Source organism: Corapipo altera, unplaced genomic scaffold (assembly GCF_003945725.1).
Source record: "Corapipo altera isolate COAL_440 unplaced genomic scaffold, ASM394572v1 48, whole genome shotgun sequence".
NCBI lineage: Eukaryota > Metazoa > Chordata > Aves > Passeriformes > Pipridae > Corapipo > Corapipo altera.
Genome location: NW_020884931.1, coordinates 3,628,571 through 3,749,158, shown reverse-complemented (window position 1 = coordinate 3,749,158; position 120,588 = coordinate 3,628,571). Strand labels below are relative to the sequence as shown.

At 46.9% G+C, this 120,588-nt stretch overlaps 1 protein-coding gene across 1 annotated transcript; it reads left to right on the top strand.

The window, feature by feature from the left end:
- The first annotated feature begins 14,124 nt into the window (after window positions 1–14,124).
- Window positions 14,125–114,548, top strand: GALNT14 (polypeptide N-acetylgalactosaminyltransferase 14). The gene is made up of 15 exons (XM_027659337.1): window positions 14,125–14,307; window positions 49,619–49,788; window positions 71,003–71,101; window positions 79,868–79,935; window positions 82,469–82,534; window positions 84,651–84,772; window positions 88,977–89,064; window positions 89,736–89,820; window positions 90,961–91,064; window positions 95,493–95,619; window positions 98,152–98,244; window positions 99,590–99,673; window positions 100,889–101,033; window positions 108,299–108,418; window positions 108,997–114,548. Exons 1-15 carry the CDS (start codon window positions 14,179–14,181, stop codon window positions 109,153–109,155), a joined length of 1,659 nt encoding a protein of 552 aa, XP_027515138.1. The 5' UTR covers window positions 14,125–14,178; the 3' UTR covers window positions 109,156–114,548.
- Window positions 114,549–120,588: the final 6,040 nt, after the last annotated feature.

Genomic DNA, 120,588 nt, shown 5'->3' with positions numbered 1-120,588 from the left:
GACTTAATGGAATGACAGGCATAGCTGGAGAGGTCATGGCTTCAGTGAAGAGCTGTGCAGGAGACTTGATATCTGGCTTCAGGCAAAAGGGGAAGAGCTGTTCTGGGGACAAGTTACCCCAAGATCATGGGGCTCTTTTCCCTTTAGATAGCTAGGGATGACCACCTTTGGAGAGATACCAACGTGATCTAGGTTTGAGATTGAGTATATCTGTGTATTTCTTTCTGAGCAATCAATTAAAATTTGAAGGTCTACATGCTGATGAAACACTGCAGTGTAATTCTGTGCCTGAGATCACATCTCTCCTTTTCACCAGTTTTGCAGTGGTGTCAACAAGATTCCCGCCTAACCTAAAAGCATATTGCAATCCCATATTGCTGGGAGGTATTATATTCATGTAAGTGGCTACTGCATAAACCACCATCATGGTTGGCCAAGCTATGCCAGCAAATTTTGATCATACCACAAGATGCTCTAGAATGAATAATGTTGGTTTGTTTTTAATTATTAAGCACTACATGTAATCCTAACTCCACAATCCAGAAGTGGACCTCTAAAGGGCAAGTTGTAATTGTACCCATGCCATAAAAATTAGGACTTTGAAGCTTTTGAAAAGAAAAGCCTGTTTCCAGGGGGGTTTGGTGCCTGAAAACTAGTCACTGAGCAGAGTGGGTACAAAGTGTCCCAGTAGTGCAGGCCTCTGCATGCGGAAGTGCTGGGAATGCAGAGACAACCTGAGAATATGGAGCCAAAGCCACTGCTAAATCCAGGTGTCCACCAGTCCTTGCTAACCCTCTCTCCAGTCCTGCAACCCCACCAGGAGATTGTAAGCTTGAAGTCTTTTTTTGTTTCATTTGTGAGCTGTTAAGGCCAGTGTTTCAAGCTTTCTGCCCAAACACTGAGGGCTGTGGAGACTTTTCTCCCATAATCAGTCCTACTAGATTCTAGCTGATTATAACCCTGTGCTCCAGTGTGGGAGAAGGGTGAAAATCTGTACTGTGATACACAGGCAGATATTTTTATCCAGATTTAGAAAAGTGAAGGGCAGAAATCCCTTTTGATATTATTTATCAAATAATATCAGTGCCACAGTGCTGAGAGGAGGAAGATCGGGTCCCCAGGGTGATGGCTGCTATGTGACAAGAAGAGCAGCATTTGCTGTCTACTTAGAAAAAGAAATACTTCTGCAGTTGCCCGGGAGAGTGATCTGTCTGTGTTCAGCCTGGAGCTCTGTTAAGACTTGACCTGGATCTCAAGCTCCTGAAGTCCAGCCCACCAGCTCCTCTTCCCTTTGCATGCCAGAGCATTGTGGCTCTGGAATCCCCATACTGCTGTGAGCCAGATTTTTCCCATAAGCAACACTTCTTTCTCACTGGCATTCAGGAGCTCAAGTTAGGATGCCATGCCAAGGTTTGGGGCTTGGCAAGAAGCCAGTGATTGCTGGGTAGTTCTTCTGCACCCCTCTATCTTCACACACACTGCCCCACATACCTGTGCACCCATTGTAGCCTTCCTTAAAAACTGTTGCAATACTGTGCTGAAATAGAAGGTGAAAAAGATCTTTTTATTTTTTTTCTCTCCCCTGCTCAGGGAACAGCTCCTTGCAGAATGAAATGCTAACGAATGCCTTTGCCTTTCCTTCCTGCTATGTCTTACACTGAATTAGACCTGAAAAGCAGTATCACCAAGCTTGAAGCTCAATTTATCAGTGCAGTCAGGATTGATTTGTTACACTACCTATTCTGGGGAAATGAATGTCTCCATCGTGCTCCCTTCCAGTGCAGGCAGACCTTTGTTTTGCTCAGATCAGCCATGTAATGTAGGAAGCTGACGTTCCACAGATAAAGGAAAAAACCTACAAAATCCTGACTAATTCTACCCAGCCTGGCAGTGCCAGAGACTGATGCCACTTGCAAAGGACATGCTTGGCGTTGTGGTGGCTGCAGATACCAGGCAGAAGTGCTCTCTGCGTGGGCTTATCTGCTACTTTTTTGTTGTTGAATAAGTGGTAAAAAGTGCCATACAAAATTACTGTGGGGTGAATTACATGTCTGCTTTATCACTATTAATATTATAGCCAGACCATCATGTTGATCCTTGGAACTCAAGTCCACAGTAAGAGTCAGGTTGAAAAAAAACTTGGGTTTTGTACAGATTTTCAGCTGTTTTGTGAGACAAGAAAAATGGACTTTGCTACTGCTGTTGAGGAGGAAAGTTTTCACTGGTAATCTAGCACAGGGGATCTCTAGTAAGAGAGCAGGCAGTTATAAATCCAGTTTTCTCTTGAAGCCCATTTTGATGGAATATTTACAGTGAACCACATACAAATGTGGGAATTGAATTTTCAGATTCAAGAGACCCAAAATATGGATTGCTATGAAATGTTATAATTTTAAAAGAGCTTTTTTCCCCCTAACTTGTCATGTACACACATCTAACGTGGAGGGAAGGGTTAAGAGTGAGCACCTTGCAGAAACATGTGGAGATCCTCACACTCCAGCAAATGTGGCTACAAGAAGAATGTCTTCAGCTGGTGCTCGTTAGGCAAGGTGAAATGAAAGAGGTAGTTGCTGTAAAGTAGCTTTTTTTCCTCAGGTAAAAGCAGGATTTCCTTCTCATAAATACACTGAAGCTAGACATAAATGACTTACTGCTTGAAAGCAGCTCTGCACTGCTGAAGAGCAGGAGCTCATGAGTGAGAAATTTGGTCTCAAGCAACCCTGACTGGGTGCTTTCAGTCTGCTGGCAGCAGCAATGCTGCTTTTTTCTTGGGCTGGGGCTGCTGGAGGGTCCTGCCTCTGCAGCTATACTCTGAGCTTCCAGAGAATGGTAGAAGTGGGATTATGTCTGTGCTAGCCTCATTACCATAGCCTCTCCCTTTCCACTGCCCTCGTCAAAACCAAAGTGTTAGCTAGGAATACTGCTCCAGAAACTGGGGCCATGCCTGCTCTATAAGTCTCTAGATACAGCCCCCCATTGGCCTGTTTACCCTAAAAACAGAGCAGATGATGCAGAGCTTTGGAGTACATAATGAGCACGCCCCTTCCAGAGAAAAGATTGTGGAAAATGGTCATGAGACAATTTTGGATACACTGAATATCTTGAAGGGCTGCACACCTTTGGGTATGAGATTTCATGTTGCCTCTTCAATGCAACTTGGGTGCTTATTGCCATTTATTGTGTTTCCCTTTAAAAGGAAAAAGAAAACAATCTCAATATCACACACTCCTCCTACCTGCACCTTAATCTCAGAAGAGTCATAACCTTTGTCTTAAGAACTGTCTCCTATTCTCAGGGCATATATACACGTTACCAAAAAATTAAACTGAAGGGCTGAGGCATTCTCCCTGATCCCCCAGCTGACATTAGTTCCAGTATTAGCTCCAGCTTGGTAAACTAATGTCTGAAGTAATACAGGAACTGACTCATGTTGTACCATGTGTCCCGGCACCAGGGTCCGACTGCATCCACGAGAGTGCTGGGACAGACCACTGGAGGTTCTGTTTCAACTTGGAGCCACGCTTGTCACAGAGCCCTCTTCTGAGCCCAGGTGATGCCCATGCTGAGCGCATCCCTTGTGGACAGCCATCAGCATTGCACTCCCTGCCTTTCAGCGATGCTGGAGAAACGCCAGCCTGATATTAAGATGTTCGTCCTCAGGGACTCTGACAAGCCATGACTCCTGGTCTCCCAACACTCACCGGGCCAATACGGACAATAAATAACCATGAGCATCTCTGAAGGAGTTTGATCTGAAGGGCTCATTATTTTTGAACAGCTGAGTTGAGCATTACTGAGAACTCAATTTCCATTTCTGCTTGCTTTTCTGCTTGTGCAGGGCAGAGTATGGGAGCAAGGCTTGGGCACTTCACAGCCTCTACCGCCTGGATCAATATTTTCCAATGTGCACAAGTTTCCAAGAGTTTAAAGCGCTGAGTTTTGCAGAACTTTAATTGTATCAAATGCAAAAAAGAAAGGGATACTCTATCAAACTAACACATAACTAAGCACATAAAGAATTTGGGGGATAAATTAACAGAAAATAATTCGCATGCTGCAAGAATAAACTGCTGAGTCTAGTAGAAGGAACTGCAATTTATTCTTAATTTTTGTTTTTTATTTTTATGGTTTACAAGTACTTGGAAATACAAAATGGCAAGAGAAATTTGGTAGAAAGGGCCATGTGGGGGTGCCATTCCTCAACTCTACTCTTTAAATTATGAAAATATTGCAATAGATTTGAAGACCATCAAAAAACTTCTATCAGCTGTGACTAGCTAAAGCAGCTGAAGTAAGCTGAGAAGTCCACATTGCCTTGCTGAATTAAGGTGCCAGAACCTGAGCTAGACACAGCTGTCACTGGAGAACTTACTATGACAGGAAATAAGCCCTTCCTGCTGTGAGGCAGACATTCTTCCTCTCTCAAATTTTTTTTAAGGAAGCAGAGGCAACAGATCCTCAGGCAGCCCATGCTATTGCATAGGCATGAAAGAGAGGATCTGCTGAGAGCGTTTCTCCTCAGTTACTTGACATACAGAATCACAGAATACTTTGGGTTGGAAGAGACTTTTAAAGGTCATCCAGTCCAACTCCCCTGCAATGAGCAGGCATATCTTCAACTAGACCAGGTTACTCAGAGCCTCGTCCAACCTGGTTTTGAATGTTTCCAGGGACAGGTCATCTGGGCAACAGGTTCCAGTGGTTCACCATCCTCACTGGAAAAATTGTCTTCCTCATATCTAGTCTAAATCTACCCTCTTTCAGTTTAAAGCCATTCCCCCTTGTCCTATCACTACCTGCCCACGTAAAAAGTTCCCCTCCAGCTTTCTTGTAGCCCCCTTTGGGTATTGGAGGGTGCTATAAGGTCTCCACAAAGCCTTCTCTTCTCCAGGTTGAACAACTCCAATTCTCTGTCTTCGAAGGAGAGGTGCTCCAGCCCTCTGAGCATCTTCATGGCCTCCTCTGGACTTGCTCATGTTGGGGGTCCCAGAGCTGGGTGCAATACTCCAGGTGAGGTCTCACGAGAGCAGAGTCTCATGAGTAGAGGGAGAAAATCACCTCCCTTGACCTGCTGGCTGTGCTTCTTTTGACGCAGGATGCTGCTGGTGATAGAAGAAGAGCTGTCTCTAGTTAGCAGGTTCCTGAGGGCAAAGCCCCGTGAGAAGATGTCCTGATGGTCAGTAAAGCTGCTTTCCTAAGAGGCTGTACTGGATGCTTATGCCCTTCCTAGGACTGGTCCAGGAGCTGAGCTGGCTGTTTTGCAGGGGTGAATGGCAGGGTAAAGGTCTTGCAACATCAGCTGAGGCTGCCTTCCTGCTCTTTTTGTTAAGTCAGTGTTTTTCCTCTAGTGAATACCCCCGGACTTGGGATTGCTGTGGTGAGGGATGAGGCTGTCATGATATTAACAGGAGGTGGTTGCAATGGTTTCAACCCCTTCTGCATTGCTTGGGTAATGGGGTGAAATTATTCCAAGGGTGAGCAAGCCATGGGGTGACACAGAGTGTGGGAGGTGGGCACACAGTGTCTCCATCAGTAGGCCAGCTCTTGGGGGCTGCCAAGGATATGCTAGCCTGCCCTGACATACTATTGCCCCCAAAACTGAGGCTACTCCTGGCTGCTTCTGGACTGTGCAGGGACAGCCAGTCTGGGTCCTGAGCCCCTCCTTGCACTCAGCAATGAAGAAGAGAAATTAAAGGAGCCATTCTCCCAAGTCAGGCTTTTTGTACAGCTCTTCAAACCTAGAAACCACTCCTTTCTTCTCCTGCCACTAGGCTCAGCTTGCTAAAACAAAGATTAAAAGCCTGGATTCCTGTAAAGATATTTCAGTGGCAACCCAAACAGGCTCCCTAGAGAAGATTAACTATCCCCTGGGCTGAGGGGAGTTTGAGCTTTAGCAAAATTGACTGATGAGAAAAACATAGCTAGTACTGTAAAGATGAATTTGATAAAGGTGGGCAGGGCACAGTGAAGGCATGAGATGCTGTTTAAGTGTTCGCTTTCATGTATAGCTGAGTTCTAGGTCTTTAGACAAGGCTTAATCTTTTCTATAAACAAATAACACATTCATTTACATGAATAATCCACATTTCTTATGCAAATCATTTCCCTGCTGCTATTTCTACTGAGAATAATATTCAGTATAATTACCACATTTATTTAGTGAATCTATTTACACAGGGTAGCTCTCTGTCCATGAATGCTCTTCACCAGAGAGGCCCAGAGAGCAACAGGGGAGCCCAAGCTGCCAGTCATGTGTGCCCTCTGCTTTCTATTTTTGTTCCGATAAAGCATTTTGGGACCATTTGAGATGTCTTGGAAAGAGCAGAAGGATGTCAGCATCCTGCTTCCATCCCAGGGAGAGCACCTGCTGCTAATGGAAGGCAACTCTCCCCTGCTCACTACCCTGCTGTTTGAGCTCCAGCTAACAATAATGAGGCAAGGCACTTTGAATAATAACTTTCCTTTGGGTATAAGGCTATCTTAATTTTTTGTGTGTTTAAGTTGGTAATTGCCATAGAGTTTGAAAATCTTCCAGGTTTTACCACTCTTAATTATGTTCTCATGCATATGCATCCTCTGCTTGTGCGCTCATTACTGTGAGGAGATCAGAACCCGAAACGTTGGAGCAGTTCCCTCCAATTATCTTCCATATGCAGAATTTCCTGTGAAGTACCTCTCTTGCATGGGATAGCCCAAGCTGTTTGAAGAACATCTAGCTGTCCAGAGCACATTTTGCTCTGGGCAGTTAAATCAAGATGTGTTTCATTCCTTACCTGGGCTGCTCCTACCTGGGATGTTTCCTTGCTTGCAGCACCAGCTATTGAAATACTTGTTCAGGGGAAGTTATTAAGGTGTCCTAATGGAAAATATTTCAAGTTTCTAGGACCCTGATTGCCTCTTTACCTGCTCTGTTTGCATCTATTGATTGTTCTAGTTCAACAAGACCCTCTGGGACTAACAAAATCCAACAGGTTTGAATGCATTCATGAGGTGTTATGAGGGGAAGGAAAAATAATGCTGCTGGGCTTCTAACTTGTTCTTGCTCAATAACAGCAAAACAAATGTGTGCAATTAAACATTACTTTGTTTTCTAAACGGCAGCCTTGAAATTTTGTCCTGCAAATGGGGAAATCAAGCTGCTGCTTTGCTTTCTAACCAACAGCAATGATTTGGTGATGGGAGAGGAGATGTTAATCCACCTGAACACGTTCAGGGTAAAATACTGGTCCCTTGGAGATAGGCAAGATTTGTAGCACCACGTGTTCTCATGCAGGAGATCACAGTGGATCCTATGAAAAGATCACCATGGAGCATGCCCAGACTTTGACGTTAAACGCTTTTTGCACAGTGTAACTGCTTGTTTTTAACTATTTTTCAAGGAGTTGTGGGGTTAGTTGATAGCCCCTTGGAGCTTTTGCACTGAGAGCAGGAGGCTGCCAGATCAAATAAAAATCATTCTGTCTTTATACTTGAAACATTGGATTGTATATTAAGCAATGTATATTCCTAGACACTTCACCTGAATAATGGGATTAAAACCCTAAGAAGTTAGGGGGAATGTGGCTTGCCGTCTTCAGTTTCTGTATCCCTCAGGAGAGAGGAGGGATAAACAGTCAAGAATTTTTTCTATGAAAAATTTTATAGGAGGAAGATGATGCTAAAACTTTCCATCCAGCTGTGAAAACCCTCCTTCCCAAAAAGCGCTTGGTGCAATATTACATACTGCCAGCTGTGTTAATAAATGCCTCAATCCCAGTTGGCATTGGGCCACACTTACATATCACAGAAACAGAGATTTAATTCTGAAATCTGCTTAACACCTGCACAAAAAAGAACAGAGGCATTAAAGGTGCTTTTAAGACAAAGCTTTATTTTAGCAAATATGCTCTCTCACCCATCACCTGACTTGTTCTTTATTCGTTTGAGTGTCACCTGTCCAAACCACAATTATGGGCTTCAATGTGTCTAAGGAACACAGTCCTGCAGCTGGCTAACAGGACTGATTTAGCATATTCAAAGTAACAAAAGGGTTTGGTCTGAATTCTGGCAGGGTCCTCCGTTTTCAGAGATGGATGGGGGGAGGTGTGCACACGTGTGCATGCACAAAGGAGCACATCTCCTTGGGAGGCACCTGAGCAGCTTTTCTTCCCATGTAGAGTCACAGCAGCACTGGGGTCCCCATGGAACCTTTGTCCTGCCAGAACTGTGCTGAGAAGTGCAGGGTGCCCAGGGCCTTAAAGGCTCAGGTGATGCTGGTAAAGATTCACGTGCCCTGTGCTATGTTTGCTTATTGATTGTGTGCTGCAACTTGGCCCATAAAGCCCTCTGCTGCCTTTGGTCTCAAAAGCCCCTTTGTGGCCATTTGCAGTGGCTGCCACAGGTAACTGATGCAGTGACCTGGAGCTAGACAGCTTCTCCCAGCCAAAACACTGAAAAAAACAGGCTGTGGGATCAACAGCCATCACTTATCCACAGGCTTTTCCCAGAAAAAGAGAGCATCAGAGAGAGACAGAGACTAACAACCACCAGAGATATCTGGAGACAGACAGGATCCAGAAAACTCAACTCTATTATAGCAATAAGCTACACAGAATCAGGGCTGGTCAAAAGCAACCAATGAACAGTACTGAAGGTGGTCACGGTGAAGAGCACTGTGCAAGGGATCTGTTCTTGTGCTCCCTAATATGTTCTCCAGCCACATGCTGAAGCCAATGTGTCTCCCTTCAAATCTCCTGTTGCTTTGGTCCTTGTTACCACACCTACTTGTATTAGCGTCATTGGGCATCTGGAAATGCTGTGAGCTAGTGAATAGACTGCATTTAATGCCAAAAAACCTGTGTTCCAGCAAATGGAGGAGACAAGGACTGGGGAGCTTGTGAATTAAACAGAAGTGCAAGTGGGTGCCCACTTGACTGCAGTTGCTAAAGATGCAAAATGCAATACCTCGTGGTAGGGCAAGAATTCCCCCCAACCCTCCTCTAGTCTTACTATGGAAAAGTCTTTGCGTTTGTCCCAGTGGTGAGGGAGCTCAGTGCTGCCTCATCCATCAGTGCCACACAAGCTATCCTGGAGGTGGGAATCTGACTTGTAGGAACTGCAGGCGAATGTCTGGATGGTGCTGGTGCCCGTCTACTTGGGGAACAGCTTGTGTTCCTGCAGCTGACTCGATGAGAGCTTCAATTAACAAATGCTATTAAAGTAGCTCTCCTCTTTATTTTATTTTTTTTTAATGCATAGCATTTCCTGACAGCTTAAACCTTTAATTAACTGGAGATGCCATCGTGGAAAGTTTGCTAGAGAAGAATGCTTGTGGTTTAATTAAAAAGAAAAAAAATCCTTTATAGGTACTGGAAGAGATCTGCTTAAGTCTTTAATAGTGGCAAAAAGCCTGCAAGAACTCTTCCATTTCTCTTTCTGACTGCAGCAGTAGGTGAGGAGGTGCAAAGCAATATCATCATCCAAGAGGAGAACGTGAGTGCTTCACAGCTTCATGTTTGACCCTCCAGTTTAAGCTGCAGATGTAGGACAAGCTACAGTTCTGTTACCTCAGTAAGGGAAAGGAGAGAGCCAACTATAAAGTTTTTGCTTTTTTAAAAAGAACTCTAACTTACAATTCTCTTGGTATTAGGCCAGAGCTGTCTCTAACATTTCTAGTCTTCTCTAAGGGCACACAGGGAGAACATTGTTCGCATAAGCACTGGTCTGTTTTTTTTTTGGCTCCCATTACAGCACAAAAGCAAAGGCAAAGCTTACCTGGAACAAAAATGTAGAATACAGTTCATGGTATCTTCAACAACCTTCATGGAAGCCTCTTTTTGAGATGGCAGGGTACTGCCTGAGGTGGCAGAGAGCCCTCGCTGCTCTTCACAACCCCGAGGGCTGTGTGTGATGGTAGCTGTGGCAGAGAACCAGTTCAGTACACACTTGCACCCTTGCAGCAACTTGCCACAGGGCCAAGGCATGGCGGTGTCAAGTGGTGCAGAGGTGGCAGACCCCCATGGCAAAGCAGCAAACTGTCCTTCCTCCTTGGCAAAGGACTTGCTGGCTTCTCCCCTTCTTCTCCCCACATTGACTGGATTAGGAACAGATCAAGTGACCCAGAGGCTTTTTAAACAGCTACAGATCCGAAAAGGAAATTTTGTTCCTGTATTAAATATACACCTGGAAAAGTCACTGACATGACTGCTCACATTTGAAGTACAGCTCCACCCCTAGAAGAGTATCAAATGGTTTCTGAGTCATCTCTGGGAGCAGGTTGGGGCTGTTGGGGTGGTGCCTGGGCCAGCAACATGTGCTGGCCTGCTCTCTTGGAGGCTCCGTACCCACACTGGCACTTCAGCTGCTGGGTGACAAGGGACAGCTGGGCTCCTTCTGAAACATGCCAAAGCTCAGAACTTGCCAAAATAGCTATTTGGGAGCAGCTTGATGTGCTCTCCCTCTTCTGGCCTTGTCTGCAGCATGGTTAAATTCAGTGAGGGTAGCACACCCTCTTCCAGGGGTGGGAGAGAAACTTCTGAATGAGCATCTTTCCCTAAGTCTGGAGCACAAACCACATTGACCACTTAATGAAATCCATCACCCTGTATAACCACATATTACCACCCTGACTCTTTCAAAAGCCGATCTCTCCTTTTTGCAAACAAACATATTCTTTCTGATATATCTGCTACTGCAAGCAGCACCTCTTCTTGGGGAACGTGCACTGCCATGAACAGCAGTGAGAGCTGGGCTGCCCCAAATCACTGACTACACCAGATCCTCCCCTGGCAGTGGAGCTCTGTGTCTTATAAGCTCCTTTTCAGCCAGAACTCACCAAGTGTGCTCCACCTTCAGTTGAGACTCCTCAGCATCCCAACTCCTGGTAGGTTTTGATCCTTTTCTCTGACCACTTCCTGAATGTATATGCTTAAGCCTGTTTCGACTTTCCCAGAACAAACCACAGAAGTAGTTGTGATCCTCTTGAAAAAGAAGCATGTTTTTTCTCTATGGATGGCGTATCAGATACGAACCAAACTCAAACCCAGGAGTATTCCTAGTAAAAACTGCACTGAAGCACTGACAGGCTGGTTTGTAGACTTAGTGAGATTAGATTCCCTTGAAATGTGCTTTACAGGTGCCCTTGAAATAGCAAGGAGAGCTACTTTCCCCTACCACCCTTTCCTCAGAGGACCCCAAAGGGCCATCACCTGAAGCTGTGATTGTGAAGAGTCCCCTTTCCACTCAGAAATTATTTCCTGTTTCTGCTTTCATGAAACAATCACTTTCATCAGCTTTTCAATGCTGATATCAACAAATGCTAACCACCCATTTATTAGACTGGTTTTTTTCTGCCTCTGTCTGTACTGCCCTTAAATTCTTCTCTGTTGAAAACAGGTAATATATTATGGACCTCACTTGTGGAACATCTGAGATTGGCAGATGAAAAATTAGAAAAATGGGAAAGGTATGGGTCAATAATACAACAGAAGATTTTTTTATTACCGTGTTTTTAATGGAATTACAGTAGGATTTTTATATGAGTCTCTGAAAGTCTATGATTTCAAACAACTCTGAACCTACAGATTTGTATTCTTGCCTTATACTTCCTTGGAGACAGTATGTATTACTAGAGCTCCTCGAATCTCTTGCCTCATCATGGGACACCTGCATGGAGTGGGGATTTGTTCAGTATCCCCCTCCTCACTGGAGTGGCAGCAGTACCAGCAGGGAAGCACCAGGCCTTTTCCCGTTCTCTGCCGGGCACAGCAGGCTATCCATCATGGCACCAAACCCTGCCAGTGAAGCTTTCCCTCAGCAGAGGGAGTTGTTTCTCAAGGTAATAAGAAACCATTATCTGATTGCATTTTTGTCAGGTATGTCCTATTTATTACCTTACCTGTAATCTAATTTGTAATGTATTTCCTTGATATTTTCTATACTTCCCCCCTATATTTTTTCATAACTTCCACTGAAAGTCTGACCTACAAAAAAGACAAGGTTTTTAATCCAGCTTTGAATGATAACACCCTCCAGGTGCCTTTATCTGGAAAAGCTCTCCTAGCACAGAGGGAGGTCTGCTAGGAAAAGCTCAGCACCCTCTGCAAACGTGTTGGAGGAACATTGAGTAACAGCAGCCAAGGTCGCTTTGTCCCAGGCCAGGAAAACACCAGTGGCTATTTTCTACTTGTGGCAAGATGATCTTTTTGGTCAGAAAGCCATTCCTGAGCCAAAGGAGATACATGAGAGGCAACAACCAGTCTGACCAGCAGCTGGGGTGGGGACAATGTAAGAAGACAACTACAAACCACGTGAAAACCACCACTGATGTGCCTCAGCTGCTGAAAGCTGCTCAGGTGTTCCACCTTAGCTGTTAGGAAAAAGCATAAGGCAACAGTTTGGGGAACAGAGCAGCCCTTGTAGGTCCTAACTAGGTTGAGCAGAGATGTCTCAGGGTGGCAGAGTGTGATGGTCCAACTACCCTGAATGTGGGGCTGAGGAACATTAATCAGCACAACAAGTGAACCATGGGAACAGGTTGCATTTTCAGGCTGGTATGGGCTTCCCATGTGGTATCAGGCTAGTGGCTCAGCAGGGCATGAGGGTTTTCTGCTCTCTTCCCACCTGGTTAATTCTGTTCCTGCCTGGCTGCTCTACTGCCAGTGCTGTAAAACAAAGTTCAGCCTAAGCCTGTCTGCTAGATCTGGATTTCCTCATTCTGGGAAAGGTGTTTCAAAGTCACACAGCTTTAAAACAAAGAAAGAGAAACATCCCTTCTTGTGGATGCTAATGAAATTTTTATCTGGGCATCTTTCTGTGAATGTTGGGCCTGAGAGGCATGGATTATGTTAGGGGAGAAGGGCTTATGGAGCTCTGGAAATAAATCAGAGGAGGACAGAGAATGAAGATCACAAATGATAAATTAGCAAGTGACAGAAAACAACTGCAGGAAATAATAAAACCAGGAGGAGTGTGTGGGAAATGCATAGGAGAGGTTGTTTACAACATGTGCATCGGACTTTCCAGCATTTGACATCTTATCTCCATTTCATTCCATATGTTACTTTATGCATGGTTTCCTGTTTTTATGGAGTTTGTTCTATAGTTTTTGTACTAACATGAATGGCTCACATCTGCTCCAATACTTAATTTATTCTCTAATGTCTTCTGCAAGGCTTTGCTCAGCTTGTGCAATACTTGTCAGTGGTAAGATCCAAAGAGCAGTGTCAGGTGAGCGGGGATAGCTGCATGAGGCAGCTCGTTTCTGAAGTCCTAGTCTGTTGTGGTGGTGGAGTTTTTTTCCCCTTAGCAAGGTCTGTAATTCCCACTTTGGCTGCCCTGTGTGGACAGGCCTGCTGTGCTGGGGCTGTGTATGGAGCCAGCAAGGAACATCCCATGGGACAAGGATGACAGCTGAGGGCCATTCCTGAAGGAGACCACGGCCTGGCGCCAAGCTGCTGCTGGCATACCAATAGCTGATGATTATGATTTTATTTTTTAAGTGTTCTTGACAGCTCCGGAGACTCACATCGTCTCTTCCAAATCCAGTAATTAAATTCCACCTACCTGAAATCCCCCTGCTGATTCAATTGGTTAAATTAATCTTCCCATCATGTCTGTGCCTCCTCTGTGTGTTGTTGAACAACACACAGAGGGTGGCCTCCCCTCGCCCCGGAGCCGGGCGACGACCGGGACGGGGACCCGGACCGACCTGGGCCAACTTTGCAGCGGCGCAGCCCAGCCCCGCGCATCCTTTCGCGTGGAAGTGGCTCGGACCCACTCACCGTGCGCGGGAGAGAGATGGGCGTCCCCGATTATACACACACATCCCCCCCTCCATATCTTCCCCCCCGCGGCTCCGTGTCTCCTCCCCGGGAGCTGCCTCCCGGACAGGGAGCGGACAGGGCAGCGGCTGCCCCGCGGCTCCCCCGGGGTACCAGCCCGCCGGTCTGCGTGCCGCACCTTTCCCCGGCGAGCGGCTCTGGCTCCAGCCCCCCTCCTCCCGGCGCCTCCTCCTCCTGTTCCTCCTCCCCTCCCCTCCCCTGCAGAGCATGCACAGCCCGGGACTCGCATCGTCGGCTTCGAGGCGGGCGGGCGAGACCCTCCTCCCCGACTAGCCCCGCTCCCGCTGCCCTCGGAGGCGCCCGCGGCTCCCCCTTGCCTCCTCCCTGTCCCCCCGCCGGACTTTTCCCTCCTCCGAGGATGAGGCGGCCGACGCGGCGGCTGGCGCTGTCTCTGATGGGGGTGCTCTGGCTCGCCGCCCTCCTCCTCTTCTTCTTCGGGGCGCGGAGGAAGTTGGAGGCGGCGGAGCCCGAGGGACACACGCCGGAGGTAAGAAAGGAAGGGGCGGCGGGGCCGGGGCTGCTCCGGCGGGACTTGGGCGCGACGCCGCCGCTGCCCGGGGAAGAAGTTCCCAGCGGTTTTCGGGATCCCATCGCGCTCCCCTTAAAGTTTGGTGCCGGCTCTGTGCCTGTGCGGCGTGGGGGGGCGGTCTGGACCTTTCCATACCCTCCTGGTCGTGCCCCCCCCCCCTCCTGCCCACGGTCTCGGATAGCGGCAGCCCCAGCCGCCCTCCCGCCCCGCTCAACCGGGGGCTGTCGGGGCTCCCCCGGCCGCGGGTGCCGCCGGCGGTGCCGACCCTCTGCCCCGCCGCCAACTTCGAGCATCCCTCGCTCCGGACCCTGGGGACGGGGGACACCGGCGCGCCCCAAGAAAACGAAACGCGTGGTTTGTTCACGGGTGGGAAACCGGCGACTCCTCTACCCTGTGGGTCATGCCGTGTTTCCGAGCTCTGCCCCAAAGACGAAGGGCTCGATCCTGTCCCCGGGCTGAAACGAGAGGGGAGCAGACGGCGAGCACTCAGGTGGTCCGTGGTTGGGGTACACGGGCTGGCCGAGTCCGGTTAAACCGCTGCGGCTTTTCGTGGCTGGTTGTGATGGAAGACTAGACACGGGCAGGATGCTGCCCTGTGAGTCCCAGCCTGGGTGGAAAGAGGGTGCGTTTGCAATCGCGCCTTTCTCTGTCATGTTTGAGTCCCCGGAGTGCACAGGAGTGACAGCACGGGAGAGATGCGAAGAGCATCTCGCTCGACACAGCGAGTGCATCAGAGGAGTTTCGCTGCCCAAACGCTGCGAAAAGCAGGGGACCTGCGAGCAGCTTCGGCTGAACGAGGTCTCTTGTCCTCTCCCAACGGCTGAGAGCTGCTGGGGCTTAGCCGAGGGTTAACTTTCCAAAGGACAAGGATTAAATGCTGCTCTTAGTTGTACTGTGTAAATCTTGAATTAGTTAATCTGAGTTAGAGCCCAGATCCTGAAAATACTCTTGAGATTAGGGTTACTGTGGCAGAGGAAGAGTGCGAGCCCTCAGCCCCCTTTTTGCACCAGTGACACCCAACAGCGTTCAGCCCGTGACTTGTGGCAGCTATAAATGTTCGCCACATCTTTGTAGAGTCTCCTGTATGTGTCTGTCACCTCTGCAACTGAATTAACGACCTGATTGGAAAAAAAAAAGTCAGAACTCATAAAGCTTACTTTGATTTTTCATCCTGAGGAATTATTGGTTTTCCATGTTTTTTAAATAAAAATGATTGAAGAGGGTTTTTTTCAGCCTTTCGGAAATCTTTCAATCCTAGCAGAGGGGAATGAATCTATGCAATTTCAGGCCCCAAAAATAAATAATAATATATAAATTTATTTATTTATTTAAGCGGGGGAAAGGCAATAAGTCACTGAAAGCAGAGCTAGAGGACAAGTGCTTTCTTAACTGTAACTAGGCTTTGGCATCAAGACCTCCCCTGTATGATGGGGGGCTCCTATATTCTCCTTGAAATGAACCTTGCTTCTTGGTTAGTACCAGCTGCAGCTGAATTGCTGCCATTTTGAAGCCCATTTGACTCTGCTCCCACTCAAAGCTCCCCCCACCTCAGGGTGCAGGTTGCTTATGCTTTTAGGGGCTGGTCTTGGCTCCTGCAGTAGGTGAACTTCTCCCATCAGACAGGATCAGGCCCTGAGTTTCGAAGCTCCAACTGCCAAGTTGCCGTAACTCCAGCAATTTGACTGATTAAATTGCCTCTCCTTCATTTCTTCTGAATTTTCCATCAAAACTCGCATCCCCTTGAGATCCATAGAGTGCAGATTCTTTTTTGTTTTTTAATGCATTGCATTTTTTGGCTTTGGAAACTGCTTTTGAGCAGTATGACTTGTAAGTTGCTTATGAGCATGGAGATGTGGTGTCACTCCAGTTAACACCTCTGAAAGGCTCCAGAGCTGACTTGGGTAGGAGAGACAGGGATGCTGCAGTCCAGAGAGGAGCCTGGTGGTGTGTCCCATTGCCCTGGCCAGCGGGACTGGCTGCCACAGATGAAAACTTGAGCAGTTAAGAGTTGTCCTCCCAAATTTGTAGAGAAACAAGAGGAAGTGGAAGTTGCTAACAGCAGTGCAAACATTGCCACAGAGCAAATCCCCATAAACTTCCCTGGCAGCGTTTTCCAGCGTGTTCCCCCCCCCCCCCCCCCACTGCCTTCTCTCTCAGTTGAGCTGTATTTCTGTGAACATATGCACACTATATATCATGCCTCATGTAGGTTTAACCTTTAGACCTTTCTTACTTAGGCTCCAACTGGTAATGCTGCCTCCTGCCCATGCCTGTCTCCTGGCAGGGCTCATGGCACACATCCAGTGCTGGGAGGCCGGAGTGCCCAAGCTCCTGGCTGGCTGTGGCATGTTGGTGGCTTGCCAAGGGCCAACAGAAGAGCTGCTGCCCTTGGCTGTGTGGGTGCCCATCCATCACTGTTATTTGTGGTTCTTTTCCCCCTCTTCCTTTATCCCAAATCCTGTGCAAGATCTAGGCCTCAGATTCCCAAAGGAAGGCTTGTGATGCTTTTCTTATAGCTGGAGAACCCAATGTTGGGGTAGGCAGAGTCTCCAAGGACCAGGACCTTGGTGTGAGGGTCTGATGCAGTTTTTGAGTCCTTACTGCATCAGAAGCACACTGCTGGCTTGTCATTTCGTGGTCGCAGTGGAGGCAGGCATTTGGGGCAGGTCTAACAGTGCTTTGGGAGCTTTCCCAAGCTGCTTGTGCCTGAAGAGGTAGGCACAGCCCTCTATTGTAATTAACTTGGCTTCACCTCCCCAGTTGTGGTTTGGTGGTTTTTTTTTTTTCTGTATTCCCCTGTAATCCATCCCTGTGGATCTCTTGCTGCTGCCTGGTGGCAGGCAGGCTTAGAGGGCTCCCCTTTTTGGCAGCCCTTGCTCCCCTCAATTCCTGTCACTTCCTTTCCCTCCTCCTTCTTCCTGCTGCCTGCAGCTGCTGGTGGTATGTGCCAGAGTGGTGGGAGCAGGTTGAGGCTGGATTTTAGGGTGTGGGACTCCCTCATGTCTGTGGAGTGTAGTAACCTTGCAGGACTGGTAGGATACGGAAGAGAATCACTCGCAGTGTTTGGGACCATGAAATTGTTCCTGGGTCAACTTCCCCAGTCCCTCCAGTGCTGTTTTTACTGCTGTCGCTTGAGGTTTGGGGATTGTTGGGGGTTTTTTTGCTTTTCCAAAGGGCAGATCAAGCCCTATTACTGCTGTAACTCTTGCCCTTTATAAAGTCCTGTGACTTGGCTGGGAAGAGGAGCCATAGGAGTGTGCCTGCCTCTGCCAAGGGACCATTACCCGCATGGCCCGGCCGGGTGCCTGGTTAGCAGCCATGGACTCAGCCTGCAGGGAAGCAGAGTCTGATGAATGAGAGTGTAAGGACATGAGGCTGGTTGGGGTCATGGATCAGCTGGGACTTGTTGATGCCTTCTGCCTTCCCTGCCTTTTGGCGGAGGATTTCGAAATACTTTTCAAGCTTTAATTAGTTCCAGCCTGTCTCCTTGTCCCAGCAGTTTTCCGGCTGGATAAACCAGGACCCAGAGAGGCTAATTGAACTTTGTATCCTTGTGGGTCTTATTGACTCCAGAGGAACTGGAATCGTTCAACCCTCTTGGAAAATCAGGCAGCCAGTGACCCCCCTGAAGTCACACAGGGAGGGGGTGGTGTGGCTTGGCATGTGCTCTGGTAATCCAGGCTACTGCCTGGCATCTCCCCTGCCTCCCTCTGGTAAGTCCCACTGCTCTGCTTTGGGAGGGGTGGGGGGGTGTGAGGGAACATGCAGGCTAATAACTTAATTACATTAAGGAATAATGAAGGGAACTGATACGAGGGATTAATTACAAGCGAAATCCCAAATTAATCGTGAGGAGTACGTGTAGCTGGCTCTGCAGCGATGTTTTGCTAGTGTGCTGCTCCTGTGCCCTGTGCCAGGCTGTGGCTGTGTGGCCCCCGGGGGATGCTAATAAGGGAGCAGGAGAGGAGTAGGTGGCTGACAACCCCTTGGTCATCTCATCTCCTCCAGCTCGTGAATCTGTATCAGACCACAGTGGGATGTTGACTGTGTAGCAGAGCCCTGCAGCAGGGAGGGGTTGGCAGGGAACTGGGCTCTCTTGCTCAGGGCCACCAGTGTGTGCAGGGGGGCCAGGCAGATAGTTTTTGTTGGGTTTGGGGTTTTTATTTTTCTTCATTCCCTCCTGCATGCTAGTTTGCTCCCTCTGATGGATAGCTAAAGCACAGCTGACAGCCTCTGGAGGGAAAGTGAGTCTGTCACGGGCTTGATTGCAAGAGAAAAGCTACGGAGGAAAAGTTTCCTTTATTAAAAAAAGTGACCTGTTATGCTTGACTTGTAGTAGTGTTTGCAATGCAGCAGCTCCTTTCTGATTGTGCTCAAGTGCAGCTGGGGGATGGCTCCTGGGAGATGATGAGAGGCTCAGCACCCTTGCTGCCTACTCCAAGTGCTCTGGGGTGCTCAGCACCCTGCAGGGTCAGACCTCAATGCAAAGGAACCCTTGCCAGCTTTGTGCTTGTGTGTCTTGCACCAGCCTGCATTTCCTTCTGCATTGTCACCGTCTAGAAAGCCTCAGCACCTGGAATTCAGTTGACAGTCTCTAGATATTAAATTCCTGTCAGTTTTATAGCAGCAGAGCCACTTAACAGATTAAAATAACTGTGTATCCTGCAGAAATTCAGATCTTGACGATTAAGGAATTGAAGTGGCAAAGCTGTTGGGAACAAGAAAGAAAAGGCAGTGTTAAGTACCTGGGAAGCTTGTGTTGACTGGGACTTGGGACTTGGGACTTGGCTGGGTGCATGGATAGGTCCAGGATGTGAGAGAAGGGGAAACTTCTGTCATGCTTTGCTGCTGAAATCCCACCCTGAAATCTCTAAGAGCAAACTGAGGCTTTCTAGGATGTGCAAAGCTTTGGTGATGCAGGAGGTGGGGTGGAATCCAGTTCCTCTCTCCTGCTTGTGTATTTAGTGATGGATGAAACAGAAAACCATGCCCAAGCTATCCTCATTTGTGGGGCCAGACAGGACAGGTCTGGTGCATCAATGAGTACCATTTCTCAAGCACTTTGTTTCCTTCTGGTGGGATTGAGAGAGAGGTTTTCCAGCATGGCAAACCTCCTTGTGCAAATACCTGTGCCCTTGTGGAGCGAGACTGGGGGGAGAAAGTCTTGCCAAATTCAGCATCCAGTCGCCTCGGTGACTAAACCGGCTGCGGACAAATGGTGAGCAGCCTGCCTTGTGCATCTCGTTTAATTAACCTACCCACTGCGCATCAAGGCACTCTCTGAGAAACCTGTGAAACAATAACCAGTCAATGGAAAACCTCTTAATTTTTCACTGGTAATTGCAATGAATGAATTTTGCCCCTGTTACATTCTGGCAGAGCTCCGTGTTGTAGCTGTGACTGATGGGGGCATAAATATTGATTGAACAAGACTTGTTTGCTTTGCAAAACAGTGAGCATCAGGATATACAGGTGCCTGTCCTAGCTTGATGCTTTTAAAAAAAGTATCAGAGAAGGAGGGATATGAGGCGAGAATTCTGCTTCTTTGCTGGTAAGAATATAAATAAATTTCTGTGCAGGTGGTATGTGTTTTGTTGTCAAGAGGTGTTGAGCACCAGAAGAAGAAAAATACTTCTTATTGTGCTCTAGAAGGATAAAATGAGTTGAAAAAGTCCTGATGCTTCACTCTGAAGGGTTGTTGGAGGTGGTGATGCTCCCAGGCTGAGCTGGGTTCAAGAGTGTCATAGTCTCTCTTGTAATCTGTTTTTCCTATCAGGGTCCCTGTGGAGCACCTTGCATGTGGAATCACTCTGGGCTGCAGCATCCCTCAGCAGCTGGTCTGACACTGTGTGATGTCTTCCTCTTGTAGGTAACAGGGAAGGGCTCAAACCCTTGCCCTTTGGTTTTTAGGAGGACGCAGCTCTGGCTCATGGCCCAGAGCCCTTGGTGAGCTTTAGGGCTGAGCTTGACAAAAGCAACTCGTGATTTTTGAGCAGGGAGGTCTCCAACTCTGTGTCTGGATGCCGAGGCTTCGCAGGTACAGCACGTATATTGTGAAACATGTCCACGCTTGAGAAACATGACTATCAGGGAAGATGTTTTTTCTTAATTTATCCTTGCGCCACCTCAGATACACACAGAGGTGGATTATTTACTCAAAAAACCTGTCTGTTTTCTCCTCGCTCTTCCTTTCCTTGATAAGAAAACATCATCCTGATTTATTTTGATGGGCTCATGGCCCAGGGCCTGCCTTGTCTGGGTTTGCTTCTTGCTCTGCTGAGACATCCCTTGTCCCTGGCTCTGCAATGTGACCTCTGCCTTCCCACGGGCAGGGCACTCGGCACATGGGATGGCTGCAGGGTGAGAGCTATAAATGGGAATGCTGTGCCTGGGGAAGGCAGGTCCAAGGAACATTTATGGTGCTGTGACTAGAATTTTTCTGTCCCTCCTGAAGCTGAAAGGTTGGTTGTAGGCGTAGAGACTGGGTCAGAGCACACAGGGCATGCTCTGCCTAGCTGCAGTGGTTCCGCAGGTGTGAGCTGGGCGAGCTCCGGCACTGGAAGGGCAGTGCTGGGAGAGGCAGCCTTGCAAATGACACCGCTTTATAATCCTGTATAAGTGCAGGTGCAGTATTATTGTCCCAGGCTGACAAATCCCTGGGAAGCTGAATATGGGGGTGTTGTCTTTCTTGGGTCCGTGGATGTGTTGTGCTCTGCACACACAGCTCTTGGGAAGCTGGTTTGGCGCTTTGGGCATTTTTGTCTCTGCTCTAGTCTCCTTGCCAGCGGGAAGAGTGAGCTTGGGAGAGGTTGTGGAAACACAAAAGCAACGTACTTCGTCTGGGAAAGTCTCATCTATGAGGGCAGCCCAGCATTTGGTGCAATAAAACCAATGGGAAATGTATCTGTGGAGAAAGCAGAAGTGGGATCTGTTTAAGGAAGATGTTTGCATGGAGGAGTAATTACGTGTAGCCTAACGACAAAGGGTGCAGCGGATTGACTATTAATTGGAGTAGCGCGAGCAGGAGATTGCTGGCATTAGCTGTGTGTTTCTTGCTGTTTTCCTCCTGCTTAAAGAAGGAAGGGGTGAGAAGCAGATGATGGGGGGGAGTTTGCTCTCTATCCACTTTCCTGTGCAATGAAAAAGCCATTTCTCCCCCTTTCTCTCACAGTGAAATGCTCAGATTTTGCCAGCGACACTTAGTGCAGTTGCTTACTAAGCCGCAATTAAATTGATTTCCCATCCTCTTTCGCCTTTTTGGTTCCAAAATCTCAGCAGGGGTCAGCTTTATGGGAGGAGTAAGACAGGGAAGAGATCTCAAGCCCTGTCTTCTGCTCCTTTAAATCAGTATTGCTCCACTCTTCATATGCATTTCCAAAGGAGCCAGGAAAGGGGGGCTGCCTAGATAAAGGTTTTTCCCGTGTAACTGCTGCTGTGTTGGGAAGGGCAGCCCTAGGTCAGGCTGGATTAGTCTATAGGGTACCTGGGAAGCCTCCCACTGGTGGGATGGGCACTGGGTGTCCTGGGGGGAGGGCCGGGGCTCTGGGTGCCAGTGGCAGAGGGGTGCTGGAAGGAGGAGGATGATTTTTTATTGTTAACACGTGCCTTCAGAAAATGATCAGTGGTGACAGGTTCAGCAGGAGTTCACCCCTTTGTTTATGGAGGCAGCATTAGTAATACCAATAGTTTGCCTTCGGTCCCACTGTTTGAAAGCCTCGTATGATCTGTAGTTAACCCTTACTGCAGCCCTGAGGGAGTGAGAGGTGTGGTGGTCGTTTGTTTGGGAAGGGACAATGTGCCAGTGCCACTCCTCCATGGGGGGAGGAGATTACATGCTGGAAGGGGGACTGTCCCCAGCTAGCAGGTGTGCAGATGCATTGGTGGTGGCACTGGGGGGATAGGGTGGGGCTTGTGTCCCCCGCCAAACCCTACCTTACCACACACAGACAGAAATTAGTGATGATTTACTGCAAAACATCTCAAGCTCCAGCTTTGTTATATTATTTGGAGTAGCAAGTGAGCTAATGATTGCATCTCGTCTCAGAAAGTACTGCGGGAAGTGCAGTGCCAAAAGAGAATTGATTCAGAAGCAAAACAGGTTCATTTTTCAGATGAGGCTGAAAGACAAGGGAAAGAGAGATTCTTCTTCCCTTTTTTTTTTTTTAGTACTTTTTTAAATTTTATTTTTCTCCTCCATCTCAAGTATGACTAGTAGCTTTCCCTCTTCGGTTTTCTAGTGGAAACGCCAGTCATAAACCTGATTGGAAAGTGATGCGAGGAGAGCAGGGTTCACGCAGTGCAAAAACAAACGAGCTATGAAATCACCTTCTATTCTCCAAACATTATTCACAGAGCCAAGAAAATTGAGACGGATGATTCTTTTTCTTTTGAAGCCACTGAAGGAATAAGTCCAAGGGATGTAATTTGGCCCAAGCCAGGAAAGCAAGGCTGCTTTGTCCTGGCTTTCCAAATAGCTTTGCCTGCATTTAGACACACACCATTTCCTCCTCAAGGACCACTGTCGGCATCCGCCGGTTACAAACACACCTCATAACACATTATGGAGACACACGGCGCACAAATAAGACATGAATATGTTCAGCGGCGCAGGCCTTGGTTGCAGCCCCCCCAGGCTGGGGGAGTTCGTGCACATCTCTTCTTTCTTCTGCATTGAATTTTTAGTTGCTTGTTGTTAGGTGAGATGGAGAAAAGATGGGAGGGAGGAGTCACAGGTGTGAGCAGACTAATTTTCAATGGTTGGCTCAGTTCTTCTTATTAAACACTGATTTTTTTTTTTTTTATATTTTTAATACTTTTTAATTTAATTTTTAAAATATTTTTATTTAAAACTGGTTTCTTCATGTGGGTCAAGGTAATCTGCTTTACCCAGTGGGTTGATTCAAGGTCCTTCAGGATGGAATAATATCCTTTGGGATCTGCCTTCGGGGATGTTTGGTATGCAGCCCCTTTGCACTTTGACCTCACCCAGACGAAATGCAAAACTCAGGGTCTTGTTGGGGAAGGCAGGTGGTTTTCCAGCAGGGCAGACAGCAGGAAGACACAGGGAGGCTGCTGGAGCTGGTGTGGGAGCCAAGCTGGGAGGGAGGTTGTTATATAGCATGATCCTGCCTTTGACAAGAGTGGAGCTGGATGGAGAAGGAGCAGGGAAGAGTCGTGGTGTTTATAATGCCCGTTGCATTTTCCTGGCGCTATAATGCAGTGTAATCTAGAGAGAGACAGACTCAAACATGCGTTAACCAGCCATCTGCTGCTGTGACTGGGATCCAAATGGATGAATATCCATATAACGCTCAGCATTAAACCTCGTACGGCGTGTAGGCTGCATATGGTTTGCTCCTGGTGGTACTGTGGAATGATTTGTGAAGAACCCTCCTCTTCTGCCTTCCCATCCTGAAGGAAGATCTCTACTTTGGGTACCTTCAGAGAAAAAAGAGCAACCATCGTGCAGCCCTTGGGGATGGGCCCTCAGCACAGCAGTGCACCAGCAGCTCTGTCTGCTGGGTGTGGCATGAGAGGAGCTGATTTTGGGGTGAAGGAGACAATAAGTATTTGCTGGGCCAGCCAGCACCAGGTCTCCCTGCCCCACTGCCATGACATGGAGTGAGGGAGAGTTGGATAGATGGACAGAGGGATGGTGTTGGATGAAGGGTTGGACTTGGTGATCTCGGAGGTATTTTCCAAGCTGGTTGATTCTATGATTCTACGGACAGCTTGCTGCGGCAGAGGGATGGCACACATCTGGGGAAGCTGTTAGTGGTGGTTCACTGCTGTGAAGTTGCAGTTTTAGGAAGCAAAAATATCAAGAATATCAATTTGCCTTTGTTTTTTTTCTTAAGTTTTGACATCTTTTTACCGTATAATTAACTTCCCACAAAAAATATTGTTCTGGAAAACCAGGACTGAGATTTTAAAGTGGAGCATGCTGTTGTATGCCCATCACCATTTAAATTTAGCCATTGGAAATGGTTGAAGATAGAATCTTCCCTGTTGCAATGATGTACAAGAGCACCCACCCAGCATGCTGGACAGCTTCTGCTCTCTTTTCAAGTGACTGTTTCCTTTCTGCTTCCTGCAGACCCTGGAGCCCATAGATGAAACACAATGCATACTTCTATGCAGACTTTTCTGTTCTCATGCAGCTAAGGGTTTCACAAGCAGTAGTAATTATATTTACAGAGCTCTGAATAAATAATGAAATATGTCCTCCTTGCATAGGTTATGTGTGAAGGGTTTGGTCAGGTGAGAAGATCAAGCCTGCAAAGAGCCTGAAATCTGCTGAGACTTCAGCTGCTGTGGTCTTAGGAAGTGTCAGGCATTCGTGCAAAATTAGGCTTTGAAAAGGCTTCTCACTTTGCCTGGTTTGGTGGCATTCTCAGGGGGAAAGTGAACTATCTGAGCCCATTAGAGAGACGGTCATCTGCCCAATCTGAAGTCCCAGCCCCACATCTTGGAGAAGGAATAGCACCTCAAAACAGAGGTCACCAGGTGAAGTAATCTGAAATATGAAGTTAGACTTGCAAGTGGCAAAAAAGGGAATCAGATGATGAGAAAAGTGTTATGATGCCTGGTGACATGGCCTTTATTACTGTGCATAGGTGTGGATGTGTCTTCTCAGCAGGGACCTCCTGAATATACCTGCACACTGAGGAAGCACAGTTTCATTTCCAAAATGAAACATAAAATACAAACACAATCTACCTTGCCAGGTGAGCTCCAGCAGTCATTTGAATGCCAGGTAAGGTCATTCAGATGTTGTTCTTCACCTGAGGCATGGCAGGACTCAGGAAGGGGAGGACACCTTCCCTTCTGAAGGCAATGTCGGCAAAGGAAAGTCAGTTCCAATTTGAACTTTGCAGGCAGAAACTTCGCTTGTGTGCGGGGAGCAGGAGGAAAACGCGTTGGCACTTGAGGGCAGCAGCAGTTGGGAGGTGAAGGACGGTCAACCTTCCCCAGCAGGCACAGGCGGTGTTCTGTAAAACAGGCTTTCTTTGCTCTTCGTGAGTTATTGCACCCTTGGGAGATTGGCTCCCACTGCCAAATCCTGACCCTGTAAATGAAACACTACCCGGCAGTGAAGAACATCTCTGCAGTGTAGCCAAACCCTTGCACATTTTCTGTTTAACCAGAGTGTGGTGCTGAGATGGCAGTCGCAGCACTGGGGCAGACCTGGTAGAAAGGCCCTCGCTGTAGGTGCAGCAGCAGAGGCAGGTCCAGCATGGGGATTTTAACTAATTAAATAAAGTGTGATTTGCACCTTTTAATCTCGTGATTCCTGCATATGTGCACCTGTATTTAGGATAAAAGCTTATTCTGCTTCAATTAATTTTATATCAATATAAGCTGACTAATTAAAGGTGTGAATGAAAGGCCAGGTAGCTAATTCCCTTCCCTCTGGTGCACAGGCTGCACCAAGATAACTCGGGGGCTGGGAGCTCTTGGCATCGTGGGTGTTAGTCCAGCTGAAACAGCCAAACAGTTTTGTGTTTCCATACGTAAATACCAACTGGAATCAGTTAAGTTTTGATGCAGATCTCCTGGTATTGACATCAGTTTGGGCATTGGCACCAGCTGTGTATGTGGCTTTGGGCAAACCAACATTTCTCTGAATGCAGGCTTGGGTCTCAAGATGTTCTCCACATCTTCTTGCAGAACCAGCAGCCATTGCTGTATCTGAAAGATAAAGCAGATGAATTCCCGCTTTTTTTCCTTATTTCCAGAAGCTGTGTTTCAGGTCCATAGGCCAGGACTGGCTGTGTTTCACAGGTGTTTCATCACAGTAGGATGCAATAGATAAATGGCTGTTTCTGTGTCAAAATCTCAGAGAACTCTTCAGAATTATATTAATCCAATAAAAGAGTTAAAACTTTCAAAGTGTAGAAGCTGGGGACATTTCTTCTTTGAGAATGAACTAATGCTTGACCTGAAAAGTATGATATATCTCTAGTCCTGAGGCACACCTAAACTCATGCCATGCTCAGGATTTCTTTTCCTCCCCCTGTAATCCTTTCCCAGTGCATCAAACAGGTACAGCAGATCGATTTGCTCAAGCTCTTAATGTTTGTTCCATGTTAGAGAGACCCAAATTCCACAAGAAGCTGGCTTTCATTGAAGGAGACTTTCAAGCCGCTGAGTTTATCCCAGCACGTGCTTAAAAGCTTTTGCCGCATGGGATTTGGTTTTGAGAGAAAGTACGGGGAAGCCAGTGCTTGCTTTGCTGTAAGCAGGGCTGATTTCAGTGCCGTAAGGAGCACGGTGGAGTTTGATAACCCAGCAGCATGGTTCAGTGCCTTCCCTCGTGCTGCCTGGCTGTGTTCTTGCAAGGAGCCACAGTGTGATTACAAGGGCTGTTAAATGCCCTTAATATTCACGCTGTTGGAGAGAGCATTACTCCTGCCGGTTCTGCTGTCTGCTGCTGTTTGCAATAGCATTGCATCGATGATTAAATCACCAACGCTGCAATGAGGAGCCTGTGAAGCCCCTCCAGCCAGGAGATGCAAAGGCAGAGTTAAATCCCTCCTGTTTGCCCGCTTCTTTTCTGGTTTTTTTTGCTGTATCTTAACAACATTTTTTTAAACAAACAAAGCACAGAGGAACAGTTTGGAGCCATGAAATGAGATGGGAAATGAGCCTCTTGCAGAGAGGTTAAGAGAATAGGGCACGGGCACTGCGAGGGAAAGGAGCTGGAGGGCTCAGGGCAGCACATGCGTGATGCAGCACTGCTGTGCACGCTGCTTCTCCTTGTCCTCTTTTCAGGAATAGATGGGAAAAGCAGCAAACTGAGTAATATATATATGTGTGTATATAGACTTGGTGGGGCAGCAGATGGGGGGATGGCAGGGGGTGCTCTGATGGTGGTATGGGGCAGCTTTTGGAGCTGAAGCCAGCAGCTGCTTATTATGAGAGAGCCCTGTTCCATCCTAACCTCTTCTGGGTGTTCAGGGGAGCTGCTCCCAGTTGGTGTTGGGTTTGGGGAGTGTTCGTTCCCCACCATGCCTGTGCTGTTGCCTCAGCTCCGGGGTTTCCTTATCTGGCGCTGGGATGCAGCTGTTTCCCCAACAAAGCCTTGTCCCTTGTATGCAGTCTCAGGTGCCTGAGAGGGTCATCAGCCTGCCAGGTATTTTAGGGAAAAGAGCCAAAAGCAGATTCTTGGCACCCTGTTTCACTTGTTGGACTGCCCCATCCCTCTTTCCCACAAGTCTGTGTTCTCACTTTCTTGTGTGCTTCTGTGCTCGACCACAGGTATCACAAGCAGGTGGCTTGTCTTGGAAGTGTCCCCGCATTTCCCATTTGGCCCAAAAATGTGCAGTGTCCATCTGCCCACAAAGACTTGGATTTAGCTCATGGGGCCAGGGGCTTTGAAACCCCTGTAGGTGTCTGTGAGAGAGGTGCTGAGCCGAGCATCCTTGTCTGCAGGGAAATGCTGGGGACTTTTTTGAGGCCAGTTCCCGGCGGCACCGCAGTGGCTTCGGCAGCCCCTCTTTTCTGTGCCGGTATTGCCGGGGAGAAGGCTGGCACCTCCACAAACGACTTGTTTCCATGGCTTGCTCTCACGGGGTCTCGCTGAGGAGAGTCCTGACGGGGTGGCCATTAACGAACCTGTTGGTTAATCGCTCCCGTCGGTTTCAGTTAGAGAGAGCAGCGTGGTGGGGACGCCTGGCTGGGCAGGAGGCTGTGCTCAAGGTTTACCGAGCCTCCATTGATTTTTGAGCTTGTCACGCTGTTCATTAGGAGTGGGAGAGCAAACTAGGTGCTTAGGAGAAGTGCTCTGAGTCGATCCTGATGGAGTGCGGGTTTCTCCGCTGCCTGGTTAAGAAGGAAAAAAAACATTCTTTTCCAAGTCTCCTCTGCTCCTAGAGCACTCAGCCTCAAATCTCCCATCTTCGAGGGGTGCCCCGGCAGGACATCTGTCCATCTGCCCTGATACTGCCCTGTTCTTGCAGACTTGCTGCACTGAGAAGGAATGGAGAAAGTTGTGCTGTTGGTGCTTTTGGTTTGTGGGATGATTTTGTTCCCTGTCCCTCCCTCTTGTCCTGCCAGGTTCCCACAGGTTGGTCCCTGTTGTGTGTTGGGCTTGCTGAGCATGTTGATCATGCTGGAGCTGCATTGATCGAGGCAGTAAATCAGCTTGCTGGTGCTGTGGATATAAATGATGAATGTAATGTGAACCAAAGGGGAGCAGAGAAAAAAAGAGGGGGAAACAAAAGGAAAAATTGGGAAGAATATAGTGTACTGAAAAATGGATGGCCTATGAGTTGAAATACCTACCTTGACCAAGGCCCCTCAGCGCAGCAGCATGGTCCTAAAGATGGCATAAGGTGCTGCAATGGGAGCTGATGGGGAAGGAAAAGAGGGTTCCCATGCGTGCAGAGCTGTACTGGCACCCCGCCTTCCTCCCTACTTGCTGACAACAGCTAATGGATAGTGGAGATAAGGATGGAAGCTGGTATCCGCCACGTGGGACGAGGTGCAGGACTGAATAGAGGGCACCAAATGGAGCTAAATCATAGGCCAATTTATAGTCTTGCTGCCTACAGATGCGGGGAAGGTTTGAGCAGGGATACTATTGTTCAAATGTCTTTGCAGCTCTAAAGGTTGCAGCCTCCCTGTTTGCTGCCTGCCTTAGCAGGGTTTCCTTTTTTTTAGAATTTTTAAACACTTTCCTGCTGGTGAAAGGCTGAGAGCCCTCAAGGCTTAAGCCTTCCACTGATTTCAGCAGTTTCTAGGTCCCTGAGCTGCCCATACGGTGTCCCTCAGCCCTGGCCTGTGCTTTGGGGAGGTAGAAGTTTGGAGCTGAGTCAGTGACATCTCCACCAGAGGGTAGTTATCCAGCTGAACTGACCCTGCTGGCTCCCTATGGACCGCAAACCAGATGTTGTATGGCAGTGATTTAAAGTCTCTGTCATTTAGAGACAAATCGGTGGTAATGAGTCTCTTTTTATAGACAGGAACTTCGAGACATGGGAAGATTTAATGGGAGACGCTTTGTAAAATTAGCTGCTTAGCTAACTTTAGCAAAATCTTAGCCAAATTAACTAAAAATTAGCTAAATTCAGCTAAAATCATTGGAGAATTCTTGATGGGGGGAAAAGCAGAAATTTTAAGGGCAGGTGAAGAGTTAGTAATGCTGCTGAAGTTGTAACACCGCTCGGTAGTTCAGGGGCGTACTCCTGCCTTGAGTATGCTGCTCAGTTTTGGGCATCTCACTGGAATGGGTCCTGAGTTGGAAGAAATTAAGGTGGATGCTGGAAAGTTATCTGCAGGGAGAGGGGGGAATTTCACTTGTGGGCCTTAGTGCTGCCAGGCTGCTGTGGCATCAAGCACTTGATGGCTGGCAGCAGGAGGATTCGACACCTGCGTGGCCATCCTCAGCCACAGCTTTTGTAAGAGGAGGAAAAAGGGATGGGGAAAAAAATAAAGTCTTGTGACTCAGGAGGGTGTCTTGCTGGCAAAAAAATTGGGGAAAAGAATCACTCCTGGAGGAGTTGTGTGTAGCTACCAGGGCATTTTCTTGCCCGGTGTTGGAGGCAAGGTGTCTGGTTGGATGGTTTAGGAATGATTCATTTTCTGAGGTTGAGTATGGAGAAAAAACAGTGCTGCTGTAGTCCCGCACCCTTGGAAATGAAATGGAGAGATGAAGAAAGAGGAAGGAGAGATGAACAAAAGCCTCTGTGGCTGAAGGAGGAGGTGAAAGAGGGTAAGATAAAATTCACTTCTGTGAGCCTGGCTGTTGGCCAGGAAGATGTGGTGAACTTCTACTGTGTGCCTTGGGATCTATCATGACCGGGAGCACTTAGAGGCTATTTCTCCTACAGCAGAGCTACATCTTTCTGCAGATGTTAAGCTGACAGAGACAAGACGGATTGTTGCAGAGATACAAAGGGCTTGGATGTACGTTTTTCCTTTTATCCCAATTTATGTTCAAGATAGTTGTAAGCCCCATGGAATATTTTTCCTGGTAGAGGATCTGGTGATGAGCTAGTGGCTTTCTGCCTTTTGAGTTTTTCCAGAGGTAATTCCAGTGGACTAACCAAGGGGTGGCAGTGTTACTGGCCACCAGTGGTTGAAGCCAGTTCATGGGGTCACCATCTCCTCCTCCATTAGCTGGGAAGCTTATGTTCCCTGAGGATCAGGAGGGACTGGAGATGTGGTTTTGTGGACTGTACATGCCTGACCTGGCTCTTACCTGCTATTTTCAACCCTTGGAGCCATCAGAGTTGTTTCATTTGAGTGGTACAGAGTCAGGAGGGCGGATACCAGGGGAAGCCATGTGGCAGCATCCCTGCCTGCAGCAGCAGAGCTGGGGACCACAAAGTAGGACTTAAGGCTAACCCCAGAGCCTGCACCACTTGGAGGTGAGAAGGGGATGCAGAACTGGTTCAGTGAGCAGTGCAGGGGTTTGCCCGGCATCCCCACCTTGCTTCTGGGGCAGAAATTATTGTGAGGTTTTCAGGAAAGTGGTCTTGGAAGAAATATTACTGTGGAAGCAGAAATCTGAATAATCTCTCAGTTTGCAGACTGCTCTGATAAACTGTTGTTTTCAGATGCATGACACAGGTCAAGCAGTTTTTGTGCTTCCTGCAAAAAGACCCAGCCCCCAAACACACCCCCATCATTGACACAGTGGGTAGGGTGAGGAAGAAATACTTTTTTTTTTTCATTCACTTTCATTAAATATACTATCAATAAATATTCACCTTGGCCTGCCCAGAAGCACTCAGTTTTTATTAATGATTTTTTTTCTCTACTCTGGAAGCCTTCCAGTGACAGCAGTCTCTGTGCCGCCAGGGCAGAGCAGTGTTGGACAGCATTTAGGATGTGAGTGAACAGTAGCACATCATTTCTGTTCAGTAGAACCTGTACTGGGCAGGGGGCTTGCTGTAACATCTTAATCCTGACCTTGGTTTTCCTCCAGTGGCTCCTGTGTGCCCATCAGGAATATGGTGTGGCTGGGGCAGCTCTCACAAGCAAGTGTAGCTCTTTTGGGTTTGTGGATAATAGTGAACTGCTGTGGGAAATAGTTTCTTTTGAAGCAATCTTCTCTACAAAAGTCCCCTTGAATTTAATGAAGACTTAGAAAGTTGTTCCTTCAATTTTTATGCCAGCATATAGATATCCATAAAAGGGCCCTCCCATAAATGGAACAGAAAGGAAACCATTCATTTTAACGTCTGTGCATTTATGGATTGATCTTTACAGAATCCTATTAGTTTCACTGCCAGTAAGTGGCATGAGGACTCTATTTCAAACCAGATAATGTCAAGATATAGAGGTGGGCATTAAATATCATCCTACCTGTTGCTGTTCAGCTATACTGCTCATGTCTGAGCAGCAGGTAATGGCAGGGGCCAGGAATGCCAAGGCGATCTCCTTCCAGCTCTTTGTTAGTAAAATCATTAGGAAGCATGATAACGTAGGAGGCTGGCATTACACTGTTTCAACAGCCCATTAAATAGATCTGATCATTTTTGTACAAGGCTTCCTTAAAAGCAAAGAAATACTCTCCTGGAGTCATTCCTTGGTGCCAGCTTTTGAGAAAGCAATGATTTATAAACCTCTCCCTAAATAAATAAGTTACATACAATGAAAAAAACCCCAACAAAACCCATAAACCACAGACTGCTACTCTTCCCCATAATGCAGACAATTTCTGGATTTTTTTCTCTTCCCCCTCTGCCAGGTGGAGGACAGATCATCCTCTCCCTGCCCAGAGGGCTGCTGACAGCCTGGCTCTACCTGCCCATTTTACACTTTTCCTTCTTGTGGTGTTTGAGCTGCTGACAGCCCAGATGGTTTCATAAACAGCTACCTCTCCTTGGGCTGAGGGTAGCTTACCTTCCAGTGTCATTACCAGGCTCTCAGATTATTACAGATGAAAACATGCTATTAATGTAATTTCCATTTTTTCCTTCCCTGTTTAAGCTCCCTGCTTTGTACATCCCACTCAATTTAGGCAGTGCAGTGCTTTGATTTTCGTTGATGGGTGGTTTTACTTTTCGATTTCAATTCCAGCTGCATTTGGTTTGCAGAATGTGGGGACTTCACAATGAAAACCAAAACTGAGCCACACACGTTGAAGTGAGGCAGGAAAAGCAACAGGCTGACACTTTCAGTGTGGCACAGCAAGTGGGGGACATTGCTTAGCCATGGTTGTGCCAGTCTCCTGCTTGGGAAAAGCAAATATGCGATGCCTTACCGGACTGTTTAGGAAAGGCAAAGTAATATGAAAGTCATATATATGTATATATATAGATATATATGTTTTTCTATATATATGTTTTCTGTAGCTGAGAGGGAAGGGGTTGTTGCCAAGATCAGCAGGGTAGCATCAGATGTCACATGTTATTTAGGGAGTTGATGCTGCTGGTTTCCAGCCACCTGATCACACACAAAAAAAAAGACACAAATATGTGTTTTAAAGTTGTTTCTCATGTTTTAACCTCTGTGGGCTGACCAGGTCACCTCTGCATTGTCACTGTTGTTGCAGTGGAGACTCTGAGGATGTCAATTCAGGAAGAGAAAAGGACCTTTTTGAGGGTCAAAAGAAAAGAGAGGAATGTTAATAAAAGAACCTGACTCTGAGCTTATCCTCTCCCTGGCTGTTACGATACTACTCACATCCTTTGTCCACTGTATCTTGCAGGCTGTGAAAGTAGAAAGCTGTTGAGTTGGACATTGGTGCCCAAAATCCCTGCTGTTCCCCTGTCCCTGGCAGGCACCTTCCAGCAGAGCCTTGCCAGAGTGTTTTCCTGCCTCACTGTTGGGGAATAGTTTCTTGGGTTTGAAGAACACAAGGCTCTTTTTATCCCTGGGCAGCCTTGGGCTTTGCTGCTGGTCTGAGCAAAGAGCTCTGCTGCTCTGCCTGGGAACTGGTAAAACTGGGTAAGCCAGCTCAACGCTGAGCTCCCAAAAGTGGTGCAGATGCTTTGAGCTTGCCCTTTTTGCCATGTGTGATTTCTGAGTTCAGCAGAGGCTGGGAGCTGCATTTGGAGTCAGTTTGTACCAGGGCACCTTTGAATTGCAGGGCTGGGCTCCTGGCAATAACAGGATTTGGCTGTGACATCTGTAGCCTAAATTTCATCCTGTCCCAAGGCTTCTGAGCCTAGTTGGAGCTGGATTTTTTTTTTTATTTTTAATTTTTTTAAGCTTGAATTGGACTGTACTCAAAGAGCTGCCACATATACCCACAGCTGTGGGAGAACCCAGCAGCTGGGCTAACAGCTTATAGCACACTCCCAGTGGGTTTACATCCCCTGGAGAATTTCTGGGCGTCTGTGGGCAAAGCAGTCACTGTCTCCACACTTTAGCTGCCCCATCAAGACATGGAGAAGGGATGGAGAACACTGGGCAAAGCTGTGCTGTGCCCTGGGGGCACAGGGCAGTGGCTGAGGGAGCTCCCTGCACTAATTCCACTGCTCTGTGCTTTCCCACAGGGGAAAATGTGGCATGGGATCATGGCAGAAGCTCACTTTGCCACTTACTTCACCCACTTTGACGCTTAAAAGCAGCTTGGTAGCTCCCTGTGTAAGGCTGTAATGAAAATTGTGCTCAAAGCAGGGCTAAAATCCAATTTCTTTTGCCCTTTAATTATTTAATTTATTTTCTATATTTAACGTGCTTGCTCTTCATGAGTCAACTGAATTTTCATGTAACTTTTTTTTTCTCAAATATTTATCTGTGTTGGCGGAGGGAACATTTTAAAATGAGCCTCTCAGAACTTGCCCTAGATGCCCTAGTGTTTTTTTCTGTCTTCTCCTGCTGTTGAGACAGGGTAGTTACTTGCTTCACATTTCCCACATGTTTTCCCTGATGCTTCCAGTACAGATAAAATGTTAAATCAAAGCACAGAGAAGAATTTTAATTTTGTTCCTCACCTTCACCACTCGTGTCTCAGGAAGGAAAGGGCTGGTGGCCTTAGCCTGGTGCTGGCAGCAGAGCCCTGCTCCGGTAGTGCTGGCTGCCCATTCCTGTTTGGCATTGCTGATGCTGGACAGGAGTGAGGGATAAGCCACAGCGAGCCTGCTGGAGCTCAGCTGTGGTGTTGGAAATAGCAGAGCCCCTGCCAAATGCCCTGTGGAGGGGAAAAACATCTTGTCGTGGCGTACCAGGATCCTGGTGCCTTTTAGCAGTCTGGATTCTTATTTTAGAATAATAACGCCTTTGCTGCTTGTCTTTTTGTAGTCACATTTAAGTAGTGAGGCAGAGGACAGGACCGTTGGAACAGCCTTTCCTGGGTGACTTGTCCTTTGGTTCTCCTTGTGAGGACGAGCAGGGTGCTGCCGTGTGAATTGCCAGCAAATTCGGCCTGCTTTTGTTCACTGCCATCTCAGAGGGGTGGAAATGGTGCAGAGAGGGGACAGAGGGTGAATGGCTTCTCCACAAGAAGCAGGCTTGGTCTGCTTAGCCTGGCTGGGATGGAGGAGGGGAATTGTGTTGGAGATCTGGAAAATCATTAATGGCAGACAAATGATGGATAGGAAATAGCTCTCATCTCTTCCTGGACAAAATCTGGGATCATCAAAGAAAGCTGGCGGGGGCAGGTTCAGTGCGTTTGGATGCCACCTGCTTGTGTAGCCCCCTGGAGCAGCATCTTCTGGGTGCTGAAAGCCTGCCTGGATTTGATGGTGACCAGAGAGACACATGGGAAAAAGGTCCGTGCAGGTGTTTAATGAGAAGGTCTTCCTTTTTCCCTGCTGCTCTGAACACCCTGTTTCTCAGCTCAGCAGTTTAAGAGCTGGGCAGTACAACCAGGTATTGCCACAGTGGCTGTGCCTGGCCAGGACGAGCCCCCTGCCAGTGCAGGAAGCTGGGCAGGGAGGAAGGTGCATCCCCTCCCACCAGGGCTGCTCTGCATCCTTCTCTGAAGCTTTAAGCAGTGTTAGACACAGCTTACCAGGGCCATAGCACAGCACAGACCATTAGTCTTGCTGAGTACAGCTATGATCGTACTTAGCACTGCCTTCCTATCTCTCCTAGCTGAACTGTAGAGCACTTTGCAATGATTAATTCAGCATGAGACTCTTAAGTGAACATTATTGCCCCATTTTAGAGCAGACATAAAGGTCGCTGGCAGACCAAGAGCAGAAACTCTTTGCTGTACAGATGTTCACCAGCCTAGCTGTCTCTAGCCACTGGTTACTTCCCACTGGCCTTCTTTTGTCTCAGCTCATTTTTAGGTCCATTTCGTTGCCCTTGAGATGTTGTTCCTTCCGCTGCAAAAAGCGGGGGTGCATTCAGATGCTCAGCTGTACCTAGTAGTTTGGGATTAAAACTCTCTTTGACTGCACAGGATAAAAAGTCTTGGCTTGTGTAACTGGTTATTTCTGGTGCATCTCTCCAGGCATCTGCGTTGATGTGGGCAGCAGCAGCAGCATATGCTGCCGACTGCACAGGGACCAGTCTTGTCGCCATCTGCGCGCAGGCTTTCTGGGGCTGTGGCAAGTGTTGCTGCTGGGGCTCTGTGTCCCTGCCTTTCCCGGGGCCATGCATGAGCCCGGTGGCAGGTCATCCAGCTCAGAGCTGAGAGCCTGCTGTGGTGTGTCCAGAGCTGTTCACATCTCATGGGAGTTTTTTTTCCTTTGGGCACCAGCAGAGGTAGAAGGAGTATGAAAACGCCCAGCTGGAGCTTGTGCTCTGGAGATGCCTTTACAAGCAGTAAATCAAATATAAAAGCAGTCAGGTGTTGTTTTGTTTTTTTTTTTAAGAGCCATCAGGACCAGTGCTGGTTGAGATGCTTAAGCCTGCCTGCCTCCCTCATACACAGCTAGTAGGACCTCTGCACTGACTGCTGTGTTTTTGGGAAGAGTCTATGGAGTGGCATGTCTGTTCCTTAGCAAGTCTTCTCTATCCACTGGGTTTCTGCTTTTCTATGAGGTGTTGCAGCTTTTACTTGCTCCAGCATGCCAGCATGCTTGTCAAAGCCTGAATGTACCTCTGGGCATCTTCTCCCTTATGTTTGTAGGCACACTGTGACTGGTGCCAAGGGTCGGGAGCAAGGGGAGATAGAGGCATGCCTGGAGCTGGAGAGGGTAAGGATGGAAAAAGATCCATGAGGAGAAACAAGCCAGTGGATGCCCAATGTTAAGGGGATCAGCATCACCAATTTGGGGCTTGACTTGTGCTTTCAGGACCATCCAGACAACAAAAGGTTGTGTTTCATTTCCAATTACACAGACCCTGCAGAAGTAATGTAAGGGACTTCCCTCCAGCAGCACAGCAGCACTGCTTCTGCTCCCTTGATTCCTACCAGGAGGCCCAGCTGGAGACAAAACTCCTCAGCAAGGAGAGTCCCTTCATCTGTAACTGAAGGCTGTTGGGTGCTATAGTGGTATATCTGTAAACCTGGGGGCAGAGAAGCTGCATTAGCCTGGTCTGAGCCGTACCCCTTTTTTCCTTGCCTGCCTGACCAGAGTTTAACAGCATCTCATTTCCCTCCAGCTAGAAAGACTAGCTCCTCATTTCCTTGCAGCTACTGCCAGCAGCAAACACGACCTGATTTGTATTATCCCATGTCTGATCCCACCTAATCCTTAATGCAGCTCTGCCAGCAAGGGGTGCGTGTCGCTGCGGGAGCAAGAGGGATCAAAGGCATGCAGGAGGGTACGTGGCCTAGATGGGTGAGGGGGCTGCCTGAAAGTGGGTCCAGCCTCTGCTCTCCACTCCTTGCATCATGTGAGGGACTTCTCCTCTCCCTCCATGGCTTTCTGAGAGCAGGAACCTTTGCCTTCAGTAGATACCACACAGCTTCTGCTGTGGTGCTGCTGTGTCCACCTGGCACAAAATGCTCTCTGTGGAAGCAACCATTGGGCTGTTTTGGTGCTGACTCTTTGAGTTTGAGGTGCTGGAGGTGTTGCCTATCAACTTGTTCCTGGTAGGTAGGTGGACAAGCCTTGTGTGGTGACAGCTCTGTGCTGATAAGGCCAATGAATGGAGTGTGTGTTGACTTGCCACCCAACCGCGCTGCAAGAAGCTGTATCATGCCCACAGCTACTGGCCACCTTCCAAGCCCAATGCTTCCAAAGGATAAAGACCCAACAGATTCAGGGTGGCTTATTTCTGCCCAGATTTGAGCCCTGCTACTGGCTTGTATCATGCTTGCTCTGCTTGCCCACATGCCTCCTCTCATTGTGTGATAATGCAAAATGCCATCTACAGGAGTACCTTGGTGTCTGCATTGAAGAGGGTGAGGTTTTGGGGTTTGATACATTGAGATACATCACAGGGCTTGCTGCCTCCAGACATGGGTTAGCCCCAGTGTGTGGAATTGTGGGGCTGAGCAGCAGCATGCCGTGAACCGTAATGCCTTGGTGGAGAAAACGTTTTCCTGCATAAGCCAAGGGAGCTGGTATATGCCCAAGCAGGAGCTGCCCATTAAGTCTTCCATGCAATGTTTCCATAACTGACTCCAAAAATGCTCTTTTCCTCATTGCAGTAAAATGCTTGGGTATGTGTGAGAATCAGTGCCAAATGCAGATTTTTTTTCTGATAATATCAACAAAGCTCAGTGCCTGGTTGCTGGTTTCCATCCAGATACCCATGCTCTCAGGAGCTGTTTCGAGTTTGGGTCATCAGTTGACTTTGCATGGGTTCGGTTTTTGTTTTTATTTTGAGTGGATGTTTAAAAAATTATTTTTTATCTTCTAGAGATGGGCAGAAACGTCAATCAGATATTGCCAATGTATTAGGAAAAGGGGGAAAGGAAAGTTGTTCTGTGCTTCCAGGCTGTGGCATTGCCATGCTTCTTGGACCAGAATCCTCTCAGGTGTGAGAGCTCTGGTAATGGGCCCTTGGTGGTAACACACCTGTCCTCCAAATTACAGATGTTGTTTGCTGCAAGCCCAGTTACAGCTTTGGTTGTTCTTTTTTTTTTTTTTTATATTTCTACTGCCCTACTCTCCTCTTTCTGTTTTCCTTTTGCATCTCTGATCTTCCTAGCAATGGGAGGGGGGCATGAGCACAGCAGGAAAGAGTGAGTGATATTCGTCTCCATGTTTGTTTGCCTGGCATGGACCTGGTGTGTCCCAAGCCATGGCTCCCGTGCCCAGCCACAGCTCTGCTCAGGGTTTGCTCATGCGAGCAGCAGCGCTGTGCTGCTGGAAGATGGCCAGAGCCTGGAGATCTGCCTGTGATCTGCCCAGCCAGGCCACACCAGCCATGTCCTGCCTCTGTTTTCCCCCATCCCAAGCCAAGCCTGCATTATCCCAAGGCACAGCATCTCCTTGAGGCTTCCACAGCACCTGTGCTTGTGGCTGGCCACGACCCATAGTCCTTCCCCAATAGGCTTATTTATTTTCAAACTTACCATACCTTGCTACGATGCATTTCTCGCTAGCCAGGGTTGATTTTTTTATTCCTATTACTGAGCTGAGATAGGGGCAGCTTGGGCTGGCACACACACTCTAAATTACGCTGCTATATCTCCAGTGCTGTCAGTCATGATGCGCCCAGGCTTGGGATCTCGCAGACGCTCCAGCAACAGGTACCTAAGGATCAAAGGTTTCTTGCTGTCACAAATGTTTTATATCTAACTTCTCCTTGAGGGAATGAGGGGAGGATGGGCTGGCAGCTGGGTAGTACATGCACCCTGGAGCATCGTTGCTGTGAACTGAGCTTCATCTTACTCCGCCTGTATGTTGAGGACCAGCTCCGGGTTACAAAAACGCCTGTCCCTCTGCAAAATGTGTCTATGTTAGACAAGGATGCAGGTCACCAGCACTTCTTGATGGTGGAATGGTGTCTGACAGGCAGACACTGGCAGGTCCTGAGCTCCAGCTGTACCCTGACAGCTGCAGATAACCTGCTGCTTCTTCCTGCATCATGAGGGTTAGGGCAGCCCTGGTGATGCTTTTAAGTGTGTTGGGGGAGTCGTGCTCTGACCAGGAACATCTCCACTGCTATCAGGATAGCTGCTTGGCATCGTTTGGGCTGGGCTGGGCTGGGCTGCAGTACATCACTACATATGCCAGGAAAACTTGGGAGGGATAGGGCATTTTGGTTAGTCACCAGTAAGGGTTTTCCTCTGCTCTTGCCACTCTGTAAAGAATGAGAGATGGGAAGAGGGGAAAAAAAGCCCTTGTGTTGGAGCTGCTCAGCAGAGGCAATGCTCCCTGGAGAGCCTCCCACTCCATGGGAGCCTTATGAGTTATTTGTAGGAGCAGGAAAACTGAGGCATGGCTTGGGGGAGTCCAGGGCTTTCCCAGAACTGGAAATAAAGTGCAGTAGTGAGGAGTTTTGGCTGATAGCATTTCTTGTCCTTGCTGAGCAGTTGTGCCTTGGTGCCCACCTGGTAAATCTCTGCTCCCCAAAGCAGTTAGCTGACAGAGGGAGGGTAAAAGGTGAGCTGGTGGCTTCCTGAAGGCAGCTAAAGCCATGCAGGTAGCTGTCCTGTGTATTTGCAATTATTTCATTTTCCTTGAATATCTATTTTTCTAGCATATGTGTTTTTTATAACCTTTCCCTCCCTTGGAGGCACTTCACATTAATATGCTGCTGTTAACCGTTGCCCCTCATTGCTGCTTGGTTTTGGAAGGGTGGCTGCTCAGGAAAGGATAGTAGCATTAGTTCCTAAAGCTGTGTAAAGATCCTCATGGAAGCAATTACCAGATGGATTACCCCTGGCTTTGCTGCTGTGTAAAGGCCATGCTGGGTCGAGGATGCTGACTGTATTAACAGTACGATCCCTTCCTTCTTGGGACGTGTGGTCCAGATTAGCTGCCTGCTTTTTAAAGGGCTGGGTTCAAAGCAGGACATTGAGAGCAGGGATCTGTCTACTGGCTCCTGTATTCTTCCCTCCCTGTTCCTCTTTCCCCTTTCTTTTCCTCCTGATGTGCCCCATCCCGGGCTGTCCTCCGGCATGTGGGAATCCACAGCTCCATGGGGAAGGGGAAGACCTTCCCTGACCTCTGAGATGCTCAAGCTCTGTTGTTTGGTAGGAGTTTTGGCTTTTATGCAGAAGGAGGAGCAAAGCTCAGCTGGAGACCGAGTACAGCTATGGGCTCCTAAGTACTAAATCATCTGCAACTCCTGCTGAAGCCTGAGAAGGCCAGTTTGACCTTCATGGCTGGAAAGCAGCTCATGTCTGTCCTAAAAGGCACAGAAGGAAAACAAATCACTGTTTGTCCATGTAGGAGCTCCCTTTTGCCACTCTATTTACCCACCATGCGTCTGGGCTCTTCCCATTGTGTTTGACCTCTGATGATCCTTGGAATGAGCTGAACCTGGCTGGTGTGGAGGGGACACGGGATGTTGTCTTCATTTCTTTCCCAATTAGCACCCTTTGTACTTGCTGATGACCTTTGGGGACCGTGTTTTGTACTCACCCACCCACTGGTCATGCAGCCAGCAGACGATGGCACTGAGTGGTGGCAGCAGGCTGTGGAGGGTCTGCCTGTGGTGCTCCAGTTAACGCAGCACCATGGCTGCAAAGATGCTCTTTGGAGTCTCATGGCACCCTGGTGAGCCTGGAGAGGGTTGCTGAGGGAATCCCCTCTGACAGGGGGCAAAGTCACTTGTGGGAGCTAGCAGGTGGAGAAAGATGGAGGGAGACAAAGGGAGCTGTGGGTATCCCACTGCCGATGGGAGCGGCAGTGGGGGCACTGGTGGGGGACCATTCCCATCAGCCTGTGGGAGTTGGGTTGGGAATTGGTGCTCAACTCATTGTGGAGCAGAGCTGCTGCCTGTCCAGAGGTTTTCCACCTTTTTAGATTTTTTTCAGCTGAAATAAAAAAGAAAAATCTCAGTGGAGGCAGAGACTCTATTGTAGACTCTTAAAACCTAAATGGTCTTGTTTGCCATCCAGAATTACCATTTGCAGCCCCATTAGAAGAGTTCACAGGGGCCAATGGACTTACACTGGCATCGCTCATCCTTTCCAGGGGGCTGTGGGAAAACCCAGAAGACCTTTTTTGATGGAGACTTGGGAAGAGACATCAGGAAGACCGATGCAGCCCAAGCACAAGCAGTTGAACTGAACAGTCCTGCAGCATCTCGGGAGAGCTGTGGGTAGGAGGAGGAGGAGATGACCAAAAATCCTTGCTATCCTTCTGCTTGGCTCCCAGCACAGACAGAGCTGGATCTTCTCTTTTGTCCAGTCAGCAGCTTCGTTTGTGCTGACCTCCTAAATATTCAGCTCATTATACACTGTAACGTATAAATAAAACAGAAGCAGGCAGGAATATTCTCCAGGAGGATATAATCGGCTTCCTTTCCTTTTTAATTATACAGGATTTGTCTCCATGTGTCAGATTATCCTATGGGCTAATTTTTTATTTTAAAGAATTTAAAATAAATGTTTTTTTTACTCAGCGAGACACTTACATACACACCTGATTTTGGGGATCCTAGAAGGAAGACCACCTTTCTAAGTGGGAACGCAGGGAATTTTGTTGCTGGATGTTGTTTCTAAAAGTCAGTGGCATAGATCCTGCCCTCCTTTCCATTGTCACAGACAGGCAGGAGGTTCTTCAGTATGTTGGAGTTGATGAGGGTCACCCTGGGAATTCCTTGGCATCTGGCTAGGGAGTGTGATGCTGGCTGGTAGCATGCATTGCCTCTCCCCCTATAGAGGCAGGATGGTGGCCTGATGCTACAGCCAGTGAATAGAAGCATTGTCCACACACGAAGCTGTGGCCCAGGCTGCCTTTGGGAGATGTGGGTATATTTTAACCTGACGCTGCTGCCAGCACGGCAGTTACTTGTTAATAAGTGTGATGTGAACTCTGAGCTGACTTGCTTTCTCCTAAGGGAAGCCCTGGAAACAAAATCTGGCTTTTCATCAAGGCAATCAATCTGTCATCTTTCCTTCCATGCAACATGGAGTCCCCTGCTCCTGATTTGCAAATAAATTCCCTTTTTGGTGGCTACCCCAGACATCCATTTTAAAATTAAAGCTTTGGTACCCTTACTGGAAAAAGCATCAGTAATTCTCCAGTGGCTTTTGAGGCTGTTGTACTTGGCTGGAGACTTTAACAGATTTAAGCCTCTGGAGGGTGTTTCAGACCACGTGTATTGTTTACCACAGATACAGACAAGAAGATACGCAGGTTGATGGTTCTAGCTGTGATCGACTCAATGGTGGCCTAGTTTTTCTAGCCCTGGGTCAGCTCCTTGCACTGAATCAGTGGCCAGCCACCTGAGCTGATGCTAGTTGAATGTGGAGACAATAAGAGGAAGACGTTGAAAAGCCTTCTCCAGAACCTGATGTCACGGATGGAGTGGGGACACTCCTTCAGACAACGTTTATTAGAGAAGCCCTCCCGCTGAGTCATAAGGTGCAGAAAGGACCCCCTTGCTTTCTAAACTCCTTCTCAGAGTGGAGCCTGGATGTGGCTGGTTCCAATCTGATTCCCAGACTTTGTCAACGGTTTAAGTCTAAGGAATTCTAGAAGTGTGATTGAACCTTTGTACAACTTTGTTCTGTCGGGTTAAGGGTGGCAAACCAGATATATTTATATAAAAATGAGTGATTTATTATGATAAATGATTAGGCAAAAATATCTTAAGTACACAGTATAGAAGCTAAAACTGCTAGGATAGTGTACTATATCAAAGCAATTCTATTAAAGCAAATATATTAAAGCTAGCAAAAAAAAAAAATAATTATTAAGTAGAGATTGATGTTACTCACCCATACCAACGACCACGGGCAAATCTCTTTCACTCAGCCTCGAGGAGTAACCTTGAGGGGCATCCCCAGCCAAGAGAGGAATCCTCACACACACACTCCAAGAAGGAGTATGTTAGAAGAAGCTACCGTTTGAAAGTGGGACTGGACTTATTCAGTCTAAAGTGATTGATTGTCATTCATGTGTTCCCAGGTCAGCTGTGTCAGCTTAGCATTTTTAGATAAGGATGCTTTACTGTATCTGCCACATCTTCACCTCGCTATCAGGATTTTTAACTTTGGAGTTGACGAGTCAGACTGGTTTTAGCATGACTCAACACCAAAACCAGCGTGACACCCCTCTCAGTTCACTACTGATAGCTTTGCAAAGTAGGGCGTTATTGGAGTTGTTTTACCCCATTCCAGGCAGAGCATCCTGCTACACTGGAATGGGGATGTTTCCATCCAGGCTGAAGTTGCAGCTGTAGTTCCTGAAGATCAAGTCTTCTTCCATAGCCCCTCTCCAGCCTTTATAATTCCTGTTGCCTGATGTAGTAGGTGTCTTGATTGCATAAATGTCTTTGTGCTACCATAGGAGAGAATAATAGAAGGGTGGTGAGCAGAAAGGGCAGAAAAGGTAGTGATAGTATGGTCTTGGCCCCAGGGCCAAGTGAGATAGTGGGACACTTACTGAAAAGTCCTCAGAGACTTGTGTTCCCTGCTGAGCTAGCAGAGGAGGAGATGATGCTCCATCCTTTGAAGATGGAGCGGCGTGCCTGTGGATGTGCATGAGCAGGGAAGCGTCAGTGGCAATGAGAAGCTTAGTGGTGAATCCTCAAAGCTTCTCCAGGGACCCAAGCTGCAGGACAGGCTTTGCTGGATAAGTACTTTGCTTTAATTAGGTATCTGTATTAAAATTTTATTTGATTTTTTTTGTTCTGTTCTTTCATCCCCCAAAGTGGGGTCAGAGCAGACTTAGATCTGCAGGTTTTCCTTGAGAGACAATAAATCACTTACTAGCAGAGGGAGATACTGGTCCTCCTTGGAGCAGAGTGGGATCCTGGATTTGCTGTGTGTCCCCATGGGGTCCCAGAGGAGCTACCACCAAAGTGCATGTGAATGTTGTGTCCAGGTACCAGTGCAAGAGGAAGAGGAGTTTCACAGGCCTCAAACTGGAGCTAAAATCTCCATGGGTCAGAAGACCAATTAGGGTGGATGATGGCCAGGGTCCAGAGCTACCTTTGTTTCTAGTGCATGATTTGGGTGAGCACAAAGCAGAAGGCAACACTGAGCCATCGAAGCACTTAAGTGCTTAACTTCATTTAAACAGGGATTTCTATGGGTTCCTTCAAATGTCTGCAGCTGCTTAAGTTTGTATTTAAATGCTTGATTGGCTTAAGTATTGTGCAGTTTGGAAAAGGAGTGTAAGAAGGAGGTGGTGTGATGTTTCCAGGTTCCCTACTGATTTCCTGCTGAACGGTACCTGATGTGCCTAGAGCATGTGAAGCGTGTTCTCCAGAGACCCACAGCCTGATTTTGGCACCACCACATGCAGTTTGGATGGGGCAAAGAGTATGGCCATGGTGCTCTGTCTGTCTCCCCCTTGTATTCTGGGGGGATGCACAGCACTGCTTACACAGGGCTAAGCCAAGGCACTGGGCTCTGGTGTCAAGAAAACTCTACCAAAGCTTGACTGAAGGATCTTGTACATTGGTGCTCCATCTGGGTTATTCAAGGATGAGGATGAAGGCAGTGTGATGCTGTCCCATTTCTTTTCCCTCTGGTGCTGCTGACCCTCTTAGTGCATGTCCTGGCACCGGGGGACAAGAAGGGATGAGCCCTATCCTGTTTGAAGTATTATAATCCTTTCAGATGGCATTTGTGCCTCGGCCAGTAACAGCTTTATAACTGAACCTCCTGCTTGCAGAGGCCCCACGCTTCAGTGGGACATTTAAATCTCATTTGTATAATGCCTGGTTGCAATTCCTGCTGGAAGATTGCCCTCTGCCTCCAGTGCCCCTGAGCCATGCTGAACACAAAGATTTCCTAGCAGGCAGAGGAGTGACAGAGCATGGCCAGGCAACAACATGCCACATGGCTTCTGAATTTCTAGAGCTTTCACTTGTTTATTGGAACTTTTGATAGCCAGGTGTAATTTTTTATTTCCCCCTCCCCTCCTATTTTTTAATGCTGAGTCCCAGGGAAGGCTCAGTAGTAAGTGCTCGATCAGAGATTATGTAGGGATGAGATTTTCCAGGGAAAGCTGGGTGTGAGGCAAATGGAGGTAGAGGCACGTTTGGCTGCTGCCAGACCCCTTTGGGGTCATCATTGCACCTGCACAGGCAAAACCTCTTTTCTAGCCAAAGATGGGGCTTCCTGTCAAACCCTGTCAGCTCTGTCAGCCTGCTGGGCTGGCTTGAGTTTGCTGCCTCCTGCAAGGATGCTCATGGTGCCAGTCCAATTCACTCTGGTCTAAAGGCAAAACTCAGCATCCCCAAAAGGAAAGTGGCTTTTATTTTAGCAAAGGTTTAAGTTTGCTATTTTAAAACAATACCATGAAAGAAGAAAGTGAATCAGAATCTGCTTTTGGCTTGCACCGCCCACACCTTGTCTTCCTGGGCAGCTGGAGGCTGGTCCTGGGGTCCGGTGTGATCTGCCTGTCTCCAGTCACCGCTGGCTGTGCTTGGGCCAGGCTTTTCACCTGAAATGCCCTTTCATTGCTGGACTGCCTCACAGCAGCCAAAGTGCTTCCACAACATGCCTGCTCCCTGCCCAATGTCCAGCCTGCTCTGGCCTCCCATGCCAGTGAGGGGTGCTGGGGACTGCCTGTAGGAGCAGAGCTTCCCATGGGGACGCTGTGGGCCCACATTAGCAGCCGGCTGAGTTGCTTGTTCCTCCTTCCCGCTCCAGCAATCCCTGCTGTACTGTAATCACACAATTATTATGCCATTAAAATGTCATATTCGCAGAAATCCACATAAACAAGGCATTAGCAGTTGCCAGAAAATTGTAGTTTTACTGCTAATGACCCACTTTCCCCCTGCAGCACCACTCCTTTTTTTTTTTAATATTTTTTTTTCCCCCCCCCCCCTTTTTTTTTTTGTTTTGTTTCTGAGCCGTGATTTAGGAGGCAGATGACGAACTACATCTTTGCACTGAGAGGCTTTTAATCTTTAATGTGCAGTTACGGTGAAAAGCTGCCTCTGTGCTGGCTCTTGGCCATTTTCCCTTTGCCAGCAAGGGGGTGGGCAGTTTTGGGGGGCTGCCTTTAGTAGGTCTTTTTGAGGGGGTGTGCTTTAAGTGAAATAGCAGAGAAAGCTGTTGGTGAGCCTTTCTCATGGCTGGATGCTGGTGTGAGAAGGGAACTCCTCTCCACAATGAGTTTTGTCCATGCCCTGGGGATCCCCCCAGTGCGGTGTCAGAAGGGGCAACACTTGTTCACTGAGAGCAGAGAGCTACCCCTTTGATATATTTTTCATTTCTTTCCTTCAGACTCATTGAGTCTTTCAAACTCTTTTTAAGCATTGACTGTGTTTCCTATAATTAATACCAGCCATTAAACTGCAATGTTGAAAGAGAAATTACCTAATTCCAACAAAAAAAAAGAAAATTTATTATTCGTACATGAGAGAAAATGAATATGAAACTTGGAGAGACGAACCCTGTAGAAGATAAATAGAAAGGCAAGTGGAGAATTGACTTGATCCTTTTCTAGTGCACGGTAATTTGGCCTCTAAAGTGAGTTAGATCATAATAAATTAAATTTAGATTTCTGTGTGTCAGTTAAATAACTCCCAAGACAGAATTCTGATGTGAGGAAGAGGTGGTAATACATGGTGGAAATATTATAATGAAGACCTTATCTGGTAACCTGTAACCGATGTGCTGTCCCTGGGTGAGCAAAGGGGATTTCTCCTGGTGCTTTAACTCTCATTCCCTGTCCCTGATCAGGCGCCAAGAAACAGGTGAGTCCCTGCATTGGTGAGGTCTTCTGCCTCCTATGATTTACATAGGTGGCAGCTTTTCATCCGAGGATGCTGCCTTGCTTTACTTCTCTGCTTTGTGCAGGAGTTTTTTTGCAGAGGTCGGTGTGCACGTGCGTCTGAGCATCCTGTTCCAATTTTGGTAAGAATGCTTGGGATGGAAAGAGCGCCCAGAAGATTTGGACAGGTGATGTGGATTGAAAGTGAATGACCCCACCGGGGTGTCTGCTTCTGGCTGAGAAAGTTAACCCCATCTCTGGGCTTGTTTTGTGGCCAGATAGGGATTAAAATAACTCTTTAATCTCTGCCATCTATTTGCTCTTGATCTCAGGTGTGTATTTAATTACCCACTATTTAGTAACCATCCCACTGATATCTTTCCTCAACCCAGAAAGGAGAGCCTGGGTGAATCAAGGTGAGGCTGATGTCTTTCAGGTGGAGATTTCATAGGAGTATTAGTTACTCACTGCAGAGCAAACCAAGAATGGAACCCTTGGGTGCAAGGTATATCCATGGCAGTAGGAGAAGCAAACATCATGGGATAAGCCAGTGGCATTTGTCCTTGTATTGATTTACTGGTGGGATTCCCCAGCAACAGAACATTACTGGGGTTAGATGGATGCTGGGAAAATGCCATCCCAGACCCTGAAGCACAGGCCAGGACCCTGTTGTGTGTTGAACCCCTACTTCTGTTGCCTGGCCAGAGCATCACTGCCCTTGCAGCAGGTGCAGAAGCTCCAGTTTTCCTGGAGCCACAGTTTCTTGCAGAAATCCACCAGCCCTCCCACCTGAGCCATCATATTCTTTCCTGCCTGTGCCCTTCTAGCTGATCCAAGACTATTGGGTTTAACTGACGTTAAAAAACAAACAAAAACCCATATATATTCACACATCTTACAGCCTCAAGTGCTACATGGCCACTTTTGAAAGCCATTTTTCTTATTAAGTTTGATAAAACCAAGTTTTATTTTTCTTCACAGCATTAAAATTTAGGGACTGCAACTCCGTGGCGGTTGTTTTAGCAGCGCTAGGCCTCCCGGGGTCATCATGAAATCTTATAAACATCAGGCTGTCGGTGACTCTGCGATGCAATCGCCTCTCTTTTCCCTGATCTTTTACTGTGGCAGTAAATCACGTTTTGCAAGATGCCTTAGAAAAAAGCGTAAACAGTATTTATCACCCTGAGCACGTCGGTCCTCCCAAAAGTCCGCAGGCGGGTTCTGTACATCCTCCTCGTAAACCTCCTGCAGTGACCTTACTGGTTTCATAACTTTCTCCCAGCCTTGGTTAACTTTCCCTTGGTCTTGAGTAACTTTCTCCCAGTGTGGTTGGTGGCTTCTTCTGATATTCCCACACTGGGGTAAATGCTGGAGGAGCTCCTGAGAAGGCCATGGGTTCACACCAGGGGAGGATGAATGCAACCCTGTGTCTGGAAACTCCTACATCCCTGGGCTTTGCTGCCTGTTTGGAAGTGCTCACGTTGCCGTAACCCAGAGCGATGTGGGGCATCCTGTGTTTGGAGGTGCCTGGCTTGGTCCTTCAGTGGTTCACTTGCAGGAGCCAGTACTCCCTTCTCCCCTTCTTATGACTACAGAAAATGCACTACCAGATGCGAGTAAAATCAATTACGGGATAAAAATCAACCATTTCAAAAGCTTCATTTTGTGCTATTAGCAGGCAAAATCGGCTTTGAGATGGTGTGAACTGAGAAGGGGGAAAAAAAAGAAAAGAAGAAGAAAAGATCAATTATTGGATAAGATCACAATTTTCTTTAGGGCTGAGATGTCTGTAAATGTTTTCATCTCTCCGTGTTACAGGTAGGCTGAGATCAAAGAGGTTGTGCTGCTGTAACAATGAGATGTTATCAGCATGGTATTGTGCTGGCTGGCTCAGACACTGCCAACGGGTGCTTAAACCCCCTGACAGCATCATGCTGCAGAGGGATGCTTAAACCCCCTGACAGCACCAAGTCACCAAGAGATGCTTAAACCCCCGATGGTTGTCAGAGCTGTTGGGTAACCCCAAAATGCAGCTCCTCCATCCTTCTGGAGGGAGGACCACACGAGCACGTGCTTACCTGCTCTTCTCTCTGTGGTAGGGCTGAAGACCTTAGTGGGAGACTTGTTGTGGCAAAGATGGACTGAAATTGGGGTGGGAGTATGGTGGCCCCCTTCTTCTAGAGTCCTGTTGCTGGAGCCAGCCCTCGGCCTAGGGAGTGACTGCGGAAATTTGGGACTGTGCTTGATGAAACGGCTCCTGTTGGTGGCCCTTTCCTGCCTGAAGGGTTACAGGGGTGATGGGTCAAGTGATGTAAAATACATTTGTGTTTTGGCTAGAGAGAAATTAAAACCCTTACAAAACCTTTGTGCTTTTATATTTCTTGAGACCATGCTGCTTGAGAGGGGGATCCCCCAGAGACCTGAATTTGGTTTCAAATTAGTCATTTTGAATTCAAATTGGCAGGCTCTCTTTGACATGGTGTTTTGGGACCTAAGGAAAAAAATAAACCCTGAAGACCTAATGGGACTCCTTCTTGGCCTGCTCTTGCAATGCTTGCCCATGTTGCAGGGCTAACTGACCTCCGGTGGGACTTGGGAGGATCTCCAGAGTGGGGTCAGGTGTTGTCTGGTCTCTCCTCTCTCTAACGGGGCTGACTTTGTGCGCGCAGGAATCGGATGTGGACTGGGACGACCTTTGGGATCAGTTTGAAGAGCGGAGGTACCTGAGTGCCCGGAGGTGGAAGGGCGGCGAGGACCCGTACCGGCTCCATGCCTTTAACCAGCGGGAGAGCGAGAGGATCCCCAGTGACCGTGCTGTCCGTGACACCCGCCATCACAGGTTCTGCCTCCTCCCTGGTTTCTCCTGATCTCGTGAAACTTCATTATATGGGTGGATAGTTCCGTTCCTTTTCAGGGCCGTGGTTTTGGGGTGCTAGGTGGGTCTGGGCCCTTGGCCCACACCCAGTGGGTGTTCTTGGGATTGCTTCTGCCTGAGTTATATTTTTAGGATTGACTCACTTTGCTTGATTTCTTGTCATGTCTGGAAGTCTTAAACCTAATAATTAAAACCTATATAAATTTTCCTAGGACTATAAGGAAAGAGAGGAAAAGCCTTTTTTTTGCCTTCAGAAAAGTAATGGGTGTGCAAGAACACAAATCCATGATGGTAAAAATTTTCACTGCTGCTGGGAGCTCTTGGTCTGCAGACAATGCAGTGAAGTGGCGCAAGGCAGATAAAATAACTGTTAAACGTTGATTTGGCTCTGCAGAGAGAGGAGTGGGGAATGAGAGACAGTGGCTGAGTGAGAGGAAGAGAGAGGTAAGAACTTGCTGGATTACTGGCTGCTCCAGCACCACTGAGGTGAAAAATATCCTCTGGCACCCAAAGGACGCCTTGGGAGAGGCAGAGAGGATTGCAGCAAGGGCTGTGGTGTAGACAGAGCTCTGCTTCCTTGTCAGCATGAGAAGGGTGGGATGGGAGTTTTGGTGCACCTTGCTTGCTGAGAGCTCAGCTGTAGCCTCCTGTCGTTGCCTCTCCAGACTCATGAGGGAAGAGCTGCCCTTTTTGGGTGGAGGTTGTTGAAGGTCAGTGGGGTTAATTGTTAGTTTGCTGCATGGAGTGATGCAGAGGTGTCCCACAAGTGAAGGAAAAACTCCCAAGGTTCCCTCAATGCAGTTTTCCTCATTGTCTTCTGAGGCACAGCATATGCCTGGCCCCTGCTGTCAGTCGCCAGCCCACAGCTGGTGCAAGCCCTTTCCAAGGAGCTCTGCCTGGCATCATGTCCCAGCTTGCTGGCAGCAGCCATTCTCTACAATCTTCTCCTGGGAACCCTTTGCGGGAAATCCTGCTTTGGTGGGAGCTCTGTGATGGACCCGCTCATGGCACCTTGCTGCCCGTGCTGCACCTTGTTCCCAGATCAGAGAAACTCCACTCCCAGCATCTGACCCAACTCTGAATTTCCCCTATTCCAGTTCAAAGGCAGCACTTAGGCTGAAATGCTGAAACAGCACCAGTTCTCCTGCTCTATAACAAGCAATGTGCTTATTTATTTATTTAGCTTCTTTTTGTAGTAAGGACCAGATGCTCTTTTCTCTGGAGAGGAGCTGTCAGCCCTGACAGACGCCTGTTATAGCTGAGCAGAGAGCAAGTGTGCTATTCCTGGAGAGAATTAATGCCAGGGATATTAACCATCTGCCCTATTAAAAGGGAAGATCGACTCGGCTGCCCCTTTGCCATACCCGTGCTGTGCGGTGGCAGCCACCTTGTTCCTGGATGGGCAGATGCGGCGCTGAGTGCTCCTGTGAAAGAGAAGTTCTCATTAAGGAGGAAGTGAGGGCACAGCACCTGGGAGGGGCTAGGCCTAATTTAATTTGTTTCCAATTTCCTTAACCCGGTAATTGGATTCTGATTTATTGAATATGTCTGGAGAACGCTGCGGATGATGCGCCATTAGCCAAGCATTTGAGCGGCCACAGAGGAAATGGGGCTGCCGGGAGATCTGGGGGAGGCAAGCACTGATGGGGAGTATGGAGGAGGGAAAAGAATCTGGGATTGTTGGTTGAGGGAGAGAGGAAAGTGCATAGCTAAGCCCTCTCAGGAAAAAATAATCCTTGTTTACAGCACAGGTATCCCGGGAGCTGCTGCAGGTGATGCTCAGGCACTACCATGCAACCCAGAAGCTGCTCTTGCATTGTCCAGTACAACTGTGTGGGGAAGCATGGATAAGCATGGCCTGGTCTTGAAGCAGGGACAAATTGCTGATGGCTATGCAAGAATATACATAGAAATATATAAAGAGAGTCGAGCATGGTGTTGGCTAGGAGATGTCCCTCCTGTGAAGGGAAGAGTAGAATTCTGTGGACCAGGGAGAAGGGACACCCCCAGGGCTCATGCTGCATGACCTACTGGAGGCTGTGTTTAGGGGCTTGATTTCAATGGAAAACCTAGATTAGGCTGCTTCATTTGAGCCAGACTGGAAGTGTTCAGGCTTCCTTGTTTGAGAGTGAACCCAAGGATTTGGACCTTGATTCTGCTCCAGCTGACTTTGGGGGAAGATACATCCTGTCACAGATCCTACACTAAGGGGCACCGCCATGTCAAGGGGCTCCTGCCTGGCTCACATGAGGGCTTAGGAGGCTTTTGAGAGGGTCTCACCCATCTCTTCAGCTCATACCCTTGGGCACGCAGGTTCTCCTTCAGCCTCTCGGTCAGATGTTGTTGCTCAAAGCAGATTGCTCTGCTCTGTGACCAAGTTTCCAGTGTGCTGGCTCCCAATCTTTTATCCCCTTTGTATGACACATGGCAGCACTGAGATGCACAGACCTGCAGACCATGGTAATGTCCCAAGACCCCACACCCTGTAGTCCCGATCCTAGGGACTGGGATGTGGGAATGCTGCTCCTTGCAGCTTCTCTGTGGGCTATTTTTCATTAGGATGGTTGCAGAAGATTTCCTGGAGTTTTCTTTGGTAATCGAGCCAGGCACCTGGACTTGCCAACAATAGCTGAAAAATCTGGCAAAGGCTGAGCAGCAAGCTCCTTACCAGAAGGGCATGGAGAGGGCAAATGCTTTCGATGGGATAGGATGTGGCACTGACAGCCAGTTGCTTAGCAATGTTTGCTGGATTGATTTTGTTTTTAAATTACAGCCAGTGGAATAGTTTCAGATGGAGAGGAATTGCAGTGCTCCAAGGAGTCAGAGTTGGAGAAACAGTGGTGGCTCTCCTTGCCTGTCTCTAGCCAGTGTGGGGCTGTGACCTTGTGCTTCATTTGAGGGTGCTTTCAGCCAGGGAAATATCATGCCTTCTGTGCACTGCCTTGTGTCACTTGGCCTGTGAGATCTCACAGCTGGAGCATTGCTCCTGGTGACCCTCTTGCATTTTGGTGCCATTAACTCCATTCCTGGTTGCACATTGATTAAGCTCTGGGACCACATAAAGAGATGCCTTTCTCCAGGAGAGGACCTCATATGTTTCTGTGGTGGTGTATCCCATCCCCACTCAGAGTTAAGGTTAAAAAATCCCTGTGGCTGCATCAGCAGATTGGACCTGGATCTTAGTGGCACATCCACGCTGTGCACAGCCAGCTCATACCGCTAGAGTGGGTGGCTAGTCCCCCTCCATCATGGTAGCCACATGCCATTGGGATTACTTCATCTCCACATCCCACTTTCTACAACTCCCACTGGCAAACCGCAGGACCGAAACGGCAGTGAATGAGTCAGTGCTGGGCGTGTGCACTAGTGGGAGAGGAGCTGAGGTTTCCAATATTGCTCAGTGGCTTGGAAAGCTGACAGGGAGGATGTGTCGCCCCCAGCCATAAGATTTTGTCGTGATGGCTCCTGGGCTTTTTCCATCTGTGGCAGACAGCTCCTGAGGAGGCCAGTATTCACCATGCAATCGCTCCATATGCTGCTTAGGCTGACCTCTGCCTCCCAAATGCTTCAGTGGGTTTGAAAGATGTGCAGATGCCACAGTTGTGGCTGCCAGGCTGAACTGGGACCACGAGTCACGGCCAGCACCAGCCTGAGTGGGGGTTTGTGCTGGCTGGTGGCAGCGAAGCAGAGAGGTGAATTCAGGGACAAGGAGAGTAAAGGAGAGGCTGGAGGAGAGGTGAGAGCCTCCAGCAGACTTCTCTAGCTATTGCAAATCATGTCAGACAGCTTCAAGCATCTCCCACTGTCTGTTTTCTTCTATTTGCCTTACTTTTACCTCCACACTGCCGATATGCGTTTAGCAGTGCTGTCTCAAGAGCTGATAGAGCAAGGAGGCCAGGGATAGAAACCTCTCAAATTCCAGCAAAAGACTGGATTTTTGAAGTTCCCTCCCTCCCTGAGTCCCAAGTGCTTTACAAGAGGTCCTACCTGCCTGGCTGAAGTTTAATTTTACAACTGCTTAAGAGGTGTGTTGGTGTGAGTATGTGTGTGTCTCTGAGAGAGAAAGCAGCTGCTAAAATCAAGTTGCAATTGAAACACAAGGCTGGCAGGAATACTGCAGATAGGAAGATCATGTGTTGCACTGTCTGATGAAGTTGAGAGCATCCTGGCAGCCCAGAAGCCAGATCATGCCAGCTTGTGCCCCCTGGAAAAGCTCTACCCTTGTAGTCTGTCCTATTCCCTTTGCAGGGAACAACACACACCATAAGATTTCTTCCAGGTTTCTTCGCTCAAATCTCTTTGCAGTGCCAGCTGGAGAGTGTCCATTGGGTAGGAGAGCTGCCCAGGGCTGGTTACTCTGCTCATATGGACTGTTCATGGAGGGATGGGAAGAGATACGTGATGCCTGTGATGTTCCCCTGGAGCAGAGAGCTACTGTCTTGCATTTTCACGGTCCAGAAATATCAGGATTTCAGTCCTCAAGCAGAAGCATTAGACACTGCAGTGTTGTTTTGACCCATTAATTTCAGCATGCATCCCAAGGGTGCAGAGCTTACACATTCAGCGTTTCGATGGAGCAGCTGTTGTTGGGGTGGTCAAAAATACATGACTGTGCTGTGCATGGGAACGACTGGGAAGAGCACGTGGTCCCTGAGGGTCAGCTCTGCTGGGTGTCGTACCTGTGTACACGGGCACGTGGGGCTGAGTGTGCATCTCTGCCACTGAACACCTTCCCCACATCCCTGTGTCCCGCGTGAGCACATTTGGCACACAGCACGTGAGAGTATGTGTTGACATCCGCCTGCCAATTGCAAGAGGGCAGCTGTTGTCGTGTGCAGAGCTTGAAGTGGCTCCATTTTTGGATGAGTTGATGACTGCATCCCAGGAGTGGCAAGTAGTCAGGTGCACTGAAAATACTGTAACGTCTTCTTGGAAGTGAAGAGCCGAAGAGGAGAAAAGTAGTTTTTGACAGCATTGCCTTTGGATTACCATGTTTATGATGCCATTGGACTTCTCACATTGCTGTGTCTTCTTTCAGCTTCCTTTCCTGCTAGACCAAAGCCACTTTGAGGTGACTGGAGGTGAGCACTGGGTCTCAGCATCTAGAAATGCATTTTGTACCTCACATAGAAGTTTAAGCATCTTACCTTTCTTGCCTGGTTTCTTGAGAGTCCCCAACAGAACTTAGTGTCTGGAGAATGACATGTGTGGAAAAGCCCAGATGGGGCAGATTGAAGGCTCTGCTCTGCGCTGTTGTCCTGAGTTCTACCTGAACATTAGACCTGCAGAAACAGGTAAATACCTAGCATGTGGCCAAACTCACTTTGAATTCGAGGGAAGGCTTGCAGGGATGTTACCCAGGTGGACCTTGAACAATTGAGAGCAGAACCAAACCTAGAGTTTTTTCTGGCCTACTGTTGCCTTTCCCTTTACTGACTCCATGCATTTTTTCACTTTTGCCTCTGGACTGTAGCTGAGCTAATCCACTTTCCCGCGTAAGTCCCACAGACTAAGTCCCAAGGGATTATTATTTTTAAAATTTGCTTACTGAAGCAGTGCCTTGTGAGTTGCTGACTTGAGATGAGCTGTGTGGTAGACCAGGGTGAGAAGTGGTGTGGGTATGGGTGCATGCGCATGTGGTCTCCCTGTGCCTGATGCTGCTGGGTGCATATGCTCGGGGCAGAGGGGTGGTGGGGCAGCAGGGAGTGGGGCAGGTCTAAGCAGAGGAGCCTTGAGTGCAGTGCAGGTGGATGGACATCTATCCATGAGGATGGATGGAGCTGTGCAGTCTAAGATGTGAAGGAGAGAGACAGATGAGGAGGATGGGGGAGAGGGAGTGCTCAAATGCTGCCACATCTCTGAACCTGGCATTGCTGAAAGCTGGAAAAGGTGTCCCTCTGTGGCCATGCGTGCATTCTGCTGTGTTTGCTCTGTCCTGCACCCTCTTGTGTGTGCTCAGGGTCCCTGTGTGGGTGCTCCCCCATGAGAAATGTGTGATATCCTGAGGGGAGAAGGGTGGCAGTACCTCATGAGGGCTTGGAATGGCTGGACATAAGGGGGTACAGGTCTCTTCTTGCTTTTGATGTTCATTATTAGCTGCTGTATGGCTGCCAGCAATATCCTCAGGAGTTTTTTCTGTCTCTTGGTCTGTTATTACAGATGTTACACTGTTCTCTGAGCAGGGCCAGGATATTTGTAATTTTATTACAAAATAAAATTTATCACATTTGGGCAAAGTCGTGTATGCCTGAGGGCTGTCCCTGGATCTCTCAAAAGATGCAAAGCATTTTAAGGCTGAAGTAAGCTGAGTAAGAGAAGATCTGGGATCCCCGTCTTTGGTCTTGGTCTCCTCATTTCTAGTGACAGCAAGAGCACAGCATGATCCTGCAGGCAAGCAGTTACACAAATCTATGGTGGAAAATGCATTTGAGACGAAAATATCTCCATTAGGAAACAGCATGATTGCTTTCATCTCTTGGACACCAGACCCCAAGAGATTAGCACTCTACACTGTGTTTTTCCGTCACCTCCTTAGACTGATATCTCTCGGGATGAAGATATGAGAACAGTCCATTAAGTAGAGCAGAGGCTGGCTTATGTTTTGGGGATAAGCTAGAACTGCCTGTATTGGCCAAGGTTTTGTTTCTGCCATTGGTGAGATGGCTTTTGTGGCCTCAGTTTGAAACTTTTCACGGGCTGGGCAGAGAGAGTATTGCTCACGCCTCTTGTGTGCAACCTGGTAACCCTTTGACAATGGTAGAAATAGCTAGCATGAATTGGGGATGTATCTTAGCATGTTGTGTAGCTTTTATTAATGCAGTTGGGCAGGTGAAAGTCTGTGAGAGACACAGCTTTGGGCAGCCAGCTTGCTCTCCACACACTATTGCCGACCACTGACCAACTATTTGAGAACCAGCCGTACTGTCTTATGTAAGAGTGGATTGTCATGTGATGCTGAGATTTATTTTATTTTTTAGGGAATTGTCATTATTACCTCTTCTTATTATAGTTACCCCGTTTTCAAGCTCTTCAGCACTCCAGGAATTCAGATCTTTCTTAAACACGTTGGTTACTAGCAGTCAGTTCCCCTAGCTGGGAAAATTTGCAGTCTGCTAACAGAAGACCCAGTATGGAGCTCCCCTTATCAAGCCCCACTATCTATAGCTTTGTGATAGAGTTTACACTTACTGCCACTTACAGTTTGGACCCGTGTGTTGCTGGAGAGCTGAGGCTTTTGGCTGAACTGAAACATGAAGCCCAAAGTACAGTTAGGGGATGCAAACTGGGAAGGTCCTATCTGACCAAAGACTTAAGGATGAGGCATAGTTTGACTAAGGGAGTGCACTGCATCCCCCAAACTACCATGCAGTAGTTATTTTGGCCTCCCAGCCCCTGTCAGGGAGCTGTACCAGCATCTCATGATTGTGATGGCCAGTTTGTGCTGAACTGGTTTTTTTTGTGTGTCTGTTGGCTAAACCTGACCAGCCTAAGAGTATAGGTGGGCGAAAATCTGTATGTTTCACTCGGAAGAGCTCAGTTCTGCACATTGTAGATTCAGTCCATCTGGAGTGCTCACCACAAATAGTGGCATTTTGCACTTGGTTTTCTGGGTGAATTTGAACTTGAAAATCCAAGGGGATTTAAGGAACAGGTATGTGATCAAAACACGGAGAGATTGTTTTCAGGTAGCACAGAGAACAAGGAGTACTGAGATTTGCAGTTCTTGTCAGCTAAGCAAGGAAAGCAAGACAGCTATTAATCAGAAGCAGGCACTTCATAAGATCATAGAGTAATTCAGGCTGGAAGAGACCACAGGAGGTCTCTAATCCAGCCTCTTGCTCAAAGCTGGGTCAGCTATGTAATCAGCCCAGGTTTGTCTCAGTGCAGAAACCAATGAGCCCACTGGGACTCCTGCCCCTCAGGCTTACCCCCAGCATTTTGTAAAAGCTGTATGTAATGTAAAAACCTTGGTTGCAGCACATGGAATTTGTAGTTCTTTTCCCCCAGCTGCCTGTGGTTGGGTAATAAGCTTTGAAGTTGCTGGAGTTGCTGTCCTTGCAGTGCTTATGTTAACTGTATCTTGTCCAGTCACTCATAGCAAGAGCATTTCAATGAGAGGAGGGGTAGGTGCACATCGAACCGTGCCTGATAAAGCTTCCTGTCCTCACTGCCTGTCGACTTTCCCAGGATTGATCATTATGTCAGTAGGAAATCTGTGTATGAAATCTGTGCATCGCTGTGTGGTCGTCCCAAAGGACTGCCGAGGTGACTGGAGACCTTCATCTGTGTGATTAACAAGCACAGGAGTCTGTGCTGCTGCTTGGATGATGTTGATATGTTTGGTGGCCTCAGGTCATTCTTTGTGGGACAACAGTGAGGGGAATTCTGTTGTCTCCTCTTTTGGGGTTCATCACTTAAGAGTGATGCACCTCATTACCACGCTCATGTACTGCACTTTCTGGCTTAACATTACAAGGCTTTGCCACTGGTGGTGTTGAGAAAAGCCTGAGAAAACCTGGTCAAGGACAAAAATCCCATGGAGTCTCCACTCCATTAGGTTGCTTGAAAGTGGAGGGAAATATTCACTGGACCATTTTGGCACTGCAAAAATCTAGTGTTTCATGTTCATCTGCTTCTGCTGGAGGTAGTGTCTGGCATAGATGTGGGAACACCTGCATTAAGGTGCCTCTTTCCAACAGTTGCACCTACTGCTGCTCCTGGAGAGGTTATGCAAGAAGAATGATGGGTCTGTCTGGGAACTCACCAGCTGTGAACTGAGCTGGACATTCATATCCTGGGAAATGGCTGGCGAGTACCAAGTCCCCAGACTGGGAATGTCTGCGGCCACCCCAAGATGTGACAGTGTCTGTGCATTTGCTGCCCCATGTTTGTTGTCTGATGGCCCGTGAGGTACCTTGCCAGGAGGTGGAGGGCTTGAGGAGGTCAGGTAGACCTGATGGCTTCTGAGGCAGGGACTAGTGGCTGGAGGGGACTAAAATTGATGAATGCAATGATCTTTTTTCAAATATCTTTCTATGTAATGTCCTCTTTTGAAGGCTTCTTGGTTTTGGGGGTTTTATTGAATGTGATGGAGGAAGAAAGACTTGATGAGAAGGGTCTGCATGTAATGGGGTTACAGCGGGTTTGAGCACTGAGAGAAGTTACATCTCCCCTGAAATGGCTGCCCATGCCTGAGCTGAGAGCTATCCTTGGCCAATGCTCCTGGACCATCATCCCAACATTTACTTGTCCTGAAGAGCCCCTTCTTCCCTCCTCAGATGTGACAGGGCTTCTGACATTGCCCATGTTGGCTCTGCCCATGCTTTTACTGGGAGTTAGTGTGTTCCCTGGACATCACGGACATCCAAACCACCCTGTGTGACTTGCACAGATCACCCTGGGGAGGAGAGAGGCTTCCAAGCATTGAGATCCCAACCCAATGCCAGATTTTGCTTTGATGTCTGAGACAGCCTGTGGTGCTACCCTGCCCTCCAAGCCCTACCTAAGCACTCCCTGGAGCTAGAGGTGGTGGGTCTAGTCAGTCAACACTGCCTTCTTGGCACAGAGAGAGGGTCATTATCACTGCCAGTCTAACTGCTTCACAGCAAAAGGACCTCTTGCCGACTTTTTGGTTTCAGAGATGCTATGTCTTCCTCACCCTGGCAGTGCATTGGCTCCACTGCTGATTTTGGACCACAGCTCAACTGATCCCAGGTTGCGAATCACACCCTGGAATCATGGGCTTTGACTGTGGATGTTCACAATCACCAAGGGGGCAGGAGCTGAAGTGCCATGAGATGGTGCAGTTTTGTATCTTGAGGGGCTGTCTAGAGAAAAGGCAGGTTGAGAGGCTTTCAATAAAAATGGTTCTGGGAAGGGGTGCTGGAGTGGGGGTAGGCTGGAGAATGAGGGGAACTCTTGAGAACGAGCTGAGGAGTGAGCTAGACTGTATGAGGAGCTGATGGAAGTGTATAGGCGGGTGTTGTAGATGCAGGAGGATGTGTCAGTTAAGTGGCTGTTACTCATTTCTTTTTCTGGAGGGTAAAGCTAGTTATCTCTGAGAGGGCTGTGCTAGGAGTGTGAGTTGTGGCACCTGTCTGCACAGTGAGCAGAAACGATTCCTGAGTTGTGTTCTTGGCTAGAAGGTGTCTGCAGGGCAAAGGGGATTGGCAGTGTGGATACTGAGGGAGTCTGTAGGTGTCTCAGACTCCGTGTCTCAGAACCTGGCTGCTGGCAGTGAAGGTGACTGGACTGTTCCAGCAAACATCATGGTATAATACTAAACTTCTCATTGCTGTGTTTTGTTTATCCAAGTTGTCCCTTCTCCCACCTGCGCAGTGTCTTACTGGGTAGGGAGAGCATCTGCATGGGACAGACACCCTCCCAGAAAGAATCTGAGGACCTTACTTGGGAGCAGCCACTGCTTCCATCCCAGCTGTCTCTTCCCTGGAGAATACCTTTATTTTGTGGGCTTACATTTTTCTTGCCGAAAGTTGCTGTTTCAGAGAGAAGAAAGCTGAGAACAGTTTCTCCCCCCTCTCCAAATGACAGATTTCTTTCTCCTAAGTTATTTTGGCTTTGTTTCCCTATGAGACAGTTTTGATTTCATTTTGGAAATTCCCCCCCCACCCATCCCCTGCGTTTTGCCAAGAAAAATGCATGCACAAAATAGTTCTGGGTCGATCTGAAATGACCCTTCTCTCATCCTTTTTCAGTTCCTTCATTTACCCTGCTTGTATGCCAGCCCTGTTCTTGGCAGCCTCATGGAGAGATGTTGTGCACTGTACCTTTGATGAGGACTTACTGTGGCAACCTTCTTCTGTGCAGTCCCTATGGGAATTTGCTTCAGCGGTTGGTTCCCCCCATAAGAACAGGTTTGTTTTGGGGATGGAAGAGTTAGGAAAGCCTTTGGGATTTCTCTTTTATTATGCAGACTGGGGTGCTGGAGCAACAAGGGAAGAGACTGTCTCAGATCTGGCGCTGGCAGCGGTTTCTGGGGAGAAGGGACTTGGACTGGTGCTCCAGTGTCAGTGCTGAGAAACTCTTGGCTGCGTCGCAGTGCCTTGGTTTAAAGTATCCCCTCCACCTGAGGGCATGGAACGGACAAGCAGAATATGTACAGGAACAGGATTTTGCCTCTGTTAATATTCTGTGGCAGGTTGGTTTGTGTTGAGAAGTGACCGCTGGTTAGATGTACTGTTAGCCCAGAGTTGAGCTGCTGCCTATCCATCAATACCACGTGTCTCTCTCCAGCCTCCAGTCTCTTGCTCGGTCCCTTGGGAAATGGCAGAGCTCGTACTGCCAGGGCTAATTATTCCTCAAGACAGAAGACATGTGATAAAATATTAACCTTTTTCAAAAACAGAGCCCCAGTTAATTAGCTCCACTTTTGTGACACATTCACCCGGAGATAAAAGCTGGTTCCCGAGATATCTGTCTGTGGAGCAGTGATCTTACCACGTGTCCCTGTCACGATGGGGGATGCCGAGGAGAGAGAGTTGGGAATTTAATGAAAGACAGTGACCTGCCAGTCACTGCACCCTGAGGACGAGCTGCTCCATTTCAAGGTGAAGAATGCCTGGGTACGGGCACCGCTGCTTGTGTTCAAGAGCCTGAAGCTGGAAATTGAGACAGAGTGGGTGGTGGGATCCACTCCACTCCCCACACCTGGCTTATGTCAATGTTGTCAGTGCCACATCTCTGCAGCCTGGATTTGCCGGCTGTGTGGGTAGACAGGGCTCAGTAGAGCTGAGTGAATAACCGTGTTTCTTTGGTTATTTAAGAAAAAGAAAAGCCAGGAGGTAGCAATTTCAGGATAAACCAGAAGCAAAGCTTTTGGTGAATCTGAAAGTAAAAAGATGGGAAAACTTAAAGCTGAAGGAATCTGTTTTTCTCATCCTGAAAAGGGAAAAATTTCATTTAGATCTCAAATGTTTTTGACACTTTAGTCATCTGAAAATGACAAGCTGTATTTAAAAGCAAGTGATTTTGAGTATCAGATGAAAAGTACACATTGGGCTCCTTGGGAACAAATGATGTGCTGGAGTGGAAGTGATGCTGCAATGTGAGTTGGTGGATGCAGGAACCACTGGTAGGAGGATGTGGTATCACTGTGGCAGTCACTGCACCAGGGAGAGGGGCTTCTTCCCAATGAAGAGAGGGACGGGAGTCTCCGATAGACCAGGATTGACTGCAGCCCCCGGGGTGGCTGTGCCAACACCGGTCAATCCATGGAGGCATGGGATCTCCTTTTTAAAACCCATGTGCAGGATCCTTGGTTTTTTATAGGGAAGAGAAAACCTTGCTTGTCTTGGTGCCCTTTGCAGAGGGTGATGCTGCACCCACGTGAACCACACCAAGGCCCTCTGATGATTTCATGATGGGCATCACTTCATCACCAAGTGCTTTGGCACTCCTGGGGTGCCATTGATCACTCTCTGCTAAAACCATCCCCTGCCTTAGACTGCTATAATGTATTGACCGCTTGTCTTATGGTTATTACATGCCATCGATTACTTTGATAACTTGCTCCAAGTAATTCTGACAGAATGAAGTTGTTCGTTTAACTTCTGTGCTTGTCTCAGTATTTCTATTGACTCAATATGTGTGTGTAGGCTGAAATCAAAGTCAAGTATTAGTAAATAATGGAACTAATTCTCCGAGGCTCACTCCTGTTGATAATTAAGGCCATGAGACAGTTTCCTCCATCAAACGCTCAGTTGTTTTTTTCGGCTATCCAGCGCCTTAAAGTCCCTACTCTATCAACTGCAGCAAAAGGGCAATCACAGGTCCTGTTTCGGGGCTATTTGCATGGATTTTTGCTATAAGCACTGCAGCTCCCTACATGTTTAAAGTGGTTTTGAGCTATCACAGCATGGAGCTGGATTTGTGCTTCTCCAGCTGAGACTAAGGAGATGTTGTGAGGATGGGGGCTTCCTCTGCTTTAATTTGCCATGTGGTGCCAGGAAGCTCTGGTCAGAAAGCATCCTCCCTAAGGAATCTTTATATCCATGGTTCCAACCCTCTGAAATGTAATTTCAGGCTGTCCTGGCTTCTGAAGAACTTTAATAATGGATTGGTGGCTTTCCAGGAAGGTACAAGGTGCCAGATTTTGCTTTTACTTTCACCAGGTGAAAACCTTTGCCATCAGCTCTGGTATTCCAGTAAAACTGGTTTCAGAAATTTGGCCACAGATTAAAATTCTATTCAAAACAAAGAAGATTCTTTTTTTTTTTTACATTTTGTTTTCTTCTTTTCACTTTTGTTGGCTCCATTTTTCTTTTTGCATCAATTCTGAGGAAGGAAAGGTGGAGGGAGTCAAGAAATATGACAGACCTTAAGTCTGTGGAGAGGGCTCTAGAAGTCTGAATTATTCATGAGCTGCTTCAAAAATCAAGACACGCGTTCTGGTTTAACTTGTTTTTAAATGCAGCCGTGCTATTCTTTCTTTCCTGTTTAATAGAGTCTCTTTTTTTCCCCCTCCCCTTTTCCAAAGACAAAAATCCAGCAAATTTTTAATAAATTATAAATGCAAACGTCTCATCAGTTTTGAGGTTCACAGGCAGCAGCACGTCATGTGCACAGTAGGTTATTTTTGCCTTCTTACATTTCCCCCTTACTTCAAATTTAGCTGTTTGATTAATTTTTTAGATATCTATCTTGCAGGGAAAAGAAAGAAAGAGAACCGAAAGAGGCAGTGAGTTAGAGGAAATACTAATTGTACGGTAGCCAAATATAGCACTGTTTCAAGTTCCAGAAGCTGTGTAGAAAAATGTCCTTCTTGGTCAACCTGCGGTTGAGTTCAGCCAATTTGCAGGATGCTGTCCTGGTGAGCAGAGTGCGTGGTGGTCCCCTGCCAGGGCTTGGAGCTGCTCGCCTTCAGTCTCCAACCGTCACACCCATGGTAGGGCATAGACTTCAGAAGAACAAGGAGGCTGAAGGGAAAGCGGCTGCATCATCTCCTGCCCTCAGGAGGGCTCTCTTCTTTTGTGCATTTTCTGGTATTTTTGCGGTAGCATGTGCTGGGGAGGGGGGAGGTGGAGACTTGGACAGGTTCCTCTGGGAGTCTAATTTACAGCCAGAACTGGTTCACTGCCCCGGCAGTTTTTTCCTGATGGTCTTCCTTACGGTTTTATCCAATTGCATCTAGTTAGAGCCTGCTAAATAACTCCTTGTTAGCTCTGAGGCTAAACACCATTGAATTTTTGTTGCAAATGTGCCTTCCCACTGTTGCTCAACCCCCTGTACACCCTCGAGTCATCTGCTAAAACAGAGATTCCTCTCTTTGGATCCCCCCTGTTTCTCCCAGCCCCAGCAGCCCCTGTTGCATGCCATCCTAGGGATTTTTAAGTCCCTTTTTGGGAATGCAAACCTGAGGCACATGCCAGTCCAGCACAGAGAAATCCTACTGACCTTTCTCAAGGATATTTTTTTTACTTTGGCAAACCAAACCTGAGCTGGCATTCCCTGCAGTCACATGGCACTGCCAGCTGACATCTGACTCCTTGTCCCTTCTTCTTTCCTTTCGGCACAGATGTTTTCTGGATTATTCTGCCTTCCAGCTGTTTTTTTCAGTCTCTGCCTCTCTTTGCTTCAGGTCCTTTGGTGTTTCAGTAGCACCAACCCACCGATGGTCATGGCCAGCCTTAGGTGGCCCTACAGAGCCAGGATAGACACAAGAAGGTCTGTAGTTGGTTGCAGTTCCTACAGTCACTGCTTTTCCTATCGTGCTACAAAGGTCACATATGTGCTCTGAGCAGTAACGTTCATGCTCAAAATGTGGTCCTGGTGGAGTGGTCAACATCAAAGCTCCTGGCGTTACGGATGGAACCCCAGAGCTTTCCCAGTAGATCTTTGTCCCAGACCCAACTCCAAGTGCAGGATGTTCCAGCAGCTGGTTCACTGCTGGCAGCTGTGCCCTGGCAAAGCCCTGGGTGCTGCGGTGCTGGAGATGTGTAGTGAGGCAGACCATGGTCAGGCCTCTGTTTGGCAGCCTCATCTTGACTGAGGAGGGGCAAAGCATACCCACAGAAGGAGGAGAGCATGTCTTGGGAAGACAAAGTAGAATTTTGTCAAAGCTGAGTGAAAAGGTATTTCGAGGCAGCATGCAGGAAGGATGCTTGAGGAGAGCCAAGACGAACCAAGCATGTTGATGGAGGTGAATACCATGAAGAAGATCACCGACCCCTTCGTGTGTTCTGGTCATGCAAATACTGAATTGTCATATCCCATTTATACAGTTGTATGAGACTGATGCATTGACTGTAACATGAACAGCGCACCTTGGATTTTCCATCTCTGGAGGTCATCAGGTAATGATTTTTTGAAAGGTGCTCTGCAGTCAGACACAAGTCACTGGGCTTAATGCATGGATAACTGAGAAATGCAGAAATAACTGGGAAAAATGCCAGAGATTGTGTTACCCAGAGGTCAAGTGAGGTGTCCAGCAGTTAGCTCTATGAACTTATTAGCTTCCATACGAGTTGGCACATACATTGCTATATAGTTTTATATCACACTGTGTCCAGGGTCCCTATTTTTAGAGTATTTTCATGGAAAAAATAGATCAGTTAATAGGAAGAAATTCTTTATTGTGAGAGTGGTGAGGCACTGCTAGAGGTTGCCCAGAGACGTTGTGGATGCCCCATCCCTGTAAGTGTTCAAGTGTTGGATGGGGCTTAGAGCAACCTGGTGTAGTGCAAGGTGTCCCTGCCCATGGCAAGGAGTTGGAACTAGATGATCTTTAGGGTGCCTTCCAGCCCAAAACATTCTATGATTTTATGATTCTGTGAATTTTGTTTCAGCTCAAAGACAGGGTTTAAGCACAATGGTTTCCCACTGGCTGGGGCTATGCCACCCTGAGAGGTATAACCAAAGTACCTGCATGTCCTACCATCCCTACGGGTGTGCAGAACCTGGGTATGTTTGCTACTGGCCAAGGCAGGGCAGCTGAGGCTCTAATCCTTTCCTTCTCACTGGCGACTCTTTACTTGCCTGTGGTGGGTGGCTTCTTTGCTCCCTGGGGCAGTAATTTTCATTTGCCTTTTGAGGGAGAAATTTTTCACACCTGTTGGTTGTCAAGACTTGTTTCAGTTTCCTCTGGGGTCGTGGTGGAAGGAATTGGTGTGACTACACCAAGGATGCATGACTGTAGTAGTTAAGTGAAGGAGTTCAAACCAGAGAAGGCTGAGCTGTTTTCTGTGATAAGAAAGAAAAATTATTAAAGAAAGCTCTCCTCATATTTCTTTCCTGAACTGCCATCCATTTCCAGTGGATTGGCTCCTGTCTCTTTGGTAAGGTACAGATGTGTTTTCAGCAGCTCTGGTCTTTCTCCTCCACTTTCCCTGCCACTCTGTCTCTCCAGCTGGGTGTGGGGTGACACCAGTGTCCCTGGAAGGCAGTCATTAACTGGCTGGTGTGTAGCCTGAGCAAAGCTGTATAGGCTTCTCCCAGGCAGCAGTAACTTGGCCCAGGCCAAGGCCAGGCTTGCTCCAGTCCTGACTGGCTGAGTCCCCTCAGAGGACCAGGCTGGCAGGAGCCCTCCTTTCGGCATGAGTGTGAGCAAAGAGCTTTACCACTAGTATGAACTCTTTCTTTGTGATTTGTGTAATTTATTTCACTCTTTCTGTGAGCTAAAAGGACTTTTTGTGCTTGTCTCCTCTCTCTGCCAAGTTCTTTTCTGCTTCTGGTGCAGTGTCCAAGTCTAACATGCAGCTCATGGTGGCTGCGCTTCTGTGACGTAACTCTTGCAAGTGTCTTCACTCAAGAGAACCATCAAATTTGGAGAGCTAGTCAGACTTGAGGAGCGTCATCTGAAACCCAGAGTAGTTTGTCCATCGGAGGGGGTTGAACCCATGATGTTTGTGATAGCATGTCCCTGGGTCGCTGTTAGTGTACAGTGTGGAGAAAAACCCAAATACCCTTGGTTTAGATGTGCGGCAATGAGACTGCCCTCCCATGCCCTCCTTCTCCCAAGGAGAAGAGAGGAGCCAGGCAGGAGTTGAAGGGTGATGTAGCTCTATCTGATGCAGCGGGCTGTTTGAAATAAATATGCAGAGAGTCCTTTGGAAGAGGTGAGCTGTGTTGAAGGGAGAGTTTGGACTTCATGAAAAACATTAAAAATTCAAAGCGGAGTTGTTGGCAGGTGATGGCCGTTGAAGTAGAACAGAAGAATGAGCAGAAGCCTGGCAGAGGAGTCTAGGGTATGGGATGATGAGAATTTTTTTCTTGATTTCTTGAAGGAAGTTAACAAGGCACAGGAGAAGGTGAATGTAAGAGGTGGGGTTTGGGAGACGTGTCACAGCTCTGTGGGCATGGGATGTCAGGTGTCAAGGAGAAAACACTCTGGATGAGCCTGTGGAGGACCGGAAGGGGTTGCAGAGCAGGGTCCATCTCCGTTCACACTGTTAGTCTTTACCATTGTACTGCATAGCCATGTTTGCAAGGTGGGCCTTGGTTTGGTGGGGGGCACTATGAATTAAGTTTGTCATTTTAAATGTTAAATGGGTTGAAATTCCCTGGGAATGAGCATGTGTGTTGCCCTATCAGGAGGATCTCTAGGGATGCAGGGCAGGCAGCTGTGTGCATAGGCCATGTATCTGTGATACCACACCGTTCACCAGGAGCACAAGGGTCGAAGAAACTCAAGAAAAAAATATTTAGTAAGGGACTTCGGAGGCCTGTGAGGAATTCTGGAGCGTCCAAAGTTTGGGACTTTGTGCAATTCCTGCAATGAGTGCAGGGCTCTGGCTGTCTGCTTCCTGTCCCCACAAACAAGTGCTCTTTAATTTATTCCTGAGCTGTTAGTGGCATATTGGGAACATGGAGAAGAGCTGTGTTGCTCTGTCCACCCTGAAAGAAGTATAACAAGCAACTATTTCAGGCTGGGATTTTCCAAGGGTGACTCCAAGGTGTTTTCAGCCAGAATACCCTTTTCATAACTTTCTAGTTCTGAAATTATTTCAGTTTTTAATGGGGAAAAAACTTTAAAACAGAAAAGTGAAACTTCCGTAAAATGAAAGTTTGACTTCTGGGTTTGCAGGAGGAAATAAGAATTGTTTCTCCATCTGGGTGCTCTCTCTGGGGTGTTTAGGGCAGGCCAACCTGGCTTCTGTCTTCTTTCAGTCCCCCAGATGTTAGGAATTGGTGGAGCAACCCAAATTGCAGGCACTTCAACCTGGCAGCATTCCTGCTAGCACTTGCTGTGCTAGGATTGCTCCCCAGTCCTCCTGCAAGGTTTCAAAGCATCAGACTTTAAATGACTTTAGCCAGAGAGTTTCAACACACTGCAAATATAGGCAGTGCAGTTATTACTCTTTTTTTGCCTTTTTTTTTTTTTTTAACAATTTAAAACAAACCAAACCAAACTTCCATTGGTTTCCTACAAATGTATGGGTGTTGTTTCTAGTTTGGGAGGGTTTTTTTGTTGGTTTTTTTTTTCTTTTTTTCTTTTTTTTTTTGGCAATTGTGTGACCTATGAAATACCAAAAGGGGCACAAAACGTTTATCTAGCGACAGCCTGAGGTAGCACAGGCAGCTCTTAGCAGGTTTATTTTCATTATTACAGCAATTTTAGGGCTGCATGCTGCAATTTTCACTTGCAGTGAGGTATTAAATTGAAATTACCCCAGATGTAATTGTCACACAAAATAATTCTGGACATGCTGGATTTAATGCTTTTCCAAGCTGTGGTTTTTATTACCCAAGTAAGTGCCAAAAAAACACTTGTAGTCAACAACTTAAACTGAAATCTGCCTTCTGGGGAGCCAGGATATTTCGCTGCAGTTACACTGGGGGAGGAGGGAAAAAAAAAGGGACCAACTGGAGGAAACTTAGGGAGGGTTCCTGAAAGAATAGCCCAGGGGTAAAATATTGGGCAAGGGCAGAGTCAGGACCACAAAGGAACCACGGAGGAGGGGCACTGGCAGATGCAGCAGCTCAGCCTAACACTTTTTGGGCTGGTTTCTGGAGAGGCAATTCCCAGCTGTGGTGTAGTACTGGCCACAGAGACAAACCGAGGCAGGAGGTGCTGCCAGGTCCCTGCCTGCTCCGCAGCAGCAGCGCAGTCACTGATCCCTTTGGGATGCAACGAGTCTCGTTAAACAGAAGCCAGGGGTGGGTTGCAGCACCAGTGACCAAGCTCTGGAGGTGCTCATATGAAACGTTTCAGCCTTTCCCAGATGCATGTTGTCTAGTGAGGCCAATATGGTGCACAGACATCTGGAGTTGTAGAAGCAAGTTGTTGCGCACGAGGAGCCTTCATCGGGCTGCTGGAGCGCTCAGCCAGGGTTGCAATATTCCCAGCACTCCCACTGGTGGGTGGTACAGCACGCACACGCTGCTGCTTTATTTATTAGCTCCTTAGCTGTTGTAATAACATAAGTAAAGTATTGATGACTTTATGTTTTCCACCCTCTTTCATTCTTTTCCAGAAATAGCTTCCCTTGTTTGCTCCACAGAACCCTGCTGGAAGTGGGTGGAAGGACACGCATCTGGGAACAGTGTATAAATAGCACAGGGAGAGGCAGTTGCCACAGTCTGTCTCTGGAGCTTCGCAAAGCAAGCAAGAGCTGAGCCTGAGCATGGCAAAACAGGAGCTGAACAGCCACTTCTTTCTCATCACATCAGTTTGGGAAGGCTCAGCTGGAGTTGGTTACTGGATAATGCACGGGGCTGCAGTGACCTGGGGGAGCAGCTCAGGGCATGACCCAGTGCTGTTTCATAATTCAGAAACCCTCTGTTTCCAGCATCCCTGAGATGTAATTTTGATGAATGAGGGTGTTGTCACACAGGGCAATGTTACTGAACTTTCTCCTGCATATGGAATAGCTGTGCAACTTTGGCATCCTTTGGGGATGTACCTAGAATTAGAATTGGCTTGATTGTGAGTTTCCAGCTAAAACAATGAGAAAACTGCTTTTGGTCAGGTTGAAGCAGGATTTGGAAAAGGTTTTGAGTGAAACAATGAGAGAAAGCAGCAAGTGATATAGTGTGATCTTGGAAATATTTTGTCCCACTCAAGATACCATTTTTTTCTTATCTTTGGAATTGTTTCACCTGTTGCACTCTTTTTTTTCCTTTAATTTAGTTCACTTTGTAGATAATTGGAAATGCAATTTCAAAATTAAAAGATGGGAAATCTCGTCAAAAATAATATCTCAAGCATTTTGGCTCTTCACTCGTGCAAGATAACCATGTTCAATAGCATAAACCAGCAATTTCTGGCTACTCTTACCTGCTTTCTCCTCTCCATCCCTAGCTTAGTTTACCCATCTGTTTTTACTTCGCTTTGCAGATACTATGCTCCAGAACTTGGTGGGAGCAAACTAATGGCGGTTGCTCAGTCCTTTTTTTCTGCTTGATTTGAGGATAGTAGTGGTAGCACCTGGGCAGTGACACAGCGGCAGGTGATTGGCATGTGGATGTGAAGGGACATAATGGCTGTGATGGAGAGCTCCTCAGGCTGGGTTTGGGCTCCTACTGCTGTTGTGTCATCACAGGGACTGATAGGGACCTGGGAAGAGCATCACAGATGTAAGAGGTGTATCTGGATTTTCTGAGCAAGGAATATGTTGGTATCGGTCTGTAAAAGCCACAAATGTAATCAGCTAAAGGTCAAAGTAATTACTGAGTCTGTGACATTTCCTCCTGGGAAGGAGGCAGCAGGGGCCGTGGTCACAGTTGTGGGTTTGGAAAGTTTTAAATCCCAATCTTCCCTGTAGTTCGGTTATGCCATTAGGGCAGAATGAATAAGGAAACAATCAATTTAGAAACAGGACCTGGCTTACCTTGCAACCAGCTGGTGGAAATTGCTGCCTCGGGAGGTTGGGAGTGAGATGGCTTGGAGCTGGAGTTGCAAGGATGCTCTTACCTCTGCTGGTGCCACCAGCTGGGTGGGTGTGAGAGTGCTAGCTGGGAAACATTGGTTAGAGGAAAGGGCTACCCGCTGGGCATCCCTTCTCATCCCTTCCTATCAATGACAGTTAAATTCTTTGCTGCTTTAATCCTCAGTGACTTACTTGGCATTTTCGAGATTCAGACAGAAAAGCTCTTATTTATTTATTTGTAGTAGTGGCTGGAGGACCATTCACTGATGGACTCTGCTGTCTATGTAAATTAAGTAAGCTCCCACTTTGAATTCCAGTACCTGAATGGCCTTTTCTTCTCTCTCCTTCCCCAGGTGTACAACTTTGCACTATGGCCAGGACCTCCCACCAACCAGTGTCATCATCACCTTCCACAATGAGGCCAGGTCAACCCTGCTAAGGACAATTCGGAGGTAAGAGCTCTGGTGATCTCCTAAAAAATGGTGAGTGAGCTAGAGGTTTTCACAAATAAAGGCAGAATCTGTTTGCACTCTCCGTAGCAATGGGACCAGCTGTGGTCTCAAATGATGTTCGAGAGAAATTAGAGTGAAAGTTGGTCTTAGAGAAGTAGCTTTTACAGTGGGATGCTCAGGAAAGTAAGGAGCTGTGCTCCCTTTGCAGGGTCTAGCACGGGAAACACTTGGGGGAGCGTTAGCAGATTAGACAAAGTCTGGGATAAGAGCTTTTATATCCAGCTGGGTATCAGAGCTCAGCTGTATTTTCTCTCAGTCCTCTAGGGACAGCTATCATTCTACAGATATTTTCTCTGGTAGTGCTGTTTGAGCTTCTCCAGTGACCCATCAAGTGCCAGAAAGGCTTGCTAATTGAGAAGCCCTAATGGCACACATGCAGACTAGGTTTTCAAAGACGGTTTCTGTACTCCTGCGGGTACACGGTGGAGCGCTCTGGGCATGTGGCCATTCCTTCATTTGTCGGTTTGTTCTTGGCTGTGTTTTGCTGTAGTGAATAGTCTAAAGGCTTCATTTTCACTGCAGGTTTTTCAAATCAGTGTTTAATCCCAATATGTGCCTTGAATCTGCAAGTTCTCTTGTGGGAAGAACTGGTGAGGTGTGCCCACCACACCTTCAAGGGGTCTGTCTCCAGGTGTAGGCTGGTGGGTTCCTCTGTAGCAAGCTTGGATGCACCCTGATCTGTGCCAATAGTAAGTGTATTGCAGGTGCATCTCGTGCCTACATTGTAAAGATTTGTGCCCTGCTACAAGTCTTGTCTTTTAAAACTTGACGTCCCCAGGGGCCCCTTGCTATCATTGGTACTGGTCAGACTGGGGTTGCTGGTTACAGGGAGGCTTCAGTCATTCCCTATTCACTGTCACATCCTTGCTGAACTTTTCTCTGAAAACAGCATCCTTCCTCAGGTGAGCACACTCAGGGCCACAAATGAGTTTGACAGTCCTGAAATTGAATTCCTTCTTTGCTTTATGGTTTCATGCCCAATCCCATCTCCTTCTTTCACACTTAATAAACTGTCACTGCTTTCTCTCTCTAGGATGTGTGGATTTTGGGTGATACTGACACGTGGTGCTCTGTGCCACCTCCTTGATCTTGAACCTTCTCTTTTGTCTTTACAGTGCCTTGCATAAAGCTGCCATTCTCCAAAACCAATTGTAACAGAGATGGCAGGTGCAGTCCTCTGGCCCCCACTGAGATATAGGAAGCTTTAAGTGCAGAGATGGACTTTAATCTCATTTCTCCTCATAACTCAGCACTTGACTGTCCTGCCAGGTACAATCATGAGTAATGTTGTCACATGAAAAATGTTAGATGCATAATACAGCTCTTATACCTGGATCCCCCATATCTGGCTTCATTAGAGAACTGTTCATTGCAGTGATGGCAAGGTTAGAAATATAGATGGATTGAATTTTTCCTTCTTCTAGGTTATTGTTTTCTGAAGTTTCTGATTTCCAGCCATAAAATTACTTTCTTCCTTCTTCCTCTTATTTTCTTTGCTTAACTTGATTAGTTGGCTTTACTGCCTTCCTTACCTGGCTGTGTTTGATTTCCACCACAGTTTTGCCCATGTGCGCTGCTCCTTCTTGCTTATGTGCCCTGTTTGCTTATATGCACTCCTGTTTGTATGGAGAGTTTTTTCCCAGTTCTGGGGCCCCTTCTGAGTCCCATTTCTCTAAGGCTGATCTCCAAACAATGCCAGAGCTCCACGGAGCGTTCCACTGAGCTGCACCACAGAGGCAAGCCCAGGCAGTGAGGAACTGAGACGACAGCCTTGGATCCCACATCTTCTCTGCCTCCCCCTGGGCTGGGATCCTGAGCTGACCCTCCTTTTTCTGGTCCCCATGGCTTGGAGGTGGCCTCTTGACATCAGGGTTTACTGTTTTCCTCCTGGATGCAGTGCACAGGGACTTGCTTTCATCCAACCAATGCTAGGGATACCAACCCTTAGTGGCAAGTTGTGCTGGTGACGTGGCTCCTGTTCTGCTCCTCTCTGGTGGCTACTGGGCACATATTTTCACCTCTCTGCCTCTTTTTGAACCCAGCTGAGAGCTCATTTGCCTCTTTAGCCTCTGTAGGTTAATTTGCTGTGCCTTCTGACTGCTTGGTTTTTTTCCCCTCTTGCTCAGCAAATATTTAGCTTAATTAGATCTTCCAGATAACTCCATCCCACAGTGGCTGTAACAACATGGATCATTTTCCATGGCCATTCAAAACAAACTCTGTCCTTCTGACAGTGCTTTGTGCCTTTTGGGACAGTCTGTGGCCAAGTGCTTTGAGTTTAGTGGTGAGTAAATTGGCCACTTGTTCTGCCCTATTCTCCCTAGTACAACTCCATGTTGCACTCTTGGAATAACCCAGGAATAACCCAGACTGAGAAACAGATCTGGCTGTGGCTAGTAGAAGATTTTGAATTGCAAACCTGGTTTCCTGAGTTCCAGTATACTGGATTTTCCTGCCTTATCGCAGAAACAATGTTTTCAGTTAATTGCCATAACAGGAGCAAGAAACAGGGCAAAGGGGCATTGCTTGGCTTGTCCAAAGCTGTGATGCCATAGGGCACCATCCCTGCAAAGGGGGCACTTCCTACAGGACTTCATGTAAACACAGAGGAGTGGCAGAGGGAAATGCTGGTAAAGGCACCGTCTATCAGGGGACAAAATGGCTTCTTGGAGAAGAGACTATGTTCACGATGAGCAGGAAGGATTTTGCTATTCCTGTGATTTTCCTGGGTGCTTGAGAGCTTTAATGTTTCCTGAGTGTTGAGGCTGAGCTGTGTGGCAGGCTCAGTTTGTTTCACGTGGCTCTTGGTAGGGGTGTGAGTGCTCTGACCTGTGAAGCAGAGGCAGCAACACATGGCCTCCACAGCACCCCTTACGCAAGTCACGTTGTGAGTGTTTGGGACGGTTCATTTATGAACATTTTGCGCTGTCAGAGCTATTGGGAAAAGCTAGTGGACTGTGTTGAATAATGAATTAATTTAAAAGTTTCATGATCTTTGACCATTTGCCAGCTGGAAGTAAAGCAGGGGGAAAAAAAAAAAGAGGCCAAATTAATCGAATGCCCAAATCTCTGCAAATAGTTTAGTCAGCATTTATAAATGCATGTGGTGCAACTATACTTGTGAATACGTACAACTGCCCAGGTAGTAGGGGGTGGCTGTTGTGAGAAAGGCAAATAGAAAAGGGGACAAGAGGCCAGAAAGGAGGAGATGGTGAATAGCAAAGCAGCTCTTGAGATTTTTTACTATTTTTTAAAACTGTGCAGATGGGAGAAAGTAACATTGGATTGTTTCAACTGCTCACTTTTCAAATGACCTTGAACAAGTTCCTTATCCCTCTGTGGTTCAGCCTCAAGCTCCAAGACTCAGTGCCTTAAAGATGGTGAGAGTCTCCAACAGTATGGGGATGGGACCGTGTAAGTAAACCCAACATGGGAAGGAAGCAGCAAGGGAGAAGTTAAGCAATACAGAGGCATTTATAATTAAAAAAGAAAAACAAAACAAGCAATTTCTTCTTTTCTGTCTTTCCATCCTATGCTAGCCTGCATTTAGCAAGGGAATCTTAATCCTGCTGTGTGGGTGACCTGCTGGGCAGAGAGTGAGACAGTCCCGTTTACTCTGCTGAGTGGTTTTTATTTATTTATTCTTCAAACTTGCAGCTGGAGAGCTCAGAGCAGGAATAAGGAAACTTTAATTATTTACCTCTTGCTGACAAACCAAAATACATCATTTGGCAAAAGTCCCGATGCGAGTGCTGTGAATACCACATCAAATATTTAGGTCATTAATTAGCAGAGAGAATATCGTGTCTTTTGTTTTCCAGTGCTTATAAGTAAGAGAAGTGATGTCCTGGGCAGCCAGCACCTCACACCTTCCTCTCATGCCACTAACTTGTCTACATCCAGACACATCTGAGACAGGGAGGTGACAAAGCCACACACCTCCTTGCTTTGGCAGCGTCGGCACCATATAGAATCTGTGCCATAACTGAAATGAGCCTGATTAGAGAAGCAAAAACAAGCCAGGTGTTGCACAGACACTGTATAATTAGCACTTTGTGCTGACTGTTTTTTCATTTCTTTTTTTTTTTTTTCCTGCTTTTTCCTTAAACCCTGGGCTTTTTTTTTTTCTTAATTTGCTAATCATCTCTTGTGGTGACTGAGTACACAGCCCTCCATGCGCTTTTACCTTTTGATGTTAACATAAGAGAACCCTTGAATTTCAAAGAGCTTGGTGGGTATTTGAAAGAATAAAATGCAAAAGCCGCAGTGTAATCAAAGCTCATTATGGTTATTCTTGGTGTGATGTCTCTCTTCCCACATAATTAGCCATTTGGGGTTGTTGAAGCAGCTCATTTTGGCGGGCATTTTCTCTCCGCACTCGTGGTCTGATTTTGATAATTGTGACCCTTAGCCCTTTGTACACTTTATTATACTCCCAGAGGTGGGTTTTTTTCCCCCAACAAGTCCCAATATGTTGCCATGGAGAAAATTAATGGGTTCATGAGTTCCCGAGGATCAATGTCCACAGCCATCTCTCTAAAGCAAGTGGTATTCTGGGTGATGACTAAAAATATACTGACTTTTGGTCAGAAGGTCTAAACTCCTCCACGTGAACATTTTCCATGTCTTATATGTCAGGGTGACTTTTACACTGGTATTTATTTGGAGGTGAAATTGCTAGATCCAATATTTACCTCCAGGTAGGTTGAAAGGGATCCCAAATTGTCAAGGATGATGGAAGAAGGACCTTAACGATGAAAATTTAGGGTGAAATTCTCCATGGCTACGTCTGCATAAGATCTGCTAAATCCATTGAAACAAAGAAAATTTCAGCATTGACTTTACAAGATAATTCAGCAATGAATTTGGTCTTAATGTATTGAGCAAATGTAAGCACTTTCTGGACTAGAGGCATGAGTTTTCATTTAAATGGTAACAGGACTTGTGGCAATTTAAGGGAGAAAATGTTGTGATCTCTGTCTCAACAGAATATAAAAGCTGTTTCATTTGTTAAAATGTGCCCATCAATGCAGTATATACCTACCTATGTTTGATTTCAGGGAAAGAAATCTATAAATAGCAGAGTAACTTCAAAGCACTACAATATTGTCTTCTGATTTTACCCATATAAAAGGGGAAAAAAAGCCATGCACAGACATAAAGAAAAGAAAGTATTAAAAAAAATCAAAGCTAAGCAGAGGCAAAAGTAATAGAAAAACCGGCTTTGAATGTTTAGAAGTGCTTTTGTAGTCTGTCTGAAAAAAAAATCCCCGTAACGTTGAAAATGTGCAGGATTTGGTGCCTCTGTTTCCCATCCTTCCCAAGGAGTACTGCAGTAGGGGTGTTTATAGTCTTCTGTGTTTCCAACATCGTGTGCATTATCATGTGATTAATAGAGCACAGGCAGAAAATGTGTTGAAGATGTGGATGTGGCTCTGCTGGAAAGCCAGCATGCTTGCTCTTGGCTGAGTAGGGAAGTGGGCTATGGTTGTGGTGTTGCAGCCTTTGGATCTCTTTGTGCCTGCATCAAGGGGCCTTTAGCTCAGCAGCAGTTTTTGGGCTTGCTGGGGTCTGTGCACAGACTTGTAAGGGCAATAATGAGCTCAAAGAGTGCTGAAATCAGTGAACATCAGGTCCCTTAGAGCCAGCCTTTGGACCACCCTCACCAGGGTGAGGGTGAGTTGTTCACTGGAGTTTTGGAAAAGTGTCATGTGGTAAGGGAGGCCCACAAGAGATTTGATGGGAGAGGGCTGTGATGGTACAGGATGAGGGGATGCTGTGTCACCCACAGTGGTGTCTGTCATTAACCCCATGGAAGGATGAGGGTTTATGGAACCAGAGCAGTCCTTGGAGACGTCCTTCCCTTGTAGGTCAGCATGCTGGCTAAATTTCCCCTCCCCTCTAGTCAATGCTCTGCATCCCAGAGATGGCCATTGCTGGCATTCAGGGGACATGTTCCATGATCTATGGTGTGGCAAGTCCAGGCACAGAGTTGGCAGCGAGTTCCTTAAGCTGGGAACAGAAGGAGCAGCAGAGCAGAAGCGGGGCTACACATCTTCCCGACCCAGCGCCATGGGAATTTTCATGCTGGATTTTCTTCCGTAAGAGCTGCCTCGGAGGGAATTCCTCCAAAGGCATTGAGTACCACTTAGAGCCCAGGTCTGAGTCTACACAGCCAAGTGCCACGGTTTTGGTTGAGTTATTCTGGCTGGTACCAGCAAAAGCAAGAATCAGCCCCTTCGTATCCTCCTTCCCCTAGAGTGAAGCCCTGCATTGCACTTCTGGCTGCTGAATCCGTAGGGGAGACTAGGCAGAGGCGGGATTTGAATGTTCAAGTTGTCCGCTGCCTCCTCCCCTCCCGCTCTCCATGGGTTATTTATTTATTTTGCTAGCTTTTTTACAAGCCTGCTTCTTTCCTGCAGGTTTCTCTGAGTTAGGTTTCCAGGCAATCAGCGCTTGTTAAATATTCCACTGAGCGTGATATTGCTCTCCTGTCTCTCTCTACTGACGCTCGGCTGCGGTAATTTGCTGAACTCAGCTCTCGCGTGTGGGGATTTTTAAAAAATAACAAACCTATTAATAATAATAATTAAAAAACACTTGACAGGTGGAAACAGCACATCTAAATTGTTCTGTGTGCCCCAGCGGGAGGAGGGGCGCTCAGGCACTTTTTCCTAGTAACAGGCTCCAGATGTTGGTGAGGCGGTGTTGTCTAACTCTGCTTGGTACAAGCCACGGTGTTGTCAGGGTGGCCACAGCTACCATTGTGTGGGGACGGCACCTTTTATTCCCTTCCCACTCCGACATTAACATGCAAGGCATCTGAAGTGGGGGAAATAATGGTTTTTGCTAAGATCCTGAAACTGGAAGAGTTTGTGTTTCCAGGGGAAGTCATTCTTGGAAGTGATTTTTGAGGACCTCCACAAGGGAGGTGCCAGGCTTACCCACTCCAGTCTGATATGAAACCCCCTTTTTTCAGGATTTCTGCTGAGGGAAAAAAAACCCAAAACCAACATGCAGGGAGCATCCGTTATATGTGGAAGAAATTCTTTACTGGGAGGGTGGTGAGGCACAGAGAACTGGTAGATGTCCATTTACTGGACATGTTCAAGACCAGATTGGATGGGGCATCGAGTACTCTGGTCTAGTGGAAGGCATCCCTTCCCATGACAGTGAGGTTGTAACTAGATGATCTTTAAGGTCTCTTCCAAACCAAATCATTCTGTGATTCTGTGATTCTGTTTCAAGCATCTACCTTGGGATATCCTATATGCCTTCCAAAAAAATCCAGCTCAGTTCTCTGGAGGGTTGTATTTCCAGCACCTGGAGTGGGGAGTGGGGGATGTACACCAGTGCAGGCAGCAGACACCTGGCAAGGGCCACCCCCTGGGTGGAGTGGTCTTGTGAGTTCTCATCAAGAAGGTTTCATCAGAGAAATGCAGCTCTTTGGTGAATGTCCTCAGATATCCAGGGGTGAGGCTGTGAAACCGTTCTGCATTTCTGCCAGTGTGGCTCCCAAGCACCCATGTCCCCTGGGGATCCTGTCCTTTGTAGCCCTTGTGTCTGGGGTCTGAGCCAGGGATGTGGCTTTTCCAGACTTCCAGGCTTTTTTTTTTTTTCTGGAGTTTTGAGAGCCTGAGAGACTGGGAAAACCTGTTAATGAGGATCTGCAGGGATCAGAGGATTTAAGGTTGTTAGCTAGTCGGGTGACTGCCCTCTAATGCCAGTGGGAATTTTGAAGGTCTGAAATTTGGGGGGATTTTAAATCCTGTGTGAAAAAGGAACCACACTCAGGATGAAGACAAAGAAGTTTAAATGCTGGAAAAGCCTATACAACCCAACTGGCATTATCAAAGCCCAAGCCAAGCACTTAGGAGACTTTTGGGATGTCCTGGGGTTTCTGCTTCAAGAAGTCAGCCTTGACCCTTTGCTGGGGCAGGATTTTAAGCTTGTATAATTCTGCCAAACTCTGCACTGTGAGAGAAAGAGAAAGAACAGGTCTAGGCTTTTTAATAATGATAATAATAATAATAAAAAAAAACCCCTTGGTGGCATAATTAAGGGAAGATTGTAGCTTTCAGCCGTGTTTCACAGTGTCTGTCCACATGGAGGGAGCTGTGAACCACATCCTCCAGCCTCTCTCTTTCATTAACTAGATGTGCTCCAACCCTGCTCTTATCCTCTCGGCAGCCTCTGAAACACAGTCAGCTCATGGATAAAAACAGGAGTTGTCCTGCTGCAGCTGTGAGCTGTGTAAAGATGGGTTTGAGCTGGGTAATTTTCTCTGTGTTGGCCCTGCTGTTGCTGGACACCGTATCATTAGCCCCAGAGGAGGCGCTGGGGTGACAGCAGCTTTTCCTAAGCCCAGTTAGGAATCCCAGTGCAATGTGCATGTTGCTAAAAAGCCAGTTTTTCCTGGCTTTACCTGGTGCTCTGCTTTTGCTCACAAGGGTGATAAAGGTGAATCTCAGGTATTTCCCAGGAATACTGAGCGCTTGGCTCTTAGGTCAGGCTACAGGGAGTTGTTATCCAGGCACTGTTGGGGGGGGGAGTGGTTTCTGGGTCTTATCTAATATATCCTTTCCGGAAATCCAAGCCTGGTCTTCTGTGCTTTGGCAGAGATCAGTTCCTAGGTTTTTCCACTCCGTTTGCTGGGTTGTTAACTTGGTCAAGCACTGTCATGGATTTTCTCTCTTCATTCTTTAGCGTGCTGAACCGCACCCCAGTGCACCTCGTCCATGAAATCATACTAGTGGATGACTACAGTGATGATCGTAAGTGACCCTTTCTGTGTTAAAAGCAAGAGGCCAAACTGAAAGAGCCTGTGAGAGACTGGGATGCACGCAGAGACGGGAAGGAGTTTGCTGAAGTGGAAGGAAATTCAAAGCTGTGTAGCTGTGGAGAGCAAACCCTGCTGTGCTGGGTTTGCATCGCCACGTAGAATTCAAGTTCCAAATGATCAAATCTCTTTTCATGAAAATAATACAAGAAAAGCACATGGCAAATTGTTTTTATGCCCAATAGGCATGAATCCAGTCCTTACACGTTGTATCCTACCACAGCTGTGGTATGTCTGATCTGGCTTGCAGCTACAACCAGGAGCAGTTCTGGGTTGATACCACTGGAATTGCAGGGAATAATGACGGTCTGACCCTTTGGACCTATGTATGTGTTCTGTATACACTTATGTAGGTGGTCAGCAACTCTTGATTTTTTTTCACGCATATAATGAGGATTCCCTGTGTGGGTTTCCCATTTCTGAGAGGCACCATAAATAGCATTGTGCACCACACATCCTGCCCACATCCTCCTGCTGTTCTCTCAGTTAATAGCATGACTCAAGTTAAATCGATAGGTCTGATCTCCAGTAGAAGGTAGCGGAAGCCCCAGGGACTCCCAGGGAACCACTCCAGCTAAAGACCTTGCCCAGTGCGATGTGATGCACAAGTTGAAGATCCAGGTGCTGAGAGTAAATGCTCAAAAATACTGTCTCAGGCATAAAAAGGATGATAAACCATCTGAGTGGTCTGTGACACTTACGTTTGAAGGAGCTGCAAAATGTAGCCGTAAACTAGGAAACCTGAAAACAAAACTAGACGGGTTTTTGAAAACATGAATCTAGGCTTTGCTCTTGGATGTTATAAATAGGCACTGCCTTGGAGAGCATTATAGGGACAGATTTCACACAAGACCCACTTCCTGTCATTGACACCTCCCTGGGAAGTTGCTGAAGCTAGGGGAAGGAGTTGCTGTGATTACGGTGAGCTTTGGAGTAGCTCCAGCACTCGGAGTGGGCAGACTAGACAAGTTTGGGAACCAGCAGGACAGCTCTGGTGGGGAAAAGGAGCAAGTGCAAGGACTTGAGCTGCTCTGGAGTACAGCAGAGCAGGATTTTTGAAGGATGGAGGAAGTAGATGCCAGGTATTTGGCTAAATAAACAAAGTACTTGCCTTCCTGAAAGGAAACAAGTTTGTAGAAATGGAGCTCCCTTGTCACAGCATGCCAGCTGCCATGAGCCACGGAGTACAAGCAGGACTGGGTTTAAACTCATCCCAGGGCACCAGAGGGGAGCATGTTTCCTGCGTAACTTAAAGCAGACCCTCATCTACTCAGCACTTCTCACCTCTCTGACATCTTCTTTCCTGTGATAGTCTGAGCCTGCTGGCATCTGTTCTGCATGCATTTACATAAAATGCATGTATTTGCATAATACACTATACACACATGGTCAGTTTTTTCCCTGCAACCCACCTCAAACAATTAGTGCTTTTATCTCATGCCCAGTTGTGTCTCATTTCTCACCTCTCTCTGCCTGCTGGCCTCGTTGTTCACTGGGATGCAGCTTTTCTGCATGTGAATTCACAGCAGAATTCCGTTGTGGGTCTGTAGCCAAGCCCTGCCACTTCTGCTCCCCTGTCCCAGCTCTGTCCCCTAATTATTCAGGGTATGGTACAGTGATGTCTCTTCACCAGCAAAGATTGCCGGAGGAGATGAAAGTGCTCAGAGGTGGGTGCAGGGGCTGGGCAGAGGGCATGGGGCATGTGTGTGTGTGTTTATAGCGCCAACAAAAAGGAGGCAGAGCCGTGAGAGGCGTGAAGGGGTTGTGGAAATTCACAGCATGAGGGTGCAGAGATAGAGGGGGCTGTGATGGGTGCACCTGCCTGCAGACTCAGCTCTGGCCCTGCTCTGACATCCTCCACATTGCTGGGAGAAATCCAGGTGAAGATGGATACTGGTGCTGCAGGTAGTGACTGTGTGTGGGATTGCAGGACCTCCCTAGCTCAGGTGTTGTCAGTCCTTTCTGCCTCATAGAGCTGCTGCCCAGGGCATGAGGAGCCCCCAGCTGTTCCACAGGGCTCTCTTTGACTGTCCCTTTCTCCTCACTGAAGCCTCTAGGCCACCACAGGAAGCTCCTGCCCTGCCAACCAGCCGCACATCAGAGAGCTTGTGCGTTGCTTTGCAGCTACCAAAAATAGTAATTTGCATTACTGTGCAAAAAATCAGATTCTGACCCCAACCACAACTCTTCTGTGCTGATTTTAGAGCATAACTCAGCTACTTTCAGTGTCAGTCTGCTGAATTTACACTAGTTTCATGAAAACTGCTGCTCTGCCAGTCGGGATTTGTGCTGCATGAGCTGAGGGGTAAGAGTGTTGTGACCCAGTACTGCTATCACCCTAACAAGCCATCAGATAGTCCAGGACGGGGTACTCCCTGCTCACAGTCTCCCCTAGGACTCCCCATTTCTACTGCCAGAGCCACCATGAGGGCTGAGGGTGACATGTCCTCCCTTTTGTGTTTCCCAAGCTGATGACTGCCGCTTGTTGGGACAGCTCCCCAAGGTGAAGTGCTTGCGGAATGGACGGCGAGAAGGTAAGAGCTACCTGCCCACAACCCAGGTGGAATACCCAGATTTCAGGAGGTGTGAGAACGATGGAGTCAGGGGAGACCTCCATGGAGTGGCCAACAGGGGAGGTCAGCGGCTCCTGGGGACAGGAGGACCATGATAAAAGGGGATGTGATAAAGAGCTGGGATTTGAAATGGATCTTCCCTCTCTTGCTGAAAAAGATGGGACTATTAAGATATCCAGTGAGGCTCAGCTGTAGCTTATTAGCCAGAAAATTAGAACAGGCAAAACAAAGCCCCGGGTCTTATTTGTAAAGATGTTTGCTCTAATAAAAGAGAGGAGATCTGCTCCTGCTGCTTCTGTGGGATTTTTTTTTTTAATAATTAATTATATTTGAAAGATTAAGAAAGGCTATGTGGAGGATGAATGTACGTCCTACTGGGCTGCTGCTGACAACCTTTTGAGACATTTTCCAGCTCCCCATAGCCTGTGTGTGTGCTTTCAAATTCTGCTTTGTGGTATTAGGAGAACAAAACCCTAAGTTTTTTCATGCTGCAAATCAAAGGTGTGAGTCCAGGTGGGTGCTGGGTTGAGGAGACTGAGGAGTGGAGATTCATCATGGTTTCTTTCTGCAGAGGGTTTCAGCTCTGCAGGTCTGGTGACAGGGTGGCATCAAATCTCATGGGTGTAAGAGACATACCTGCTTTGGCAGGAGAATAAGGGAGGTCTCCATAGACCCTCACATCCTTCTCATCTTTCTGTCCTGTGTGATGGAGGTACATATGTGCTTATCTCCAGCGTGTAGACCCACAGGTATTGGTGCTCTATAAATCAGTCAGAATGTGGGAAGCCAGCCTTACCTTGCTTAATAGATTGCTTACCCAGGGATTACATTGCTTAATACATCACTTAAGTTGTGTCCCTCAGGGCCTGCTGGGATCTGGGGAGGTTTGGGGTTGGTGCAGAACACATAGCTACCCACGAGATTTTAGGAGTTGCAGAGAGAGATACAGTGACAGCCTGTATTGTAGAAGGTGACCTTGGCAAATGCTGGATTGTTCCAGGCTTTGTTCTCCTGTCCCTCTCTCTGCTGCTCAGAGGCTGTTCCTTGACCCTGTTCCTCTAGGGAATTTTAATATGAAAGTCGGTGACCTTCTACATGGACCTGATGTGTGACTGCTCCCTGAAACCCTTCTATCTCTCTTTATCTGTCCCTATGGCCCCTCATATTGCCACTGTTTCTCCTTCATAAAGAAGCTCTGCTCTTCTTGAGTCACCCGCATCCCCTCTTGTTTACCAACAAACCATCTCCTTTCTTGTGCTGCAGTTCACTTGAGCATCAACTGCATGCAGGAGGAATGTTGAAAAGCTTTTTAACTCCTGCATAAATAGGAACAGAGCATCTTTAAGAGCAATGATTTTGCTGAAGAGTGTAGTGTGAAATCCATGTGTGCAGCTGCTTTTCATGACCTCCCTTTTTTTTTCCATTTTTCTCTGTCACAAACACATGCAGCAATCCACTTCCATCTCCAAAGGATTCTAAATTCACCATCAGGGCCCTGATGAGCCAAGTGGGCTCTTAGCACCTTGAAAACCAACTCTCTTTCCTTGGTAGAAAGTGTGTTCCCATTGAGCTGCAGATCAGCAAGTTGCCTCAGGGCAGGAGAGAGATCTGGGGGTCACTGGGACACGGAAAGAGGCACAGCAGGGGAAAGTTAACAGTCTAAGAAAAGCTTAATTCTGGCAGGAGGTGATCTCACCCTCAACTCCCCTGGTGCATTCCCCACTGCCTTATGTCTGTGTTAGATTTATTACCTGAAGGGGGTCATGAAAGCATTTGAGTCATGTTTTGCCCCAGAATGTGACAGCAGAATTAATTGTGCAAATTGAGGATTGGCATAAATGGTATAAATCGTATATCTTGGTGGAACCATTTATTTGCTTTGGGAAACTTAGGAAATGGTTAGCATACCCTTGCAGCATCAGGAGGGAGGCAATGAACCTGGGCTATGTTTTATCTGAATGAGGTTCAGGCAGGTCAAAACCCAGGGAATGCATGAGTGCAAGAGACCATGCTGGAGGAACCTGGGGGTGTTACCCAGCCATCTGGACAGCAGCTGACGTGGTGTGTCCCTGAATAGGTCTGATCCGGTCCCGAATCCGAGGGGCAGATGTGGCAAAAGCAGGTGTCCTGACCTTTCTGGACAGTCACTGTGAGGTGAATAAGGACTGGCTGCTCCCTCTGCTGCAGAGGATCAAAGAGGTGAGTGCTCCTGAGAGACCAGGATCACCCTCAGGGGATGTATCAGTGATGTCCACCTCCTCTTCCTTCTCGATGGGCATGACCATCCAACCATAACCAACTGCATCCAAGGCATCTGAATAAGGAAGTGATGAACTTTTGGGGTACAAAGTGGCCTATTCTGGTCTTCCTCCACCCAACAGCCACATGGCGTGTCTCTGTGACTGGGGGAGCACGTGAGTGGGTGGGACAAGGTGTCTCCCAGGGCAGTGGGACTCTTAACTGGCAAGCACAGGTTGAGTGGTGAAAGGGGAATACGTGGGCAGTGCTCCAGCAGAGTTTTTAATTAGGCTCATGTAAAATGCTCAGTGATGATGATTTAAGGGAGTGACGGCTCCTTGAATAGGGGCCGAATTTAATTTCATGCAAATTAAGCTCTAATAAATTGATTTAATAGGATTTAAATTCTGCTGATTTCGGAGCAGACAATGACATTCGCCTTTTGCCGGCGGCGACTCTCTCGCCAGACGTGCACACGGAGGCTCCCGGCGCCTTGGCACTTGAGTTGGGGGAGCTCTGTGCTGGTGACCTGCTGACACCAGGGTGAAGGGGATGAAGCCTTCAGCTTCAGCACAGATGCATGATCCTTTCCCTTCTCTGTGCCTTGTTCCTTCACCTCGTTACACCTCTGGCTCCTCATTGCTAGTGTTAATTACTCAGTAATTTTAAAATTACTGAACTATGTTGACATAAGGGCATCTGAGGAGCAAGGGAAAGCTGAGGTGGTGGGTCATGGAGAAACCTGCCTAGCTGGTGTTCACGGTACCCCTCATCCAAGGCATCCTGCTTTTCACACCTCCATATGTGAAAGCTGTTCTGGCTGGGCCAGAACACCTCTGTGCTGTTCCGACCTCTGTGCACCAGTGATGGGACAGGGGAAGGGAGACAGAGCACCAGGTCAGGTCCCTCTGCAGTGCTGCTGGCACTCATAGTGCAGCCAGTGCTGGAGAGGTCCCAACCTTGGTGTGCAGAGTGGGCAACAGTACTACTGATAAATGTAATTAAAATGGTCTTTTCATATTATCAATTGCAGCTCTGGTGCCATGTGCAGCATCACCATAGGAGTTTCACTGCCTCCTGGTCTGAATACAGCATCAAATGCACACATCACCTCTGTGGACTTTTTTTATTTGCTCTTCTGAAGTGAATCTTTCTCTAGCTGGAAGGAAGGCAGTCTATAAGGTTGCACTGCTGCTTGTGCTGCCCTCGCTTTGTCCAGTATCTTGCAGCCCCAGGCAGCAAGGGAGACATACTACAGAGTGTTGAGGGACTGACAAAACAAGGGCAGTCCCACTTGGTTGCTTTTTAACTGCTCACGGGAGCTGCAGGATAAGGGCAGAGTCCTTGTTTTCCTTCTTCCCAGGACCACCGTACCCATCCTTTCCATCAGGATTAAAATATTGATCAGTGAAGTGTATGAAATGTTACTGCTGCCACCTTCAGGCTGTGCTCTAGAGATGGGTTCCCTGTCCAACCACTCCGTGAGGATCAGCCACCTAGGAAGAGCATTTTCTCACTCTGTTACTCCTAGGAACAGTTTGCTTTGAGCTAATGTGATTTAAGTTCCAAGCAAATGGGTACTGAGTGCCTCAAAGCAAACCTGGACACTTTTTTCACCACCAGCCACCCACCTCTGCACATCACTTCCCTTGTTTTCTGAGCCAAAGCAGCTATTCCTGCAGCTTTCATGGTAGGAAACACCAGAGCCCATGTGTGGCACCATGCACCCCTGTGAAAGTGCCCCTCAAGCCTTACATCAAGCTTTCCCAGCAGCTGATGGTATCCCCCCCAGGCTGACACTCACTTGTGGGCGTGGGCAGCACATACCCAGGATATGAATTTGAAAACAAGCAGGAAAAGCAAGTGATGGAGTGTGGGGGAATGAGGGGGAGTCTGAGGAGTGTCAGACCTGTGCCTGGGATGGTGTGTGTCCCAGGGAGTGGCAATGATGGTCGGTGTCTTGCACCAGTGTGTTTGCAAATGCATGACTGAGAGTGTGTGGGCGTGGGCTCTTGTTTTTACTTATGGAACAAATATCTCTAAAGCCATTAATGGTGCATTTCAACTGAATAACTTTTCTAAAAATGTAATTATGCAGCCTGAGGTATTTTTACAGTATGACTCAACAAGCTCGCCCCAAAACTGTATTTACAAATGGCTCTGGGATGAACCAGTGAATGGCGACCCCTTACTTACAGCTCAAATACCTCTCCGGTCTGGTGCTCTCTTGGGAAGTAGGATGCACACGAGGGGCAGCTTGGCCCTCTTACCTTGGCTAATCCTGCTGTGGGGCCAGTGGAGCAACTGTGGCCCTTTTTGTTGACCATTACAAGGTCATGATGTAGAGGCTGGGAGACAAGCTGCAGTCAAGGTCCTTCTCCAAGGCTGAAATATATCTGTTATCTTCAGGACCGTTTTCAGTTTTTTACTGTTCATTTAGATCCATATGTTGGTATGTTTGAGAAGTGTATTGGAGAAATGAATTCTCAGGTTTGTGAAAGAGGATTGAAGATTTGGGTGTTGTTAATAATAACATGCCCTGCCATGAGTGAGTATCAAAATAACAGAGAGATGAAGCTGCCTATAATAAGATTGGTGCTCAGCCCAAAATAAATCATAGCAACAGCACTGTGCTCTTGAGCATGCCGTGCTTTTCTTTTGACGGTCAGACAGACCTTGATGATAGCTGAGTAAATATAAATGTTCCGAGGACATGGCAGGGAAAGTGAGGCAGGGAGAAGGCAGCACTGCTCAAGGGTAACGTTTTGCAGTAATGCACTCAGCCCAGATGTGAAGGGGATTTTCTTACAAGAAGTTGTGCTGTGCAATGAGTAGCAGTGAAATTGAAGTTGGGGATGAGTGTCAGCTATCTAGAAGTGCTCACCAATAAGATACTTGAGGGACAAGTTTTAAATGAGTGTATACAATCCTTTCCATGCCGTGTTCAGCACACAAAGCAGATGCTTTGCTTAAAACCTTTCCCCTACCCTCAAGAAACTGCAGGATGCTTGGCTGTACTGGGCTGTGGCAGCTTGGGGGGCACTGTGCAGCAGCCACGATGGGTTTGATGGGTTTGAAAGGCTCATCGTGCTTGGATGTGACTTGAGTTTCCCCATGCAATATATAGATAGAGCAGACCTTGCCCTTTCAGTGATGGTAAGACCCCTGACTTGACCTTGTTATGGAAATACCAAGTATTTGTCATGCTCAATTGGAAAATCGGCTCTAGTCCAGCTCCCAGCTCATGGCCTTTGGTTGCTTCTTCCTACAGCTGCATTTGAATACTCCTTTGTCAGGACTGATTTCTAAAACAAAGTCTTTTCCCAGCGAGAGAGCAAGCCCGTGTGTGCTCAGATGCTTTCCTTTGTATGGCTGTGAAAAACAATTTGATCTAGTGAGGGTAAAACCTTGAAGTTTGAGCTATAATTGGAGTTTGGGATTTTCGAAAAGAAAAGGGGAGATAAGAGACCAGTCAAAGCTGTCAGAGTCTCTTCCTCCTGTAGATATTTTTGTTCATAACTGTTTGTATAATCTCTTTGCCCATAACAAGATGTTAATTAAATCACCACCAACTATTTTAAATAAATCAAGTCTTCTTTTTTTAACCCTTTCACACCTTTGGCAAAACTCTTAACTGTGCTGCCATAGTTTGCGCATTATAAAAAATACCTGTATTTGAGCTATGTGACTGTTTTTCCTCTGTCATTTCAATTGCCTATTTGTCACTTGATTTCTGAAATCTGATTAAAAGTGAGGTGAAAGGGGAATACATTGGTGAATTTGCAAAAGACAGAAGGAGCTTTGCATCCAGCCCTCCAGCCTGTGGAGGGCAAGACTGTGGGTGAAACCCAAGTTGGTTGGAGCAGCCCAGCAGCACACAGCCCTCTTTCCCAGGACAGACAGTGCCTGCCTTTCCAGCCTCTCTTGCTGACGTGCCCCTGGCTCCCAGCAGTACCTCTGCTACTTGGTGCTGCAGCCGTTAATTCCTTGGTTGAATTGATGTGATGGCTGAGGAGGAGGAGACAGTGATGGGCACTGGTCCCTGACAATCCTGAATGACACCAACATTTCCAGCCACCTGATGTCTGCAGCAGCTTGGAGAATCCCTTGACCAGCTTGAGTGGTGTCATCTGAAGTCATAGGTCTTTTTGGTCCTGCTTTCCAGGATCCCACCCGAGTGGTCAGCCCCGTTATTGACATCATCAACTTGGACACTTTTGCTTATGTGGCGGCTTCCTCAGACCTCAGAGGAGGTAAGTCTGAGCGTCATGCATGCCCTGTGGGTGTCCAGCCATGGTGTGAACATGCACTGGCCTGAGGAGATGGTGGCTTTGCACCACGCCTGTGGCTCCTGCTACCTCACAAAAAAAGTGCATTAGCACTGTTCAGTGCTCCCCGCTGGCTATTTCCAGGCTGTTCTAGAGACAGGTGAGTGTGGCGTGAGCAATAGTGTTTGCTACAGTGGATAAGGCAGTCAGGCAGGAAAGAAGGGTCATGTCAAAGCCACCCTGGGCAGCACTGAAAGTGACAGGAGGAGATGGGGGATATCTAGGCAATAAATGAAGGATGCAACTGTAGCGCTTATTAGTATGCCTGTGCTATTTGTAGCATGCAGTATCCATCAGTGTGTGTCTGTGTGCACAAGGGGACTAAGCAAGGTTTCAGCAGCAGCTTTAATTCTGACTTTTTCTGCCTTTGGAGTGCTTGACTTTGCAATTGTAATGCAATGTGTTGTTTCTTGTTCATACATAGTAGTAAAATATGTTAGTGATTGGACTCTTCTACCAAAAGCTGCATCTCTGTGGCTAAAGTCATTTGAAAGTGGGGAAAATGCTTCATCAAACACAGCTTCTGCATCCTGCATTGCCTCCCGGTTCATACCAATTTCTAATGTCCCCATGGCACTTCTCTACTTTGGTTTTAGGTTTCGACTGGAGTTTGCATTTCAAATGGGAGCAGCTTTCCCCAGAGCAGAAAGCCAAAAGACTTGATCCCACTGAACCCATTAAGTAAGTCAAGAAGGGGTAGGAGGCACCTGTGGGGCAGAACAGGCTTCTACTCTGACCTGATGTGTGTCCCCATGCACCATAGCGGTGTGTTGCTTCTTCCAGGACACCTCTGAACTTCTAATACCTATAGCAAGCTTCTGGCTAGCCTACGTTTTGCAGTACAGCTTCACCCCCAGCACTGAAGCCTGATAGTGCCACAAAGGTAGAAGGGATATATTTATGGTTATTGGTGTTTTGGTAGTGGTTAGGGTTTGGTGTTGTAGTTAGGGAAAAAGCCCAGTGCTGTAGACTGCTGCTCCTTTCAGCTCAGCTGTCACTTAAAAATAAGGCCTTGGCCCACAATGTCTAGGCCAGTCTTTCCAGATCAGCGCTGCTCTTCTGAACCTCACTGGAGACTCCTCAGAAATGGGGGGTGCAGGAGAGAGAGCAAAACTGAACAGGAGAGATGCCATCTGTCCTCATGCTATGGGGTGGAGGGAGTTCTTCACTCTGCTGAAAATCTCTCCTGGCAGCAAGCCTGGTGCTGGTGTCTGCAGCCCCAGCCATGAAGCGCTGGGCTATGAGGCATGGAGGAGACTTGTGCCAGCAAACAGCAATTCTCCTCAAGCTATCTTCTGGGTCTGCCCTCCCCTCCTCCATGGACCTTCTCTGTGCAGTTTTCTTAGCTAATCCAAAGTCTGAAAAATAATCCTGTTTTGAAGTAAAGATCACACAGCTAGTGATGGCTTTTAAAAAGCCTTTCTGAATTGGCTCTGCCTTCCTCTCCCCAGTGGAATGGTGCTCTTAATAGGCTGGCTCCAGGCAAAAAGCTGGTCTGAGTGAATAACCCCCCAAGTGCTAAGTGCATTTTGGATGCTGAAGCCTACAATCAGGGCTGTGAACTTTGGGTTTGTAGGAGTTGTTCTAACGGGTGCATTAGGCAGTCATTAAGTGCCAGGCAGTTTCTGACTGACAGCAAAATACCAAGGCAGCTGAAAGAAAGGCTCAGATGCATTTTGAAGTACATTGTCCTTTTTTTTTTTTTGTGAGAAGGAAATACATAGGTAATGTCCCAATGATGGAAAAGGAGGCAAAGGGAAGGGCTGCTTCTGTGCATCCAGTGTTTGAAAGTGTGTCCTCTCTTCCTTACCCATTCTGCAGGACACCCATCATTGCTGGAGGGCTGTTTGTGATCGACAAAGCCTGGTTCAACCACCTGGGGAAATATGACAGTGCCATGGACATCTGGGGTGGGGAGAACTTCGGTGAGTCATTCTTCTTCATTCTCTGCCTTGCTGTGTTGGTTTCTCTTTCTGAGTCATGCCAGATGGATACAAAGTCATTTTGGACTTTGCTTTGAATGCTCTGGATGGTTTCCCTCACTGACATTCATAGGTTATGGTCTCAGTAATGTAAGGGATCTAACAACCATATTGTTGATGGGAATGATGGGAATTGAGCAATTGCTGGGATGCGGGACTGCCTGTCTTACATGCTGCTTTGATGTTCTGTAGGTAAATACTCTAAACCACAGAGTTTTCAGCTTTGGCGTTACCCTCATATTCTTTCCTGATCTTATTTTCCCCTTAATAAAGCAAAGATGTGTCTTATTCCATTGCCAACAGCATTTCGAAGCTGTGAACTGCCTTCTTGAATTTGCAGAGTACCTGGAACAGTAGCTACCTTGGCATGCTGCAAATAGGTGGCAAAGTAACACGACTGCTTATCCATTCCTTTGTCACTGACTGGCTGAGTGCTGCCAGGCTCTCCATGACACTCACTTTTCCTGCACCAAAATAATGGGTTAAGAGCTGACCTAAATTCAGTCGCCTCTGCCTCTTGTCACGGGACAGGATGGACATTAAGAAATCTCCTGCATGCAAACTTGAGAGAGCACATGAAAGAGGTAACAACCTGTCCCTTGTCCTCCTTTTCAGGTGGAACTGGATCAGGTTGGGTTGTTCTCTCTTTGAAGCTGTAGCAATGCTGTGGATTAGAGCAATACAGTGTATCCAGGAGAGGAAGGCATTCGATGTGAGACAGATCAGAACCTGGCTTTAATAGCTTGCACCCCTGGGGAGTACGGCTAGCCAGGAAGGAAGGATCTTGTGTCTTAACACATACAGCAATGCTGTCAGTCATCCAAGGGAACAGATGCTGCCACCTTGCAGTAATCCATTCGCTGCCTGGCACTGTTGTTTGCTTCACATGCCTTGTCCCTGTAGATATATTTTATTTAGTTATATCTTGTTGTGCAGTAGGATCTTGCTCACTCATGCTTTCTCTCTGTGGGTTGGTATCTTGCCACCAGACTGCCCCAGAGTGTCTGAGTGGGGTGGCTCTAAGGAAACCAAAGAGGGGAGTGACAGCCCTCCTGCCTCCCCCGCTGGATCAATGGCCCAAACAAAGAAGGGAACTAGACAGGAAGAGAGGGGAAGAAGGACTGTCACGCTGTGTCTGACCTGCTGTCGCTGCTTGTCATTCGCCTCTGACAGCAGCCAGCCCGAGCTGCTCCTGGGAGATGAACAGTGACAGGACAGCCTGCTCTTGGGGGAAGCTCCATCCTGGCAGCTTGTCCAATGCCCTGTAATGGCAGGCATTGTGCTCCTTACATGTGGTTATGGCCCATCCTACGGAGCAGAGCACAAGGTTTCCCTCACTGGTGCTGTGCCCCAGAAGGCTGGTCCCAGCTGAACGTACACTGGCTGTGCTGCAGGGTGTGCCAGGACATTGGTGTGACAAAGGAAAGCCAGGCAGGTTAACTTTGCAACAAAAAAATGCAGGTCTGCATAGTAGCAGGGCAGATCCTCTCTTTCCCATCGCCCTGAGAGCAGCAGTGTGCCTGGCTCACAGCTGTATCTCGTGCAGGCACAGCAGTCAAGGGCAGTGTGTCCCATCTCTCCTTTGCACATAAACAAGGGCAGCTGAGACCCTCCTGGGCCCAGTCAGTTCTGGGCAGGTGATGGAGAGCAGGAGCTGACCAAGCAGCTGCTCATTTTGGGTGTTTGCAGTGAACCATGCTTTTCCTGGTAGCTTAGTCCTGAGGGGATGCAGGACTCCGGTCCTGAGGAGCATCACTGCTGCTTTTAATGTTATTGACTGTGCAACTAGAAGGGGGCTGGAGACTTTAGACAAAACAAAAATGAGTCTCTTTGTGTTGGAAGAAGGATATTGTAGGTGTTTTGCTTCTTAAATGTACTTAATTCCCTCTAGATGAGTAATGGCAGAAAGGACTTGCAGGCAAGCAAGAAGTGCTAAAGGTATTTTGCCAAGTGAAGGCCAAGTCCAGTACACCCCAATGCGTATTGCTCACATCCCTCCTTGGGGCCACTTGAAGGGACCACTTGCACTGGCAACATCTCTCAAGGGTCAAGTGATGCACACTGTCATTTCCTGCTCCCCTGGCTCCTCTGAGTTGACCCTGTGCCATGCTTTAGCTGGTGCCTCAGTTTACCTTCTCTTGAGGCACTTAGCTCTTGGCTGCCTGTCTGGATACCCTGTTTGTTAGCTGCCATGGATGACTCCATGGGTCATCTCTGCTGGAGAAAACCTGTGCTTTAATTGTTTCTGCTGGGCCTAGAGCAGGGTCTGCAGGGTGCAACTAGTTTGAAGCAGGGAACTCTGAGTCCTCACCATCTCATGCCTCCCCAGCACTGTGTCCTTGTTCCAAACTGCAGTGCACAGAGATCACATCTTCATTAGGCTTTACATTAAGACCAGGTGAAGACTGAGTTGTGCAAGTCTTTCCCTTGTAGCACTTCAGGGAGCTGCTCTTCTGCCAGGCTGAGCAGAAGGACCAGAGGAGGGGAAGGCATGATGCAGTAGCCACGCTGTGGTCCAATCCACAGCTGCTTGTCTGGTTGTCCCCTTTTATCAGGCACCCTTCTAATTTACACGGCAGCACTGGCAGAGTGGCCGGCGCTGTGACACACGGACAAATGAGAGCAACAGCCACATGCAAGGGGAACTGAGCACAGCAGCTTAGAGTGGCCATATCCTGCTGTAATCTCATTTCCCTGCAGCTGTGATTAAGGTTGCTCCCAATACAGCACCAGGACATGGCACAAAGGCGTGTTTTATTGACCTGTTAATACCCATCACTGGGGAAAGTGGTAAGGCTCCAGCTGCTGTTGCAGCTCTTGCATGTAAACACAGCAGTGAAGGGAAGGGCAGGGAATATCTGGGAAGGAATACTCCTCCCTGCTGTGCTTTCCCACCATTGTTTGCCATTGTTTGCCCCTGCTCCCAGGGCCAGCTGTTAGGGATGGGGTCAAGCCTTGAATTTTGGGCCTGCACACCAAGGCTTTGCAGCTGTGTTGGCCTCCCATTTCTATCAGCTCAGGAGCAGGCAGGTGTGTTGGGAGTGGGATGGGAGCAACATTAACCTGACTTCCACCTCTGCAGCAACATGCAACTTGGGGCTGAGCCATGTGTACTGAGAAGGCTTTGGAGGTCCAGACTCCAATTCGCCTTTGCTTCCTGAAACTGTGAGTTGTTTTTGGAGGGATGGCAGCTTTGTAGGCCAGCAGTGCCTACCGTTGGAAGAGGAGGAGTCCTGTCCTAACTGCCCAGTTGGCCTGCCTGCCACAGGTGCTTGTCTTGCCAGCATCTGACCTTGCCTTGGCATATGTGAGGGGACTGCTGGGAGCACAAGCTGGCAAAGACGATGGGTGTCCTCCTGTCTTAATTCTGTAGTTAAATGGGGGGGGTGAAAATGAATCATTAGTTTTGGAGTAGATACATGCTACCTATAACTCTATACTGTCAACAGATGATAAAATAGGATTCAAAGAACCACAGAAGCCTTTTCATTTTAATTTCGTTTCTTTTCCATACTGGTTCCGTCTGAGCATGACTTCCTGACAATAGAGCTGCAGATTCATAGCTTCATAAACATTAGGACCAGATGGGCCCATTAGATCAGCCATTCTGTTCACCCATCCTACCTCATCCAGCTCCCTGCCAAGAGCTCTGTAACTTCTGGTATCAGTTGTGCCACAGGCTCATTTTCTTTGAGAGGGGCCCCATGGGCCAGCCAGTGAGTGGCTTGGAGTGACTGGGAGTCATTTCCCATACTGACAGCTTATCCAGACTTTTGAGATAATCCCTCTCGCCACTGACCTTTGCTTGTGTGGGGGTGTGTGCCATATTGTGCCACAACATTGGCACTGATGGCCCATAGTACCTGGGCAGGGTAAGCTCCAGTCCATCTTGGGACAGGCAATGGATGCACAGCTCCCTGTTCAGTTTGCAAAATCAATGCTGGATTCATAAAGAAAATGACAGTTGTAGTCATTCATAAAGAGAACTCATAGCCTCTCGTGGCGAATTTGACAGCCCTTTGGAGGGAAGTGACTCTGAAATAGGCAGTGCAGAAGTAATTAGGGGAGCACAAAATTGGCAAGACGATTCTGCAATGTAAGCGGGGCTGCATGGAAAGGGACCTGCTTACTGTCTCATGCTTGCTATTGTGATAGCACCTGCTGTGCTAGAGGCAGGTTTCAAGTGCACTGACTTCAAACAGCTTGCAAGGAGCTTTGAAATGCACTTTTAAGGCAGTTTTGCCTAGGAGAGCCCCTCTGGTAATTGATTTAGCCCAGTTTAATGTGGCAGGAGATGAAGTGAGAGCTAACACTAGGATCCAGACTGCTCTAGGACAAAAAGACAAAATGCTGAAGCTGCTTCTCTTGTAGAAATCTCCTTCCGTGTGTGGATGTGCGGAGGGAGCCTGGAAATCATCCCCTGCAGCCGTGTTGGGCATGTCTTCCGGAAGAAACATCCATACATCTTTCCAGAGGGAAATGCCAATACGTACATTAAGTAAGTGGTTTGTACTTGCTCTTTTTTGTGAAACAGAATGAGGAGCTGCCTTGTAGGGAGGCAGGAGGAGAGAAGACAGGGAGGAAAGTTTGTTTAGAAAACTCTGAAATATCCTTGGGCAGGAATTTCCTGAGCCAAAGAACATGCATGTTAGTGCAACTGTCCTGCAGGATTTCTGCAGTGTCAAGAAAATGACAAAAATAGGACATTTATATGGTGCCTTCCAGGAATGGCCCCAGCACATCCCTGACCACTAGCTACTGAAACAGCAAATGGTTTAGACCTTGAGTCATCAGAACACATTTATAATGACCTGCAGTCAGGCTGCCAGCAACGTCAGTCGTCAGTACCCAGTGACCTTAGCTGCGTGTTCAGCGTGGCTCAGCTGAACCAGAAAATTTGGTTCCCAAAGTCTCTCCAAGAGGGGAGCCAAGCACCTTGGTGGAGTGGATGACTGTGCCTCTGGACTGGTGCTGTCTCTTGAGCAGAGGCAGCAATGTGGCGCACCTTGCTGGCATGTACACTGGAGGAACTACCAGGGCATCCCAGCTGAAGGGGACCTCTCGTCAAACACAGGAACATAGGCTGAATCAGATCCTGAAAACATCAGGCAAAGAAGAAGGCAATCCAGAAGTGAGAATAGGCATGGGAAAGTTGATGGTAGCAGCCAGAAAGGTCAGGAAGGATGTTCTCTGTTTTTAGACTGTGAGGCTGAACGTGTTTGCTTAAGTAAACGACAAACACGTGGAGTACTTATACTAAATGCAGGGTTGTTTCTCAGCTAACCTGCAGTTGTGAGTGCTTACACATCAGGCATTCCTTTTAGTGCAGGCTTCCCAGTGTTAGAAAGAGCCAGCAGCACTTGTGAAGACCCAGGCTCTCTGCAGCTTCCCTATCTTTTACATGAGATAACGAGCTGGGGGAGTGCAAATTACACTTCTCAGTTACACCTAATTCCATGATTTCCAGCCATGCAGTATGTGGGGCAGGAAGGGGACTTTGTCGCCTTCCTTTGAATAGCCGGTGTTGAGGGGCACAGGGCATTGCTGGAATCAAGGAGGAGAGCACTAGTTTGAGAGTCATGAGGAAGGCTCTTGCTTTTAGTATTGAAGTAAGATTCGTACAGAAGAGGCTGGGATGTGGCAAAATCTCTGCTGTCGACATCGGTGCAAACCTGAGTGAAAAGGTAGTGTCTGCATTGCATCACCTGCAGGAGGAGCAAGGAGAGCTTGAATGGGTACAGCTCTTCTGGCTGCTTCTCAGGCACAGGCCTCTGGGGACCTAGGGGATGCCTGTATCCTGTAGGTGTGAGTCTCATCATTTATCCCCGTGTTTCTTGTAAATCCAGATGAGATCAGGAAGCCAAACAAAAGAACCCTGCACTTTGGGGAAGGTTAGGTACAGATGTAAACACTGATTCAGTCATCTCTTGAACAAGAGCACTTAAACTATTTCCTTAGAGAGAGGGGAAGAAGCCCATGAATCATCAAGGAACTTAAAAGCAGTCTAGAGAAACATACCTGTAGGCATCAGGAGGTTGGATGTTGTTAACCCTATGATATCTATCAGCCTTAAACTTAATATAATAGTATATAGACACAGAGGAGAAGCAGCTTCTGGCAACCTGATGCTATGTAGTACTTCTATTTAAATAGAGATGTTAGCAAAAAATATCTCCATCCTTCTGCCAGATCCTGATTTTTTTTCCACATAGCCCATACTTCAGAGTGAGCTTGGACTCCAGTGTAGTGCTGGCTTCAGATGCTGACTGTCTCCTTTTCTGGCCTCCTGGGACTTGGCTGGATCCAGAGCCTGCCCACGGCACCTGCAGTTTAGTGATGTGGTAGCAACAGCTTAGAGGCACTGGACTGCCTTGGAACAGGAGATTGGAGGACTCCCCTGGCCTGGGCAGAGATAGGTAGATAGGCATGGAGCAACAAAGATATTTGCAAGAAGAGTTAGAGCCATCTCAAGTCAACAGAAGACTTGCTGAGGTTCATAAACCTACAGACACCTGGCTGATGTGAAAGACTGATATTTATGCACTGCAGTGGGGTAGTTCCTCTTAAGTTTTGAATGCTGAGGTTTGCCTCAGTGAAATCCAGGAATGCAATGCAGGAGAGTCCATACAGGATTGACTCAAAGGAAATATTTGCAAATCTTTGCAAATTTTTCACCACTTTTCTGAGCTCCATCCAAGCCACTAAATAAAACACTAGGCACTACTGCCTGGGAGATGATGCTTAAAAGAACCTTCAGTTCTGAGTATGGTAGATACAAAGAATCCAGCTGAGTTTGAAATGGTGAATTCTTCACCCAAGCTTTATTTGGCCTGATGAGTTTGGTCCCTGGAGTAATGAGGAGGAGTACCTTCTCTAGTATTAAGGAGTGGGCTGTCTCAAAGGTGATTTGGGTGATGCCAAAGACCGAGTTGAGGGTAGGAGGAGAGCAGGATGGATCAGTTAATGCATTTTGGAAAATGTTACCTTGGAGGCTTCCTTGGTTTCATCTGTCTTTTACTGCCTCCTTCAGAAACACCAAGCGCACTGCGGAGGTGTGGATGGATGAGTTCAAGCAGTACTACTACGCAGCTCGTCCCGCAGCCCAGGGGAGGCCTTATGGAAAGTAAGGGTCTTGCTCTGCCTGTGCCCTGCCTGTACCCTTCCTGTGCCCTGCCTGCTGCAGTGGGGTGTTCACGGTGACGTCTCTCTGCTGCGGAAACCCGCCTGTGTTGTTTCTGTAGTAACGCTCAATTAAATGCTAATGGTAGGCAGATGCTATGAGCACAGCAATGAGACCTATAAACAGCCAGTTTATATGCTGTGCTGATTTATCCCAGTGAGTGAACCAAACCCAGGTGGGGGAAAACCTTTGCCTATGTCCCACCCTTGGCATTAGGTACAAGTACTTCTCGTCCCAGAGCGGGGTTTGGTGGGAGAGTTCAGAGGTGTTGTTGGCAGCTGAGGAGAAGGAAAATCATCAATTTTTTGGCCTACTAATGCCTTATTGGAAAGGAGCAAGTCCTTTGTATGCAGGGAGTTTGCCATTCATTCTGTGAACAGTCAGAAACACCTCCCTGTCAGGAGGACTGTAAATATTTGTGTTATATTTCTCATTTTCATGTGGTCCTCCTTGCCTTAGAAAGTTTCCTGTGGACCACAGGTGGTTCCAAATCCAAACTCAAATTCCTTGTAGCTAATATTCAATCTCCAGAATAAATAAATTGAAGTCCTGCTGACTAACCTGTTTTCACTGAATTAATATCCTACTCCCATCTATTGGCACCAAATGAAGTAGCATCTCTGTCCTGCTTTTTATAGGAGGGTGTGGAGAAGTTACCCTATGCAAAAGGAAGGTACTGGAGGCTTCCAAGTACTCTGTAAATGCCAGCTCATAACAGCTCCACAGGCTGGCCTAGGGAGGAGCTGGAGTTTGGAAAATGTCACTGTACTACCTAATCCCTCAGCAGGAATTTTGTCATGATTAATGAAAGAAAAAAGTATTTCACCATGAGATTAACTTCTGCTGACTTAAAAATGTGTTTAGGTGCTCTTGGAAATCAAGGCCTCCTGTAGTCCTGTAAACTAAGAGTAACTTAGTATAGTGAATAGCATATATTAATTTCCTTGTACGTTAATATATTAAAGTAATGCTTACTGCATATAGTAGACAGCATACATTTTTTACTGATAATTTTTAAATGACTCTACTTTTCCTTTGATCTATTTATGCACCCAACTTCAGACTCCTTGTTAAAATGGCAATATGTTGTCATGCCATTTTACCAAAGAGATGGAGATCAAAACAACCTCTCAAGCTCATGCAGAAGAGAGCAGAAAATAGAGCTGCTGATGCTCTTGTGTTTGCTGTCTGTGCATATCTGTTGGATTTCTATCAGCCTCCCTTTTTAGTATGTTGGGTCTCACTTTATTCATTTCCATTGCATTTCTATGATATTTTCTTCCTATAGTGTCCAGAGCAGAGTGGAGCTGCGGAAGAAGTTGAAATGCCACAGCTTCAAGTGGTACCTGGAAAACGTTTATCCTGAACTTCGGTATGGATGTGCCATCTCCACCTGTCTCTAGCAGGCCAGTGGGATGCCCCATCCCTCCTGCCCCACAGAGCCTCCCTCTTCATCTCCAGTCCCCCCATGTCCCCCTGCCCCAGAGACTCAGGCACCCCCTCCCTTGGGCTTCACAGAAGGGCAGAGTAAATTTTATGCTGGTTTCAAATACAGTGTGCCATGCTGCAGGGCCAGGAGTTGGTCTTCGGATATCCTTGTGGGGTCCCTTCCAATTCAGGATATTCTATGATCCTATGATTTGCGATCCTGCTTTCTCTAAACAATCTTATAGACCTTGCAGCTCTTCGCTGTGGGATTAATGAGGGACAAAACACCAGTTATTCCCATTTGCTCTCAGGGATTCATTAGGTGTCCTCCTGCCCGTGCTGTGGGACAGGTTGCATAGGGAAATAGCTAGTTTTCCTCTCAAAAGTATCCCAAGGCAGAAAATCCACCATAGCTTCTGCTGGGCTGTTTCAGTACTTAATGACTCTTGCTTACTAAAGAAGCACCTAATTTCCAGTCCTTTCACACTGTTCTGTGGTACTCAAGACTTCCCTGTTGTGAAACCATCCACTCTAGGATTTTATGACTTGTATTCAGATAGCTCTGCCTTGCTTTGCTTAATATCCACTTCCACAGTTGTTTTTGCACAGATATTTTTTAGTTACCAAAATTATTCTAGAAACCATTGCATTCATCCTCCTATCAGGAGCCATCCTCAGAAAGGGTGGAAAAGTTCTGGAGGTACTGCCAGGCACCCTGCTGGTGCAATGGCTGAGTGCAGAATCACTGAGTGAAAATGGTGATTTATAGCTGTTTTCTTGGGTTTTTTTGCCGTGTGTGGCGTTGCACAGCAGCATTCACAGGGAACGCCAGGGCTCTGTGACAGTGTGTTATAAAGTTCCCCGCTCTTGTAAGCTGAAGGCTGACCTTCAGCCTGCTCAAAGTCTATTCCTTGCTCCTCTGTTTGCCTTGTGCACTGTTATTTATTTTTTCCTCTCGTAAAGGTCAGCCATCCACCTCCGAGCGCTGCTTCTGCAGCGTCCCTGTCCGTGTACTGCTCTCAGTGGTTCCGTGTTGTAATAGATCTTGCCACTTCCATTTTGTGAAGGTGAAATGGTGTGACCTTACCCCACTGAGCCTCCTTTGAGTACTCCGTGGGCCTGGGGGAGTATGGATGTTGTTTAAACGCTGTTCCCACAGGATTCCCGAGGAGTCGCTCTATCAGACTGGGATGATCAGGCAAAGACAGAGCTGCCTGGAGTCACACAAGTCTGAAGACCAAGAGCTCCCCATCCTGAGCTTAAATCCTTGTAACAGCAGCAAGGGCACAGTACCAAAGGCACAGGTAAGATGTGTTGTGTATCCCCATGATGCTGGATGGAGAGAAGCCTCTGGGTCAGCTTCAAGATAATTTCTTAAGTTTGCTAAAGCTCTGTTGGAGGATTTACCTGTTCTGACAGGCCCTTTCCTTAGATAGCACATAGTTAAACCCTGGAAACTCCACCTGACTTAGGTGGAAGCCCTGGGCAGCAGCAGGGATTAGTGCAAGAGCCACAGTGCAGTGTGGACCACTCATCTCTGTGCCAGCCTGTGCTGACCACTTAGTGCCAGGAACACCACGCGCTGCTCATCTGCGCAGCTCAAAGACAAAGAGAACTATAATTTCCTCTCCTCTTTCAGCCTTTTCTCTTTCAAAATGCACTGAATCGCAATGGTATTTATAACTTCCTAGTCTGCATTCTCTCAGTATTAGATTGCCCATTAAACTAGTGAGAATTTAATGAGGACGATCTTGTTTTTTTCAATCTCACTGAGATGAAAAAAAGCTGTATGAATTGATCTTCTCAAAATCACAGTCCAGGAAACATCAGAGCCAAGAGTAGGCTCATGTGCCTTGTTGCAGCAGAGTTTCTGGAGCAAGACCCTGAAGACACGGCTGCAAAACCTGCCTTTCCTTCAGCCTCCCTTTGTGATTTGGGCATGTCAGTAAGTTCTCTCACTGTTCCCATCTATAAAACAGGGAACATAACAATCACTTGCTTCTCCACTGTTGCTATGAAATAATTTAATAGGCAATGGTGTGCTTGCTTCCGCTTGACTGTACATTCATAACCCTCGTGGTTACACATTCAAGCCAGGTAGCTGTGCATATAAAAGGCCCAGCCTGGGGAGACTGATTTGTATGTGCAAAGGAAGTTTGTCATTATGTGCATCTCTTTCAAATGCAGTTGCATACCTGTCTTTAGGTAGGAAAATAATATCTGTTTTACAGCGTGGTAGAATCAACAATGATTACTCGAATATTAGTCCGTTCAGAAAATATAATGAATATAATTGTGAGTGTTGCACAGTTACACTTCTTATGGTTTCACTGGTTTCCAGGTTCTAGGATTGTTTTTATTTCTTCCTCTGCTACGGGGACTTTTCATACAAACAGCAAGAAAAGCAAGCTAATGAGAGGAGGTCATCATGTTTTGCAGGGCCAACTCTGCAGAAGAAAAGAAAAATGTTTCAGTGACAATTGCAACTTTCAATGAATTGGATGTTTTTAAAAAAAAATCTGGGAAAATCAGAATGAAAAATGCTACTGCAAGCTAGCGTTTCAAAATGAAATGGTATTGGTCTTCCTGAAATATCAGTTCGATGTGGTATTTTAAAATGAGAAATGTCATGCCAACAAGTTGGATTGTTTCATTCCCAGCAAACACATTTTGTTTTGACATTTCTGTGCACTAAATTTTTGGAATTTTTCATGTCACAAACTTTTCAGCTTCCCATTCTGATTCTGCAGCAGTTTGCAATAGGTCAACACTTCCTACTGGATGGCAGCTCCATTTCTTGTGCACATCCAGGACTAACTCTGCAAGGGAACAGAAAAATACACTACAAACAGATTGCAGAATGCCTATACTCAGTACACAACAGGAACAGTGAAAAACCTTTTCCTTTTATCTTTCTGTCTTTCTAGGATAATTCTCTGTTACTTGTACCCACAGAGACTGTTTCAGATTAAAGTATGATATTTAAACTTTCACTGTGAATAGAAACATTTTAATGACACAATTGTTACAAGACCACCTGAACTTGTGGATGATATGGGTGTTATAGTCACCAGGCTGTGTAGGATCAATTATGCAGCAGTCCTGAATGCTACTTAGTTTTGCATTTGATATACCATAATAGAGCAATAATCTTCACTTTTAACATACTGGTCACATCTTGTTTGCCCTAAGCTTCATTATTTGAAAAATAGGTTTAGTTGAATCAAAGCTGTGCTTTCCTGACATTCAGCAAGTACCATGGAAATATCCTGGCCATCCAAATTCTTTATTATCACTATTACAGGAGCAGTAATTTGGTTGCTTTGATTACCTTTCTGTATCTGTCTCACTGCTAGGGTCCCCCAGCCCTTTAGCAACATTACATGCATAAAGTCCTGGGACTGGGTGTGAGAAGATCTGAGCTATCATACATTATCATGGTTTAAAGAGAGAGGCAAAGGAGCTGTGAGATGGCAATGAGTTGCTCTTTATTTTAGTTCTTTCTATCTACAGTGCAGGGGAAGGATGTTGTGAGACCTTTGGCTACATGCATAGTTTGGATACATTGAGATGAATACTCTGTGGTGAAATTACACCCTTAGCAGATCTCACAGACCCTCCCTGGTGGTGTCCGGTGTTGGCCTTGAATTACAAAAAAGGGCACTGAGGCACAAAAAGACCCCTCATCTTTGTGTAGAAGAGCTCTGTTCTCTCATCCTGGGGATCCATTTGGCCCTTTCTGTTCCTAAAGGTCTGGCAGTGGACAAAGTAGGCTCTGTCCCTTGAGATGGTTCTCAGAGGGCTCAAGTTATTTACTGGCAGAGATTTTTGTGCAGTGCTCATCCCCAGGGTACAGCGGGCTCTGCCTGCACTCCTGCCCACTGGAGCCCTTGTACTCTATGCTTTGTTGCGTCTCATTTGCTAAATGAAGAGATTGATTTAGTTTTTCACAAGAGAAATGCATCTGAGGGAAAATAATTGATCATAATTTTGTCCTCATCTATCTAATGAAGATGTGAGTAGTTGGGGTTTTTTTCCAAGTCAAGTGTCAGTTGATATTAGTTCACAGAGTTTGGAACACACATCTGACTCTGGGATTTATTTAAATCATTAGCAGCTTCAGGAAACCTGACATACTTCAGATAAAAAAAGCAGAAGGTGCTTTGACCTGGATACTCACACACATGTAAGCAGTCGCTGCAAGATGAATGTGAAGTTCAAGCATCTTCTAGACAAGCAAGGAAACAGTAAGAAGGCTGTGGCATCCATTTCCTGGGCCTGCACCCCAAAATATCTGGTGTTTGGAGCTGAGTGGCTGCCATTGCATTTGAGTGGCATGTCCTTGACTCTTCCTGTGAAGGAAATGCAATCTGATAATCTGCCTGATACAGCTTTGATGCTCACCCCAGTTCGCTTGAGGTCCTCTGCTGACTAAATCTGCATTTTGGAGAACATTTAGCATCTATCCAAACTAAGTGTGCCTCCTGAGACAACTCAGCCATAAACATTCTCTTCTGACCTTCCTCCCCTCAAAAGCCTTCGTTCTTCTTCATGGACACGTCCTGCCCCAGCTGTAGGCTGGCCAGAGCTGCAGGAGACAGGCTGAGCTAGCAGAGCAGAGGGGTAGCAGTGTCACCTCTGCACCCAGCTTGTCATGGGCATCTTTTGTGTACTTTGCTTTCCCTCTCCTGAGATGTGTGTAAGTGCCAGTTGCATCCCAGGGTCTTTTGATGAGGGGAGCACTTTGATATTCTTAGGTGACCCATGCAGTCACGTGCCTTGGGAAGTCCTTCCCTCTGATTTTAAAAAGATAATTGGGGGATTAGATTGTTCCCAGCTTCTTCAGAAACATTTTTCTCTAGCTACTACCTTGGCTTTAGGGTACAGCTGACCTCTTACTCAGTAGCAGAGGCCTCTCTGTCACGTAATGCTGGGTTCCCATGGGACTGCTCCTCCCTAGGCTGAGGGGCTCCTTCCTCCATCTGTCAGCCAGGCTATGCCAAGCCGAAGGTCACATTTTAAAATAATTTCCTCAATTCGTAATCATGCTGAGTAACAGTGACAGGTGCCTGCTCAAATGATGCTAAAGCCTTGAAAAATAGTCAAAAGCCTCAGATGGGGGTTTAGTGTTATCTGAGGCTTTGGAGGAGGGGGATTGCTGGTTGTGGTATGCAGCTGGTAGCTCTGTTCTCCAAACCCACCCTCTTCCTCCTTACTCCACCACCACTTGTGTTTGTCTTCGAAAAGGCAGGAGATCTTGATCTCAGTTTCACCTCATATATCTGTTTTTCATTGGTGATGGGAGCAGCTCAAAGCCCTGATGGCATCTCTTCAGGCCAGTCTGCAGCCCTGAAGCCATGCTAGCTCCTTGAAGATCTCCTTAGGAGTACCATGGGTTGCACTGTCCACCACAACCTCCATGGTGTGAAGCTCTGCTGTTGTTACTGCTGTGCTGGCCGTGTCAGTGCTAGGGGTGCCAGGGTTTAGGAGATAAAGTAGTTTGTGATGGAAAAGGAAAAAAAGGCAGAAATTTTATTCCCAACTGCTACAAATAAGGAAAGATATGAGGTAAGATAAAAATTTACATGGCCATTTGCATGCATTTGAACTCAAAGCCCTTCATGGATTCTGTGGTGTTCAACTGACTCCCCCCTACCCCCCCAGATTTCTTAATTTTCTGCATCATTTTCTCTGGCTTTCATCTAGGGCCGAGAGGGGACAAGACATGATTAGAGCTGGATAAAACATTTTCAACAGGACTGGCTTTCATAAAGAACCATTCTGCCAAAATAGATGAGCTGTGTGAATATCTGTCAGTTGAGATAAAGACAGTAGAAGGACAGCCTAGGGGCAAGAGGGTAGGATCCAATGTCAACTGTTGAACTGATGCATACATCTAGCTCTGGATTCCTCACTTCTTATGATGAACAAAGCTTAGGAAAGATGGTTACCACCACCCTTTCTGTCCCATGGACCATTGCTGAATGAGAGAATGGTCCTGCCTTGAGAGGATGTGAATATTGGGAAGGCTTGAACAGAGCCTGGCCTGGGAAAAAAGCATGGAGGACCTTTGTGAGGAGCGGTCCTCCATGAGGTACCTCAGTGAAGCAAGGAGGCTAAGACATCAAAGGAAAAAAAAAAAGTCCCATGGCCTGAGTTAGTTGGAGGATCCAACATATACACAAGTCCAGGATTAACTAGCTGCTGCTGAGGAGCATCATGGATGCAGCTCCAGCCCTGTCCTGAGGTAGAATGACTAACAACTGGTTAAAAATGTAAAGCAGCTTTTCAAAGCAGCTTGTAGTAGTGTGGGCACCAAGAACAGATGTTGGAGCTTGCCCCGTAGGGTTTGGTTCTTCACAGATGCAGGAGTAATTTGGCACCTGATTTCCCAGGCTGGTGATTTACACAGCAGCTGACAGCGTGCATGGTTGGGATGTCTGGAATATGTTCACTGTAGGATCAGGTAAACTCTGCTCCATATGACAAAGAAGAACTAGTTGCCAGAAGGCCCTTTGGGTGCAGATTACAGCTTTGAAAATGAATGCTTGTTATGTGCCCAAATCCTGGGCAGAGCTCACTGAGAAGCCTGTGGGCAGGCTGTTCAGAAAGCCAGGTTTGATTTCCATGAGCTGGTGGGGAGTAGTGGGCTAAGAAGCACGGGGTGTCAGGATCACAGTGTGAAGTCCTTGTGGAGCTGGGTCTGCTGTGCAAAAGCATGTTTTCCCTTCTAGGTGGCTAAGAACCTGAATCAAAGTGGGATTTATGTTCCCAGGAGTTAAATGCCTGTAGCTGTCTGTTTTGAAGTTGAGGAGAGGAGTTAGAGCTGCTGACGGTGACAAATACCAAAGGAGTGGAAGCGTTTCCCTGCTCTAATAATTCATGCTAGTGCAACAAAAAACCTCCACCATTCAAAGTCGGGGGAGCTGCAGGCATCCCAGCTCTGAGAGCAGGGCAGCCATTCTTCACATTCCCCTCCAGCACTTAGAAAGGGTTGAAGTCTCCCAGGGGCGCCCTTTACCCTTCATTTTTCCAGCCTCAGCCTAATAGCCATATGTTTGAGCTCTGCCTTCCCCTCCATTGCCGACACCACTGCTGACATAACTTCTCATGGAGCTTTGACTCTCCATATCTGAGCTCTCAACTGTTTTGCTTTCTCAATGCACCTTTCCTTTCACAGCAGGTTTTGAGTTTTCATAGCCTGTACTGTGTCAAAGCATCTGCCTTGGCTACTGGGGGCTGTTGCAGAAACCCTCTTGCTCCCTGGCCTTGTCTCTCCAGCAGGGTTATTGCCCTCTGATAGTGAAGCCAGCCTGCTCTTTGTCCTCCGGTCCTGCTCACCTACCCTGCCACGGTTCAGAAACCTGCTTTCCATTTGCTCCCACTGCTGCTCACCTGACTGCTCAGAGCCATTTACATAGCAGGAGTTGATCCTGCTTTGCACCCTGGCTAGGGGCCCTCAGAAAACACTTCCAGCCCTGCTCTTTCTAATTTTAAAGTTGATGCTCACACAAAGTTATAAGCAAAACAGTTGTTCCAGGATTCTCCCTCCAGAGTTATGTGAAAGCCTGGTTTGCAGTTTCCCATCAGCCAAATGAGCTCTTGTCTGTTTGTGTACACACACAAATAGCAAGGAGACATCCCTTGCTTGGTATCCTCTCAGGAGCTCCTTTTGGGTTATATGAGCACTGGTAAATGATAGGAAAGTTCAACTGGAATAAACGTTGGAGTAAACTTCTGTGAAATACTCCTGGGCTATGTATCTGTACGTGCCTGATGCTTCGTTGTGCACATTTAGAAATTCTGGTCAAACTATCAGCTGCTTCTCTTTTTTCCCAAGTAAAACATTCGGTAGTGAAAAAGAGGGTAATCCCAGAGAGCCCCTGTTGTTTGGTAAGCATCACACTGGACAAAGTCTCTGCTCCTCCAAAGTTTACTTCTTAGGCTGAGAAGCTCGTAAGAGAAGGTGAACGTGAAAAGCAGTATGAGGAAAAAACCTTCAAGACAGCTCAGAGGAACAGAAGTAGCAGTGGTCATAGCAAACCAGTACAGCAAACCTTTGGAATTTGCTCCTGCTGCCTTGATAGAAAGCCGAGCTTTATCCCTGATTTTTGTTATATTTGGGAACAGAATCCTAGGAGTTGCAAATATTTGCTTTGTATCACCTCTCCCACCACCAGCTGCAAAACATTTCTGCTGCTCTTCCTTGGGAAAACAGGATTCCACATTGTGTAGTTAGTAGTATTTCTGCTTCTCTTTTGCTTTTTTCCCATCCTTTTTTTCCCCCAACCACAGCCCATTTCTAGCTATGGAATCTTTTGTCTCATGAACTATTTTCTTCCAACTGCTTTTGTAGACGTTTTCTTTGGTACCTGCAGTCCCCCAATAACAGCTGCAGTTTTGGAGAGGCTTGAAACAGTGACCTGTCCTGGTGCCTCTTGAAGTCAATGATGTTTGTGCTTGCTTTCAGAAGGGGCATGATCCAAGCCAAAGTGTTGGTTTTCTGGGTAGAAGAATACCAAGAGTCAACACTGATCTCTCACCTCGGTTTTTTTCTTCCTCTCTGCAGGAATGGACATACACGTACAACCACCAAGTCCGCCAGCAGCAGCTGTGTTTGTCTGTGTACACTCTCTTCCCTGGTTCCCAGGTGCTGCTGTCACCTTGTAAAGAAGGTGACAACAAGCAGGTGAGCCCTTTCACTGATCCCCCATTTTCTTTGAGATTCCCTTTCTTTCATCATAGTATTACTACACAGTAAATGGCCTGTGTGTTCTGACTTCATCTGGGAAGCACAGTCTATTCAGGAGTACAGACTCTGGCCTGTTCAGCCCTTTGCCTCTCAAATGAGTGTGTTGATAAGGATGTCTATTAGTGAGGGTGGTGATCTGGATACTTATCTGCAGAAGTCAAACCCAAACTGGCAATTTAGTTCACACGGGCTGCCAGTCAGGCAGCAGATGCTAACGTTTCTCTGCAGTTAATCATTGAGCTGGCATTTGAACCAGTGACCTGGGGAAAAAGCTGTTAGTAATATATTATCTTCCTGAAGCCAGGCAGAGGCTGAGCTTAAATGAGCGTGCTTCTGATGGGAAAAATGCTCAGTGTGTGCTCTGCTTGGTGTGAGTTTGGGGACCTTGTGCTTCCCAGCATCAGGCCACAGAGGCTTAGTGACAACTGTCCTTTTGATGCTGGAACAGTATAATAAAAATATAATGGGGCGGAAGCTTGTTCATGTGTTTCTCTCTCGTGTGTCTCTCTCCTCAGCGATGGGGTAAAGTTGGGTCACACATTGAACACATAGCCTCACGCTTCTGTTTGGACACTGAGACGATTGGGGACACGAATGAAAGTATTAAAGAGCTTGTCATCAACCCTTGTGAGAGCACAGCCATGAGTCAGCGCTGGGACATGGTGATGTCTTGACTTGCTGGAAGAGGTGCACGGCAGGGACGGGCACTGAGACGTTGCTACACGCAGCCAAGATGCACCAGCTGGAGCTCAAATGCAAAGCCACTGGGGTTCCTTGTGTGCTGTGGGACAGAAGAAGAATCATTCAAATAAAAATGGGACACAGCAGTCCAAGTTGAACAACGCATTTTGACTCTAAGGCATGCAGCTGGTATTGGCCTGTTGGCAGTCATACATTCAAAGAGAAGGGATGGCAAAAAAACAAGCTTGAAATGTTTTAGAGGGATGCTGGGGCTCCTGCTATGGGCTGTATAGAACTTCAGTGTGCACAGTATTGGTTATCCACCTGAAAATGCAGGTAGAAGAGTCTTGAAGACCAAAAGGAAATTTGGACTGAGCAAAGCAAGCATCTCAATAGCTTTTGAGGGTTGAGATGGGTGCACAAGGTGGGATGCTAAGAAACATCTCCAGGGATCAAGTGGAAAATGCTGAATTATCTTTGCACTTCTTACTGCTGTGAATGCTTTTGTCTCTGCAGACAGCATGGGTGGAGCCATGTTGCACGTTTGAATTTGTACCTAATCCACGTACATGTTGTGTATACAGAGGCAGAGCAGTCATTTATGTCTGTGGCCAGGATCAAAACAGCAGGTAGTGGGGGAATCCTGCTTTGTGCTAACTGCACATGGGGCTTGTTGAATCTCCAAAGCCCAAGCAAACAGAGGATTCAGTGTGTGAGATTAAAGGATATAAACTGCCGTGAAGCTGGGAGGAAACGCAGTAACATGATTATTTCTTCTCTCTGGAGGCCATGGGTCGCTGAAAACTCCCCTATAATCTCTCTGTGTCTCTCTCACTGCTTCAGATCTGGACTAAATCAAATTTTCACTTTTATTCCATAAAAGTAATATTTTTGGTAATTGAAGGTAATTGTGTCATATTTCTGTTTCTCAATTTCCAAACTACAGAAGAGGGGACTGCCATGAAGTGCTGCTACCGAAGCGATAAAATTAGAAACTGCTCTGAGAAAGGAAAAGGTATATTACCTGGTTTTGCTTCCCAGCTATCTTGTAGTCCAAGATATGAAGTACTGAAGAAAAGGTTTGGGATTTCCCAATCACACTGTGAGCAGAGAAGTCTGTGTCATGACGTACCTCTCTCTCAAAGTCATTTAACGTAGACAGACCTTGCAGAAATTATTTCTTCAGCTTTTGGAGATAAGTCGTTAACCAGAGGTAATGGCAGGTGCTATCAGTATGTGGGAGTGAGGTGTGACTATAGGACAATAGGACAGATGACCTCGGGAAGGGTCTTAGGCATAGAAGACTGGAAGGTTGTTTCTACCCTGTCTTTCAGGGCAGCTGCCACTACAGCAACAGATAACAGGCAGTGGATCTCCAAGAGCTGTGCACACAGCTCTTGTGAAGTAAAAACTCTCAGAGAACTTTTGCAGGACTGTTGATGCGACTTGAAAAATATAGTTTGTGTCTCTAAAAATGCTAGGGATTAATGAAAATCCTATCCTTTTTTTCCTGTGCTGCAAACTGTAGGTAAAATACCATAAGCTTTAAGCCTTCAAGCGCTCTCAGCATCCCTTCTTGAATAAATTGCTGGCTTTCAGGATTTTACTGCCTCAGTTTCTCCTCCCTCAGTGCTGGGAGAAAGCCATATGTGTAAATCTCCCCGGCTTTAGAGGCAGAACCAGTATAGCTCTTTATGTACAAAAGGTCGCAGTGCAACATGCTTTTCATGTGCTGCAGTGATTACTAACCTCATCAAGCTCCCTTGGTGCATGCCTGTTATGAAAGGGCTGGAGCAAGCTGTCATTTCATGGTGGGAGGTGGTATTGTTTCCATGCCACCACTTTACAAAGGAGACAAAGGGAAGCACTTAAAATGGAATGGACCCATTTCAAAAAGAAGGGCAGTGACCTTAGGCTTCTTCTATTTAATTGAACAGGGAAATATCACACCTACTTCTCACAATAGTGGTGTCAGGCAAGTGATAGTAATTCCCAGTCTAGTGCTTACAAGGGAAAGCACCTCTCAGGAGCTTGAAGCTTAACAGGTTCACACCTGTACTGTACCTACAGCCTGGGACTGCCCAGCTGCTGGCACTTTGATTCTGAAAATCTTAGCATTAGTTTTGAAGTCCAGCACCTGCCAGGTACACTGAGCAGGACCTCAGACCTATCTAGCTCTATTGTTTTCCAACAAAGCTGAAAATACCCGTTCTGCTGACAGCCAAAGCTCTCTAAACAGGTAATGCTCTTTGCCTTAGCAAAAACAGCTACCTCACGACTTGTGTGCGTGTGCTTGAGCACAGGGACCCATGGGACCTGCAGGGATGTATTCTGGGAAGGAATTGTTTGACCAGCTTTTCAGCTCTCTTGCCGTTTGCGAAACACAAATGCTGTACCAAATCCCTCCTATTCCAAAACATGCACTGAGGTGATCACTGTGAACATGTTTGTGGGCAATGGAAGGCAGGCAGTGGGGAGGGTGACATCAGAAATGGTGTCCCCTACTAGAGAGTAGCAACTAAGTTCAGCTGAGTCTCTTGCAGGCCCAAAAGCCACCTAACAGACCTGGGTAAAGCAGTGACTTGGCAAGCTGGCGATTGTGTCTCACACATATATCAGCTGTAACCCTTAGGCTACAACTTATTTCATGGTCCAAGAAATGAGATTATCCCTATGGATCAGCAATATTTTCGGAGAAGCCTGAGACTCTCAGCCTAACTCCTGGGAAGGTTTATATAAGCTGGCAATGCTCTGGCAGTCTCCAGAGTTAGCCCCACTATGGCATTTAGCAAATCTGCTTAATATCCCTGCAGATACCTTGCATCATGTCAGGGGAAAGGTTAACTGCTGCTGAAATCCAACATATACCTTTAGGTTTATTTCACTTATTAAAATAGACTGAAGACAGGTTTTTGCTTTGTATTTGTTCTTGTGTAGGCCTTTATTTTCATGCTGTGAACAGATAAATGTGACGGATAGGTATCTAGACGGGCTCCCATGCCAATACTTCTTAAGCCCTAATGTCATTTGGTAGTAATGCTTTTTGGTAACATTTTGCACTGCCTTGGAAGAAAATAAGATAAAATAGAAAATATGATTCTAATCCTGGCTGTTGAGCTTTTTGACAGTCTTTATGATCTACAGGTAAGTCATTTCTTGTGCCTTGGAAAAAATTAAATTCAGAACAGGAAACTTGGGGCTAGAACTACTACTGGCTTTTAAAGAGCCAACTAAGGCTATTAAAAAAAAAATCAAAAAGACCCCAAACAAAAATTCAAACAAGCACCACCCCTTCCCTCATGAAGGAGATCCGTGTTCCACTGAGAAAAAAATCTATCTGGTTTTAGTTGGAGTGGAGAAGTCTTGCAGTCCTTATGTTGCTGCTTATGTGATTTCCAAGTATTTTGTGTTCATCATCTCTCTGTACCAGTGAGTACCATAAGATAACAACAAAAAGCATCAGTGCTTGAAGCCTTAGGTTACAACATGGTGAGGTAGTAATTTAATAGTAAAGAGATGGAAACTGAATTCAAAGGTTTTGATTATCCAGCAATGCAGCAGGAAAATGGATGGAGACTGGTCGTTCAAGACAAGCAGCAGCCCTGAGTGCTAATCCCTTCTGCTTCTAGGAGTGGCTTGGGATAGTTTACTTCATTTCCCTGCCACAGCTTCCCAGACTTTTAGTGAAGAGTGAATGTTTTGAACAGAGAAAAAGCCAAGGATTAGTTTTTGTTGCATGCAATTCCAGCAGTTCTGGACTGGCAGTCTCTGGAGCTAGTAGCTTCATGAACCCTTTTTGTCTGTCTGAAGAGGGTCTGATTCAGATGGAGTTAATTTTCTTCATACAGCCTGTAATGTCCTGTGTGACCAAAACGGTGTTGATAACATACCACAATGTTTTAGTTATTGCTGTGCCTGCCCACTGTCAAGGCCTTCATCTCTCACCCTGCTAGGTAGCAAGTAGGCTAGAGTTGGGGAAGAGGGTTGAGAGGCAACACAGCTGGGACAGCTGACCCAAACTGACCAAAGACACATATCACACCCAATAATGTCACACTCAGCAATAAAACTGGGGGGAATTTTGCTTCAGGAGGTGTTGCTTAATGACCTGGCTGGGCATCAGTCTGCAAGTGGTGAGTGATTGCCTTTGCATCACTTGGTTGCTTTTGTTTTCTTTCATTTTCCTTCACTTATTAGACTGTCTTTATCTTTACCCACAAGTTTTTCTCGTTTTTGCCCTTCTGATTCTTTTTCCCATCCCATTTGGCAGGGAATGAAGGAGTGTCTGGGTGGGGGCTTAGCTGCCAGACGAGATCAACCCACCACACTGCCCTAAGCAAACCAAGGTCTGTAGTTTATCAGGATTCAAGGCTCAGGCTCTGATCACAACTGTGCAATAGGATCTGTGCTGCTCAAATTTCATATCTTAAAAGCTTTATTGAAGAGCTATGGGCTAGGATTGTTGGTAGAAGTGGTAAAGGAAGGAAAGTCAAGCAGATTGCACACAAGCAGCAGAAGAAACTGTAGCTCATTGATATGCTGGCTTAATTAATTTTGAATGATCAGTCCAGCTCCAGTTTTAATATGCAGCTGCTTTAGATGGCCGAAGAGTTTAAGGAAGCCTGGTATGAGTGTCCAGCTTATGTTGAGACTTAAGTGGAATTTTCCCAGATTTATGGATGTTTTCCAAATGTCCACTGTCCTATTACTTGCTGGAAGTGCCTTCAGAACCCCGTAAGAATAAAAACCTGTTGAAAGCTACCACCTCTCCAACTGAGTCTAATTAAGTTTCAAGTTGAGCTGCATTTTAGCTTAGAGCTGATGAAAAGCAACATGTAAATTTGCAGGTAAGAATGCTGCTTTTGTGGTGTAGGGGGCTGTTTTGTTTTCTCTGGTATTACTTGGGCTCTGAAGAAATCCAGGCTGGTTGAGTGTAATGTACAAAAGAAAACATGATTGAGTTTCAAGACTGAGTTTTGCATAAGCACTCATCTAGTAATTATCTGTCAACTGTCCATATCAATGAGTAATGTCTGTCATTTTCCTATGATGTATATGAAAGAAGTGTCCTGACAAGATATTGCTACTGCACAGGGTTAAATTCAGTTGTAAAATCAACCAACCAAGCAACCAACCAATCAGCCAAGGAGGAAAAAAAGGAGAAGGAATGTTCATAGCTCGCATGTAACCTGATACATGCAATAAAAGAAAGGTATTGCAAAATTAGAACTGTTCCCAGGCTGAAAGGTTCGGGTTTATAACAGCACCAGAGCACAATCTGCCAAACCCTCAGTTTTCTTACTAAGACCATGTGCCTCTGCAGTCCTCCTGTGGTCCTTCAGAGAAGCCGTACTTCTGTCAAGTATTAAACATGCACTACATGGTCCCAACTAGCTCTGGCTGGGGCCTAGTGATCCATGTGTCTGTTTGTGTGCGTGTCTGCAGCAGACAGTGCCTCCTTCTCTCAGCTTCTGAGAAGTTGTCTGAGTTTATTCTAATGGAGATCAGCATCCTGGTGCTGTCATGGTGTTCTTGCATTTGAAATGTTTTCAGAGGAATCAGTGTTAGAAACATTCTGAACAGTTTTCATGTATTCTGCTCCTGCTGACAATTCCTGGATCACCCCCACGTACATCCAGCCTATGTTCTCTTACAGGGATGATTGTTTTCTCTAAATGCACAATCAGACCCAAAGTATACATGTAGTCACAACCAGATCCAAGGGTGTTACTAACAGTAGCTCTGACCCTCTTGGCCTAAGCCAACACAATTTAGATAGTGATTACAAATTTGACTGGACTTTAGCTGCCTGAGGCCACTGACAACAAGGACATACAGCACCGATATCTCATGAGAAGCGAAAGAGCATGTGGTGTTGGGAGAGAATGCTCCAAATCCTCATCCCGAGGCTGCTTTCACCTCCTTACTAATCCTTGGGAAGTTGACCTGGGGAGAGTTGTGCACAAGGTAAGGTGAACAAGAGTTTTCCTGGAGATTTGGCAGTTGTGGGAAGCACAGGCAGGTAGTCGGACTGACACCTGAACTGATGGAAGGCAAGGTGGGTGGGTTCACAAGATGCACAATATGTTGAGGAGGTGTGAGGCTGCTGCAGCAGATCAGGTGAGACTGCAGAGTAAGCCAAGGGCATTACATATCATCTGAGCATGAAAACACCTACTCCCAGGAGTGCAGAGAGCCTGGGTGGATCTCAGATCAGCACCCTACACTTTGAGGGGTTTTTATTTTGACTGATAAATGATCCAGTGCTTGAAATGGCTGCCCCACAATGCTGTAGGGGTTAAAAGAAATTTGCTTATCTGGTCACAACATACTGTCGCTTCTGTTAATGAAACTGTTGTTAGAGTGGCAATGGCTTATTCAGTGCCTTGGATGTGAAACCTTGATTTGGACACGGCACATATGTTGATAACAGGCATTACTTGTCCTGTCTTTGCAGCTTTGCATTGCCAAACACTTGGTATGTTTGCAATGGATCCTTGGCTTGAAAGATCACAGCCACTGCATTTTGAAATTGATTTTCTTCTACAGAGGGATGTTTGAAGCAAAAACCAATTTGGTTTGTATAAACTACATTAGAGATAAGAAGATACCCCTCAGAGTGCTCAGGATCACCTTTGAAGCCATTTTCACCCTACCACGAATAACAAGTTGCACAATAAAAAGTATTTCTTACAGCTGATCTGATCTCTACCCATCCGTGAATTAGCTCTGAAATGAGATAAACCTATCTACTGTAATTCAGGACAGGTGTATCATACTTCCCAATCATATTACAGAGATTCGTTAGGCCTGGTGGTGTAACCCTGGGCACATAACTGGGGCAAGTATGGCAGCTTTATCTGCTTTAAGGGACTTGCCTTCTAAGTAAGATGCTGCTCCCGCCGCCTTCAGCTGGTGTGTGAGATTCTACCTGCACTGCTAGTCAGTAAGTGGTACCTGTGGAGGGTCACACATGTGGCTTGCTTTTCTCTTTGGATAGATTCCGTATTGGGTCTGGCTGAGATGGAGTTCATTTTCCCATAGCAGCCCTCACAGTGCTGTGCTGTGCATTGGTGGCTAGAAAGGTGTTGATAATGCAACAGTGTTTTGGCTGCTGCTAAGCAGTGCAGGCACAGCATCAGCACTATTTCTCCAACATTCTACCCCCCCATCAGTAGGCTGGGAGTGGGTAAGATCCTGGATAGGGAACACAACCAGGCCAGCTGACCTGAACTAGATATTCCATACCATATGACATCAGCTCAGATATACAAGCTAGGAAAAAGAGGAGGAGGCATTCATTATTTACAGTGTTTGCCTTCAGAGCAACCACTACAGTTGCTGAAGCCCTGCTTCCCTGGAAGTGGCCAGGCATGGCTTGATGATGGGAAGTAGAGATTAAACCTATTTCTTTTCTCTTTGCTTGTGCACATGCAAACTTTTGCTTTTGCCTTAGTAACCTGCTTTAACCTACAAGTTGTTTTCCATCTTATTTTTCTCTCCCCTGTCCAACTGGGAAGGGGAAGTGATAGAATGGCTTGGTGGCTACCTCGTATCCAGCCAAGGTCCACCCACCACCGTCTTGTATTCTCTCTCTTCCTTTGTCTGATTCTGACCTTCCAGTCTGGTCCTCAGCTGGTGCCAGTTTGTTTAGGTAGTGTGGCAGCCAACCTACAGAAAGACCAAAACAGAAAGTATAATTTAAAATGAAAAGCAGGGAGGGGAAAAAAACCCCAAAACAACAACCACAACAAAACCACCACCTTTCCCTTCCTCCCTTCTTCCCATCTCTTGTTTTTTTGTAATAGGCTTTCCTGATGTGTACTAGGATCTAATCTGTAGGATATCGAAGAGGTATCAGGGCTTGAGATACTACTGTGGTATTGAAGGTATAGGTGCATTTGCAGTCCAACTCCGGGCTGGAGTCATCCCCTCTCTTTCCTAAGTACAAGGTTGTCAGCTCCAGTTATTGTAAGACTGGGTATGGTTTGTGGGTCCTGCATTATTGTTTTCCCTTGGCAGGAGTGTCAGGTTGGCTCAAGAACACTGATAAGTTTCCCCAAACAGGAGCAGATGGACTCCTAGCAATAGATGCCAAGTCATGTTGTCCATGAGACAACAGGGAAAAAGACCCTAATGAACCAGGCCTGGGGCAGGCACTGGTTGTTCTGCTGGGAACGGTGACATTCACAGCTGAGCATGTTGCCTTTGATACCAGAAAGCAAATCTTCTGTTGTTTTGACTGTATGCAATTGTGGAAATGAAAGGCGCCATATTCATGTATCATGATAATTAATGGTAGTTGTCAAAAGGTGCAGAAGAACACAAGCATCCAGAAGGGAAAGAAAAAAATCATGGTGCCTCCACTGGATTTTGTAAGAAGTATCAGGATTGGGGGAGGAAAAAGAGCTTTATCTGACCTCAACTTTTTGTGGCAAATAATAATGGTAGCAGCCATGGGTGGGTGGATGGGCATGAAGTGACCGGGTGTTACCCAGTCTGTGATTTAAAAGGTCAGCGCTGAGCTGCTTTAATGTGAGGCAAAGGGGAGTTACGAGCTTTGCTTTCCACGTCGTATGTCCTGTGTGCTCAAGTGTGCAGGGCTGTGCTGGGGCCTGGGGAACCCTATCTCCGCAGGCTGTGGAGGCTCCATCAGTGCTGGTTGGTGGAAGGTCCCTGGTGGTGTGCTGTGCATGCCCTGGTATGACATACCTGCTCCTGGGGGGGACCGATGCCAGGCTCAGCACAGCCAGCAGGAGCCCATTTACCTTTGGCAGGACCCCGATGGAGCAGGAAGCCAGGTCTGTTCAGGCAGTCTCAAGTTGTTTCTTGGAGGCTGCTCTTTCGAGGGCACTTGGCTGCCTGGTGCATCCTGCAGTCTACTTGTCAGCATATTATCAGCTAATTTAAAATTACTCAAACAAGCCCTTATCAGTGCATGAGACCAAAGGGTGTTAGTGGGCATGATGACAAGGAAGGTTTTATGAACCACTTCATAAAGCCAAATCCTCAGGAACTATTGAGGCTGTAATTAGATTTGAGGATAATAAGATTTTTTTTTCCTCCTCTTTTTTTTCCCCTCTTTTTTTCTTTCTGGTAGCAAATCAAGGAAAAAATTGAAGCACTCGGTTAATTCTTGTGTATTCGGAGTGTGGCTCCAGGCTCTTTACTAACACAAAGGGATTACAACTTGATATCAAGTACCCTGGGAGAAGTGTGAGCATGAAAGTAGAGTGGTGTTTTGCTGTAGACTATGTGGATCCCTTATGTACGTGCCTTGAAAAGGCCTCCCAAGGCTTAGGAGCAATTAATAATGAAATCAACTAATAACAAGATCTGCAATGCAAAGAGAAAACTAGCCAGCATTTTGTTATAGGGAGAAAATGAGCAAACCAGCAGGGGACATACTGATCGTGTCTGATTCATGTCATCTCTATAATCCCAGCTAAAGTTTTAACAGCCCAGGAAGATGAATTACCCACTCTAACCAACACAGGGATCAGCATGGGGTTTATTAGAAGCAGGCTATCATTTAACAATGTCAGGAGTGTATTTATTATTAAGCAGTAGACTCCACAGTCTAAATGGAAAACGATCACTCCTCCTTAGACAGCGAACAAGGTATGTTCATAAAGCCAAATGGCCAATATAGTGTGTGCTTGCACGAACACAAATACTAGGTCCACTTTACTGGACCTCAGGGCTTTCTAAGTCAAGCTAGACACTAATAAACCAAAATGTTTGAAGCTACTGGAGGACAAAGCTGTACACCATATGCTAATTCTGACTCTCAAAACTCCCTGGTGACTTCACTCCAGTGACTTGGTAAGAAACTAGAGAAAGGATTCTAGGTTCAGCATAGAGGGGTTGGTTCAAAGCAAGTGCTTGTGGACCATGGTACAAAAAACAAGCAAGAAAACTCTGCACAAGCAACTAGATTTTTTATGCACTGTGTAGTTTCAGCCTAGGCATTGCTGAGTCCTTCCTTTTTCCTTGAGGCCAATGCCCTTGTCCATAGGAAGAATCAATCAGTAAAATGTAGGGTAATACACAGCAAACATTTTGGGTTTATTTATCACCACATTAAGGTACCCAATATGGAAGCATAAATAATATAGTTCAAGTAAACTACCACTTATATAGTAGTAATATTTTAAGCTGGATTTGTGGGAAAGACTTGTGACTGGCCACATTTTCAGTCCAGCTTCACAAATCCAAAGTGTTTCTGGACCAACAAATGCTCTCAACCTGTAGCGTGGCCAAACAACTCTTACTATTTCGCAGTTCTGCTGTTGCTGCACAACCAAATAGCAATCCCAGCAATAATCTTTGGTCCAGAAGTGGGAAAGAGTTACTGGGCGCAACCATCTGACTGATGTGACTCTCTACGTTTGTGGGCTGCCACAATTGGCTTTCAGCTTCACCCAAAAAGTCTTGTCTTTGCAATTTATGAGGCCTTTTCAGCCGTATTTTTAACATGCCCTCCTAACAACCCTGTTGGGGAGATATCTTGAAATGTGACAAAGTAGATTTCCAAAAATTTAGAAATTAAACTGCAGAAGGAGCTGAGAGCTTGGGCAGACATGGAGCAAACATGCCAGACTACTTTTAAGTTTTCCGCTTTTTTTACCAGCTATCTGGGAATACCTGATTTCTGAAGTTTAAGCAATATTATAGAAATTTCTTCACATCAATTAACTTCTTTCTTCTCTCAGGGGTTTTTTAACATAGTAGACTGGAATTGCAGGATGTGGATTATGCAGAGTTAATGCTGATCTTTAAACCTACTCTTCATGAAAAGTTATTTTGTAAAAGAAAAACGAGCCAGTTGACTTCTCTGTTCCAGATTCTTGCTATGCGTTTGGAAAGGAACATACCTAATGTCCATTTGAATGTATTTGCAACTGAAGTCAGTGCTTTGCATCTGGCTCCGTGAGGCCACATATCTTTTTGTCTGGATCGTGGATCTGCAAGGTCTTGCTAAAGCAAGACTTTTTTCAATTTTTCTCACTTTCAGTGCTCAATTCGTCCAATCAAATTTAGAGTCTTCTGTGTTTCATTGCCATTCTCATGAGCTACTGCTACTGCTGAACATAGTCTCTTCCCTGAATTCCCCGTAACCATTATCCCTGATCAAGTCATAAAAGCAGATATGATATCATCTCAACAGGAATGATTTTCATCTAGGTGTGATGAATACCTCTTGCACTCCAATAGCTTGGATTCGAGCCATGCATAATTTTTGCATTAATTATGTCATTACTGTTTAATTGCTGCAATTAGCAGCATCACTTTTTCTGAGCCATCACTGTCATGTGGCCTCTACATTATATCTGTTGGGGCACCCTATGCTGATTCTCATGTATGGGATGTCCATATAGATAATAAATACACGATTTCCAAATAACAAGTCTGTTGTCTACTGT

What these genes read in the sequence shown, in the direction of transcription:
- GALNT14 (XM_027659337.1), top strand. Translation starts at nt 14,179, where the DNA reads ATGAGGCGGCCGACGCGGCGGCTGGCGCTGTCTCTGATGGGGGTGCTC. An exon ending in CGTGACACCCGCCATCACAG is followed by an intron (nt 49,789 to 71,002) that starts GTTCTGCCTCCT and finishes CTCCTTCCCCAG; the next exon opens with GTGTACAACTTTGCACTATG. An exon ending in GGATGACTACAGTGATGATC is followed by an intron (nt 79,936 to 82,468) that starts GTAAGTGACCCT and finishes GTGTTTCCCAAG; the next exon opens with CTGATGACTGCCGCTTGTTG.